We start from the raw sequence: 144179 nt of genomic DNA, 5'->3' as shown, positions 1-144179 counted from the left end.
CCAGTGCCACGAGTGCAACTAGTGCCACCAGCGCCACCAGTCCTACCAGCGCCACAAGTGCCACCAGCGCAACAAGCCCAACTAGTGCGACTAGCCCCACCAGTGCAACAAGTCCTACTAGCGCTACAAGTGCCACTAGTCCTACCAGCCCTACCAGCGCCACCAGTCCTACCAGTGCCACTAGTGCCACAAGTCCAACCAGCGCTACCAGTGCCACGAGTGCGACTAGTGCCACCAGCGCCACCAGTCCTACCAGCGCCACAAGTGCCACCAGCGCAACAAGCCCAACTAGTGCGACTAGCCCCACCAGTGCAACAAGTCCTACTAGCGCTACAAGTGCCACTAGTCCTACCAGCCCTACCAGCGCCACCAGTCCTACCAGTGCCACTAGTGCCACAAGTCCAACCAGCGCTACCAGTGCCACGAGTGCGACTAGTGCCACCAGCGCCACCAGTCCTACCAGCGCCACAAGTGCCACCAGCGCAACAAGCCCAACTAGTGCGACTAGCCCCACCAGTGCAACAAGTCCTACTAGCGCTACAAGTGCCACTAGTCCTACCAGCCCTACCAGCGCCACCAGTCCTACCAGTGCCACTAGTGCCACAAGTCCAACCAGCGCTACCAGTGCCACGAGTGCAACTAGTGCCACCAGCGCCACCAGTCCTACCAGCGCCACAAGTGCCACCAGCGCAACAAGCCCAACTAGTGCGACTAGCCCCACCAGTGCAACAAGTCCTACTAGCGCTACAAGTGCCACTAGTCCTACCAGCCCTACCAGCGCCACCAGTCCTACCAGTGCCACTAGTGCCACAAGTCCAACCAGCGCTACCAGTGCCACGAGTGCAACTAGTGCCACCAGCGCCACCAGTCCTACCAGCGCCACAAGTGCCACCAGCGCAACAAGCCCAACTAGTGCGACTAGCCCCACCAGTGCAACAAGTCCTACTAGCGCTACAAGTGCCACTAGTCCTACCAGCCCTACCAGCGCCACCAGTCCTACCAGTGCCACTAGTGCCACAAGTCCAACCAGCTTTACCAGTGCCACGAGTGCAACTAGTGCCACCAGCGCCACCAGTCCTACCAGCGCCACAAGTGCCACCAGCGCAACAAACCCAACTAGTGCGACTAGCCCCACCAGTGCAACAAGTCCTACTAGCGCTACAAGTGCCACTAGTCCTACCAGCCCTACCAGCGCCACCAGTCCTACCAGTGCCACTAGTGCCACAAGTCCAACCAGCGCTACCAGTGCCACGAGTGCAACTAGTGCCACCAGCGCCACCAGTCCTACCAGCGCCACAAGTGCCACCAGCGCAACAAGCCCAACTAGTGCGACTAGCCCCACCAGTGCAACAAGTCCTACTAGCGCTACAAGTGCCACTAGTCCTACCAGCCCTACCAGCGCCACCAGTCCTACCAGTGCCACTAGTGCCACAAGTCCAACCAGCGCTACCAGTGCCACGAGTGCAACTAGTGCCACCAGCGCCACCAGTCCTACCAGCGCCACAAGTGCCACCAGCGCAACAAGCCCAACTAGTGCGACTAGCCCCACCAGTGCAACAAGTCCTACTAGCGCTACAAGTGCCACTAGTCCTACCAGCCCTACCAGCGCCACCAGTCCTACCAGTGCCACTAGTGCCACAAGTCCAACCAGCGCTACCAGTGCCACGAGTGCAACTAGTGCCACCAGCGCCACCAGTCCTACCAGCGCCACAAGCCCAACTAGTGCGACTAGCCCCACCAGTGCAACAAGTCCTACTAGCGCTACAAGTGCCACTAGTCCTACCAGCCCTACCAGCGCCACCAGTCCTACCAGTGCCACTAGTGCCACAAGTCCAACCAGCGCTACCAGTGCCACGAGTGCGACTAGTGCCACCAGCGCCACCAGTCCTACCAGCGCCACAAGTGCCACCAGCGCAACAAGCCCAACTAGTGCGACTAGCCCCACCAGTGCAACAAGTCCTACTAGCGCTACAAGTGCCACTAGTCCTACCAGCCCTACCAGCGCCACCAGTCCTACCAGTGCCACTAGTGCCACAAGTCCAACCAGCGCTACCAGTGCCACGAGTGCAACTAGTGCCACCAGCGCCACCAGTCCTACCAGCGCCACAAGCCCAACTAGTGCGACTAGCCCCACCAGTGCAACAAGTCCTACTAGCGCTACAAGTGCCACTAGTCCTACCAGCCCTACCAGCGCCACCAGTCCTACCAGTGCCACTAGTGCCACAAGTCCAACCAGCGCTACCAGTGCCACGAGTGCGACTAGTGCCACCAGCGCCACCAGTCCTACCAGCGCCACAAGTGCCACCAGCGCAACAAGCCCAACTAGTGCGACTAGCCCCACCAGTGCAACAAGTCCTACTAGCGCTACAAGTGCCACTAGTCCTACCAGCCCTACCAGCGCCACCAGTCCTACCAGTGCCACTAGTGTCACAAGTCCAACCAGCGCTACCAGTGCCACGAGTGCAACTAGTGCCACCAGCGCCACCAGTCCTACCAGCGCCACAAGTGCCACCAGCGCAACAAGCCCAACTAGTGCGACTAGCCCCACCAGTGCAACAAGTCCTACTAGCGCTACAAGTGCCACTAGTCCTACCAGCCCTACCAGCGCCACCAGTCCTACCAGTGCCACTAGTGCCACAAGTCCAACCAGCGCTACCAGTGCCACGAGTGCAACTAGTGCCACCAGCGCCACCAGTCCTACCAGCGCCACAAGTGCCACCAGTGCAACAAGCCCAACTAGTGCGACTAGCCCCACCAGTGCAACAAGTCCTACTAGCGCTACAAGTGCCACTAGTCCTACCAGCCCTACCAGCGCCACCAGTCCTACCAGTGCCACTAGTGCCACAAGTCCAACCAGCGCTACCAGTGCCACGAGTGCAACTAGTGCAACCAGCGCCACCAGTCCTACCAGCGTCACAAGTGCCACCAGCGCAACAAGCCCAACTAGTGCGACTAGCCCCACCAGTGCAACAAGTCCTACTAGCGCTACAAGTGCCACTAGTCCTACCAGCCCTACCAGCGCCACCAGTCCTACCAGTGCCACTAGTGCCACAAGTCCAACCAGCGCTACCAGTGCCACGAGTGCAACTAGTGCCACCAGCGCCACCAGTCCTACCAGCGCCACAAGTGCCACCAGCGCAACAAGCCCAACTAGTGCGACTAGCCCCACCAGTGCAACAAGTCCTACTAGCGCTACAAGTGCCACTAGTCCTACCAGCCCTACCAGCGCCACCAGTCCTACCAGTGCCACTAGTGCCACAAGTCCAACCAGCGCTACCAGTGCCACGAGTGCAACTAGTGCCACCAGCGCCACCAGTCCTACCAGCGCCACAAGCCCAACTAGTGCGACTAGCCCCACCAGTGCAACAAGTCCTACTAGCGCTACAAGTGCCACTAGTCCTACCAGCCCTACCAGCGCCACCAGTCCTACCAGTGCCACTAGTGCCACAAGTCCAACCAGCGCTACCAGTGCCACGAGTGCGACTAGTGCCACCAGCGCCACCAGTCCTACCAGCGCCACAAGTGCCACCAGCGCAACAAGCCCAACTAGTGCGACTAGCCCCACCAGTGCAACAAGTCCTACTAGCGCTACAAGTGCCACTAGTCCTACCAGCCCTACCAGCGCCACCAGTCCTACCAGTGCCACTAGTGCCACAAGTCCAACCAGCGCTACCAGTGCCACGAGTGCAACTAGTGCCACCAGCGCCACCAGTCCTACCAGCGCCACAAGTGCCACCAGCGCAACAAGCCCAACTAGTGCGACTAGCCCCACCAGTGCAACAAGTCCTACTAGCGCTACAAGTGCCACTAGTCCTACCAGCCCTACCAGCGCCACCAGTCCTACCAGTGCCACTAGTGTCACAAGTCCAACCAGCGCTACCAGTGCCACGAGTGCAACTAGTGCCACCAGCGCCACCAGTCCTACCAGCGCCACAAGTGCCACCAGCGCAACAAGCCCAACTAGTGCGACTAGCCCCACCAGTGCAACAAGTCCTACTAGCGCTACAAGTGCCACTAGTCCTACCAGCCCTACCAGCGCCACCAGTCCTACCAGTGCCACTAGTGCCACAAGTCCAACCAGCGCTACCAGTGCCACGAGTGCAACTAGTGCCACCAGCGCCACCAGTCCTACCAGCGCCACAAGTGCCACCAGCGCAACAAGCCCAACTAGTGCGACTAGCCCCACCAGTGCAACAAGTCCTACTAGCGCTACAAGTGCCACTAGTCCTACCAGCCCTACCAGCGCCACCAGTCCTACCAGTGCCACTAGTGCCACAAGTCCAACCAGCGCTACCAGTGCCACGAGTGCAACTAGTGCCACCAGCGCCACCAGTCCTACCAGCGCCACAAGCCCAACTAGTGCGACTAGCCCCACCAGTGCAACAAGTCCTACTAGCGCTACAAGTGCCACTAGTCCTACCAGCCCTACCAGCGCCACCAGTCCTACCAGTGCCACTAGTGCCACAATTCCAACCAGCGCTACCAGTGCCACGAGTGCGACTAGTGCCACCAGCGCCACCAGTCCTACCAGCGCCACAAGTGCCACCAGCGCAACAAGCCCAACTAGTGCGACTAGCCCCACCAGTGCAACAAGTCCTACTAGCGCTACAAGTGCCACTAGTCCTACCAGCCCTACCAGCGCCACCAGTCCTACCAGTGCCACTAGTGTCACAAGTCCAACCAGCGCTACCAGTGCCACGAGTGCAACTAGTGCCACCAGCGCCACCAGTCCTACCAGCGCCACAAGTGCCACCAGCGCAACAAGCCCAACTAGTGCGACTAGCCCCACCAGTGCAACAAGTCCTACTAGCGCTACAAGTGCCACTAGTCCTACCAGCCCTACCAGCGCCACCAGTCCTACCAGTGCCACTAGTGCCACAAGTCCAACCAGCGCTACCAGTGCCACGAGTGCAACTAGTGCCACCAGCGCCACCAGTCCTACCAGCGCCACAAGTGCCACCAGCGCAACAAGCCCAACTAGTGCGACTAGCCCCACCAGTGCAACAAGTCCTACTAGCGCTACAAGTGCCACTAGTCCTACCAGCCCTACCAGCGCCACCAGTCCTACCAGTGCCACTAGTGCCACAAGTCCAACCAGCGCTACCAGTGCCACGAGTGCAACTAGTGCCACCAGCGCCACCAGTCCTACCAGCGCCACAAGTGCCACCAGCGCAACAAGCCCAACTAGTGCGACTAGCCCCACCAGTGCAACAAGTCCTACTAGCGCTACAAGTGCCACTAGTCCTACCAGCCCTACCAGCGCCACCAGTCCTACCAGTGCCACTAGTGCCACAAGTCCAACCAGCGCTACCAGTGCCACGAGTGCAACTAGTGCCACCAGCGCCACCAGTCCTACCAGCGCCACAAGCCCAACTAGTGCGACTAGCCCCACCAGTGCAACAAGTCCTACTAGCGCTACAAGTGCCACTAGTCCTACCAGCCCTACCAGCGCCACCAGTCCTACCAGTGCCACTAGTGCCACAAGTCCAACCAGCGCTACCAGTGCCACGAGTGCGACTAGTGCCACCAGCGCCACCAGTCCTACCAGCGCCACAAGTGCCACCAGCGCAACAAGCCCAACTAGTGCGACTAGCCCCACCAGTGCAACAAGTCCTACTAGCGCTACAAGTGCCACTAGTCCTACCAGCCCTACCAGCGCCACCAGTCCTACCAGTGCCACTAGTGCCACAAGTCCAACCAGCGCTACCAGTGCCACGAGTGCGACTAGTGCCACCAGCGCCACCAGTCCTACCAGCGCCACAAGTGCCACCAGCGCAACAAGCCCAACTAGTGCGACTAGCCCCACCAGTGCAACAAGTCCTACTAGCGCTACAAGTGCCACTAGTCCTACCAGCCCTACCAGCGCCACCAGTCCTACCAGTGCCACTAGTGCCACAAGTCCAACCAGCGCTACCAGTGCCACGAGTGCGACTAGTGCCACCAGCGCCACCAGTCCTACCAGCGCCACAAGTGCCACCAGCGCAACAAGCCCAACTAGTGCGACTAGCCCCACCAGTGCAACAAGTCCTACTAGCGCTACAAGTGCCACTAGTCCTACCAGCCCTACCAGCGCCACCAGTCCTACCAGTGCCACTAGTGCCACAAGTCCAACCAGCGCTACCAGTGCCACGAGTGCAACTAGTGCCACCAGCGCCACCAGTCCTACCAGCGCCACAAGTGCCACCAGCGCAACAAGCCCAACTAGTGCGACTAGCCCCACCAGTGCAACAAGTCCTACTAGCGCTACAAGTGCCACTAGTCCTACCAGCCCTACCAGCGCCACCAGTCCTACCAGTGCCACTAGTGCCACAAGTCCAACCAGCGCTACCAGTGCCACGAGTGCAACTAGTGCCACCAGCGCCACCAGTCCTACCAGCGCCACAAGTGCCACCAGCGCAACAAGCCCAACTAGTGCGACTAGCCCCACCAGTGCAACAAGTCCTACTAGCGCTACAAGTGCCACTAGTCCTACCAGCCCTACCAGCGCCACCAGTCCTACCAGTGCCACTAGTGCCACAAGTCCAACCAGCGCTACCAGTGCCACGAGTGCAACTAGTGCCACCAGCGCCACCAGTCCTACCAGCGCCACAAGTGCCACCAGCGCAACAAGCCCAACTAGTGCGACTAGCCCCACCAGTGCAACAAGTCCTACTAGCGCTACAAGTGCCACTAGTTCTACCAGCCCTACCAGCGCCACCAGTCCTACCAGTGCCACTAGTGCCACAAGTCCAACCAGCGCTACCAGTGCCACGAGTGCAACTAGTGCCACCAGCGCCACCAGTCCTACCAGCGCCACAAGCCCAACTAGTGCGACTAGCCCCACCAGTGCAACAAGTCCTACTAGCGCTACAAGTGCCACTAGTCCTACCAGCCCTACCAGCGCCACCAGTCCTACCAGTGCCACTAGTGCCACAAGTCCAACCAGCGCTACCAGTGCCACGAGTGCGACTAGTGCCACCAGCGCCACCAGTCCTACCAGCGCCACAAGTGCCACCAGCGCAACAAGCCCAACTAGTGCGACTAGCCCCACCAGTGCAACAAGTCCTACTAGCGCTACAAGTGCCACTAGTCCTACCAGCCCTACCAGCGCCACCAGTCCTACCAGTGCCACTAGTGTCACAAGTCCAACCAGCGCTACCAGTGCCACGAGTGCAACTAGTGCCACCAGCGCCACCAGTCCTACAAGCGCCACAAGTGCCACCAGCGCAACAAGCCCAACTAGTGCGACTAGCCCCACCAGTGCAACAAGTCCTACTAGCGCTACAAGTGCCACTAGTCCTACCAGCCCTACCAGCGCCACCAGTCCTACCAGTGCCACTAGTGCCACAAGTCCAACCAGCGCTACCAGTGCCACGAGTGCAACTAGTGCCACCAGCGCCACCAGTCCTACCAGCGCCACAAGTGCCACCAGCGCAACAAGCCCAACTAGTGCGACTAGCCCCACCAGTGCAACAAGTCCTACTAGCGCTACAAGTGCCACTAGTCCTACCAGCCCTACCAGCGCCACCAGTCCTACCAGTGCCACTAGTGCCACAAGTCCAACCAGCGCTACCAGTGCCACGAGTGCGACTAGTGCCACCAGCGCCACCAGTCCTACCAGCGCCACAAGTGCCACCAGCGCAACAAGCCCAACTAGTGCGACTAGCCCCACCAGTGCAACAAGTCCTACTAGCGCTACAAGTGCCACTAGTCCTACCAGCCCTACCAGCGCCACCAGTCCTACCAGTGCCACTAGTGCCACAAGTCCAACCAGCGCTACCAGTGCCACGAGTGCAACTAGTGCCACCAGCGCCACCAGTCCTACCAGCGCCACAAGTGCCACCAGCGCAACAAGCCCAACTAGTGCGACTAGCCCCACCAGTGCAACAAGTCCTACTAGCGCTACAAGTGCCACTAGTCCTACCAGCCCTACCAGCGCCACCAGTCCTACCAGTGCCACTAGTGCCACAAGTCCAACCAGCGCTACCAGTGCCACGAGGGCAACTAGTGCCACCAGCGCCACCAGTCCTACCAGCGCCACAAGTGCCACCAGCGCAACAAGCCCAACTAGTGCGACTAGCCCCACCAGTGCAACAAGTCCTACTAGCGCTACAAGTGCCACTAGTCCTACCAGCCCTACCAGCGCCACCAGTCCTACCAGTGCCACTAGTGCCACAAGTCCAACCAGCGCTACCAGTGCCACGAGTGCAACTAGTGCCACCAGCGCCACCAGTCCTACCAGCGCCACAAGTGCCACCAGCGCAACAAGCCCAACTAGTGCGACTAGCCCCACCAGTGCAACAAGTCCTACTAGCGCTACAAGTGCCACTAGTTCTACCAGCCCTACCAGCGCCACCAGTCCTACCAGTGCCACTAGTGCCACAAGTCCAACCAGCGCTACCAGTGCCACGAGTGCAACTAGTGCCACCAGCGCCACCAGTCCTACCAGCGCCACAAGCCCAACTAGTGCGACTAGCCCCACCAGTGCAACAAGTCCTACTAGCGCTACAAGTGCCACTAGTCCTACCAGCCCTACCAGCGCCACCAGTCCTACCAGTGCCACTAGTGCCACAAGTCCAACCAGCGCTACCAGTGCCACGAGTGCGACTAGTGCCACCAGCGCCACCAGTCCTACCAGCGCCACAAGTGCCACCAGCGCAACAAGCCCAACTAGTGCGACTAGCCCCACCAGTGCAACAAGTCCTACTAGCGCTACAAGTGCCACTAGTCCTACCAGCCCTACCAGCGCCACCAGTCCTACCAGTGCCACTAGTGTCACAAGTCCAACCAGCGCTACCAGTGCCACGAGTGCAACTAGTGCCACCAGCGCCACCAGTCCTACAAGCGCCACAAGTGCCACCAGCGCAACAAGCCCAACTAGTGCGACTAGCCCCACCAGTGCAACAAGTCCTACTAGCGCTACAAGTGCCACTAGTCCTACCAGCCCTACCAGCGCCACCAGTCCTACCAGTGCCACTAGTGCCACAAGTCCAACCAGCGCTACCAGTGCCACGAGTGCAACTAGTGCCACCAGCTCCACCAGTCCTACCAGCGCCACAAGTGCCACCAGCGCAACAAGCCCAACTAGTGCGACTAGCCCCACCAGTGCAACAAGTCCTACTAGCGCTACAAGTGCCACTAGTCCTACCAGCCCTACCAGCGCCACCAGTCCTACCAGTGCCACTAGTGCCACAACTCCAACCAGCGCTACCAGTGCCACGAGTGCAACTAGTGCCACCAGCGCCACCAGTCCTACCAGCGCCACAAGTGCCACCAGCGCAACAAGCCCAACTAGTGCGACTAGCCCCACCAGTGCAACAAGTCCTACTAGCGCTACAAGTGCCACTAGTCCTACCAGCCCTACCAGCGCCACCAGTCCTACCAGTGCCACTAGTGCCACAAGTCCAACCAGCGCTACCAGTGCCACGAGTGCAACTAGTGCCACCAGCGCCACCAGTCCTACCAGCGCCACAAGCCCAACTAGTGCGACTAGCCCCACCAGTGCAACAAGTCCTACTAGCGCTACAAGTGCCACTAGTCCTACCAGCCCTACCAGCGCCACCAGTCCTACCAGTGCCACTAGTGCCACAAGTCCAACCAGCGCTACCAGTGCCACGAGTGCGACTAGTGCCACCAGCGCCACCAGTCCTACCAGCGCCACAAGTGCCACCAGCGCAACAAGCCCAACTAGTGCGACTAGCCCCACCAGTGCAACAAGTCCTACTAGCGCTACAAGTGCCACTAGTCCTACCAGCCCTACCAGCGCCACCAGTCCTACCAGTGCCACTAGTGCCACAAGTCCAACCAGCGCTACCAGTGCCACGAGTGCGACTAGTGCCACCAGCGCCACCAGTCCTACCAGCGCCACAAGTGCCACCAGCGCAACAAGCCCAACTAGTGCGACTAGCCCCACCAGTGCAACAAGTCCTACTAGCGCTACAAGTGCCACTAGTCCTACCAGCCCTACCAGCGCCACCAGTCCTACCAGTGCCACTAGTGCCACAAGTCCAACCAGCGCTACCAGTGCCACGAGTGCGACTAGTGCCACCAGCGCCACCAGTCCTACCAGCGCCACAAGTGCCACCAGCGCAACAAGCCCAACTAGTGCGACTAGCCCCACCAGTGCAACAAGTCCTACTAGCGCTACAAGTGCCACTAGTCCTACCAGCCCTACCAGCGCCACCAGTCCTACCAGTGCCACTAGTGCCACAAGTCCAACCAGCGCTACCAGTGCCACGAGTGCAACTAGTGCCACCAGCGCCACCAGTCCTACCAGCGCCACAAGTGCCACCAGCGCAACAAGCCCAACTAGTGCGACTAGCCCCACCAGTGCAACAAGTCCTACTAGCGCTACAAGTGCCACTAGTTCTACCAGCCCTACCAGCGCCACCAGTCCTACCAGTGCCACTAGTGCCACAAGTCCAACCAGCGCTACCAGTGCCACGAGTGCAACTAGTGCCACCAGCGCCACCAGTCCTACAAGCGCCACAAGCCCAACTAGTGCGACTAGCCCCACCAGTGCAACAAGTCCTACTAGCGCTACAAGTGCCACTAGTCCTACCAGCCCTACCAGCGCCACCAGTCCTACCAGTGCCACTAGTGCCACAAGTCCAACCAGCGCTACCAGTGCCACGAGTGCGACTAGTGCCACCAGCGCCACCAGTCCTACCAGCGCCACAAGTGCCACCAGCGCAACAAGCCCAACTAGTGCGACTAGCCCCACCAGTGCAACAAGTCCTACTAGCGCTACAAGTGCCACTAGTCCTACCAGCCCTACCAGCGCCACCAGTCCTACCAGTGCCACTAGTGTCACAAGTCCAACCAGCGCTACCAGTGCCACGAGTGCAACTAGTGCCACCAGCGCCACCAGTCCTACAAGCGCCACAAGTGCCACCAGCGCAACAAGCCCAACTAGTGCGACTAGCCCCACCAGTGCAACAAGTCCTACTAGCGCTACAAGTGCCACTAGTCCTACCAGCCCTACCAGCGCCACCAGTCCTACCAGTGCCACTAGTGCCACAAGTCCAACCAGCGCTACCAGTGCCACGAGTGCAACTAGTGCCACCAGCGCCACCAGTCCTACCAGCGCCACAAGTGCCACCAGCGCAACAAGCCCAACTAGTGCGACTAGCCCCACCAGTGCAACAAGTCCTACTAGCGCTACAAGTGCCACTAGTCCTACCAGCCCTACCAGCGCCACCAGTCCTACCAGTGCCACTAGTGCCACAAGTCCAACCAGCGCTACCAGTGCCACGAGTGCAACTAGTGCCACCAGCGCCACCAGTCCTACAAGCGCCACAAGTGCCACCAGCGCAACAAGCCCAACTAGTGCGACTAGCCCCACCAGTGCAACAAGTCCTACTAGCGCTACAAGTGCCACTAGTCCTACCAGCCCTACCAGCGCCACCAGTCCTACCAGTGCCACTAGTGCCACAAGTCCAACCAGCGCTACCAGTGCCACGAGTGCAACTAGTGCCACCAGCGCCACCAGTCCTACCAGCGCCACAAGCCCAACTAGTGCGACTAGCCCCACCAGTGCAACAAGTCCTACTAGCGCTACAAGTGCCACTAGTCCTACCAGCCCTACCAGCGCCACCAGTCCTACCAGTGCCACTAGTGCCACAAGTCCAACCAGCGCTACCAGTGCCACGAGTGCGACTAGTGCCACCAGCGCCACCAGTCCTACCAGCGCCACAAGTGCCACCAGCGCAACAAGCCCAACTAGTGCGACTAGCCCCACCAGTGCAACAAGTCCTACTAGCGCTACAAGTGCCACTAGTCCTACCAGCCCTACCAGCGCCACCAGTCCTACCAGTGCCACTAGTGCCACAAGTCCAACCAGCGCTACCAGTGCCACGAGTGCGACTAGTGCCACCAGCGCCACCAGTCCTACCAGCGCCACAAGTGCCACCAGCGCAACAAGCCCAACTAGTGCGACTAGCCCCACCAGTGCAACAAGTCCTACTAGCGCTACAAGTGCCACTAGTCCTACCAGCCCTACCAGCGCCACCAGTCCTACCAGTGCCACTAGTGCCACAAGTCCAACCAGCGCTACCAGTGCCACGAGTGCGACTAGTGCCACCAGCGCCACCAGTCCTACCAGCGCCACAAGTGCCACCAGCGCAACAAGCCCAACTAGTGCGACTAGCCCCACCAGTGCAACAAGTCCTACTAGCGCTACAAGTGCCACTAGTCCTACCAGCCCTACCAGCGCCACCAGTCCTACCAGTGCCACTAGTGCCACAAGTCCAACCAGCGCTACCAGTGCCACGAGTGCAACTAGTGCCACCAGCGCCACCAGTCCTACCAGCGCCACAAGTGCCACCAGCGCAACAAGCCCAACTAGTGCGACTAGCCCCACCAGTGCAACAAGTCCTACTAGCGCTACAAGTGCCACTAGTCCTACCAGCCCTACCAGCGCCACCAGTCCTACCAGTGCCACTAGTGCCACAAGTCCAACCAGCGCTACCAGTGCCACGAGTGCAACTAGTGCCACCAGCGCCACCAGTCCTACCAGCGCCACAAGTGCCACCAGCGCAACAAGCCCAACTAGTGCGACTAGCCCCACCAGTGCAACAAGTCCTACTAGCGCTACAAGTGCCACTAGTCCTACCAGCCCTACCAGCGCCACCAGTCCTACCAGTGCCACTAGTGCCACAAGTCCAACCAGCGCTACCAGTGCCACGAGTGCAACTAGTGCCACCAGCGCCACCAGTCCTACCAGCGCCACAAGTGCCACCAGCGCAACAAGCCCAACTAGTGCGACTAGCCCCACCAGTGCAACAAGTCCTACTAGCGCTACAAGTGCCACTAGTCCTACCAGCCCTACCAGCGCCACCAGTCCTACCAGTGCCACTAGTGCCACAAGTCCAACCAGCGCTACCAGTGCCACGAGTGCAACTAGTGCCACCAGCGCCACCAGTCCTACCAGCGCCACAAGCCCAACTAGTGCGACTAGCCCCACCAGTGCAACAAGTCCGACTAGCGCTACAAGTGCCACTAGTCCTACCAGCCCTACCAGCGCCACCAGTCCTACCAGTGCCACTAGTGCCACAAGTCCAACCAGCGCTACCAGTGCCACGAGTGCGACTAGTGCCACCAGCGCCACCAGTCCTACCAGCGCCACAAGTGCCACCAGCGCAACAAGCCCAACTAGTGCGACTAGCCCCACCAGTGCAACAAGTCCTACTAGCGCTACAAGTGCCACTAGTCCTACCAGCCCTACCAGCGCCACCAGTCCTACCAGTGCCACTAGTGCCACAAGTCCAACCAGCGCTACCAGTGCCACGAGTGCGACTAGTGCCACCAGCGCCACCAGTCCTACCAGCGCCACAAGTGCCACCAGCGCAACAAGCCCAACTAGTGCGACTAGCCCCACCAGTGCAACAAGTCCTACTAGCGCTACAAGTGCCACTAGTCCTACCAGCCCTACCAGCGCCACCAGTCCTACCAGTGCCACTAGTGCCACAAGTCCAACCAGCGCTACCAGTGCCACGAGTGCGACTAGTGCCACCAGCGCCACCAGTCCTACCAGCGCCACAAGTGCCACCAGCGCAACAAGCCCAACTAGTGCGACTAGCCCCACCAGTGCAACAAGTCCTACTAGCGCTACAAGTGCCACTAGTCCTACCAGCCCTACCAGCGCCACCAGTCCTACCAGTGCCACTAGTGCCACAAGTCCAACCAGCGCTACCAGTGCCACGAGTGCGACTAGTGCCACCAGCGCCACCAGTCCTACCAGCGCCACAAGTGCCACCAGCGCAACAAGCCCAACTAGTGCGACTAGCCCCACCAGTGCAACAAGTCCTACTAGCGCTACAAGTGCCACTAGTCCTACCAGCCCTACCAGCGCCACCAGTCCTACCAGTGCCACTAGTGCCACAAGTCCAACCAGCGCTACCAGTGCCACGAGTGCAACTAGTGCCACCAGCGCCACCAGTCCTACCAGCGCCACAAGTGCCACCAGCGCAACAAGCCCAACTAGTGCGACTAGCCCCACCAGTGCAACAAGTCCTACTAGCGCTACAAGTGCCACTAGTCCTACCAGCCCTACCAGCGCCACCAGTCCTACCAGTGCCACTAGTGCCACAAGTCCAACCAGCGGTACCAGTGCCACGAGTGCAACTAGTGCCACCAGCGCCACCAGTCCTACCAGCGCCACAAGTGCCACCAGCGCAACAAGCCCAACTAGTGCGACTAGCCCCACCAGTGCAACAAGTCCTACTAGCGCTACAAGTGCCACTAGTCCTACCAGCCCTACCAGCGCCACCAGTCCTACCAGTGCCACTAGTGCCACAAGTCCAACCAGCGCTACCAGTGCCACGAGTGCAACTAGTGCCACCAGCGCCACCAGTCCTACCAGCGCCACAAGTGCCACCAGCGCAACAAGCCCAACTAGTGCGACTAGCCCCACCAGTGCAACAAGTCCTACTAGCGCTACAAGTGCCACTAGTCCTACCAGCCCTACCAGCGCCACCAGTCCTACCAGTGCCACTAGTGCCACAAGTCCAACCAGCGCTACCAGTGCCACGAGTGCAACTAGTGCCACCAGCGCCACCAGTCCTACCAGCGCCACAAGTGCCACCAGCGCAACAAGCCCAACTAGTGCGACTAGCCCCACCAGTGCAACAAGTCCTACTAGCGCTACAAGTGCCACTAGTCCTACCAGCCCTACCAGCGCCACCAGTCCTACCAGTGCCACTAGTGCCACAAGTCCAACCAGCGCTACCAGTGCCACGAGTGCAACTAGTGCCACCAGCGCCACCAGTCCTACCAGCGCCACAAGCCCAACTAGTGCGACTAGCCCCACCAGTGCAACAAGTCCTACTAGCGCTACAAGTGCCACTAGTCCTACCAGCCCTACCAGCGCCACCAGTCCTACCAGTGCCACTAGTGCCACAAGTCCAACCAGCGCTACCAGTGCCACGAGTGCGACTAGTGCCACCAGCGCCACCAGTCCTACCAGCGCCACAAGTGCCACCAGCGCAACAAGCCCAACTAGTGCGACTAGCCCCACCAGTGCAACAAGTCCTACTAGCGCTACAAGTGCCACTAGTCCTACCAGCCCTACCAGCGCCACCAGTCCTACCAGTGCCACTAGTGCCACAAGTCCAACCAGCGCTACCAGTGCCACGAGTGCGACTAGTGCCACCAGCGCCACCAGTCCTACCAGCGCCACAAGTGCCACCAGCGCAACAAGCCCAACTAGTGCCACTAGCCCCACCAGTGCAACAAGTCCTACTAGCGCTACAAGTGCCACTAGTCCTACCAGCCCTACCAGCGCCACCAGTCCTACCAGTGCCACTAGTGCCACAAGTCCAACCAGCGCTACCAGTGCCACGAGTGCGACTAGTGCCACCAGCGCCACCAGTCCTACCAGCGCCACAAGTGCCACCAGCGCAACAAGCCCAACTAGTGCGACTAGCCCCACCAGTGCAACAAGTCCTACTAGCGCTACAAGTGCCACTAGTCCTACCAGCCCTACCAGCGCCACCAGTCCTACCAGTGCCACTAGTGCCACAAGTCCAACCAGCGCTACCAGTGCCACGAGTGCAACTAGTGCCACCAGCGCCACCAGTCCTACCAGCGCCACAAGTGCCACCAGCGCAACAAGCCCAACTAGTGCGACTAGCCCCACCAGTGCAACAAGTCCTACTAGCGCTACAAGTGCCACTAGTCCTACCAGCCCTACCAGCGCCACCAGTCCTACCAGTGCCACTAGTGCCACAAGTCCAACCAGCGCTACCAGTGCCACGAGTGCGACTAGTGCCACCAGCGCCACCAGTCCTACCAGCGCCACAAGTGCCACCAGCGCAACAAGCCCAACTAGTGCGACTAGCCCCACCAGTGCAACAAGTCCTACTAGCGCTACAAGTGCCACTAGTCCTACCAGCCCTACCAGCGCCACCAGTCCTACCAGTGCCACTAGTGCCACAAGTCCAACCAGCGCTACCAGTGCCACGAGTGCAACTAGTGCCACCAGCGCCACCAGTCCTACCAGCGCCACAAGTGCCACCAGCGCAACAAGCCCAACTAGTGCGACTAGCCCCACCAGTGCAACAAGTCCTACTAGCGCTACAAGTGCCACTAGTCCTACCAGCCCTACCAGCGCCACCAGTCCTACCAGTGCCACTAGTGCCACAAGTCCAACCAGCGCTACCAGTGCCACGAGTGCGACTAGTGCCACCAGCGCCACCAGTCCTACCAGCGCCACAAGTGCCACCAGCGCAACAAGCCCAACTAGTGCGACTAGCCCCACCAGTGCAACAAGTCCTACTAGCTCTACAAGTGCCACTAGTCCTACCAGCCCTACCAGCGCCACCAGTCCTACCAGTGCCACTAGTGCCACAAGTCCAACCAGCGCTACCAGTGCCACGAGTGCCACCAGTGCCACCAGCGCCACCAGTCCTACCAGCGCCACAAGTGCCACCAGCGCAACAAGCCCAACTAGTGCGACTAGCCCCACCAGTGCAACAAGTCCTACTAGCGCTACAAGTGCCACTAGTCCTACCAGCCCTACCAGCGCCACCAGTCCTACCAGTGCCACTAGTGCCACAAGTCCAACCAGCGCTACCAGTGCCACGAGTGCAACTAGTGCCACCAGCGCCACCAGTCCTACCAGCGCCACAAGTGCCACCAGTGCAACAAGCCCAACTAGTGCGACTAGCCCCACCAGTGCAACAAGTCCTACTAGCGCTACAAGTGCCACTAGTCCTACCAGCCCTACCAGCGCCACCAGTCCTACCAGTGCCACTAGTGCCACAAGTCCAACCAGCGCTACCAGTGCCACGAGTGCGACTAGTGCCACCAGCGCCACCAGTCCTACCAGCGCCACAAGTGCCACCAGCGCAACAAGCCCAACTAGTGCGACTAGCCCCACCAGTGCAACAAGTCCTACTAGCGCTACAAGTGCCACTAGTCCTACCAGCCCTACCAGCGCCACCAGTCCTACCAGTGCCACTAGTGCCACAAGTCCAACCAGCGCTACCAGTGCCACGAGTGCAACTAGCGCCACCAGCGCCACCAGTCCTACCAGCGCCACAAGTGCCACCAGCGCAACAAGCCCAACTAGTGCGACTAGCCCCACCAGTGCAACAAGTCCTACTAGCGCTACAAGTGCCACTAGTCCTACCAGCCCTACCAGCGCCACCAGTCCTACCAGTGCCACTAGTGCCACAAGTCCAACCAGCGCTACCAGTGCCACGAGTGCAACTAGCGCCACCAGCGCCACCAGTCCTACCAGCGCCACAAGTGCCACCAGCGCAACAAGCCCAACTAGTGCGACTAGCCCCACCAGTGCAACAAGTCCTACTAGCGCTACAAGTGCCATTAGTCCTACCAGCCCTACCAGCGCCACCAGTCCTACCAGTGCCACTAGTGCCACAAGTCCAACCAGCGCTACCAGTGCCACGAGTGCGACTAGTGCCACCAGCGCCACCAGTCCTACCAGCGCCACAAGTGCCACCAGCGCAACAAGCCCAACTAGTGCGACTAGCCCCACCAGTGCAACAAGTCCTACTAGCGCTACAAGTGCCACTAGTCCTACCAGCCCTACCAGCGCCACCAGTCCTACCAGTGCCACTAGTGCCACAAGTCCAACCAGCGCTACCAGTGCCACGAGTGCAACTAGCGCCACCAGCGCCACCAGTCCTACCAGCGCCACAAGTGCCACCAGCGCAACAAGCCCAACTAGTGCGACTAGCCCCACCAGTGCAACAAGTCCTACTAGCGCTACAAGTGCCACTAGTCCTACCAGCCCTACCAGCGCCACCAGTCCTACCAGTGCCACTAGTGCCACAAGTCCAACCAGCGCTACCAGTGCCACGAGTGCAACTAGTGCCACCAGCGCCACCAGTCCTACCAGCGCCACAAGTGCCACCAGCGCAACAAGCCCAACTAGTGCGACTAGCCCCACCAGTGCAACAAGTCCTACTAGCGCTACAAGTGCCACTAGTCCTACCAGCCCTACCAGCGCCACCAGTCCTACCAGTGCCACTAGTGCCACAAGTCCAACCAGCGCTACCAGTGCCACGAGTGCAACTAGTGCCACCAGCGCCACCAGTCCTACCAGCGCCACAAGCCCAACTAGTGCGACTAGCCCCACCAGTGCAACAAGTCCTACTAGCGCTACAAGTGCCACTAGTCCTACCAGCCCTACCAGCACCACCAGTCCTACCAGTGCCACTAGTGCCACAAGTCCAACCAGCGCTACCAGTGCCACGAGTGCAACTAGTGCCACCAGCGCCACCAGTCCTACCAGCGCCACAAGCCCAACTAGTGCGACTAGCCCCACCAGTGCAACAAGTCCTACTAGCGCTACAAGTGCCACTAGTCCTACCAGCCCTACCAGCGCCACCAGTCCTACCAGTGCCACTAGTGCCACAAGTCCAACCAGCGCTACCAGTGCCACTAGTGCCACAAGTCCAACCAGCGCTACCAGTGCCACGAGTGCAACTAGCGCCACCAGCGCCACCAGTCCTACCAGCGCCACAAGTGCCACCAGCGCAACAAGCCCAACTAGTGCGACTAGCCCCACCAGTGCAACAAGTCCTACTAGCGCTACAAGTGCCACTAGTCCTACCAGCCCTACCAGCGCCACCAGTCCTACCAGTGCCACTAGTGCCACAAGTCCAACCAGCGCTACCAGTGCCACGAGTGCCACCAGCGCCACCAGTCCTACCAGTGCCACAAGTGCCACCAGCGCAACAAGCCCAACTAGTGCGACTAGCCCCACCAGTGCAACAAGTCCTACTAGCGCTACAAGTGCCACAAGTCCTACCAGCCCTACCAGCGCCACCAGTCCTACGAGTGCCACTAGTGCCACAAGTCCAACCAGCGCTACCAGTGCCACTAGTCCCTTCGGCTCCCAAAACCAACAGAAAGAAAAGACTATTAAGAAAGAAGACCTGACAGCTCTACCGGTGCAAAAGGTCCGTCTTGTCCACCCACTGCCATCGCGTGTGGCTCCACCATCCAACTGTATTATGAACTGTGACGGTCTGTCTGATGGAAACTTTCAATCGTGTTACTCCTGCGGTGCCTTTGCAACCTGTATCCATGGGCACTTCCTAGACAAAAGGCCGTGTCCTTCAAATCTTGTCTGGGATGATGGACTTAAGATGTGCCTTATTTTTTCATCGACATGTCCATGAACAATAACACCATAAGTCAACTGCCTTTGGGGATCAGTTGATATGTGAGACTAACTATTATTCGTAAAAAGCAATCTAACGCTACAATATAACTATAGCGTTATAACGGTGTACATCAAAAACTGTATTTAACGCTATCATTTCACACCCACGTAATGGCGGCATGGATGACCAGTCGTCTCAGGCGCCGCAATTCGTTTTGCAGAGTTGCATCCCTTGGGCACGCCAGAAACTTACGATCGTGGGTTGGAATCCCAGTTCACCGCGATTATGTTTGAAGATTTGTCAGCGCCACAATATGTCTGTAAATCAACTAAACCATCATGATTCATTGCCCATTTCAACTTTATTATTACAGTAATATATTTATATAATTTATTTCCTCTCACGATTTTTTATCTGACATGCGCAGTCATGAGATTGCAATATTTCTATTTCAATAAAAATGTCATATTCTTAGTCTTTTTACTTCCTGTTTTTCTTAGGAGTAAAATGAAGAACATCACATCGGCACCACAGCGGTCTATAGTCAGCAACATCACAATGTATCACAGCTGTTTATTGCCAGCAATATTACATTTATATCACAGCGGTCTATAGTCAGCACGGGGGCGGTCGGGTAGCCTAGTGGTTATATAGAGAATCTCACCAGAATGTCTTTTGATATCATATATATCAACACAAGTTGATAAAAGTGGAAAAATTCCGAGGCTTGCCGAGTGTTGATATATTTGATATCAAAAGACACGAGGGTGAGATTTTATTTATCATCCAACATCATTCTTCCAACTTTTTCAATTTGTAGACAGTAATTAGCAGTGTCTTCAGTGTAAAAAGTACTGCAAACAGCTTCAGTAGCAGAGCCATTAGTGATGTCATTTGTTTGTGACGTCATGGTAACCAGTGACGTCACAATGATCTGCAAGGCATTGTGATGTAATTTCATTGCAGCGATATCTACAGTGTAGATATCGCTTGATCTCATCCAAGCGATATCTCCTGTGGGAACCAGTTTTGGATGATAAATCAGAGTGGTCTATAGTCAGCAACATCACAATGTATCACAGCTGTTTATTGCCAGCAATAGTACATTTATATCACAGCGGCCTATAGTCAGCAATATCACACTAATATCACAGCTGTTTATTGCCAGCACTATTACACTTACATCACAGCTGTCTATTGCCGGCAATATTACACTTATATCACAGCTGTTTATTGCCAGCACTATTACACTTACACCACAGCTGTCTATTGCCGCAATATTACACTTATATCACAGCTGTTTATTGCCAGCACTATTACACTTACATCACAGCTGTCTATTGCCGGCAATATTACACTTATATCACAGCTGTTTATTGCCAGCACTATTAGACTTACATCACAGCTGTCTATTGCCGCAATATTACACTTATATCACAGCTGTTTATTGCCAGCACTATTACACTTACACCACAGCTGTCTATTGCCGGCAATATTACACTTATATCACAGCTGTTTATTGCCAGCACTATTACACTTACATCACAGCTGTCTATTGCCGCAATATTACACTTATATCACAGCTGTTTATTGCCAGAAATATTACACTTATATCACAGCGGTCTATAGCCAGCGATATTACACTTTTAATCGATACTTCAGTGTGAAAGAGTTTTCTGAAGTGTAAAAAAGTGATATTGAAATTACATTATACATGAAAATTGATATTTCAATGCAGTGAACAAACTGTTCATTTTACGTTGGTTCCATATTGACGAGGCAAAATAATGACAGATGGTATTTTATCCAGTTAATATAAGTATGACATAAAGCGCGTGTTTTATCCAACTTATGAACCGACTAAATCAAAAAATCCCAGAAATATGAAATATGAAAACAACGACATACCTTATAGTGAAATGTATGGCGGTATAAATAGAATTCGCTCAAAGCGTGCGAGAGAAACACCACGTGCAGCGTGGACTAGCTGGAGTCCTGACATGATAAACGTAACAACTTCTCATCACCTGCCACGGTAGCTCAGTGGGAGAAACAGTGGGATACTAAACTTAACACATGTTAAAATCTAGGTATTACAATCGAAATGTTTTCACCAGGCCGCCGGTGTCACGAAATATATTCGCCCCCAGAATAAAATCTCCCCCCGGCGAATTTATACCGGTACAGTTCCGCCCTACGAAATAAAATCTCCCCCCAGAATATTTCTTCCCCCGGTCGTTTTATAAATACTTGCCATGCAGTTCAATAGTTGATGTTATTTTGGGTTAGGTAATGTTGTAATCTATTTTTAGCCATTGATTCCATTAATTTGCATAAGTTTGAAGTTAGGGATATTGGTCTATATGAGTTAGCTTGATTAGCTGGTTTATTAGGTTTAGGGATTGGTATGACTAGGGCCTGTTTCCAGGGAGTAGGAACCTGTCCGTTTAGGTAGATGAGATTGTAAAGTTTGAGTAGTGCCTGGAGTAGTTTTAGTGGGAGATTTTTAATTATTTGGTAAGAAGTTAGGTCAAATCCTGTTTTCCTGTTTTAGATTATGTAGAGGAGCTCCTCCATTGTGAAGGGTTGGTTTATTTCTAGATTGTTATTGTTTGGTTCTTTTGTGGGTTTGTTTTTTGTTTTAAGTTTATCTTGGAATTTTTGGCTGAAGTTGGTGTTACTGCTAACGGCTGAAAAGTGGTTGGCGAGATTATTTGCTTTTTGGGCGGGGTTGGTTGAGTTGTTAATGTTAGGGGTTTTTTTTATGTCGTTTTAAGCCTCTAATGGCGTGGATTTTGCGCTGTACGGTTATTTATACCTTCGCAGAAGTTTTTCCAGTTTAGCTGGCTTCTGATAGAGACGATGTTAAGTTTATATGCTAGTCGTTAAGTATAAAAATTGTTTAGTAACTTTAGAACTTACTTACTTACTTACTTTGGAGATTTAACGTGCGCTTTCCGACTGATGCGTATTTCGCACACGGGCCCGGCCAGGCCATTTAATGTGTTTCCGAAAGGGGCGAGGGTGGTCTGTGCAACCCAAGAGGGGGCTTTAGGGGTTGCTTATATAGAATTTGGGAATTTTGAGATTTGGAATAGATGCCGATGGGGTTGGGGAGGAGAACTAAGGGAGCTGGGTATGGTGGATGATTGTTTGTTTATGTGATTTTGATTTGGTAGGTTATTATGGTTTTAGATGCGTTTTATTAGTTCCGTTTTTATTAAGAATACGCCTAAGGCCTTGAAGTTTTCTAGTTTATTTTGTGGGTTTAGTATTGCTTCTAGAGTGAGAGCCTTGTTTAGATTGAGGGTGGTTTGTAATGCGGTTCGATGTGTTAGGTAGTGTGTGCAGTGGATGAGTGCGTGTTCTGGGGTTTCTGGTTGTTTGCAGTGTGGGCAGTTACCTGTAGTGTGTTTTTTAAATTTTTTTAGGTGGTTATTTAGGTTGGTGTGTCCTGTTTGGAGTTTAGTGATTACTCTGTCGATTTTTTTGGATGGATGGAGAATTTTTGGTTTGGTTAGTGGTTTGCTGAGCACTCTTTTGATTTGGCTATTTGAGTTTAGATATAGGTTATGCCATTTTTTTGTGATTTTTTGTTTGTTTACACTTTTAATTTCTGATTTTGAGATGGGTAAGTTTAAGCTTATTTCTGGGATTTTGAGGGATAGTTTAGCTGCTTTATCGGCGTTTTCATTACCGTATATTCCTACGTGGGCGGGTATCCACAAGAAGGTTATTTGTTTGCCTGCTTTTGTTAGGTCGTTGGAGCTTTTAAGTATTTGATTTATTAATTTAGGTCGGTTTTTGGTATTTTTGTTTTGGAGGGCTTGTAGTCCACTTAGGGAGTACTTTAGAAGTTCTAGGACAGTTTTTAACACGTGTCGTGTCAGCCCTATGGCATTCGCGATTGTCCACTTGTCCAGAAAAGATCCTGTGTTGGTTTAACATGAATTAGTAAAGGTTAATTAAGGATGTCCAACACGTTAATTAATGTCAAAACACTGTCATTTCCTGCCCAGGATATCACACCCCTACACGCTAAGGTCGGTGAGAAACATTCTCATCAAAGAAAACACACAGTCAAGACTGTAGATTCCCGTCGTCTAGCTACAAATCCTGTGATGTATTAAAGGTATTAAAGGTATATAACAATTACATGATCACTTTACTTCCCCATCTGCAGTTTGTACTCCAAGCTAGCAACACCTCCTCAGCCTACGAAGCAACCCAAGCCATCCAGCCACCAAGCCAACCTCACCTAGCAAGCCTCCCAAGCCAGCACAGTTTCCACTGATAGCCAGCCCAAGAGCAACACCTCGGTAATTATCAAAACACACCCTTTCAACTTAGGTCAAAATTACTCACTCCCAAGCCCACTTAAAACACCAAACCACCTAAAACCCCTAGCTAAAACAAACCACTACCCAAACAAATCCGTGACTATCACAACACACCCTTTCAATACTAGACCAAAGTATCTCACACCCAAGCCCAATTAAAACTAAAAACTCCTAAAATCTCTTAACCAAAACAAACAACCACTCCAATCCAACGCAAATAGAGTAGAAACCAGTCGAACACAACTCACCCAGGCACTCTCTACAAACACCCCCAAACAAAACCCCAACACAACAAACACACCCACACACAAGCTCACCATGTCCGACACACGCACCGTCACCCAGGCAGACATACACCAGACCGACACTCCTACACCATCGGAAGCCCACAACACCTCCGATCGGACACCCGAAACCCTCATACCACACGATTTCGGAAACAAAACCACAGTCAACCCTCCAAAAACTTCCGAATCGACTGCAACCACGACAAACCCTAAAAAGCGGAAGCTGGACTCTTCCAACACCTCATTTACATCACAAACTGCATCACTGGTCACCTTTGCCCTCTACTTCTGTGCGGCAGGCCCTGTCATCAATCTAACTAAGGTACTCTCAATCAACAAAGTAGGACTCTGGTTCAAAAAACAAAAAATTCACTATGACAAAATCAGAGAAGCTCACAAAGGCTACCAAATCATCTTTCCGGACCTAGAATCACTAAACTTAGCTAAAAAAGTAACGGAGATATTCCAATTTACAGTAACACATCAAACCCCAAACTGGCAACTTTACACTAGAGGCGTAATCAGAGTTAACCCTAGGGAATCAGACGAAGACTTAGCACTTTACATAGATGAAGCCAACCTAAATACTGACACCTTTCCTCAACCCAAAATAACCAGCACCAGAAGAATAACATCAAATAGAAACGGCAAAACTACAAACACACCAATTGTTATCATAAACTTCCAGAAGTCAGCAAAGTACCCTCAAGCCCCCAATTTCATCTCTTTCGGCGCTTCAACCAAACTAGAGGTTAAACCCTACATTAAACAAGTCAAACAATGCTCAAACTGTTTACAATACAATCATACTGCTAACATTTGTACATTCAAAAAAACCAAATGTAGGACTTGTGCCCAAACCCAATGCCCAGGAGCCTGCGCTCCCTGGTGCATACACTGTAAAACAACTAACCACTCCTCACTCTCCAACAAATGCCCCCACAGACACACCCTCACCCAACAGGCCAACAAACACATCGACATTGACTCGGCCAAACTCCAAACAAGAAAACAAACACAGCATACAAACAAACCACTCTTACCCACACCGCAACCAAACAACGACCGACACCTACAATCCGCATGGGATGGCATCCCCAAGGAAACACCCCAAGCAACAACCACACTCATCCACCACCCACACAACCCCCAAACATTCGCCACACCGCAGCCACTCTCTGCATCCACACCCGCACGCAAAACAAACCGCAACATACACGCCTTACCCTTACCCAACACCATACAACCGTCAGCCACCAGGGCAACAACAACCACACACGAGCAAGCGCTACCCGAAGACGCAAACAGCATCCAACCCATGGACATGCCCAGCACGCACACGCAAGCACCACCAAACACACAAGCAACCCCCATGGAGAGTGAGGATATAAACCAAAGCAATCTAGACGAAAACGATTTCGAAACTGAAGATGACGTAAACGAAATTACTCGATCAGCCCCTAAAAAACTCAAAAACCGCAAACGCAAAAATCAACCCCAACCACAACCCCCCATAACTTCCAAACTAAACAACATCACAATCTTACTGGCCTATATGCTCAAACAAATCAAACCTGAGGCTAGCTCCAAAAATCTTCACAAAGTAGCCCTAAACCTAAAACTCACCACTCAAAATTACAATGAGTTCCTAATAAACTACTCAACAGCAACCGCAGGACTATAGACAATCCAAACAACCATTAAAACCATAATCTCCAAACACTAAAAAACCAAATAATGACAGGCCTAAATATCTTTCAGTGGAATGCGGACGGGCTTAACTCCCACAGCCACGAATTAAAAGCTAGATTTAAACTAAAACAAGGACCACATATAGCGTGCATCCAGGAAACTAAATTCTCCAATAAATCCAAATTCTACCTACCAAACTATAACATAGTCAGACAAGATCGACCTAAATCCAAAACAACTAGAGCATCGGGTGGCCTACTAATACTTATTAGAGAAGATATAAGCTACGAGCAAATCCAAGTAAATACCCCAAACCTAGAAGCCAATGGTATCCAAATCACCCTAAAAAACCAAAAAATAAACATCATAAACATCTACCACTGGCAACAACAGAAAATCCAACCAGAGGATCTAAACATACTCAAAAAGTTAGGCAACAAATCTACCATTTTCCTAGGAGATTTCAACGCCCACCACCCCTCCTGGGGCACGGGGGATAAACTAGATAACCACGGCAAACTAATATCAGAATGGATAGAAGCTAACGATCTAGTACTTCTAAATAACAACCGTCCCACCAGATACGATAAAAGCAATAGAGACATGTCGGCTATCGACCTAACCATATGTACAGCAGACCTAGCTCAAAGTACCCAATGGGAAGTTCACGACGCCCCCTTAGGAAGTGATCACTTCCCCATAAACATAACCGTAGGAAACACTAACATCCCAAACCAAACCGAAAGTTCAGAACCCAAATTTAACTATAACCAGGCTAACTGGGATAAATTCCAAAATATCTGCAACCAAGCTAACCTACTAGAACTAGAGAATAGTGACCCAGAAATATACTGCCAAAACCTAACGGACTTCATAGTAAACGCAGCCAAAAGCGCAATCCCCTTCAATAAACCCAATAAATCGGGTAGGCCCTCTGTACCCTGGTGGAACGAGGAAATAGAATTAACTAGACAAAAACGTAAAACAGCCTTCAACAAAGCCAAACGCGACCATAACCACATACCAGTAGCTCACCAACTAAACCACCAGGTACAAAAACTAGTTAAAATAGCTAAAACTAGAGACTGGAAAAAATTCTGTGAGGGACTAAACAACCGCACAGATGCCAGAACGGTCTGGCGTAAAATTCACGCCGTTAGAGGCCTAAAACGTCACAAAAAGACACCTAACATAAACAACTCAACAACCCCTAGCGAAAAAGCAGACAACCTAGCAAACCACTTCTCGGCCACAAGCAGTAATAACAATTTCAGTGATAAGTTTCAACTAAAACTCAAAACAGAAACCAAACCTACCCAAGAACCAAATAATGATGCCCTAGAAATAAATCAACCGTACACAATAGAAGAACTCAACTATGTACTTCAAAACAGGAAAAAGGGAACAGCCCCAGGACTAGACCTAACCTCCTACCAAATAATTAAAAAACTTCCCCCCAAACTACTTCAGACACTACTTAAACTATATAATCTAATCTATCAAAAAGGTCATGTACCAACCCCCTGGAAAGAGGCACTAATCATACCCATCCCTAAACCCGGTAAACCAACCAACCAAGCTAACTCTTACAGACCAATCTCTCTTACCTCCAACCTATGCAAAGTAATGGAATCCATGGCCAAAAATAGACTTCAACACTATTTATCCCAAAATAACATAATAAACTCAGATCAAAGCGGTTTCACTCCTGGTCGCTCAACCTTAGATAACCTAGCCCGTCTCGAACAGGATATTAAAACCGGCCAACTAAATAAACAATACACTACAGGCATCTTTCTGGACTTCTCTAAAGCATTTGATATGGTATGGCACAACGGGCTAATCCAAAAACTTAAAAAAATAGGACTTAAAGGTCAAATCGTAAACTACATCCAAAGCTTCCTCCAAAACCGCAAAATTACAGTGGGTATAGACCAGGCCTTGTCGGAGCAGTGCCCCCTAGAAAACGGCACCCCACAAGGCAGCATTCTTAGCCCCACACTTTTTAACATCATGATAAACGATCTCTTTGATGGCTTATCCCCTAAAATAAACACTTCCAAATTTGCTGACGACGGCGCCCTCTGGATCCGGTCCAAAAGCATCCTAACATCCCAGGACTTACTCCAAAAATCCCTAAACAAAATTCAACAATGGGCAGATAAATGGGGCTTCTCCCTCAACTCAGAAAAAACCACAGGAATAGTATTTAAACATAAAAGTATGAGAAAGACCACCCCAAATCTCAAACTAAACAACAAACCAATCCAGTTCCAAAAACAAACCAAATTCCTAGGCCTAATCTTCGACGAACATCTCTCCTGGGATGCCCACGTCGCAAACCTAATTACCAAATGTAGCAAAGACCTAAACACACTAAGATGTTTAACCGGCTCCAACTGGGGTGCCTCCAAAGATACTCTCCTCAGCCTCTATACATCCCTAATCAGATCCAAATTAGACTATGGCTGCGCCATATACGACACCTTAAACAAAAGCTTAGCCCAAAAACTAGACTCAATACAGTACCAAGCTCTAAAACTAGTCACACGTACTCAACAAGGCACCTCCCTCACTTCACTTCAGGCCTTAACAGGAGAAATGCCACTAAATCTTCGTAGACAATATCTAACACTAAATTTCTGGGCAGCGGCCCAATCAAATCCTCTCCTCCAAAACCTACTAGATCAAAATATCCGTCCCCAAAACCAGGCTCTAACCAGGAAACACCCCCTCCTCACACCGATATCCCAACGAATACTAAACTACCGTAACGAACACCAAATAGGAAACCTAAAACAAAACTGCAAAAACTCCAATGTATTCACCCCTAAACTCAAAATTCCAAAAATAGACACATCACTAGCAAACAAAATCAACAAACAAACAGATCCAAATATAGCTAAATCCACCTCACTAGCTTACATACATCAAAACTGGCCAAATTGGTGTCACATATATACAGACGGATCCGCTGATCCGATCACAAATCATACAGGTTTCGGAGTCCACATAGCCCAACCAACCAGAAATACGCAATCCTACCGACTCCCAAACAACCAATCCATATTCACTGCAGAGCTCATGGGTATGGTCGCAGCCCTCCATAACCAGCACACTAAAAACCAAAAAAAAATCCTAATACTTACAGACTCACTAAGTGGACTACAGGCCCTCCAAAGCAAAAACACCAAAAATCGACCCAAATTAATTAACCAAATCCTAAAAAGTATAAATAACCTAAGAGAGGCAGGCAAGGAAATAGTACTTATATGGATCCCAGCCCACGTAGGAATATACGGGAACGAAAACGCTGACCTAGCCGCTAAAAAATCACTTAAAATCCCGGAAATTAGCCTAAAGCTACCAATATCCAAAGCAGAGATCAAAAGTATCAACAAACGCAAAATCTCCCAAAAATGGCATAACCTCTATCAAAACACAAACACCCAAATCATTAAAATCCTCAAAAAACCCCTTCCCAAACCAAAAATCCTCCACCCCTCCAAAAAAATCGACAGGATAATCACCAAACTCCAAACAGGTCACACCAAACTAAATAGCCATCTCCAAAAACTTAAAAAACACGCAAACGGGAAGTGCCCACATTGCAAACATTCAGAAACAATAGAACACGCCCTCCTACACTGCACCCACTACAACACCCACAGAACAACACTTAAAACCAAACTGAAAATAAATACAGCTCTTACCTTAGAAGCATTACTAAACCCCCTAAATAACCCAGAAATATTCAAAGCCCTAGGCATATACCTAACTAAAACGGACCTAATCAACCGAATCTAAACATAACCAATTAATAAACACTAGCATGTAATACACCAACCCACCCCTACACACTCCCTTAGTCCTAACCACACCCCCAAGGCATATATTCCAAATTTCAAAATTTTCAAAAATTTATTTAAGCAACCTCTAAAAACCCCACTCAGGTTGCACACCTCTCGTCCCGCCTAGAACCTCACTAAATGGCCCGACCGGGCCCGTGTGCGAAATACGCTTCAGTCGGAAAGCGCACGTAAAATCTCCTAATATAAGTAAGTAAGTAAGTAACTTTACTTTGCCGATGCCGGTTCAATAGGTGACATCCCATTAGTGAGACACCCATTGTAAGACAGTGGAGAAGGTGGGATTAATTAAACAAACACAGCCAGTCTACCCACTTAACAATGGTCACAGCCCATGATTAGCGGATTAATTAATAAGAGTAGGCCAGTAATTCTGTTTGAAAATTCTCAGGAAATAAATGAGTTAGGAGCTAATAGGAGCTTACTCAATAAGTTTCACTGTACACAACCACCCACCAGAAGACACCAGCTGAATCACCAAATTAAAAATCTTAAACAAAACTGCAAACAATCAAATATCTTCACCCCTAAACTTAAAATACCCAAAATAGACACAACACTAGCTAGCCAAATAAAAAAACAAACCGACCCATACATAGCTAAAACTACCACACTAGCATATATACACAAAAATTGGCCAAATTGGTGTCACATTTACACGGACGGATCCTCAGATCCGACCTCCAAACACACGGGTTTCGGAGTCCATACCACACAACCAACTAAAACCACACAATCCTTCCGACTCCCAAATAACCAATCAATATTCACGGCCGAACTAATGGGCATGGCCTCAGCCCTCCACAATCAAGAATCCAAAAACAACCAAAAAATCCTAATACTTACTGACTCCCTAAGTGGACTACAAGCCCTCCAAAACAAAAATACCAAAAACCGACCTAAATTAATAAATCAAATACTTAAAAGCTCCAACGACCTAACAAAAGCAGGCAAACAAATAACCTTCTTGTGGATACCCGCCCACGTAGGAATATACGGTAATGAAAACGCCGATAAAGCAGCTAAACTATCCCTCAAAATCCCAGAAATAAGCTTAAACTTACCCATCTCAAAATCAGAAATTAAAAGTGTAAACAAACAAAAAATCACAAAAAAATGGCATAACCTATATCTAAACTCAAATAGCCAAATCAAAAGAGTGCTCAGCAAACCACTAACCAAACCAAAAATTCTCCATCCATCCAAAAAAATCGACAGAGTAATCACTAAACTCCAAACAGGACACACCAACCTAAATAACCACCTAAAAAAATTTAAAAAACACACTACAGGTAACTGCCCACACTGCAAACAACCAGAAACCCCAGAACACGCACTCATCCACTGCACACACTACCTAACACATCGAACCGCATTACAAACCACCCTCAATCTAAACAAGGCTCTCACTCTAGAAGCAATACTAAACCCACAAAATAAACTAGAAAACTTCAAGGCCTTAGGCGTATTCTTAATAAAAACGGAACTAATAAAACGCATCTAAAACCATAATAACCTACCAAATCAAAATCACATAAACAAACAATCATCCACCATACCCAGCTCCCTTAGTTCTCCTCCCCAACCCCATCGGCATCTATTCCAAATCTCAAAATTCCCAAATTCTATATAAGCAACCCCTAAAGCCCCCTCTTGGGTTGCACAGACCACCCTCGCCCCTTTCGGAAACACATTAAATGGCCTGGCCGGGCCCGTGTGCGAAATACGCATCAGTCGGAAAGCGCACGTTAAATCTCCAAAGTAAGTAAGTAAGTAAGTACCAGCTGAATCCAGTTCCTTGGCAGCTTAAGGAAGAGAGCAAGAGAAGAACCAACCTCTCCTATGCCAGCCCTCTACAACGACGAGGTCTTGAGACATGATCCGGAGGCTGCAGCTATATTTCCCTCCTTCAGCTAGGTCGGCAGCGCCATGTGCAGACACCGCAGTCACACGATCCCGAAACTCCCTAAAACCAGAGCTGAAGTCGACATTGCAGCACCCTGGAGAGAGACCCATGATGGTGAGCGGTTTCTGCTTTTTGCCGACGGTGAAGGTCTTGCTGTTTGATACAGAAATAACCCCCTTGTGGAACAGTGGATCCGACGAGCTGCTGCCTTGCCTCTGCTGCCTCTTCAACAGGTTCAGGATGCATGGATTGACTCCAAGAACCAGTCTCCCGATGTACCGAATGCTGACGAATTCAACTACCACATAGTCACAAACTGGGTGGATTATGAAGCCAGATTCCCTCTTTCACTGTGGGATCATCACCAGAAATTTGGCCCAAGGACCAACAACCACCTGGAGGTTTTCCACAGTCGCCCCAAATGCATCACTGAATCATCGTCATCCTAACCGAACCCGGGTATTCAGCGTGACGAGCGAACGCTTTAACCACAAGGCTACCCGACCACCCCCCACCAGCAAGAAAGCGTGTGTACAAGGAGATTGACAGTCGACTTTCCAGACTGAAGGATCAGCTATCCCAGGGTGTCAAGACACCACTCCAGTTCTTGGATGCTGTTGGCAAACTTCTGAAGATGGATTAAGGTTGTGTCAGTGTGACAACCTCGATGTGAACTGTGATGTAAACTGTGATATTTACTTTAACTGAACGCTTAATGGCGAATATGTTAAAACAATGGATTTAAGGGATGGATGAATTAAAATGTTTTATGAAATAAAGTAAAAGAGGGTATCAAACATCTTGAGTAATTTCTTTTGTCTATAATAGGAAAAGTCCATTTTCATGATAGGGGTTAATTACCTGATTAACATGTGCAACCAGGTATGACATTGTTGTTTTAAAGTGTCTCACAACTGGGCTGTCTTACTAATGGGAGGAGACCGTTCAATACAGGCTGATAGTGGGTGTTTTTGAATCTATTCTACATACTAATCATTTCGGGAAGATGATACACATTTTTCTATATTTTGGGTTACTTTGCTTATATAATTTCCGATTATCATTCTTAGTTTTACTTTTTCTCTTCTGCTGCGGTGATGCGGGTCAGGCTGAAGACCCGGGTTCGATGGTGATATCCATCCGAATCCAGGACCTTTGCATGGTCCAGATTTAAAGATTATATATCTAAACGTACGCAGTCTTAAAGACAAAGTAGATTTTATCAGTGCTGAATTAGATAGTTATGATGTTGTATGTTTAACAGAAACCTGCTTGCACCATGATATTCTAGCCACTGATATTACACTGATACCATTTTCATATCGTAGCCTGTATTAAGGAATATATTTTAGATCTAAAATCAGAGTATAACGGACAGCATGAGCTGGAGGCGCGCGTGGATATATTGACAGTGTTTACGTAGTTAGTGTTAAAACCGAATGTTTGCGAGGATTAATAAGATTTCTGAATTCTGTTACAACAGTAACCGTATATGTATTTGTTACATTAAGACATTTCATTCAAATTTGTTTGTTATGATTATGTCTTATAATTACTTTAGGATGGAAGGTACGGTTACCAAATAAAATATGCTGAAATATCAATTCATTATGACATAATTTCATTATTTCATAATCTATTTTTTAAAGTAACCCTCCATACATTAAAGATAACTATTTAAAGAATATATTACTTAAACACATTGCAACAAACCGAATAATCAGGGGGGAGACTTTATACTGAGGGGGGCGCGAAAAATATCCGCCCGGGGGAGATTTTATTTCAGAACAGATTCTCCGGGGGAGAATCTGTACCGGTATAAAATCTCCGGGAGGGGGAGAATTTGTACGGGGGAGAGTTTATACCGGGACACCGGCATTACACCAGAATGTCCTGTGTATTGTTGATAGTGCCTGCCTGGGACATTTAGAAGAATGTTCTGTTACTGTAGTGTCACGTAATGAATGTGACGTAAATTTCCCGAACACAAAAAGTAAACAATAAATAGGATATTCCATATGTCTCGTAAAATATCACATTTCTCTCATCTTGTGACGGAGAGATGAGAAACTTTCACTCGTGGTTTCGCCACCCTTCCCCCTACCCCCTACCCCCTACCCTAGGCAGACATTTGGTAAAAGGGTAGATTTGGTAAGTCGGCCTCAGGTGAAACTGACTAACAGGGCAATTACATACGGATTATGGTAACCAAGGATCCAACCAATTGAAACTTGCGTTAATTAAACAACCTCCCACATCATGCTCGGCTGTGAAACAACATAATCATTGGCAATTATATGGAGAAGATACCTGATCATCTCTTATGGAAGAACTTTTTCTATTATTAAATAAGACAACAAACACGATTCTACACCAAAGAAGCATTTACTCGTTTGTTATATTTCAACATACATCATAATGAAAGTCATCCATCACAATCATTAAAAAGACATAACACATTAAATGATATTTACAGTTACTTCGTGATATAGCTATAGATTACTAAAAATGTAACAGGTCGGGGCCTTAGTCAGCATAATCCATGACTCGCAATCGCGAGAGTCAATATACCGGTACCTTGGTATCAGTGGAAGTCCAGTGATTCTGCGCACGAAAGTCCTGATCTCGGGACACTCCTTCTAGGGATTCTGCAAGCCGATGTTTTGGACTCTTCTCCAGATGCACTGTGTGTAACAGAATAGAAAAAAACAGCCTTTGCATGTACACTCCAACACAGTGCGAACATCATTTCGCGCTGCATCCTCAAAGTCCATCTGCAAAAGAAACATGGCAAAGTCTGGTGCCAGGGTCTTGTGGTCTGGCATTTAGTCTTTTAGGTTCTACTACACCAAATCAGTACCAGTTTGGACAGTGCGGTTTTCGTAGGGAGCCTTCAGTGCAGATCGAGAGATATCTGCAGGCTGTGATTGGAGGATATTCTGTAAGATTTTTATGTCTTTCAAATGTACATCCATCCAGTTAGTAAAACTGACCATGTTTTTCTATATTTAGTACTGTCTTTTTCAACATGATGATTTATGCTGAATGTGACCACAGCTATTTTCAAGTAGGTGACATTTGGTGCGAAACTGGGGGTGTTGTGTTTAGCTTCCGGTACTCGGAAAAGGAGCTGACTTAGGTAGTCATTTTTATTGCTGCTCTAAGGCCAAACTGTGCACACACGTACAGGTAATAGCTGTTGAATGCTTAGTTATTTTAAAAAAATATATAACGTTACTATAGAAGTATATGGGAAAATATTTGGTTGTGTGTAACCTGTACGGTAGAGACTCGTTCTTGCTGATACAAAGGTCGGCATTACAGCGATGACAGCCGTGTTGTCACCTGTCCATGCACCGTCCCGCAGTTTCTCCACTTCTTCTCGGAATAGTGCCGGTGTCCCGGTATAAACTCTCCCCCGTACAAATTCTCCCCCCGGAGATTTTATACCGGTACAGATTCTCCCCCGGAGAATCTGTTCTGAAATAAATTTCCCCCGGGCGGATATGTTTCGCGCCCCCCTTAGTATAAAGTCTCCCCCCTGATTATTCGGTTTGTTGCAATGTCTTTAAGTACTATATTCTTTAAAGAGTTACCTTTAATGTATGGAGGGTTACTTTAAAAAATAGATTATGAAATATGGTCATAATGAATTGATATTTCAGCATATTTTATTTGGTAACTGTACTTTCCATCCTAAAATAATTATAAGACATAATCATACCAAACAAATTTGAATGAAATGTCTTAATGTAACAAATACATGTACGGTTACTGTTGTAACAGAATTCAGAAATCTTATTAATCCTCGCAAACATTCGGTTTTAACACTAACTACGTAAAAACTGTCAATATATCCACGCGCGGCTCCAGCTCAGGCTGTCCGTTATACTCTGATTTTAGATCTAGAATATATTCCTTAATACAGGCTACGATATGAAAATGGTATCAGTGTAATATCAGTGGCTAGAATATCATGGTGCAAGCAGGTTTCTGTTTAACATACAACATCATAACTATCTAATTCAGCACTGATAAAATCTACTTTGTCTTTAAGACTGCGTAGGTTTAGATATATAATCTTTAAATCTGGACTATGCAAAGGTCCTGGATTCGGATGGATATCACCGCAGCAGAAGAGAAAAAGTAAAACTAAGAATGATAATCGGAAATTATATAAGCAAAGTAACCCAAAATATAGTGAAATGTGTATCATCTTCCCGAAATGTTTAGCATGTAGAATAGATTCAAAAACACCCACTATCAGCCTGTATTGAACAACATCAGCCGGCATCGACAAAGCAAATTGATCATGTAATTGTTACAATCGGGCTGGCGGTGAATCTGAAAAGGGATTCATACGTTATATACAACTTTAAAAAAAATGATTATGAAAAACGAAAGGAAAAGTGCCCACCCCCCCACCCCCCTTCCCACACCCGAAAAGAAAAAAACCCCGCAAAATCAATAAAAACCAACAAATAAAAACAAACAACCACACACACACAAGTAACTAAATATATAACCCAGAAAAAATAAAGGAGAGAAATAAATAAACAAAAAATACATAAACAAATAAACATTAAAACTTAGAGGAATATGAAAATGTGTAATGCTAAAGCACGAAGACACGATAACCTGTACCAACATTACAATGTTCCCCGTTATGCATGCTTTACCTGGGTTACATACGGGTGATCTAAGTTAGAAATATATGACTGATATAAATTCTTTAAACACGGTAATATCGAATATGCTTGGGTTATCTTTTTTGTAAAATGTGCTCCATTCAAGAAAAGTTATATAGAATTATATATTTACTCTCCCCCATGTATTTTGCTCTTTTATGTAAAAGCTTTTTCACCTGACACATTTTAATTACAGATTCCTTTGTTTATATTTCAATGCAAACAAACCACGCTTTTGAAATGTTATACAAAAACTATGCTTAAAAGTTTACAGAGTTTGTTGTTTCTAATACAGTTTTTGTTGTCTGTATACATTTTTTTAATATACCAGTTTGAGTCTACATGTGAACACAATCGATGGTTGAAATGTAAGTCTAAGAACAAAACATGAACTTATTCTCAAGAACTCTGATGAATACCATTTCATGTTTATTTGCCCTATATACGAAAATCTAAGAGACAAGTACTAACCGCAGTGGTCTCTATCTCATTTTAATGCTAAAAGATTGTCTTCATTACTGTCTTGCAAGGATCTTATAACACAACATCAACTGGCTTTGTACATACATAATGCTTTTTTGTTACGAAGTGAATTGTTACCTTGACTTTGTATTTTATAAAATATGTTATGTAACTCTGTTGTATATGGGCCTGTGGCCTTTCATACAATAAAGAATTGAATTGAAGAACTCTGATGTATAAAGTTACCTTCATCTTTGATTGATTGATGTATTTTCAATCTTTATTCAGCACTGAAGAGGCCACAGGCCTATAGTACGAAGCATTAAGTTTATGAATAATCAGCATTGATTTTGACCCCATAAACTGTCATAAAGTATTCATAAAGTATCAGGGGTCATTTAAACTTGGAAAATGACTGACTGACTGACTGATATAGAAGATTTAACGTGCGCTTTCCGACTACAGCGTATTTCGCACACGGGCCTGGCCGGACCATTTAGTGTATTCCGAGAAGGGTGAAAGTGGTGTGTGCAACCCAAGGGGGGGCTTTTAGGGGTTGCTTATATTGATTTTTTGAAATTTTTAAATTTGGAATAAATGCCGAGGTGGGTGGAGGAGGGAACTAAGGGAGCCGGGTGAGGTGGGTGTTTGTATGTTTATTGGATTTTGGATTGGTAGATTAATTAATTTTTAGATGCGCTTAATTAGATCTGTTTTGATTAGGAATACGCCTAGGGCCTTGAAGTTTTCTAGTTTATTTTGAGGGTTTAGTATTTCATCTAGAGTAGGAACCTTATTTAGATTGAGGGTGGTTTGTAGTGTGGTTCTGTGTGTTTGATAGTGGGTGCAGTGAATGAGTGCGTGTTCTGTGGTTTCGGGTTGTTTGCAGTGGGGGCAGTTGCCTGTGGTGTGTCTTTTAAGTTGTTTTAGGTGGTTATTTAGGTTAGTGTGTCCTGTTTGGAGTTTTGTAATTAATCTGTCGATTTTTTTAGAGGGGTGTAGGATTTTAGGTTTGGCTAGTGGTTTTCTGAGCACTTTTTTGATTTGGCTATTTGAGTTTTGATATTGATTATGCCATTTTTTGGTTATTTTTTGTTTGTTTACACTTTTAATTTCTGATTTTGAGATGGGTAGGTTTAGGCTTATTTCTGGTATTTTGAGAGATAATTTAGCTGCTTTATCGGCGCTTTCGTTGCCGTAAATTCCTACGTGGGCGGGGATCCACAAGAAGGTTATTTGTTTGCCTGCTTTTGTTAGGTCGTTGGAGCTTTTAAGTATTTGGTTTATTAATTTAGGTCGTTTTTTGGTATTTTTGTTTTGGAGGGCTTGTAGTCCACTAAGGGAGTCAGTGAGAATTAGGATTTTTTTGTTGTTTTTAGATTGTTGGTTATGCAGGGCTGAGGCCATGCCCATAAGTTCGGCCGTGAATATAGATTGGTTGTTAGGGAGTAGGTAAGATTGTGTGGATATAACTGGTTGTGTGGTATGGACTCCGAAGCCTGTGTGGTTGGAGATCGGGTCTGAAGATCCGTCAGTGTATATGTGACACCAATTTGGCCAATTTTCGTGTATGTATGCAAGTGTGGTGGTTTTGGAAAATGACTGACTGACTGATATAAAAGATTTAACGTGCGCTTTCCGACTACAGCGTATTTCGCACACGGGCCTGGCCGGACCATTTAGTGTATTCCGAGAAGGGTGAAAGTGGTGTGTGCAACCCAAGAGGGGGCTTTTAGGGGTTGCTTATATTGATTTTTTGAAATTTTGAAATTTGGAATAAATGCCGAGGTGGGTGGAGGAGGGAACTAAGGGAGCCGGGTGAGGTGGGTGTTTGTATGTTTATTGGATTTTGGATTGGTAGATTAATTAATTTTTAGATGCGCTTAATTAGGTCTGTTTTGATTAGGAATACGCCTAGGGCCTTGAAATTTTCTAGTTTATTTTGAGGGTTTAGTATTTCATCTAGAGTAGGAACCTTATTTAGATTGAGGGCGGTTTGTAGTGTGGTTCTGTGTGTTTGATAGTGGGTGCAGTGAATGAGTGCGTGTTCTGTGGTTTCGGGTTGTTTGCAGTGGGGGCAGTTGCCTGTGGTGTGTCTTTTAAGTTGTTTTAGGTGGTTATTTAGGTTGGTGTGTCCTGTTTGGAGTTTTGTAATTAATCTGTCAATTTGTTTAGAGGGGTGTAGGATTTTAGGTTTGGTTAGTGGTTTTCTGAGCACTTTTTTTATTTGGCTATTTGAGTTTTGATATTGATTATGCCATTTTTTGGTTATTTTTTGTTTGTTTACACTTTTAATTTCTGATTTTGAGATGGGTAGGTTTAGGCTTATTTCTGGTATTTTGAGAGATAATTTAGCTGCTTTATCGGCGCTTTCATTGCCGTAAATTCCTACGTGGGCGGGGATCCACAAGAAGGTTATTTGTTTGCCTGCTTTTGTTAGGTCGTTGGAGCTTTTAAGTATTTGGTTTATTAATTTAGGTCGTTTTTTGGTATTTTTGTTTTGGAGGGCTTGTAGTCCACTAAGGGAGTCAGTGAGAATTAGGATTTTTTTGTTGTTTTTAGATTGTTGGTTATGCAGGGCTGAGGCCATGCCCATAAGTTCGGCCGTGAATATAGATTGGTTGTTAGGGAGTCGGTAAGATTGTGTGGATATAACTGGTTGTGTGGTATGGACTCCGAAGCCTGTGTGGTTGGAGATCGGGTCTGAAGATCCGTCAGTGTATATGTGACACCAATTTGGCCAATTTTCGTGTATGTATGCAAGTGTGGTGGTTTTAGCTATGTTTGGGTCGGTTTGTTTATTTATTTGGTTAGCTAGCGTTGTGTCTATTTGGGGTATTTTGAGTTTAGGGGTGAAGATATTTGATTTTTTGCAGTTTTGTTTAAGATTTTGAGTTTGGTGTTCATTGAGGTAGTTAGTTATTCTTTGGGATATTGGTGTGAGTAAGGGGTGTTTGCGAGCTAGAGCTTGGTTTCTTGGGCTAATGTTTTGGTTAATTAGGTTTTGGATGAGAGGGTTTGTTTGGGACGCGGCCCAGAAATTAAGGCTTAGATGTTCCCTGCGTAGATTTAGTGGCATTTCTCCTGTAAGGGCCTGAAGTGAGGTGTAGGAGGTGCCATGTTGGGTGCGTGTAATTAGTTTGAGAGCCTGATATTGTATTGAGTCAAGTTTTTTAGAAAGAGAGTTGTTTAGGGTATTGTATATGGCACAGCCGTAGTCTAGTTTTGATCTAATTAGTGTTGTATATAGTGAGAGGAGGGTATCTTTGGAGGCTCCCCAGTTAGAGCCGGTGAGACATCTTAATGTGTTAAGGTCTTTGCTGCATCTAGTTTTTAGGTTTTGGACGTGAGCCTCCCAGGTGAGGTGTTGATCGAAAATAAGTCCTAAGAATTTTGTTTGTTTTTGGAATTTGATTGTTTGGTTGTTTAGCTGGAGGATTGGGTAGGCAGGTTTCATGTTTTTATGTTTGAATACTATTCCTGTTGTTTTATCTGAGTTAAGGGAGAAGCCCCATTTGTCTGCCCATTGTTGTATTTTATTTAGAGATTTTTGGATTAAGTTTTCTGCCATTTTAATGCTTTTAGTGCGGATCCATAGGGCTCCGTCATCCGCGAATTTTGAAGTGTTTAGTTTAGGGGATAAGCCCTCGAATAGATCATTTATCATTATATTGAAGAGGGTTGGGCTGAGGATGCTGCCCTGGGGAGTGCCATTTTCTAGGGGACACTGGTCCGATAGTGTATGGTCTATACCCACGGTAATTTTGCGATTGTTTAGGAAATCTTGGATGAAGTTTATTATTTGACCTTTTAGTCCTATTTTTTTTAGTTTTTGTATTAGCCCGTGGTGCCATACCATATCGAAAGCTTTAGAGAAGTCGAGGAATATGCCTATGGTGTATTGCTTGTTTAGCTGTCCTGTTTTTATATCCTGTTCTAGTCGGGCAAGGTTATCGAGAGTTGATCGGCCAGGAGTGAAGCCGCTTTGGTCAGGGTTTATGATGTTGTTTTGGTCTAGGTAGTGCTGTAGCCTATTTTTAGTCATAAGTTCCATTATTTTGCAGAGATTTGAGGTTAAGGAGATGGGCCTATAGGAGTTTGCCTGATCTGCTGGTTTATTTGGTTTAGGTATTGGGATTACTAGAGCTTCCTTCCATGAGGATGGGACCTGTCCGTTTAGGTAGACTAGGTTGTATAGTTTAAGTAAAGTTTGGAGTAGTTTGGTAGGTAAGTGTTTGATTATTTGGTAAGAGGTGAGGTCTAGGCCAGGGGCTGTTCCTTTTTTTCTATTGTTTAGTACGTGATTTAGTTCTTCTATGGTGTAAGGTTGATTTATTTCTAGGTTGTCTTGTCTGTTTTCTTTGGAGAATTTGGTTTCTTTATTTAGTTTATCTTGGAATTTCTTACTGAAGTTACTGTTGCTGCTAACTTTAGAGAAGTGTTTGGCTAGGTTGTTGGCCTTTTGGGTGGGGTTAGTTGAGTTGTTTATATTGGGGCTTTTTTTGTGCCGTTTGATGCCTCGTATGGCGTGAATTTTGCGCCACACCTTCCTAGCATCGGTGTGGTGATTTAGCTCCTCACAGAATTTTTTCCAGTTTTTGGTTTTAGCAGTTTTAACTAGGTTTTGCACTTGGTGGTTAAGTTCATGAGCTGTTTTGAGATGAGAGGGGTCTCGTTTAGCTCTGTTGAAAGCTGATTTGCGTTTTAGTCTAGTTAGCTCTATTTCCTCATTCCACCAAGGGACAGTGGGTTTTCCTGGGTTGGATGATTTGAAGGGGATTGCGGATTTGGCTGCGTTGATTATGAAGTTAGTTAGGTTTTGACAGAATGTTTCGGGGTCTGTTGTTTCTAAATCGTTTAGATTAGCTTCGTTGCATAATTCTTGGAATTGGTCCCAGTTGGCGTTTTTGTACTGAAATTTAGGTTCCTGTTTAGGGATTTGATTTGGTATTTTTATATTTCCTAGGGTTATATTTATGGGAAAGTGGTCGCTGCCTAGAGGTACTGGGTGGACGTCCCACATCAGACTTTGTGCTAAGTCTGGCGTACATATTGTTAAGTCGATAGCCGACATGGTGTGGTGGGTTTTGTCGTACCTAGTTGGTTGGTTATTGTTTAATAGTATTAGGTCATTTTTTTCGATCCACTCTGATATTAGTTGTCCATGGTTGTCTAGTTTATCTGCAATGCCCCAGGTAGGATGATGGGCATTGAAGTCTCCTAGGAAGATGGTTGATTTATTTCCTAATTGGTAAAGGACATCTAGGTCTGTATCTTTAATTTGTTTTAGTGTTGAGTGATAGATGTTTATGATTTTTATTTTTTGGTTATTGATGGTGACTTGGATTCCATTAGCTTCTAGATTAGGAGTGTTTACTTTAACTTCCTCGTAGTTAATATCCTCTCTAACGTAGATGATTAGACCTCCTCCTGTTCTGCCTGGCATGGTTTTGGACCTGTCGGTTCTCACTGCGTTATAATTTGGTAGGTTGAATTTAGTTTTATGTGAGAATTTGGTTTCTTGAATACAAGCTACATGGGGACCTTTATCTATTTTGAATTTAGCTTTGAGTTCAGAACCATGGCCGGCGAGGCCATTGGCATTCCATTGAAAAATGTTTAGGCCTTCCATTGGGAAACTGGGTGGATTTATGTTTGGTTTAGGCTTGGTTTAGGTATTTACTTTAGTAGGTTATTAAGGTTGCTGCTGAAACGTTCGAAAGAGGTGGTGACGAGTTTTAGTTTATGTGCTACACCAAAGAAGGCTTTGGAGCTGGCTTCTGGATTAGACTGCTTTAACACGTAAGCTAGTAGGAGGACTAAGTTGTTCAGATTTTTGCTTGCTACGTTTTGGGTGAGTTTTTTTCTATAGCTTTTGGTTTTTGGGGCTGACAAGGTAAGCTCGTTTATTTCCTCTGAGGATGTGTACTGGTCCTCTTCGGTTAAGTTGTCTTTAGTTTGGTCAATCTGTTCGGTGGTGGGTTGCATGCTGGGTTTGGGTGCGAGAGTCTGAGTGGTTTCTGTAGTTTCCCTGTTGACTGGGTGTTCGGGGGTTGCCTGTAGGTTTGGGAGTGTTGTTGCCCTTGTGGCTGTGATGGCTTGTGTTGGTGCTGGTTGTGTGGTGGTCGTTGTGCGTTGGGTTTTGCTTGCGGGTGTAGATGTGGTAATTGTAGGGTGAGAGGCGGGGAGGGTGAGAGTGTGAGTTTGTGGGATGTGTGGGGTGTTTATTTCATTTGCGGTGTATGCGTCTCGCTGATTTGGGTCCCATACGGAGACTGGGTATACTGTTTTGCGTGCGTGAGTGTTGTTGTTTGAGGGTGGTGTTGGTAGTAGTGGTTTGTATGCTTGCGGTGTGGGTTTTTTGGTTTGGATTTTGGCCGTGTTTATGTCTATATGTCTGTTGGCCTGTTGGGTGAGTGATAGTCTGTGGGGGCATTGGTTCGAGAGTGATGAGTGTTTTATGGATTTGCAGTGGATGCACCAGGGTGTGCATATGCCTGGGCAGTCCGTTTGAGCACAGTTTTTGCATTTAGTTTTTTTGAAAGTACATTGGTTAGCGGTGTGATTGTATTGTAGGCAATTAGAACATTGCTTTACTTGCTTGATGTATGGTTTGACCTCTAAGTTATGGTTAGCGCCGAAAGTGATATGTTTGGGGGCTTCAGGGTGTTTAGCTGTTTTTTTGAAGTTTATTATTACAATAGGTGTGGGGGTGGTTTTCCCGTTTCTGTTTGATTTAATCCTGCGGAGGCTAGTTATTTGTGGTTGGGTTTGGATAGTGTTAGCTTCTTTGGCGTATATGTCGAGGTCCTCGTCGGTTTCCCTTGGGTGCACTCGAATAACTCCCCTAGTGTATATTTGCCAGTTAGGTTTAGAGCTATTTACGGTGAATTGGAATATTTGTTTAATTTTAGTTGCTGCTATGTAGGATTCTTGATTTGGGAAGATTATCTGATATCCTTTGAAACTACGTTTGATGTTTAGGTAATTGATTTTTTGTTGCCTTAGCCACATGCCTATTTTATTTATGGTCAGTGTTGGAGCTAGTTGTACTGAGGGGGTGGCCGAAAAAAAGTAGAGGGCCCATGTGGTGATGAGGGCTGCGGGTGAGAGGGTGTGTGAGGTAGGTGATGCCGATGCGTCTAGTTTGCGTTTTTTTGAGTTGCATGCTTGGGGAGGTGGGGTGCTGGGTTGAGTTTCCATGTAGGAGGCTTGAGGGTCTTCATCGCCGTAGCCTGCGGGAATGAGTGAGGGTGTTGCCCTGTCGGAGGTGTTGTGCGCCTCCGCAGGTGTAGGGGATGTAATGCCAGATATTTCGCATATCTCGATTTGTCTTTGGTCTGTCATGCTGGGATTGGGTGTATAGGATGTGTGTGTGAGTTTTGGTGTTTGAGGTGAGGGGTTGTGGATGGAGTGTTTTGGAAGGGGTGAGTAGTGTTTGCGGTGTTTTGGTTGTTTTGGGTTTGTGAGTTGTTTAAAGCTTTAAGAGATTAATTGGAGGGCTTGTGTTTTAATTTGAAGTGTTTGAGTTTGTTTAGGTGGGCTTTGTGAGTGTAGTTTTAGGTTTGGGCTTGGGTGTGAGCGTTGATTAGGAGGTGTAGGTTGTTGTGAATGGATGGGTGAGTGGTTATATAATTACCTTTGAAGTTCTCCCTGGGCTTGCTATCAGCGGTGCTGTGCGTGGGCTTGAGGAGGCTCTGGAGGCTTGGAGAGGTGTTGCTGGCTTGGAGTACAAACTGCAAACTGGACTTGGAAAATGATTGACATGCCCCTTTATAGAGCGAGGATTGGGCTGTTTTCCCACCCGATTGACTGATATTACAACATTCACATGGTTTAGAATGGTACAATGAATGGTAAAGCATGCAAATTACACTAATACGCGATATTTCATAAGAAAACATCATATCTCCGTTAATGGGCAGGGCAGGAAATGACAGTGTTTTGACATTAATTAACGTGTTGGACATCCCTAATTAACCTTTACTAATTGATGTTAAACCAACACAGGATGTTTTCTGGAAGTGGACAATCGCGAATGCCATAGGGCTGACACGACACGTGTTAATAACTGTCCTAGAACTTCTAAAGTTACTAAACAATCTTTATACCTACGACTAGCATATAAACTAAACATCGTCTCTATCAGAAGCCAGCTAAACAACCAAACAATCAAATTTCAAAAACAAACCAAATTCTTAGGACTTTGAACATCTCACCTGGGATGCTAACAACTAAATGCAGTAAAGACCTAAACACCCTAAGATGCCTAACTGGCTCTAACTGGGAAGTTTGAATACTATTCCTGTTGTTTTTTTCTGAGTTAAGGGAGAAGCCCCATTTGTCAGCCCATTGTTGTATTTTATTAGAGATTTTTGGAGTAAATTTTGGGCAATTTTAATGCTTTTAATGCTTTTAGTGCGGATCATCCGCGAATTTTGATGTGTTTAGTTTAGGGGATAGGCCATCGAATAGATCGTTTATCATTATATTGAAGAGGGTGGGGCTGAGGATACTACCCTGGGGAGTGCCATTTTCTAGGGGACATTGGTCCGATAGTGTTTGGTCTATACCCACGGTTATTTTACGATTGTTTAGGAAGTCATGGATGTAGTTTATTATCTGACCTTTGAGTCCTATTTTTTAAAGTTTTTGTATTATCCCGTCGTGCCATACCATGTCGAAAGCTTTAGAGAAGTCTAAGAAGATGCCTGTGGTATATTGTTTATTTAGTTGTCCTCTCTAAATATCTTGCTCTAGTCGGGCGAAGTTATCTAGGGTTGAGCGGCCAGGAGTGAAACCGCTTTGATCTGGGTTTAGTGCCTCAAATACAATCACACTGCCTCCCAATGCACATACCCTAAAACTAAATGTAAAAAATGCACACAAACAGACTGCCCAGGCACATGCACACCCTGGTGCACCCACTGCAAATCCATCCAATACACTTCACTTTCAAACCAATGCCCACACAGTCACACACTCACCCAGCAGGCCAACAAACACATAAACATAGACACGGCCAAAATCCAAACACGAAAATTTGCTACACCCGCATCCAAACCACTCCTCCCTACACCACACCCAAACACCATCCCACAAACAAACACCACACCCATAACCGACAGCTCTGTCTGGGGCCCCTACCGAGAAACCGCACCCACCTCACACACACAAGCAGCCACTCAACCAACCACGAATCCTCCCACATCTCATCATAGCCAAAACATCAACCCCCGCATGCAAAACAAACCACAACACGACCGCCACAACACGACCATCATCCAAGCACCCCACAGCCCACATGGCAACAACACTCCCCCACAAGCAAGCACAACAACAAAACACAAAACCCTTGGACAGGGCGGTTGGTCAAAACTTGGGTCCGTCGCATTTTGTAATTTAAGTTAAACCAAAGGCCACCATCAACATCTGGTGAGGACATATTGGTTTCTAACATACCCAAGACGCTCCTGACTCACGATGGGTTTATGTATTGAAGTCTGGAGAGTGCGAATCGGCATTTTCACCCACCCTCGAGGTACGAGACAGGTCGGCCATATTGGCGATTACAACCCCAGGACGAAATGGACACCGTTTACAAAGATGTGCTACCGGCTCATGGCAACATGTCTGGTCCTTTACACAATGACTATGGTGAGTGCTACAATCATTCATCAACATAATCGTTTGCTTCTCTCAGGGGATGTGGAATTAAACCCGGGGCCCCCAAAGGTTGACTTCCAAACATGTAAAGATGAGATTTTACAAGAGCTTCGGGCAATGAAGTGTGAACTTTCTAGGGATATCCGTGATATAAAGTCTGACACACGTAAATTGAATCAGTCCGTGGATGAACTCAAACTACAAATAGCAGATATGAAAAGCCAACAGGAAATACTACGGCTGGACATAGATGCATTATCTGAACGTGTCACTTGTGTAGAGGAGCATAGTTCTACTTTAGACAGGTCAGCATATAGTTATGTTACCGATAAGATTGACAACCTTGAGAAAACTGTGGATAAACTAGAACAGTACAGCCGGAAGCAGAATATACTGCTGTATGGTGCCGCTGAGAAACCTGATGAAAATAAAATGAACATAAAGGAAGTTATTTGCGAAACACTGAACACCCATAATGATGGTACTCCATTTTCAGCGCAATAAACTGAAGGAGAGTGGAGGAGAGTGGATATGGTATAGGCAGTGATCTCACCACACACCAGAGGAAAGTACTCCAGGATTTGAGACGTAATAACAAGCAAGGCTACTACAAGAGTGGTGCCCTTGTAGTTAAGGATTACCAACAGCATTCAGATAGGCAGGACACAGATACTAATGATAAATAGAGGTGTGTCCGAGGCCCGGATTATCGCTGTGTTACTAAATCAATTTCAGATTTCTTGTTCTGGAACATTTCCGGTATTACTAATAAACTTCTAGACGATGAATTTGTTTCATATATCACACAGTTTGACTTTATTGGACTCACAGAAACATGGGCCAAGGACTGTGATTTTGATCAACAGCTTGGTGATTTTCCAGCCATATGTTTTGTCTGCAGAGAGATTGTCATCTTTTGGGAGATTATCGGGGGGGGGATTGTAGTACTTATTAGAAAGTCTCTAGTCAATTATGTCAAAGAGCACATTATTGGACAGAATGTGATATATGTTATTTTGGATAAATCCGTATTTAAGCTAGAAAAAGATGTATTGGTAGCTTGTGTTTATGTCAATCCTGATGGGTCAACTTGGTACAGGGGTAAACCAACAAAATGTGGAATTAGTTTATTATTTGAATCCTTGTTAGATGTTATACAAAAATATGGTGATATGTTTATCATGCTTGGAGGTGACTTTAATTCCCGAACCGGTAATGAGCCCGATGCCGCAGAGAGTGATATTGCTGAAAGGCTTGGCATCCAGGAACCTTCTGATATTTATGGCAACGTGATCACCAAACGTTTCTCTTGTGATACTACTGTTAATCGCCTTGGTAAGATTTTACTAAACGTATGTAGTGCTTTGAATTTGTGCATTTTCAATGGCCGATGTGGATCAGACGCGGCAAAAGGTGACTATACCTTCATCAGCCACAATGGCACAAGCGTAATCGACTATATTGTTGCATCCCCTTCATTGTTTATGTTGTGCAAACAGTTTGACATTGCAAATAGAACAGAGTCGACCCATATGCCAGTTACATGTTCATTTCACGCACGTGCCAAAGCTGGATCGAGAGACCGTGAGCGTGTTGCACGAGACCCAGGGGACAGCTACCGCTTTGTGTGGAACGAGGACAAAACTCAAACTTTTAGAGACAGTTTACTGTCTACAAATTCTATTTCAATGCTTGACAAGTGTTCAGATTTTATCGCTTCAGGTAAAATTGATAAAGCAGTTGAGGTATTTTCAGATGTTTTATGTACCGCTGCGAAATGTATGAAACGCCCTTCTTATGTTTCTAGAAGTAAACAGCCATGGTTCGATAAGGAGTGTGAATACCACCGCTGTGAAAGATATAGGCTTCTTAAGGTTTTCCGATCACTAAAAGATTCGTCATCACTTTGTAATTATATTAAGGCAAGAAATACTTCTACACATGTTATCCGTGAAAAAAAAGAAGTTATATCAAGACAATGTACAGAGTACCATTTTGACTAACTTGGATAACAGTAAAATATTTTGGGCAAATTTGAAACGTCTGTCTGCTACCACTGTCCGTCCTAAGCCAAATATAAATATTGAGCAATGGTTTTTACATTTTAAGGGGTTGTTCGATTCAGAAATGGGGGATGAAGATAACACTGTGCCAGATAACAATTTTGATGACTTAACTCAATCTATCTTAGACTCGCCAATTGAACAGCAGGAGGTAATTGAGGCAATTAACAAATTGAAAACAGGCAAAGCTGCCGGCAGTGATAAACTTATTGCTGAAATGTTCAAATACGCATGCAATGTGTTAGTTCCCTATATTACCCGTCTGTTTAACGTTATGTTTGATTCCGCTTATTTTCCGATTTCCTGGTCGACTGGCCAAATTGTACCATTACACAAGAAAGGGGATACTAATACACCCGATAACTACCGAGGGATTACAGTATTAAGTATTTTTAGCAAGTTATATATTTCTGTTCTAAATAGAAGGTTGCAGGCTTGGTGTGATGCCTATGATAAAGTTGTGGAGTCGCAAGCAGGATTTCGTTGTGGCTATTCCACAATTGATAATATGTTTATTTTACAGTCAGTTATACAGCGTTATCTGGGGAAGAAGCGAGGTAAACTATATGCTGTATTTGTAGACTTCTCCAAAGCGTTCGACTCTATAAACAGATCAAAACTATGGATAGTTTTGAATAACAGTGGTGTGTCACCTAAAATGTTTAAATGTATACAATCCATATATACGACTGTACGTTCCTGTGTAAAGTTTAACAATAACTTCTCAGATGTATTCGATTGTGACTTGGGTGTCCGTCAAGGCTGTGTACTGAGCCCGTTTTTGTTTTCATTGTTTATCAATGATCTAGCTGTTGAAATTGAGGCTAACTGTGAACCCGGAATCCAGCTCCATCCAGACATAATTCAACTATTCCTGCTACTCTTTGCTGATGATGCAATTCTTATATCAGATACTGTATATGGCCTCCAAAAACGCATCGATGTACTCGAACACTATTGTCATAATTATTTCCTTAAGGTAAATCTTGATAAGTCGAAAATAGTAGTTTTTAAGAATGGTGGTGTACTTTCTAGATCTGAGAAATGGTATTTCAGTGGTTGTCAGTTGGAATGTGTATCATCATACAAATATTTGGGAGTTGTATTTTCAAAGAATTTATCATGGTCGAAACATACTTACAATGCTTCATTACAGGCTAAACGGGTATTGTTCTCGGTTCTAAAATCCCTTTCATCACTTAAACCTATTCCACTGAAACTATTTTTTAAAATATTCGATACAAAAATTGCTCCAATTATGTTATATGGGGCTGAAATGTGGAGTTTTGAAAACTGCAAAGAAATAGAAAGTATCCATGTACTTGCTTGTAAACGTCTGCTAGGTGTTAAAACGTCTACTCCCAATCATGTTGTGCGAGGAGAGTGTGGAAGATACCCACTGTACATTTCTGCGTATAAACGCTGTATAAAATATTGGTGTAAACTTATGTCCCTACCAAATTCACAATATCCTAAGAAAAGTTATGATATGTTATTTCAGCTAGCCACACATGGTAAAACTAATTGGGCTACAAAAGTCAAAACTCTTTTATACAGCCTTGGATTTGGATATATATGGGAGAACCAATATGTTATTTGCCCCGAATCATTTATTTCCGAATGTGAAGATCGGTTAAAATTTGCGTACGAACAGGACTGGCATTGGTCTTTAGTAAATAGTTCTAAAATGTTCCATTATACACTTTTCAAAAATTCATTCAGTCTAGAGTTGTATTTGTCTGCTATCACTATCAACAAATTTCGTGTTGCACTAGCCCAGTTTCGCTGTAGCTCCCACACTCTCCATATTGAGACTGGTAGATACGTTAATACTCCACGAGAGCAGAGATTGTGCAATAGTTGCAACCAAGGATATGTCGAGAATGCATATCATTTTTTATTAATTTGTAACGCTTATGATGAACTTCGTCTTCAGTATTTACCACAGAAGTATTTTGTACATCCTACTCTTGCTAAATTCAATATGCTTATGGCGGTAAACAATGAAACTGTAATTAGAAATGTTGCAACTTTTATATACCATGCTATGAATGTTAGACTCCAAACACTAACCCTATAAATGTTAATGATGGACCGAATATTGTACCATGGGCCGCTGGCCTACACATGTACATGAATAAAGAATTATGTGAACAAAACACAAACACTAAGAAATCCACAGCTACACCCATCCCGCAAACACCTACACAACCCTCCACATCACATGCCTCCCCTATGGAAACTCAAACAGCTAAACCTTATCTAACCGATGACGAAGATTTCCTCCACTACTGAGGAAACAATAGACACTACCCCAACTAAAACAAACCAAACTTCCCTCTCAGCCCCAAAAAGAAAGAAAAAACTAAACCGCAAAACTCCCCAACCAGTTAACACCCATAACCTAAATAACCTCACCTTACTCCTAGTATATATGCATAGTCAAAACTCACCAAAAGCTAGCATGAAATCCTTCCACAAAGTAGCTTTCAATCTAAAATTAACCCATCTTCCCTTCTTCCTCTTTAACCTCCATCTAAAAGAAGTCACCGATTAAAATAAAAACTAAAAACTAAATCACCAATCAACCGAACCCAATAATGGAAGGACTAAATATTTTTCAGTGGAACGCCAACGGACTCACCTCCCACGGTCATGAACTAAAAACTAAATTTAAACTAAATAAAGGCCCTCACATTGCTTGTATCCAGGAAACCAAATTCTCAAAAAAATCCAAATTCACACTACCTTACTACAACTCAGTTAGAACTGACAGAGCTAAACCAAAAACAAGAAGAGCCGCTGGAGGACTAATCATATTTATCAGGGAAGATATAAATTACGAAGAAATAAAAATAGACACGCCAAACCTAGAAGCCAACGGCATCAAAATCACATTATATAACCGAAAAATAAACATCATAAATATATACCACTGGGCGGAACAAAAAGTCCAACCTGAGGATCTAAACAAACTACTCAAAATAAGCGATACATCTACTATATTCCTAGGAGACTTTAACGCTCACCATCCTACATGGAGCATAGATGATAAAATAGATAATCATGGCAAATTAATTTCCGAATGGATAGAAACAAACGACCTAGTACTCCTAAATAACAACCAACCCACGAGGTACGATAAGATAAACCAAAAAATGTCGGCTATCGACCTAACCATATGCACCGCAGATCTAGCTCAAAGTACTCAATGGGAAGTCCACGACGTCCCGCTAGGTAGTGACCACTTCCCCATAAACATAACCATAGGAAATACAAACGTACCAATCCAAACAGAAAACCAAGAACCAAAATTCCATTACAATAAAGCTAACTGGGACCAATTCCAAGATATCTGCAACGAAGCTAACTTAAACGAAATAGAAAATAATGATCCAGAAACATATTGTAGAAACCTAACAGACTATATAATAAACGCAGCCAAAACCTCCATCCCCTTCAAAACATCTAAGACAGGCTAGGCAAACCCACGGTACCATGGTGGAATGAGGAAATAGAACAAACTAGACGAAAACGTGAATCAGCCTTCAATAAAGCAAAACGCGACTACAAACATCTAAACATAGCCCACGAACTAAACCACCAGGTTCAAAAAACTAGTCCAACTAGCCAAAAGTAGAGACTGGAAAAAATTCTGCGAAGGTATGAATAACCGTACAGATGCCAGAACGGTCTGGCGCAAAACCCACGCCATTAGAGGCTTAAAACGACATAAAAAACTAACATTAACAACTCAACCAAACCCGCCCAAAAAGCAAATAATCTCGCCAACCACTTTTCAGCCGTTAGCAGTAACACCAACTTCAGCCAAAAATTCCAAGATAAACTAAAAACCAAAAACAAACCCACAAAAGAACCAAACAATAAGAATCTAGAAATAAACCAACCCTTCACAATGGAGGAGCTCCTCTACTTAATCCAAAACAGGAAAAAGGGCACAGCCCCAGGATTTGACCTAACTTATATAGATTACAACATTACCTAACCCAAAATAATATCAACTACTGAACTGCATGGCAAGTATTTATAAAACGACCGGGGGAGGAAATATTCTGGGGGGAGATTTTATTTCGTAGGATGGGGGAGAGTTTATTTCGAGAGGGGCGGAACTGTACCGGTATAAATTCGGCGGGGGGGGGGGGGGGGGGGGAGATTTTATTCTGGGGGCGAATATATTTCGTGACACCGGCAGAGGTTGATACGGACGCAAGTTCCTTGACAATATCCATGGTTTCTTTCACCTACAAAAAAAAAAAGAAAATTGTATTATTTAATATTTTTTTAAATTTCATTATATCGAATGGACAACTTAAGAGAAAAATGTAAGCTCAATTTTGCTGAAACTAAATGTTATTTCTTCTTACCTTAATATCAACAGCTTGTTCAAAGTCGATCTGTATCTTGCTAGGTGACATTGGTCTGTTGAGTCGCTCTTGAGCTTCTTCAGTTGTCGAAAAAGCCGGCCATAGGTTGTGACTTGACTATCTGGCAAAAGGGCGAACAGTAGAGGGAAGGTGTTGGGACCAACTCTGGCATGATTGATGTATACTTGATCCCATAAACCTGGACATGCTGTGAAGGTACCATCCACGTAAAGGGTGTCAGCTTCCTGGAGTGCTTGTATCTGTTCTGCAGTGGAGAAATGGTTAAGAGCGAATCAAGCTTTGTGGGACCTAAAAAAAAAGTTAATTCTAACCAAGTCAAAAATACGGGATGATATTTACCTGTAAAGTGCACGCTCTGAAATGATGGCATGCTGGGGATGCTGGCTTCTTCTACTTGAGCGACTTGCTCCTCGTACAATACCTGCATCTGTGTGGTTTCTTCTCGCGCTCTTTTACGAAGATTGCTGACAAAGTTCACTCTGGTTTCATCTTCAGGTGGATGGTTATGTTCCGACTGATTGCGAAGAAAGTCACCGACAGTCGTACATTTCCCATTGCACGTCTTGACGACACATCTCCAATGTGTGCAGGTTTGCCTCTCGCGGTTTCTGTTGTAAATATATCTATCTAATATCAACTGCTCACTTCCACGCCGAGAGGTGATGTACTCTACTTTCCTTAAACCGGCCATATCGATACTGATAATGATACGTACCCCAAGATAAATTTTATTTGTTTGATGAGTAGATAATCTAAACTCAACTCCTTAAACTGATCATACAGTAAGACAATTAAGCTACTCCATAGTTTACATAGTTAATCTCATGCCTATTGAACCTGTGCTGAGAGTAAGGTATTTTAGATTAATTAAACCAAAGTGTATACTCCCTAAACTGTGAGTCCCCTATCCCTACTCAGTACTTTAATCTAATTAGGACTGATCCATTACACCTGTAGGTATATTCCCTCTTTGCCTAAGTAAAATTGTCTAACAATTGGGACGTCTAACTAATGGGATATAACCGACATCTTTATGCCTTGAAACACTTAATTGCTGTTATTTATAAGATGCTAATCCTATTTGTTAATCCCCATTTTTGTGTACATCGACCGTCTGCCATCCTGAACAAGATGTGCAAGTATGTCACTGATGATTTACTGTTTACATTTATATTTATTACTTACTAAATGTCAGGTGACCTTGGCTATATCTGATTTACGACACCCATTGTCTGAAGAACATTTAATTGCAAAGGCTCATTACCCTGGAGCCATGACAATATGTCTCCCGCCAGTATATGAATTTTGTTTGTTTGTTTGTTGTTTAACACCGCACTCAGCAATATTCTAGCTATATAACGATGGTCTGTAAATAATCGAGTCTGGACCAGACAATCCAAAGATTGATATCATGAGCATCGAACCACGCAATTGGGATACGATGACATGCATCAACCAAGTCAGCGAGCCTGACCACCCAATCCCGTTAGTCGCCTCTAACGACAAGCACAGTCACCTTTTACGGCAAGCACGGGTCGCTGAAGACCTATTCTACCCCGGATCTTCACGGGTCGAGTATATGAGTAAGTGGTGAGGACAAAGGGTTGATTGACAGCTGCACAATAGACACCTATCTGAAATAAAGCATGGAGTACAATGAGTACAAAATGGTGTAAGTGTCATACTGTGATACTGACGTCACATTGACGAGGACGTGTACATCGCGGAATGACGTCTCAGCGACATTGAACGGAGGCTGTATAACGAGGACCATATCGATCTGGACACCATCCTGTGGGTTATCTCCCCTTACCAGCTCCACGCAGCGCACGTAAAATACCCATGCGTTGCGGGTGAGTACAGAAAAACGGGTCACCTCGTTCAGTCCAGCCGGAAGGTGTAGGCGGTTTTATCAGTTCCGAGTGACTTCAGACGAATAATAGTTGCGAGCGTGTGTTCCAATCACCAGAAATGGCGTCGTGACAGAACAATGGTTTGCGTTGTTCACTGTCTTAACAACTTTTCCAAGCCTTATGCCTTTTCCATATAGTATTCGACACTAAAGTTTGGCTTGTTCTTTGTATCGGTCTGAAGTCTGGGGTATTGACAACGATAAGGAACATGAATATGTACACTTGTTAGCTTGCAAGTTTTTTTCTTGGACTATTTTGGCAACTAGGGACCATATCAAAGCCGTAATTAACTTTTTTTGACGGGGGTGGGGCAAATATTTGTACAAGTATCACTTGTCCCAACTTGATTCAAATAAAACTGTAAATCTATAAAAAAAAATCTAGGTATTGGTGGGTGGGTGGGTGGGTGAGGGTAAACTGCCCGCCCGCATCCCCCTGCCCCCGCCCCTGCCCCTGCCCCCGCCACCGCCACCGCCCCCATCCCCCTGCCTCTGCCCCTGCCCCCGCATGTCAGCTCAGGTTCGCTGAAGCTCTCATACACATAATATGGGGAAGGCAAGATAATATCAAAACAACATGAGCGCAAAGATTACGTCACATAAACAGAAACAGAGTGACATTGAAAATGAATACCATTTTTATTACCGTGTCATATGTTTGATAATTTCAGTTAACAGTATTTACCTTATCAATATTATGTCACCATACCAAGAATGACTGTTGTGATCTGTTTTTAACAAATGAATGTGATTTAAACATATTTTTAATACGTGAGATCTGGATTGGTAAACAAGCAGGATCTAAGTCCGCTCCAGGAAAACCAGATTACATTTCATGTTGAATCTATATGTAGAGTTCAGTAGATTAACTTGTAACTGTAAGGTGAGGTGAAATGGGGTTTAACGTCGCGTCCAAGATTATTGCTCTTATATATCGACGTGCATGCACGTGTGTTTGTGTGGCTGCTTGTACTAGTCCGGACTGATGCCGATTTATAGTGCTAACCCACTGAGATACCATGCCGCAATTTAACATGAATACCCCACTCAGACACACTATACTGACTCCGAGCCGACTAGACTACTTTTAGCCCCTTAATATCGAGCACCAAAGAGGTTAACAACAAGTACCATCTTTTAATGTCTTTTGGTATGACGCGGCCGGGGATCGAACCCCGGACCTTCCGCTCTCCGGGCGGACGCTCTACCACTAGACCACGGGGGCGGTCCTGCTAATGGTGCCCGAGCGGAAGGAATGCAGTATATCGATTCCAATACTTATCCAAAACGTATTTAGAATATTATAACTGCTATTCGAATCTTGTACTTTTGACAATAAAATCTTGGGCTGATTTCAGAATGTCCATGTTAAATGAAGAGATGCCGTATAAAACAGTTTTTAAGTTTTTTAGGTGTAAAAATATGTATCATTTCCAATATTTGTGTAGTTTCTGCATGTAAATGGCAAAAAAACATCCTTGAAATGATACCCATATTTGCAGTCTGATCTTTCTGATACGTGTCGATTACATTTATGAGCGTTTAATTCGTTGCAGCCGAGGCTGACGCGACAATGCATAATCTGACGGAATCTAAAACTGAAGTTTAAGTTGTATTTATTTGTAGTGTCAGGGTCATTGATTAGAGTGTTAAATTCTCGTAATTTATAATGAGCAAGAGCGTTCCACAGTTGAGTCGTATGAGAAAGAGTGAGTGAGTTGGGTTTAAGGCCGCTTTTAACAGTATTCCAGTTATATCGCGGCGTGTCAGCTTGATGTGGGAGGAAAGCCCCATGTGATGCAGGTCTCAGACGTTTACCACTTCGGTGAAACCCACGAGGACGGGTATGGTGCTGACAAACCTAGAAACATAATCGGGGCGAACCGGGATTCGAACGCACAATCATAGGTTTCTGGCGTGGCCAAGGGACGCAACTCTGCACAGGAACGTAATCGGGGGAAGACGCAAGTTTGTTTTACCATTTGGGTCGTACAGTTTATAGTTTGTACATTAGATCCATCCCTAAGATTATAATCATTTTTATCTGAGATTTGAGCCGGAATGCGTTCACAGAAATATGCAGGTGCAATATTTGAATTAATTTATAAGGAACGGTCGGGTAGCCCAGTGGTTAAAGCGTTCGCACGTTACGCCGAAGACCCGGGTTCCATTCCCGACATGGGTACAATGTGTGAATCCCATTTCTGGTGTCCCCCGCCGTGATATTGCTGGAATATTGCTAAAAGCGGCGTAAAACCATACTCACTCACTCCACAACGGAGACTAAAAGTAAACGAAACTAGACACATGGGGAGTATCCAGCAGCGAAATTTTGAAACTTGTAAGAAAATCAGGAATTTGGATAAATATTTTGCGTGAATTAAAACTGCAAAGGTGCCGCTGCTAGTCTATTTTGCGTTACGTCAACCGACGTCGGGAAAGAAAATATATATGAATCAAATAGACAGTGGGTCCTGAGAAAACAGACCAATAATTCGGACACTCACTAACAACATGTCCAGCTTGGTACAAGGAACATAAAAATAAAATAATTCTGTTTTCTTTTTTTAAACACCAAACAGGATAAGAGTGAGTGAGTGAGTGAGTTAGGTTTAACGCCGCTTTTAACAGTATTCCAGTTATATCGCGGCTTGTCAGCTTAATGTGGGAGGAAAGCCCGAAGTGATGCAGGTCTCAGACGTTTACCACTTCGGTGAAACCAACGAGCATGGGTATAAACAGGATTAGAAACACAAAAGGAAATAAAAGAGAATAACAATGAAATTAGGAAAACATAAAAGGCGAAAAGAATAGAGGAGATATGCCAAAGTGTTAACAACGTTTACAAAAAGTGAAAACGAAAAACCCTCGCCGCCAGTATTGAAGTGAAGGTGTGAACATACGGGGACGTCAATGTCGTACGAATACTGAAATGGATTTTAAAAAAACATTATCGTAAGATCAATCTGTCATCTGCGTAATGTGTTCTGGATAGATGAAAGTCGTGAGTTGCATGTTTTTTGTAGAGAGTTAATAAAATATACAGAGGATATTAAATAAGTGTTCATGTCAGACTATGTTCACGACACGAGTGTCTAAATTCCAGTACTTCTCGAGCGGAAGTGAGAGTGTCGTAAATATTGTATGACATGAACACGAATATAATGTTTTATTATATACATATGAAGGAAATACAGGAATTTATCAGTGACGATAGATAAAGTTATATCAGTCACTAGTGACTGATATAAACAAGGTGCCGGAACTACTTTCTCCTGAATCAAAACATTACGTTTACGTCAGATGCCGACTGTCTCAACCGCAGGTGCATAACTTAACTTAACTTCAACTGACCACAGGAACTTTTTGACGAGTCTGATGTCTGGAAATAACATCATTCGAATCTTATAGTGACATGAGGTCGGAATGAAGTCACACAAGATACGACGTCATAACTGAAGATTGTTGACGTTAACAGTTAATGGATACCGTTTGTGCATTATCGTAGGAAGGACGGAACGTACATGGCAGACATGGCATGGAGAAAGCGTCTGTAAAAATTTTCCTAAACAGTATATATTATATTATGTCAATCCTACCCTTCAAAACTGATTGTAATTGATTGTATAATATAATGAATAATAATAATAATGAATGTATAGTAAGAAATGTCGCTGTATATCTATGTATCACGCGGTGCGCTTGGTTATATCTATGTTCTCCTCTCCATACTATGCAATGCTACATACCCAGACATATATATACATACAACATAACACCAATATTTACAATGGCCCGGTCGCAGTGTCGACACGGGCAGTTTATTAACATACATGTTAAATACTCTAACACCTCTCATCAACATATATACACTTCCATAAAACATCATGATATACGGAACTGTTGCCCGACACGTACACCAGAGATCAAAAACAACATTTAAGAGAAAATTGCTCTGAACCGTGTTCTCCCAACGAAGTCAACAGTCCCTTTTCTGGGGAGTTTACAGAATATCTATTTGATGTACATAAACTTTATGAGGTATAGAGTGTTATGACTTAACATGAGTATGTTAGCAAGGTATACTGACTTCCGCCAATTACATGAATATACATTCATTACTCTCGTATTATAAAGGCTCGCCAGCCTACTCCATCACCGATTATACATTTAGGCCATAATTCTTGCACGTATTATAATGACTCGTCAGCCCTATACATAACGGAATATACATTAACGTCATTTATTCCATGAGCGTATTATGACGGCTCGCCAGCCTAACTTCCAAAACTGATTGGATTACAAATAACCCGTCCACGTATTCTTACAACTCGTCAGCCAACTTAGACACATAATGGGGTGTCTAGGTACATATATAAACCAACCCGACAGGGGCGGAACTGCTCAATGAAAATTCCCACACTTCACATTCACTTCCCCAATCGCGCAATCCTTCTCGTCAGAATTGAAATTCTGCAAACAGACACATACATAAATATTTTGTTCAATCATACATATTAATAATGGATTACAAAACTTTATGTTCAGTGTTACTGCCGGGCTGACTACCGAGAGAGACGAGCTGCTTTCCACGCCCCTTATTTATACCCGTAACATACCCAGGCTAATTACCTCCCTTAGCCATTGCATACCGCTAAGGAGAAAGCAGTTTCTCTTTTATTCATAATGCACTCAATCGAGAGAAACATCATTATCACGCGGTGTGCTTGAGTATACCCTTATTATAGCATTCATGAAAGGGGCCGCGATTCGCTGTGCAGAGTTGCGTCCCTTGTGCACGCCAGAAACCTATGATTGTGGGTTCGAATCCCGGTTCGCCCCGATTATGTTTCTAGGTTTGTCAGCACCATACCCGTGCTCGTGGGTTTCACTGAAGTGGTAAACGTCTAAGGCCTGCATCACTTCGGGCTTTCCTCCCACATTAAGCTGACACGCCGCATATAACTGGAATATTGTTAAAAGCGGCGCTAAACCCAACTCACTCACTCAAGCATGAAAGACAGGGATCTGTATTCACACTTAAGTTCAGTCCAGCTTTTTGTATTACCTATACTGTATGTGGACCAATATTGAACCATTGCGCGATTTTTTAAACATAATACGAAGCACAGTTACTCTTTCCCCGCTTGTATAATGGGATTGCGAAAAAGCCGGGCCAGGCCAGCGGGTAATACTAAAAACGGATTGCAGAAAATTAAAACGAAACGTGTGTATCTGTGCAAAAATATCTCTAAAGGACATTTTGGAAGCATAGTTTGGCTCAAGGAACTGTATTAGAATGTAAATGTATATTCAACAAAATTAACAAGTGACAGCTATGACAAATACCGAGAACTTTCGTAGAAGAAGCAGTTTCTAGATTCTATGTGTTTACCTTTGGTATGTCCAAATACGTATATAGATCTGACTGACATTAGCGTTTGAGGGCTTCACCTCTGACACTCGCCACTCAGTACGGATTAAAGGGGATTATCTGTTCTGCTTGGATGAACACGACGTTGTATTCAGATATTCGTATAACCATTCAGAACACAATTAAAGCCACAGGGAAACCACCATCCAGCCACAAGCTAGAACCATCATGAGCAGTGTACCACATTCCGTGCAATTGTGGACAAGCTTACATAGGAGAAACATCTAGGCCCCTCAAAACCCGAATTAAAGAACATCAAAGCTCAGTCTCCAAAGATGACTCTAAATCAGCTCTATCAGACCAAATCCGTGACAACCCAAGCCACAGCATCCAGTGGGAGAGAGTCACAGCCCTCACCACCAACCTCAAAGACTTCAAGATCAGGAAGTTACAAGAAGCCATCAACATCAAAAGATTCCAGCCGTCAATCAACCGTGACCAAGGCTAATACATACCCCCGGGGGGCGGTCGGGAAGCCTAGTGGTTTAAGCGTTCGCTCGTCACGCCTAAGACCCGGGTTCGATTTCCGACATGGGTACAATGTGTGAAGCCCATTTCTGGTGTCCCCCGCCGTGATATTGCTGGAATATTTCTAAAAGCGGCGTAAAACCATACTCACTCACTCACTCACTCACTCACTCACTCACATACCTCCGGCGTACCATCGACTCATCAAATAACCCAATCAGCCATAATCCCTTTGTTTAAATATTACTGGCTTCATCCTTTGTTTCTGTCACTGACTTCACCGACGATTGTCATCACTACCCTTGTGTATACATAACAGGCTTCTCTACTCCAGTATAACAATATCTACTCTACTGCATAAACATTGCCTCCTACTTGTATTTATACTTTCTAACAACGCTCTGTATATCACTTGCTTGATAACGTTGTTAGAACCTACACCGAAACGTCGCTCTTAATTGTAATAAAGAAGTTGTTCATCCATAAATTCTTATCCTTACTTAGTACTCCAACTTCTAAATGCCTATCAAAGAAGACACGGCGTTATAGTCTGTGTGTATAGAGGACCCCGTATTCTAGGTGAGGTGCAATTCATTACTCACACTAAATATTAATCTAAATGAGTGAGTATGGTTTTACGCCGCTTTTAGCAATATTCCAGCGATCACGGCGGGGGACACCAGAAATGGGCTTCACACATTGTACCCATGTCGGATATCGAACCCGGGTCTTCGGCGTGACGAGCGAACGCTTTAACCACTAGGCTTCCGGACCGCCCCTTTAGGTTGATTTTAATAGAAACTACACATAAGAGAATCAACATATCCAATTTTATGTAAATATTTGTTTGTTGTAAGAATGTAGTGAATAATCTTAAACGGAAATCATCTCATATCCTCATTTTGAGTGCATCTTTTTGCCATCAATATATGGTCTTGCCAATCCGATTCTCTAAATGTCTTATTTAGCATACTTTCCCATTGTTCAATGCCGTCAAATTTAACAAACTCTCGTGCTGATAAAGTCTTGTAAAATTCTTTACTTCATATATTTTGGTTTAGTTGATGTGACGCTGGCAAGTGAGAAATTGGCGTCAAGTGCTGTTTACTGATGAAAGTTTAACTTGTTTCGAAATGACGGCAGAGAACGAGTTTATCGACGCTGAGGGGAACGTTTGGCTCCGGCGTGTGTTCGAGACATTCATCCATTCGGCGGGGGAGGTGTCATGGTGTGGGCGGTATTTGTGGAGATCAGAGAGAATGATTTGGTGATTATACAGGGAAACCTGAACGCTGTGCAGTACAGAGACCAAGTGTTGCAGCCAGTTTTGCTTCCGTTCTTACAAAACCAACAGCAAGGGACATTGTTTCAACACGAAAATGCCAGGCCCCATACTGCAAGACTGACTCGGAACTTTCTAAACCAGCAGAACGTTGACGTTTTGCCCTGGCCTGCCCACTCACCCGATTTGAATCCTATTGAACATCTGTGGGACCTTCTTGACAGACAGATTAGAGCACGCCATCAGCCTCCCGTCAACAGACAAGAATTGCAGCAGGCCCTGAGAGACGAGTGGCAACGGATTCCAGTCCACGTCATCACAAGAATGACGTCATCGATGAGGCGGCGTATCACAGCGTGCATTTAGGCAGCTGGAGGTCATACGCACTATTGAAGGCAACTGTGTCGACAATGAACATGTAGTGTGTCTGACAATTTTTTGGTGACATTTCAGACAACTTTTGAAAATGAAATTTCTTACCCCACCATTGTTTACCTTGAGCATACATTACCTGTGATTGCACAATTTTATTCAAACTTGGTTGATCAATCATTTGTTACCCCTCCCTAGATTATATTATAATTCACAACACAACCTCTTCTTGTTATTTTTTTTTATCGATCATGGAACTCGACCTATACTTTCTTTTGCCGCCAAGTTTATATATACTCTTCAAAAAACGAAACTTGACATAGATGTAAAACCACATTTTGCCAAATATCTAAGATAATTACATTAAATGAGAACTAAATAAGTCAAACAGAAAGATGATGTGTCTATAATTCGCGAAAACACATGCAAAGCACATAAACGTAGCGTTTTGGGGATCAATTTTACAGCTTCATCCAAACGCAACCACCTGTAAAAAACGTGCAGCACAGGATCTTGCATTTAGGCATGCAGGCCCCCCTGCTGAATGGGTATAAAAATCCACATCAACGGCTGTTCATACAGTCCTTCTAACGACAGTAGGGGCGGTGACAGAATGCAAAGACTGAATGCAGCTCAACGGAACAACGCCATTCAGAGATTACAAGCTGGAGCCTCTCAGCAAGAAGTGCCTAGGCACTTTGGCGTATCCAGACAGACAATCTCCGCACTGTGGACACGAAACAACAACACCAACAGAGTTGACGACAGACCAAGGTCAGGAAGACCAAGGGTGACAACCCAAGCACAAGATCGATACATCCGGCTGCGACACTTCCGAGACCGCACTACCACAGCCACGTCTACAACCACACGGATCCCTGGGGTACGCAGAATATAAGATCAAACGGTACGCAACAGACTGAGGGAGGCTGGATTTTTTGCACGAAGACCTGTTCGACGTCATGTATTGACCCCACGTCATCTGGCGGACCGTCTGTTTTGGTGCCAACAGAGGGTTAGATGGGCACTTGCAAGGTGGAGAAATGTACTGTTTACTGACGAGTCCCTTTTCCTACTCACACGTGCTGATGGGCGCGCACGTGTCTACAGACGTCGGGGTGAACGTTACGCCACCAACTGTGTGCAGCAGGTTGTCCCATTTGGCGGCGGGAGTGTCATGGTAAGGGCCGGAATTCATCACGGTGGTAGGACGCCTCTCGTGCATGTGGCAGGTGCATTGACAGGTGTGCGTTACAGAGACTTGATCCTACAGTCTTACGTTCTTCCTCACGTCAACGTTCATGGCGGACAGTTCCAGCAGGAAAACGCATATTGCACGTGTTTGTCAGGACATTACCTTGGCCAGCCCGGTCACCAGATTTGTCCCCGATTGAGCATCTGTGGGGATTGAGGATCGACGCGTTCGCAGAAGGAATCCACCGCCCCAAACACTTCCGGCGCTTCTTGATGCACTTCAGCATGAATGGCAGCACATCCAACAGCGTGTTATTGACAACTTGATTGCATCTATGGGTCGTCGGTGTCAAGCGGTGAGTGATGCACGTGGTGGGCACAACCGATACTGACTTTTGCTGTACCCCTGTGACATTAACTGTATCGTGTACGTGTGTCTGTCTAGGTGACACCGTTAATGTTTTGAACATTGTGTACATTGATCTTCAAACAGTGTTTCAATTACGGTTTCTGTGTCCTATTTTGAAACAATCGCATTATATTACATTTTGAAAGTCAGTGTCAAGTTTCTTTTTTTGAAAAGTATATATAAAATACACACAAGGAAGAGAATTTAAGGATGTCAACTTCTTTATTATGAGGAACGAGGAACACATCGTTTCGGGGTAGATACTTACTCCTTCATCAGGGGAACAGATGTTATGAAGCAGAGAACATAAATAATATGTACCTGAAAGAAAACGTACTTTATACATACATGTATGCAACAAACGAGAAGACAAACATTTAGTCTCTGAAATCGTATATTACACAATATCCTTCTTGACTAAAAATAAAAAAAGATTTCTTTATGCTGATTCAGAAATAGAGCTAGCTTAAGCTGGCTAGATTTGCTTTTGTATGCGTTTCTAGATTTATCTTTTTTTCATAAAATAAATATATTCCACGGTCCTGGTGCAGGACTATATGTTTGTTTGTTTGTTTGTTTGTTTGTTTGCTTGATGCCAATCAGTTACCTATAAGATAACAAAGGTGTTTAACAAGGGAAGCCAACGGTTAATTAGCACTGATAAGTGATTAGCAATGGACAATGGAAGCCGAAACGTTGCGTTCCCCGTTATAAAGAAGTTGACATCCAAAAAATGCCCTTATTCTTAATCAAAACGGAACTAATAAAACGCATCTAAAACCATAATAACCTACCAAATCAAAATCACATAAACAAACAATCATCCACCATACCCAGCTCCCTTAGTTCTCCTCCCCAACCCCATCGGCATCTATTCCAAATCTCAAAATTCCCAAATTTTATATAAGCAACCCCTAAAGCCCCCTCTTGGGTTGCACAGACCACCCTCGCCCCTTTCGGAAACACATTAAATGGCCTGGCGGGGCCCGTGTGCGAAATACGCATCAGTCGGAAAGCGCACGTTAAATCTCCAAAGTAAGTAAGTAAGTAAGTAAGTAAGTAAGAAATTGCCCATCTTCCCGAGGCAAGAGAGTTAACTGTCTATAAAAGTCCAGTTTCCACCCCTGCCGAACTAGGCTGGTATTATGGAGTTACATTTTGGCTGGACTAACGAGTCTATGCATAGTCCAATCAAAATCGCGCCCCGAAATCGAAATCCGGTTCGTAAACTGTCGTGCAGATTCCGGTCGATTGCAGGATTTGCAAAGAATGTGCACCGCCAACTCGTTGTCAGCAGATATTTTCCAAATTTTTTCATGTTTTTAATCAAGATGCTCTCGTGATTTGATGCATTTCGCGATGTAAGACCCGTTTTATCACAATATAGATCTTGATTATCGATCAGATAGTCCTGACTCGGCGCCACCATTTTGTGTGAAAAAAACGCAAGTGATGCGAGAGGTGGAATCTGATTGGTCAATTGGAGAGGCTTAGAAGGGACATAACTGGTAATAGCCACTGGTGGCGCTACGATCGAGCCCAGTAATTCCAGCCTATTTCGGCAAGGGTGGAAACTGGACTTTTAAAGTCAGTTAACTCTCTTGCCTCGGGAAGATGTAAATTGTCTTCCTTAAATGTAATGTTTTTGCTTTCAGTGTGTCTGATACCCAGGTATGATGATGTCCTGGGCAGGACGTGACAGTGCTTTGACAACCTTTCTTCCAAAGATATATACGTCTTTGCATTAATGACTATGTTATACCTCCCTAATGACCATGTTGGTCCTCCCTAATGACCATGTTGGTCCTCCCTCATGAACATGTTGGTCCTCCCTGATGACCATGTTGGACCTCCCTAATGACCATGTTGGACCTCCCTAATAAACATCTTGGTCCTCTCTAATGACCATGTTGGACCTCCCTAATGACCATGTTGGACCTCCCTAATGACCATGTTGGTCCTCCCTAATGACCATGTTGGACCTCCCTGATGACCATGTTGGTCCTCCCTAGTGACCATGTTGGTCCTCCCTAATGAACATGTTGGACCTCCCTAATGACCATGTTGGTCCTCCCTAATGACCATGTTGGTCCTCCCTAATGAACATGTTGGTCCTCCCTAATGAACTAATGGACCTCCCTAATGACCATGTTGGTCCTCCCTAATGACCATGTTGGACCTCCTTAATGACCATGTTGGACCTCCCTAATGACCATGTTGGTCCTCCCTAATGACCATGTTGGACCTCCCTAATGACCATGTTGGACCTCCCTAATGACCATGTTGGTCCTCCCTAATGAACATGTTGGACCTCCCTAATGACCATGTTGGTCCTCCCTAATGACCATGTTGGTCCTCCCTAATGAACATGTTGGTCCTCCCTAATGAACATGTTGGACCTCCTTAATGACCATGTTGGTCCTCCCTAATGACCATGTTGGACCTCCCTGATGACCATGTTGGTCCTCCCTAATAAACATGTTGGTCCTCCCTAATGACCATGTTGGACCTCCCTAATGACCATGTTGGACCTCCTTAATGACCATGTTGGACCTCCCTGATGACCATGTTGGACCTCCCTAATGACCATGTTGGACCTCCCTGATGACCATATTGGACCTCCCTAGTGACCATGTTGGTCCTCCCTAATGACCATGTTGGACCTCCTTAATGACCATGTTGGTCCTCCCTAATGAACATGTTGGTCCTCCCTAATGAACATGTTGGACCTCCCTAATGACCATGTTGGACCTCCCTAATGACCATGTTGTACCTCCTTAATGACCATGTTGGACCTCCCTGATGACCATGTTGGTCCTCCCTCATTACCATGTTGGTCCTCCCTAATGACCATGTTGTACCTCCCTAATGACCATGTTGCACCTCCCTAATGACCATGTTGGACCTTCTTAATGACCATGTTGGACCTCCCTGATGGCCATGTTGGACCTCCCTAATGACCATGTTGGTCCTCCCTAATGACCATGTTGGACCTCCTGAATGACCATGTTGGACCTCCTGAATGACCATGTTGGACCTCCCTAATGACCATGTTGGTCCTCCTTAGTGACCATGTTGGACCTCCCTAATGACCATGTTGGTCCTCCCTAATAAACATGTTGGTTCTCCCTAATGACCATGTTGGACCTCCCTAATGATCATGTTGGTCCTCCCTAATAAACATGTTGGTCCTCCCTAATGACCATGTTGGACCTCCCTAATGATCATGTTGGTCCTCCCTAATGACCATGTTGGACCTCCCTAATGACCATGTTGGACCTCCTTAATGACCATGTTGGTCCTCCCTGATGACCATGTTGGACCTCCTTAATGACCATGTTGGACCTCCTTAATGACCATGTTGGTCCTCCCTAATGACCATGTTGGACCTCCCTGATGACCATGTTGGACCTCCCTATTGACCATGTTGGACTTCCCTATTGACCATGTTGGACCTCCCTAATTAACCTTTACTTATTCATTTAAACCAACACAGGGTGTTGTCTTCCTGGATGTGGATATTTGCGATGTCACAATGTGACTGACACGACACGTGGTTAAAACTTATGACAGAGACAATGTTGAGAGTGTGGGGAAAAGATGTTCACTTTAATCAGCGCGTCTACTTTAAATACGATGAACAGCGACATTATAAAGTGGCATTTACTTAGATACATTCACATTCTACAGACGTAAATGCTTTGCCGGACAGATGGAATGTTGTGTCACCATAGTTGAAAGTGTTGATACGTTCAAATCCTATTTCGTTCATGAATCCTCTTTTACATGTAACCTCACCCAGCTAGGCTTACATATCGCTCGAATTCCAGATTGTCAAACGATTTACTCGCAATAATTTGATTATGCTAATCGTTTTTGGATTGTGACTGAGGATTAATGCTATGCCTGTATATTGCATCAACAATATGTAGGTATGGTCGTCGATAATGGATTAATTTGCCAATAATAACTTTGGCCCGTCTTGACCCGGTCCGACGTTTAGACAATCCCAGTTTGGCTGGACTAGCGCACCCCAGTGCACGCGTACCCCAAATAGGTGTAAATTAGAGCCCATCCCAGTTATAGAAAAACTAGGGCTTGACTAATTGATCATTATTCAAGATGGCATGATTGTAGTGAAGTTCCGCTGCAATAGACGAATGATGTCATCATTTGATGACGTAACAATACATTCGTCACACACGCGTATGCATGAAGTAACCGTACACTTCACACACAACTGGTCCGTTATAACACAGGGAATAAATATCACTATCCGTATTGCCTCGTTCAGGATCCCTACTGCTATACGTTCGTCAGCAGAGCGATATTTGTTATTACTTTTAGACGCGGCTTCAGGTTCTTTGTTGTTTAACGCCGCATTCAGCAATATTCCAGCTATTTGACGACGGTCTGTAAATAATCGAGTCTGGACCAGACAATCCATTGATTAACTCCATGAGCCTCGACAGATTACGCATGGGATACGATGACATGCATCAACCAAGTCAGCGGGCTTGACCACCCGATCCCGTTGGTCGCCTCTATTACAAGCTTATAGTCGTCCAGCTCTTACAGCAAGCAGTTAATTGTCTTGTATGTTGCAATCATCACCTGAAAAACATTTTCCAAGCCAAAACTGACGGAATAAAGATATTTGTACAAGCCTTCATATATCAGTTGCGCCGTATAAACACAACGCACTTGACATCAGTTGTGACGCAATCCCGGTCGCCTTATAAAGGGGATTTACCGGAAAATATGGCGTCGAGAGTTTGACATACATATAATCGTTGTGGTTTCGAGGCTACGTACATGCGTAATCTCAGAGGGTAAACAAAATGGCGGCCGCCAAGTCGACGAGCCGAGGTATTCCCGGCTCAGGTGGGCCAGTTAGAGTTGGATACTATGAAATGGAAACTACAATCGGCAAAGGCAACTTTGCTGTGGTTAAAAGGGCTTCCCACATAGTCACTAAAACCAAGGTAAGTCGGAATATGCCAGAGAAACTCAACTGTTTTGGTCGTCGAGCGAAAGATCTCGATCAAGATTTTGTGTCAATGCGTGCGATTTGGCGATTTTCGCCATAATCAAAGTGCACGTGTGAATCCTTCAGATGTCATGTTACGTAGTGTTTTAAGCAGAGCGGTTGGCAGCAGGTGGTGTCAGAATTGGTTTGACTGATAAGAAAGAGGGCCTGTCTACGGCAGACATGCCAGTCCCTTTCAGTTAACAATATCAGCTCCCACTGCCATGCTGACAAATTGTTTGTTTACGAAAGGAAATCAGTGCATGCATGTCATTTTTGTCAAATACATGACTCTAAGCCCGCTCCCCCGACGCAGTACCCGAGGTTCGTCATCACACACTAGTATCTGCCCAACCAAACCAACCCCTGTCCGTGAGTTAGGGACCAGAGCGGCCATGTAAACAAAGTCGGCACAGACCCAATGGCTATGGGAGATCTGTGTTATGACTATTGTCTGGTGGAATGGAAGAGAACTTGTCAACTTTTCAGTTCTGTGTTGGGTCAGTAGCTGTTATTGTTGTTGAATTGTCTGTTTATTTGTTGCTTACATCATGCACGTCACACAAGTTGTCTGTGTAGATCAGGGTGGGAATATCCAAACTTCTCATAAGGGGGACACAGTAGACCACTCTTCTAAGGTTTGTGCTGTTCAGAGTTACGTCCCTTAGGTGTGCGTGAAACCTGTGATAGGTGGTTTTGATATTAGAATACTCCCTGATTATGTAAACACCTCTAAAGGCTGCTATTCATGATTTCCTCCCACACCAAGGTGATATAACTGAAAGCTTGGCAAAGCTGCATTAATACAAACTCACACATCAGACTATGATGTCACTTGATGGTGTACTAAGAGTTACACAAGTCACTTACAAGGAGTATGGGATTTTATGATCAATACACCATGAGTGAGTGAGTATGGTTTTACACCGCTTTTAGCAATATTCCAGCAATGTCATGGCGGGGGACACCAGAAATTGGCTTCACACATTGTACCCATGTCGGGAATCAAACCCAGGTCCAGTACACCATGGAGCCGATGATGTAACAAATTTATCGTCATGTTTGTTTGTTGATTAACGCTGCACCGCTGTATGACGGCGGTCTGTAAGAAATCTAGTCTGGACCAGACAATCCAGTGCTTGACATCATGAGCATCGATCTGCGCAATTGGGATACGATGACATGCATCAACCAAGTCAGTGAGTCTGACCTCCTGATCCCGTTAGTCACCTTTTACGACAAGCATAGTCGCTGTTGCGGCAAGCATGGGTTGCTGAAGACCTATGGGTGAACTATGAGTTACGTGTCACTAACAGTGAGTGAGTGAATTTGGTTTTACCCCGCTTTTAGCAATATTCCAGCAATATCACAGCGGAGGACACCAGAAATGGGCTTCACACATTGTACCCATGACAGGTCTTCGGCATGACAAGCGGACACTTTATGCTCCAGGCCACCTGACCACCCCTGTCTCTAGCAGGGTGTATGGGATTTTGTGATCAGTAAACCATGAGGCCAAAGATGTAACAAATTTATCGTTATGAGTTACAAGTTAAGAGACTTACTTTTGATGAAATGTCTGTGTGTGACAGCCATCAGACGTTTGGCATGGTAGCCGTGAGTGTGAACAGGGTGAATATTGTGATGTGACAAGCTTTTGACATAACACCAAACATTATGCTGTCATTCGGTCCGGCATCCGTACAGACTGGCTGACCAGCAGCCCTCTAAGAAGAGACAATTTTGGTGGCCACTGTGACAGTATCCACGATTGATGGTCTGGAAATCACTATTGCGATAACTATTTATATTGAAAGAAACTATTTCGATAACTATTGATTTTGCAAACAACTATTGCGATAAATATGGATAGTTTTCAGTATATCATTTTAGATGGATTTTAAAGTTGAATTTAACCTTGGAACTGAAGTTTCCATTGAATGTGATAACCATAACAACAAATAAAAAGTAAAGTTTGAGATATGACTGATTTGCTTTTTCTTTACCCTAATAATTTAAGAAAAAGAAACACTCCACTCAGAGCTAATAAGCGGTGCTATTTGGTGTGTGATTGGATTAATGTAAGGTTGGATTAAGATGAGAATTCTCCTGTAAACCTGACAGAGGACATTTTCTTAAGATATTAATCCACTGATGCTTGAGAGGATGGGGTGTCACATTCATACTGAGTCAGTTTTTGGCTAGGGACCAGCGGTCGCATTCTTTGGAGACTCATTAATTTCACGATTTACAGAATGTCTGCAGATAAGCCAAATTTTGAGAACCAGAAAAAAAGATTCTGTAGAAAGGGATGGGCTTATACCAGGGTTAGAAATTCGCACTAGTCCTATAGTCCTTGCCAAACTGCCCAATAGTAAAGGTATCCTAAGGACTAGTAGAATTTTGAAATTTTTAAAGGTTTTGCTATATGCTATCATTATAAGGACTAGTGGACTGAAACTGTCGACCGCTGTTATCCACAGGATACACTTTCATGATAGTATTTTTCAGACCGTGATCTGTCAGAAACATCGCCTGAATCAATGACGGTCCAATTCTTTTATAAGTAATGATATCTCACTTGTCTGGTTGGTTGGGTAGCATGATGACATTCAAGCTTGAGGTGTCATCTCTTGTCTGTCAATCACAACTGACTCTAATCTAATATTCAGTTTACGCTGGTGATGAGTGGATACAGCTGATAAATTTCACACAAACATTTTTCATTGAATACAAGTTTCTTTATCTGTTGTTACCATGGTTACATGTGTCAATCGTGAAGTGAGTGAGATGTTACAGGGTGAATAGACTCAAATGCAGACATGAAATCAGTGTTACCACTGGCTTTTGAAACTGCCAGTCCTGGTGGAATGGCAACTCTAAAATTTACCAGTCCCCACTAACATTTGTCAGTCCCAACTTTCAACAACTCAAAAATGTATGAAAATTACCTGGGCCCACTTGCACAAAGCCATCTTAGCGCAAAGACTGTCGTAAGCCAATGTTAAAGTATGGGAGTTACGATCATCTCAGTGCTAAGATTGCTTTGTTACCCATGAAGATTCTGGGGTAGAATAGGTCTTCAGCAACCTATGCTTGCCGGAAAAGGTGACTATGTTTGTCATAAAAGGCGACAAACAGGATTGGGTGGTCAGACTCGCTGACTTGGTTGATGCATGTCATCGATCCCAATTGCATGGATCAATGCTCATGATATTAATCACTGGATTGTCTGATCCAGACTCGATTATTTACGGACCGCTGTCATATAGCTTGAATATTGCTGTGTGGGGCGTTAAACAACAAACCAACCAAACAAACTTTGTGCAAGTGGGTCCTGGTTTTAATTCTTTCAACATCAGCAATGATGTCACCTCTTAAGTAACTTAGTTAGAGCAACACATCATTCATCATTCAAGCTTAGTCACAATTTTCTCTTTTTGGAAAAAAGTATTTCGAGACTAAATTCCAACAAATATATATTTAACCTCGAAGCAAAGCAAAACTTTATTTCCTTGCACTAAAAATAGACAAGGGGAAACCCTGATGGTAACAGACAAGCTGACTTCGTTCAAAAAATATACTTATATGAATATTACCGATGTTTTGTTCAACAAAGATTTATGAGATACTTTGTTTGCCAGCCCACAGGGTCTGGCAGTCATATGAATTACTGGTCCAAGCCTGATTGTACTGGTAACAAACTATTAGTTACCAGTTAATGGGAACACTGTATCTAATGGTAAAAGTGGCAGTCTACAAGAAAATGTCACTAGTCCTTGCTGTCAAGATTATTGGGGGCGGTTGGGTAGCCTAGTGGTTAAAGCGTTCCCTCGTCACGCCGAAGACCCGGGTTCAATTCCCGACATGGGTACAATGTGTAAAAGCCCATTTCTGGTGTCCCCCGTCGTGATATTGCTGGAATATTGCTAAAAGCGGCGTAAAACATACTCAGTCAGTCTGTCAGTCAGTCAAGATTATTGCATATACTGACTAAATTATTAAAATTCAGGAAGGAACAGTGACCTTTTCTTGTGGACTACTAACTTCAGGTAGATGGCAAATCTGGAGTGAGTCACTTTTGTGGACAAGTGAAAGTAACAATAGTTACAAGTTTTCAACTCACTGGTTCAACTTTATTTGTGGAGAGAAAATTGTTTCGATGCGTTTTGATACGGCTGGTGACATGAGGGTAAACACATCCAACTTCCCCACGATTTCAAAAGCTGTCCTATGAGAGGCAAAAGAGCTCCACAAGGAGCAGACAACTCTGTTAGGTATGGGGTCATCGGAGGGTATGACCGGAGGCTGTAAGCCTTGTGACCAGTGACGTCCGACTGACGTGTTCGCAATCACTGGGGTCAGTAAATAGTTATGGCTGTAACTTTGTGACTCATATTTCAAAGAATGACTGTCAGGTCCACTGGCTCGTACATCAGCACTGATAAATCATAGCCATGCTGATACCATCGCCATGTTACGGCTGAATGAACAGATAGACAGCCTGATAAATACAGGAAATACTATGTCCATGGTGTCGTGTCAGTGTTGTGTTCCTTCGAGATCTGGCAGAGGAAATATGATGTCGGTGTTGTGTTTTCCTTCGAGATCTGGCAGAGGAAATACGATGTCTGTGTTGTGTTCAATAGAGTTATGATGGATGAAATAAGACGTCAGTGTTGTGTTCAATAATTATGACTGAGGAAATACGATGTCTGTGTTGTGTTCAATAGAGTTATGATGGAGGAAATACGATGTCTGTGTTGTGTTCAATAGAGTTATGATGGAGGAATTACGATGTCTGTGTTGTGTTCAATAGAGTTATGACTGAGGAAATACGATGTCTGTGTTGTGTTCAATAGAGTTATGACTGAGGAATTACGATGTCTGTGTTGTGTTCCTTCGAGATCTGGCAGAGGAAATATGATGTCGGTGTTGTGTTTTCCTTCGAGATCTGGCAGAGGAAATACGATGTCTGTGTTGTGTTCAATAGAGTTATGATGGATGAAATAAGACGTCAGTGTTGTGTTCAATAATTATGACTGAGGAAATACGATGTCTGTGTTGTGTTCAATAGAGTTATGATGGAGGAAATACGATGTCTGTGTTGTGTTCAATAGAGTTATGACTGAGGAAATACGATGTCAGTGTTGTGTTCAATAGTTATGATGGAGGAAATACAATGTCGGTGTTGTGTTCAATAGGGTTATGACAGAGGAAATACGATGTCAGTGTGGATTAGATGGTCAATGTCTGTTGAATGTGTCAACCCGTGGATTAGATGGTCCGTGTCTGTTGAATGTGTCAACATGTGGATTAGATGGTCCGTGTCTGCTGAATGTGTCAACATGTGGATGGGATGGTCCGTGTCTGTTGAATGTGTCAACATGTGGATTAGATGGTCCGTGTCTGCTGAATGTGTCAACATGTGGATGAGATGGTCCGTGTCTGTTGAATGTGTCAACATGTGGATTAGATGGTCAGTGTCTGTTGAATGTGTCAACATGTGGTTTAGATGGTCCGTGTCTGTTGAATGTGTCAACATGTGGATTAGATGGTCCCTGTCTGTTGAATGTGTCAACATGTGGATTAGATGGTCAGTGTCTGTTGAATGTGTCAACGTGTGGATGAGATGGTCTGTGTCTGTTGAATGTGTCAACATGTGGATAAGATGTCCGTGTCTGTTGAATGTGTCAATATGTGGATTAGATGGTCAGTGTCTGTTGAATGTATCAACATTTGGATGAGATGGTCCGTGTCTGTTGAATGTATCAACATGTGGATTAGATGGTCTGTGTCTGTTGAATGTGTCAACATGTGGATAAGATGTCCGTGTCTGTTGAATGTGTCAATATGTGGATTAGATGGTCAGTGTCTGTTGAATGTATCAACATGTGGATGAGATGGTCAGTGTCTGTTGAATGTATCAACATGTGGATTAGATGGTCCGTGTCTGTTGAATGTGTCAACAGTTGGATTAGATGGTCCGTGTCTGTTGAATGTGTCAACATGAGGGTTAGATGGTCTGTGTCTGTTGAATGTGTCAACATGTGGATTAGATGGTCCGTGTCTGTTGAATCTGTCAACATGTGGATTAGATGGTCAGAGTCTGTTGAATCTGTCAACATATGGATTAGATGGTCCGTGTCTGTTGAATGTGTCAACATGTGGATTAGATGGTCCGTGTCTTTTGAATGTGTCAACATGTGGATGAGATGGTCAGTGTCTGTTGAATGTGTCAACGTGTGGATTAGATGGTCCGTGTCTGTTGAATGTGTCAACATGTGGTTTAGATGGTTAGTGTCTGTTGAATATGTCAACATGTGGATTAGATGGTCAATGTCTGTTGAATGTGTCAACATGTGGAATAGATGGTCCGTGTCTGTTGAATGTGTCAACATGTGGATTAGATGGTCAGTGTCTGTTGAATGTGTCAACAGGTGGATTAGATGTCAGTGTCTGTTGAATGTGTCAACATGTGGAATAGATGGTCCGTGTCTGTTGAATGTGTCAACATGTGGATTAGATGGTCAGTGTCTGTTGAATTTGTCAACGTGTGGATTAGATGGTCCGTGTCTGTTGAATGTGTCAACGTGTGGATTAGATGGTCTGTGTCTGTTGAATGTGTCAACATGTGGATTAGATGGTCCGTGTCTGTTGAATGTGTCAACATGTGGATTAGATGGTCAGTGTCTGCTGAATGTGTCAACGTGTGGTTTAGATGTCCGTGTCTGTTGAATCTGTCAACATGTGGATTAGATGGTCAGTGTCTGTTGAATGTGTCAACAGGTGGATTAGATGTCCGTGTCTGTTGAATCTGTCAACATGTGGATTAGATGTCCGTGTCTGTTGAATCTGTCAACATGTGGATTAGATGGTCAGTGTCTGTTGAATCTGTCAACATGTGGATTAGATATATGTATTGTGACTCCAGTATTGCTGTATGTATGTATCATATCATGACTAAAGTATACCCCTTCTGTGTTTCAGGTAGCTATCAAGATTATAGATAAAACACAGCTATGTGAAGATAATTTGAAGAAAATATTCCGTGAAATAAAGATTATGAAGCTGCTCAAACATCCACACATTATTCGTCTTCATCAGGTGAGTAACCATGGTGACTATGTTTCAACATTTTTAGCTCATCTTGACGTGGTCAGTGTGAGCTTGTGTTATTGGTTTTAATCTCTTGTCTGTGCATCTGTCCGCCCGTTAGAACTGAAACATTAAATATGATCTTCTCCAAATCTGCTGCACATGAGTGTCATTGCCACATGACATGTCCTTCATAGCCCTAACTACACGGAAGTCATTTTGTCGCATGTCTAGAAATAGGTTGTTGCTTATCAGCCAAATACCCAGTTTTGTTCACTAGATTATTCCTGTACTTATCAGAATTTACATACTCTACAGCAACCCTATACAAAACCCATGCTTGCTGTAAAAGGCGACTCTATGTGTAGGAGAAATCATGTCTCCGAGGGATTACTAGAGATTGTAAACCCTCACCTGAGGCACGTTCCCGAATGTGAGGGTTTACAATCTCTAGTAGTCTCGAGGAGACATGGTTTGTCCAACTTATAAACCGACTCGTGGCATAGACAATGTTTTTAATGAAATAACTGTAATAAAAACTCTCAAATGTATAACCTGTATCGGAGATGAAATATCGCCTGCAGTCGTGAACTCGGTTCAATGAAACCTGTGACCTCAGCATTTGGGTTTCACAATGGTGCGAAATCTGCATGTGCATGTCACAATGGCAAGAAATCTGCACGTGCATCCCGTAGGCTGAGACTATTACATGTTTTTCTTTGACCGACGCTCATTCATTGTACAGCCTGTTGCTGCTTATCAACACCTCTGTAGCCTTGTGGTACACTCACTGGCAGAGCTCCAGATAAGCTTTTGGTGTTGTGGGTATTTTACCCATGCATTTTAAAATCATTGGGTATCAGTAATTCTATCTGGGTATTCAAATTTCTGTTACCCACTAGTTTTTACACATGTGGGTATTTAAGTTAAATATTTAAAAACACTATTCATCAAGTCCCTGCAAACTGGTGTCGTGTGGTTTCTAGAGCTTTATAGGACTAAAATATACCACGATACTTCCACAAGAAAGTGTGATGGCAAATGATCATGATGTAATTGTCATCGTGGAGTTTGGCAAGGTTGACGGAATGCCCGGTAATAATTTCAAAATAAGTTGCTGATTTGCTAATCAAATATGCAGGGTTACTTCACAATATTTTGATGATATGCACAAGTTTTATTTTTGTAGCGTATCTGTAATGTTCGTTGCGTATTTGATACGCTTGGATTATATTTTACTGCGTATTTCTGCATGTATAATGCGTATTTTACGCAGATACGCAGCTTATCTGGAGCTCTGCACTGGGCTACAGATTTGAAGGTTGCGAGTTTGATCCTCAGGAATATAAAGAAAACATTTGTCATTTGATTTTACATTTCATTACATGTTACGATCTGAACGGAAGTTATAATAATTGTAAGCCCTCCTGTGAGGTGTTACAATCGTTTTAAACCCTCCTGCAAGGTGTATCAATCGTTGTAAGCCCTCCTGCGAGGTGTTACAATCGTTGTAAGCCCTCCTGCGAGGTGTTACAATCGTTGTAAGCCCTCCTGCGAGGTGTTACAATCGTTGTAATAACTCCTGCGAGGTGTTACAACAGTTTCAATAACTCCATTTCGAGTTACACAAACATCCAGTAGGTTTATAAGAGGCGACTAACGGGATCGGGGTGGTCAGGCTCGCTGACTTGGTTGATGTGTGTCATCGATCCCAATTGCGTGGATCGATGCTCATCATGTCAATCACTGGATTGTCTGGTCCAGACTCGATTATTTACAGACCGCTGTCATATGGCTGGAATATTGCTGAGTGCGGCGTTAAACAACCAACAACATCGACAACAGTGATGGAAACTAATAGTTTTAGCCAACTCGTACATATACTCAACAACAAAAAAGGGCGGTCGGGTAGCCTAGTGGTTAAAGCGTTCGCTCGTCACGCCGAAGACCCGGGTTTCGATTCCCGACATGGGTACAAAGTGTGAAGCCCATTTCTGGTGTCCCCCGCCGTGATCTTGCTGGAATATTGCTTAAAGCGGCGTAAAACCATACTCACTCAACAACAAAAGTTCCTGTGACTGCATTTTTCAAACAAGTAAAGTTTGGTTTTCAATATTGTAGTACATGTATGGAATCAAGTCACAAAAATGCAACTGCTACAGAAAAGCATGCACTTCATGCAAAAGTGATGTTGCAAGACAATTTTACAACCACAGAAACACCATTTGGTGTTTATGGCAACATTGGCAACAGACGAATGCAGTCAGAGACTATCCTCAGAGTGGCAGGCCACGCGTAACCAATAATCGACAAGACAACTGGATTCGAACAACACACCGACGAAATTGAAATCGATTCCAGCCAGCAAGGAGCATCCCTGGCCTTCGACGAATATCTTCACAAACTGTACGTCGTTGCCTCAGATGTGAAGGGATTGTCGCCAGAAGACGCCAAGCGTCCCATTTTTGACAGGAAACTACCGTCAAGCACGTCTACAGTGATAGAGACAGCGTCTATGCTGGACGGCCATGCAGTGGGGACAAGTTCTATTCACTGACGTGTCTCATTTTCACCTCAGCCACAGCGATGGACGGATTAGAGTGTACCGACGTTGAGGTGAACGCTACGTCAATCATTGTGTCATGGAAGAAGATCGGATCGGGGGAGGCAGCGTAATGGTATGTGGTGGGATTACTGCAAGACAGAGGACCTGTTTGCTAGTGGTAGAAGGAAATCTCAATGGACAGCGCTACTGCGACGACATCATCGGCCCTGTTGTTCTACCGTTTTTAAGTCGTCATGGCCCAGTCATTACTTTTCAACACGACAACGCCCGGCCTCATATTGCTCAACTTGTTCAGGATTCTCTTCAACAAAACAATGTGAATGTCATCCCCTGGCCGAATCGCTCCCCTGATCTCTCACCAATCGAACACATGTGGGATGAGATGGATCGGCACCTTCGACGTCAACCATGTGTTCCACAGACACTCCAGGAACTTCAAAACATGCTCCATCAGATATGGACAGATATCCCACAGGACTTTGTGCGACGCCTGATCCATTCCATGAGATGAAGATGTGTTGCTTGCATTGCAACCAGAGATGGACACACATGCTATTGATTTGTAAATTAACATTTTGTCATATTCATGTTTTTTTTATGAAATCACGCATGTTCTGAAGTCATTATGGCAAATTAAACCATTTGAACACTTACAGGAGTCTTTTATCTGCTGCAAACCGAAATTGTTTCAGATTTGCTAAAAAACGTAACTTTGCATTAAATTTTATTCAATGTCACAGGAATTTTTATTGTTCAGTATACATTAACAGCAATATTTTGAGACCACCCTCAAATCGGTGACATTTGCACCTGTGAGAATGCACGGGACGGTGTGAGGTCATCACCTCGGGACAGGTATTGCCTCAGGTTACAGTTCATTTCATACATGCATGACAACACACAAATATTTTCCAAGTTGATCATCATTTTACCTGTAAAAAACATTTAAAGGGTAATCACAGTGTCAGTTAGGACAGGCTAGAGTAGGGAAATTTGCGTTATTTTCATATATGCTCATTTGGTAGTTCTATGACTCGTATTTATGAAATGAAGTCAGAAAGCAGTTTTCTAGTATTTCCGACAGTATTTCGGGCTACCCCACCACCCCCTATACTGAAGGGCGCAATACCGAGAAATCACTGCACAGTCCTTTGCTTCCAAGTGATATAAGCACACGTCAAGCTAGTGAAGGATAGAGTAGCCTCCCTTTGCCTTATTAACACCTGGAGGGGTATCGACTATAACAATCTACTTTGCAGGTATCGCACATGTCAGATCATGTCGCAGCAGTCTATTTAAAGTTTCTTCAGCAGTGGGGCCATGCTCTGACATAGACGTATCTTGTCTTAAGTGAAAGAGGCTGATCCCGAGGATGTGCTATAAGACTCACTGTGTCTGTATTGAACATGAGATGGAGAGTAAATAAGACGAATGGGTCAGTTTTACTCTTTTATTACAGAAATCCATGGAGGTCAGGTGTATCTCTGATTCTCAGTCCTGTAGATGTAACATTTAACTGAATTTATTAGCGTGATTCGGGGCAAGTACATTTTAAAATAGGGCAAGAACGAATGTTTGTCATACTTGCCCTTGGTCAAGGAACATTTTTTGAAGATGATTATGATGACAACGTTGATGAAGGTGATGGTGGTTATGATGATGATGATGATGATGACAACGTTGATGATGATGATGATGATGATGATGACAACGTTGATGATGATGATGATGTTGACGATGATGATGTTGCAGGTGATGGAGACAGAGAGGATGTTGTATCTGGTCACCGAGTATGCGAGTGGAGGGGAGATATTCGGTGAGTTTAGTTACTATGAATATGTTCTTGGAAACAAACTTGTGCAACTAGTGATGTTTCTGTGAAAGATTATAAATAAATGGTTTTATTCAAAATACTTTTTGTAAATAGTACCATCTTGACACCTTTCATGAGTTGGCCTTCCATACAAAACACTTGTCCACTAAACAAAGGACAAGTTCACTGGTCCACTAGACAAATTGTCGCAAGAGGCGACTTATGGGGTCTGGTGGTCAGACTCGCTCACTTGGTTGAAACATATCATCGTATCCCAGTTGGGTGGATCCATGCACATGATATCAATCACTGGATTGTCTGGTCCAGACATGATTATTTACAGACCTCCGTCATATAGCAGGAGTATTTCTGAGTGCAGCATCAAACAAACAAATTATGAAATATCAGCATTCATTTCTCATGCATTAGGAGTTGTGGACACCCCTTGTATGTGTTAAGCGCCTGTTTGTTAACGTTGATGCACATAGGATGCAGTATTTTGCATGTGCTAAGTCCCTAGAGAGATGTTCCAATGATCATTGGTAGTCAGTTATTGAACTGCAACACCCTCCTCTGACTCTCATGACAACCAACACCCTCCTCTGACTCTCATGACAACCAACACCCTCCTCTGACTCTCATGACAACCAACACCCTCCTCTGACTCTCATGACAACCAACACCCTCCACTGACTCTCATGACAACCAACACCCTCCTCCGAATGTCATGACAACCAACACCCTCCTCTGACTCTCATGACAAGCAACACCCTCCTCCGAATGTCATGACAACCAACACCCTCCTCTGACACTCATGACAACCAACACCCTCCTCTGACTCTCATGACAACCAACACCCTCCTCCGAATGTCATGACAACCAACACCCTCCTCTGACTCTCATGACAACCAGGGGCGGCCGGGTAGCCTAGTGGTTAAAGCGTTCGCTCGTCACTCCGAAGCCCCGGGTTCGATTCCCGACATGGGTACAATGTGTGAAGCCCATTTCTGGTGTCCCCTGCTGTGATATTGCTGGAATATTGCTAAAATCGTCATAAAATCAAACTCACTCACTCACTCACTCATGACAACCAACACCCTCCTCTGACTCTCATGACAACCAACACCCTCCTCCAAATGGCATGACAACCAACACCACCCTGTATGTGTTAAGTGCCTGTTTGTTAACGTTGATGCACATAGTCCCTAGAGAGATGTGCCAATGATCATTGGTAGTCAGTTATTGAACTGCAACTGCAACTCAGTATACTGTGTTTGAGTGGGGTATTCATGTTAAACTGCGGCATGGTATCTCAGTGAGCTAGCACTATAAATCGGCATCAGTCCGGACTAGTACAAGCAGTCACACAAACACACACATACATGCACGTCGCTATATAAGTGCAATAATCTTGGACGCGACGTTAAACCCAATTTCACCTCAACTCACCCAAAATAATAATGTATCTCTGTCACTTCTTATCATCACCACATGAAAATTCTGGACATGCTGACCCCAGGTTTTGTATGGAGAATAGACCTGTGAAGATACGGGGTGGAATAGGTTTTCAACCACCCATACTTGCCGTAAAAGGCGGCTAGGCTCGTTGTAAGAGGTGACAAATGGGATCAGTTGGTCAGGCTCCATGACTTGGTTGATGCTTGTCATCGTATCCCAATTTTGTGCATCGATGCTCATGATATCAATCACTGGATTGTCTGGTCCAGACTCGATTATTTTCCAGACCTCCATCATATAGCTGGAATATTGCTTAGTGTGGTGTTGAACAACAAACAAACTGGATATTGGATATTTTTTCAGCCACAGCTGCGGAACCAAATATGTAATAAATTAAAACTGACTGAGCCTCAAACATCTTTTTTAAAAGTATCTTGCTACAATTTCTTTTTTGTGGCAGACAAAAATTTTTTTTTTTCTACAGTCTGAAACAATTATTTATTTAAACCAATTTCTGGGACATTTTTTTTTTTGCATTAAAATAATATTTTATCATTAATTTGAACCAGTCACAGTGTTACTGCGCCTACCATTGCTAAACCTTGCTTACCCCCGGGTAATAACACCGCTTAATAATAATGAAATTCACAAAAAAATTGTAGTATTTGATCTGATGACTGGAACAAATGTGTGTCATATTGTGTGACCTGTGAACACTATCGACATGTGATGCATGTGAACACCATTGACCAAGGTCTGTTTCTCGTGATGTATGTGAACACAACTGACCGAGCTATGTTAAGTGATGTATGTGAACACAACTGACCGAGCTGTGTTAAGTGATGTATGTGAACACAACTGACCGAGCTATGATTAATGATGTATGAGAACAACCAACACAACTGTCCTCTGACTCTTCTGACAACCAACACCACCCTCCCTCGACTGTCACGACAACCAACACCCTCCTCTGACTCACATGACAACCAACATCAACCCCCTCCAAATATCATGACAACCAACACCCTCCTCTGACTCTCATGACAAGCAACCGCCTCCATGGTCTTGTGGTAGAGCGTCCCCCCGGAGAGCGGAAGGTTCGGAGTTCGATCCCCGGCCGTGTCATACCAAAAGACGTTAAAAGTTGGTACTTGTTGTTACCCTGTCTGGCGCTCGGCATTAAGAGGCTTAAACAAGGACTGGTCGTCTCGGAGTCAGTATACTGTGTCTGAGTGGGGTATCATGTTAAACTGCGGCATGGTATCTCAGTGAGCTAGCACTATAAAATCGGCATCAGTCCGGACTAGTACAAGCAGCCACACACACACATACATGCACGTCGCTATATAAGTGCAATAATCTTGGACGTGACGTTAAACCCCATTTCACCTCACCTCACCTCACGTCATGACAAGCAGCACAGCCAGTCACGTCAACCCCATCACTGCCTCCCCCGGCCTCCAATCCCCCACTTCATTCAAGGCAACCGGAACATTCCTTTCCATTCCTCCAGTCTTAATCCTCTCAGACAACAAGCCTCTCATTGTCATCGAGGCAGTTTCATCCTGTCCCTTATTGCCCAGATTTATTGAAATACATAGCTCAAATACACAGGTAGATCATCATCTCTGAACGTAGCCCCTCCCTCTACGCTCCTGCATCCCTGTCCCACCCGTCCTCCATGCTCTTCAGATTAAACAATAATCTCCACACACAGGCAATCCAAGCTGTGTGTGCGATGGAGCTTTCGTCAGGCTACTGTCCGCACAGTGGAGGCAGTGTTTGATGTACAGGGCCTGTTTACTTGCATGCAGTAATTAATACAGAGACAAGACTCATCCTTAACTGTGCTGGAGACTGGCTGGAGGTGTAGCTTAAGGTCAGGGAAGTAGGTCTGTATGAGGGGGACATCAGTTAACCATTGAACTGCTAGGTCTGTGTGAGGACAGCACTTAACTAATAAAGTGCTAGGTCTGTGTGAGGACATCAGTTAACCATTGAACTGCTAGGCCTGTGTGAGGACATCAGTTAACCATTTTACTGCCAGGTCTGTGTGAGGACATGAGTTACCGTATTCGACCCATTAAGCACCCCTCCTCCAATAAGCGCCCCACCCCCCCTTCCCGGTTCCGAAAATTTATATAGTAATTTATTTCGTTTTAAATGAAAATCGTCTGGGAACCGAGGTTTCCGGATATTTGAAGTCTGTATAAGCGGGGCATGACTGTATTCTGTTTATTTTAGATATTTGTGACTTTGAATATTATGCGCAGAAAACAATTACACTGTACCCCTTCAGCGAAGTCCGCCAAACGAACGGGTGATGAGAAACTTCGTCAGTATACAAATTCGAAATTTGAGATAAAAAAAGTCACCAGACATGTTGATTTACCCTTTAAATTGTTTTTTTTGTTCAGCTAGGCATCGTTTTATATCCAGGGATTAAGATTACCTTGTTTTTTTTCCCGTAAACTAAGCCGGACACAGCAATCAGCTGTACACACATTTTCTTGGAATCTACCGGTGATTCGGTCAAGACACACCCAATGATATAACTTTACAGGATTTTAAATGCAAGGATCGGCAAAAGTTGTATCTGAAACTATTTTTTTATCAGGAATAATATATTCCAATATCTTGTTATTTTAGATGCAGCTTTTACTAAACATATTTATAATAATTATAACCCTAAGCGAAGCAGCTGATCGCTATTGTCGGGTATTATTTTTTACATGGAACCAGTCTGACCAGTCACCGTCAAGGCTCCCGTGCACGTGATCGCGTGATCGCGAGAATTACGTGTTGACATAGAATCGTCCAACAAAAACAAATATGACTTTTTATAGCCAGACAGTGTAATAACATTCAATAATTTGCGAACTTCAGTATGGATTTGTTGACATGGTATTTCCGGTGTTACATGCTCACAGTAATGTCTTTCCATGGGGGGAAAAACATCAAAACTCATTAATTCGTGTATAATGCACACCCCCTTCTACCATGTCTACACAGCTGTGTTTTTTTGGAAAAAAAAGTGCACACCATTCTCAAGAAATACGGTAAGGCTTACTGATGAATTTACGCCAATTTGACCTGAATTGTCCCCAATAAGCGCCCATCTTTTCTGTCTTTTTTTAAGCGCCCTGGGCGCTTAATGGGTTGAATACGGTAACCATTGAACTGCTAGGTCTGTGTGAGGACATGAGTTAACCATTGAACTGCTAGGTCTGTGTGAGGACATCAGTTAACTATTGCACTGCTAGGTCTGTGTGAGGACATCAGTTAACCATTGAACTGCTAGGTCTGTGTGAGGACATCAGTTAACCATTGAACTGCTAGGTCTGTGTGAGGACATCAGTTAACTATTGGACTGCTAGGTATGTGTGAGGACATCAGTTAACCATTGAACTGCTAGGTTTGTGTGAGGACATCAGTTAACCATTGAACTGCTAGGTCTGTGTGAGGACATCAGTTAACCATTGAACTGCTAGGTCTGATGAAGGCTTACTGATGAATTTACGCCAATTTGACCTGAATTGTCCCCAATAAGCGCCCATCCTTTCTGTCTTTTTTTAAGCGCCCTGGGCGCTTAATGGGTTGAATACGGTAACCATTGAACTGCTAGGTCTGTGTGAGGACATGAGTTAACCATTGAACTGCTAGGTCTGTGTGAGGACATCAGTTAACTATTGCACTGCTAGGTCTGTGTGAGGACATCAGTTAACCATTGAACTGCTAGGTCTGTGTGAGGACATCAGTTAACTATTGGACTGCTAGGTCTGTGTGAGGACATCAGTTAACCATTGAACTGCTAGGTTTGTGTGAGGACATCAGTTAACCATTGAACTGCTAGGTCTGTGTGAGGACATCAGTTAACCATTGAACTGCTAGGTCTGTGTGAGGATATGAGTTAACAATTGAACTGCTAGGTCTGTGTGAGGATATGAGTTAACAATTGAACTGCTAGGTCTGTGTGAGGACATCAGTTAACTATTGAACTGCTAGGTCTGTGTGAGGACATCAGTTAACTATTGGACTGCTAGGTATGTGTGAGGACATCAGTTAACTATTGAACTGCTAGGTCTGTGTGAGACATCAGTTAACAAATGAACTGCTAGGTCTGTGTGAGGACATCGGTTAACAATTGAACTTCTAGGTCTGTATGAGGACATCGGTTAACAATTGAACTGCTAGGTCTGTGTGAGGACATCGGTTAACAATTGAACTGCTAGGTCTGTATGAGGACATCGGTTAACAATTGAACTGCTAGGTATGTGTGAGGACATCGGTTAACCATTGAACTGCTAGGTCTGTGTGAGGACATCAGTTAACCATTGAACTGCTAGGTCTGATGAAGGCTTACTGATGAATTTACGCCAATTTGACCTGAATTGTCCCCAATAAGCGCCCATCCTTTCTGTCTTTTTTTAAGCGCCCTGGGCGCTTAATGGGTTGAATACGGTAACCATTGAACTGCTAGGTCTGTGTGAGGACATGAGTTAACCATTGAACTGCTAGGTCTGTGTGAGGACATCAGTTAACTATTGCACTGCTAGGTCTGTGTGAGGACATCAGTTAACCATTGAACTGCTAGGTCTGTGTGAGGACATCAGTTAACTATTGGACTGCTAGGTCTGTGTGAGGACATCAGTTAACCATTGAACTGCTAGGTTTGTGTGAGGACATCAGTTAACCATTGAACTGCTAGGTCTGTGTGAGGACATCAGTTAACCATTGAACTGCTAGGTCTGTGTGAGGATATGAGTTAACAATTGAACTGCTAGGTCTGTGTGAGGATATGAGTTAACAATTGAACTGCTAGGTCTGTGTGAGGACATCAGTTAACTATTGAACTGCTAGGTCTGTGTGAGGACATCAGTTAACTATTGGACTGCTAGGTATGTGTGAGGACATCAGTTAACTATTGAACTGCTAGGTCTGTGTGAGACATCAGTTAACAAATGAACTGCTAGGTCTGTGTGAGGACATCGGTTAACAATTGAACTTCTAGGTCTGTATGAGGACATCGGTTAACTATTGAACTGCTAGGTCTGTGTGAGGACATGAGTTAACTATTGGACTGCTAGGTATGTGTGAGGACATCAGTTAACCATTGAACTGCTAGGTCTGTGTGAGGACATCAGTTAACTATTGAACTGCTAGGTCTGTGTGAGGACATCAGTTAACTATTGGACTGCTAGGTCTGTGTGAGACATCAGTTAACAATTGAACTGCTAGGTCTGTGTGAGGACATCGGTTAACAATTGAACTGCTAGGTCTGTATGAGGACATCGGTTAACAATTGAACTGCTAGGTATGTGTGAGGACATCGGTTAACCATTGAACTGCTAGGTCTGTGTGAGGACATCAGTTAACTATTGAACTGCTAGGTCTGTGTGAGGACATGAGTTAACTATTGGACTGCTAGGTATGTGTGAGGACATCAGTTAACCATTGAACTGCTAGGTCTGTGTGAGGACATCAGTTAACCATTGAACTGCTAGGCCTGTGTGAGGACATCAGTTAACCATTGAACTGCTAGGTCTGTATGAGGACATCAGTTAACTATTGAACTGCTAGGTCTGTGTGAGGACATCAGTTAACTATTGAACTGCTAGGTCTGTGTGAGGACATCAGTTAACTATTGAACTGCTAGGTCTGTGTGAGGATATGAGTTAACAATTGAACTGCTAGGTCTGTGTGAGGACATCAGTTAACTATTGAACTGCTAGGTCTGTGTGAGGACATCAGTTAACTATTGAACTGCTAGGTCTGTGTGAGGATATGAGTTAACAATTGAACTGCTAGGTCTGTGTGAGGACATCAGTTAACTATTGAACTGCTAGGTCTGTGTGAGGACATCAGTTAACTATTGGACTGCTAGGTCTGTGTGAGACATCAGTTAACAATTGAACTGCTAGGTCTGTGTGAGGACATCGGTTAACAATTGAACTGCTAGGTCTGTATGAGGACATCGGTTAACAATTGAACTGCTAGGTATGTGTGAGGACATCGGTTAACCATTGAACTGCTAGGTCTGTGTGAGGACATCAGTTAACTATTGAACTGCTAGGTCTGTGTGAGGACATGAGTTAACTATTGGACTGCTAGGTATGTGTGAGGACATCAGTTAACCATTGAACTGCTAGGTCTGTGTGAGGACATCAGTTAACCATTGAACTGCTAGGCCTGTGTGAGGACATCAGTTAACCATTGAACTGCTAGGTCTGTATGAGGACATCAGTTAACTATTGAACTGCTAGGTCTGTGTGAGGACATCAGTTAACTATTGAACTGCTAGGTCTGTGTGAGGACATCAGTTAACTATTGAACTGCTAGGTCTGTGTGAGGATATGAGTTAACAATTGAACTGCTAGGTCTGTGTGAGGACATGAGTTAACCATTGAACTGCTAGGTCTGTGTGAGGACATCAGTTAACTATTGCACTGCTAGGTCTGTGTGAGGACATCAGTTAACCATTGAACTGCTAGGTCTGTGTGAGGACATCAGTTAACTATTGGACTGCTAGGTCTGTGTGAGGACATCAGTTAACCATTGAACTGCTAGGTTTGTGTGAGGACATCAGTTAACCATTGAACTGCTAGGTCTGTGTGAGGACATCAGTTAACCATTGAACTGCTAGGTCTGTGTGAGGATATGAGTTAACAATTGAACTGCTAGGTCTGTGTGAGGATATGAGTTAACAATTGAACTGCTAGGTCTGTGTGAGGACATCAGTTAACTATTGAACTGCTAGGTCTGTGTGAGGACATCAGTTAACTATTGGACTGCTAGGTATGTGTGAGGACATCAGTTAACTATTGAACTGCTAGGTCTGTGTGAGACATCAGTTAACAAATGAACTGCTAGGTCTGTGTGAGGACATCGGTTAACAATTGAACTTCTAGGTCTGTATGAGGACATCGGTTAACTATTGAACTGCTAGGTCTGTGTGAGGACATGAGTTAACTATTGGACTGCTAGGTATGTGTGAGGACATCAGTTAACCATTGAACTGCTAGGTCTGTGTGAGGACATCAGTTAACTATTGAACTGCTAGGTCTGTGTGAGGACATCAGTTAACTATTGGACTGCTAGGTCTGTGTGAGACATCAGTTAACAATTGAACTGCTAGGTCTGTGTGAGGACATCGGTTAACAATTGAACTGCTAGGTCTGTATGAGGACATCGGTTAACAATTGAACTGCTAGGTATGTGTGAGGACATCGGTTAACCATTGAACTGCTAGGTCTGTGTGAGGACATCAGTTAACTATTGAACTGCTAGGTCTGTCTGAGGACATGAGTTAACTATTGGACTGCTAGGTATGTGTGAGGACATCAGTTAACCATTGAACTGCTAGGTCTGTGTGAGGACATCAGTTAACCATTGAACTGCTAGGCCTGTGTGAGGACATCAGTTAACCATTGAACTGCTAGGTCTGTATGAGGACATCAGTTAACTATTGAACTGCTAGGTCTGTGTGAGGACATCAGTTAACTATTGAACTGCCAGGTCTGTGTGAGGACATCAGTTAACTATTGAACTGCTAGGTCTGTGTGAGGATATGAGTTAACAATTGAACTGCTAGGTCTGTGTGAGGACATCAGTTAACTATTGAACTGCTAGGTCTGTGTGAGGACATCAGTTAACTATTGAACTGCTAGGTCTGTGTGAGGATATGAGTTAACAATTGAACTGCTAGGTCTGTGTGAGGACATCAGTTAACTATTGAACTGCTAGGTCTGTGTGAGGACATCAGTTAACTATTGGACTGCTAGGTCTGTGTGAGACATCAGTTAACAATTGAACTGCTAGGTCTGTGTGAGGACATCGGTTAACAATTGAACTGCTAGGTCTGTATGAGGACATCGGTTAACAATTGAACTGCTAGGTATGTGTGAGGACATCGGTTAACCATTGAACTGCTAGGTCTGTGTGAGGACATCAGTTAACTATTGAACTGCTAGGTCTGTGTGAGGACATGAGTTAACTATTGGACTGCTAGGTATGTGTGAGGACATCAGTTAACCATTGAACTGCTAGGTCTGTGTGAGGACATCAGTTAACCATTGAACTGCTAGGCCTGTGTGAGGACATCAGTTAACCATTGAACTGCTAGGTCTGTATGAGGACATCAGTTAACTATTGAACTGCTAGGTCTGTGTGAGGACATCAGTTAACTATTGAACTGCTAGGTCTGTGTGAGGACATCAGTTAACTATTGAACTGCTAGGTCTGTGTGAGGATATGAGTTAACAATTGAACTGCTAGGTCTGTGTGAGGACATGAGTTAACCATTGAACTGCTAGGTCTGTGTGAGGACATCAGTTAACTATTGCACTGCTAGGTCTGTGTGAGGACATCAGTTAACCATTGAACTGCTAGGTCTGTGTGAGGACATCAGTTAACTATTGGACTGCTAGGTCTGTGTGAGGACATCAGTTAACCATTGAACTGCTAGGTTTGTGTGAGGACATCAGTTAACCATTGAACTGCTAGGTCTGTGTGAGGACATCAGTTAACCATTGAACTGCTAGGTCTGTGTGAGGATATGAGTTAACAATTGAACTGCTAGGTCTGTGTGAGGATATGAGTTAACAATTGAACTGCTAGGTCTGTGTGAGGACATCAGTTAACTATTGGACTGCTAGGTCTGTGTGAGACATCAGTTAACAATTGAACTGCTAGGTCTGTGTGAGGACATCGGTTAACTATTGAACTGCTAGGTCTGTGTGAGGATATGAGTTAACAATTGAACTGCTAGGTCTGTGTGAGGACATCAGTTAACTATTGAACTGCTAGGTCTGTGTGAGGACATCAGTTAACTATTGGACTGCTAGGTCTGTGTGAGACATCAGTTAACAATTGAACTGCTAGGTCTGTGTGAGGACATCGGTTAACAATTGAACTGCTAGGTCTGTATGAGGACATCGGTTAACAATTGAACTGCTAGGTATGTGTGAGGACATCGGTTAACCATTGAACTGCTAGGTCTGTGTGAGGACATCAGTTAACTATTGAACTGCTAGGTCTGTGTGAGGACATGAGTTAACTATTGGACTGCTAGGTATGTGTGAGGACATCAGTTAACCATTGAACTGCTAGGTCTTTGTGAGAACATCAGTTAACCATTGAACTGCTAGGCCTGTGTGAGGACATCAGTTAACCATTGAACTGCTAGGTCTGTATGAGGACATCAGTTAACTATTGAACTGCTAGGTCTGTGTGAGGACATCAGTTAACTATTGAACTGCTAGGTCTGTGTGAGGACATCAGTTAACTATTGAACTGCTAGGTCTGTGTGAGGATATGAGTTAACAATTGAACTGCTAGGTCTGTGTGAGGACATCAGTTAACTATTGAACTGCTAGGTCTGTGTGAGGACATCAGTTAACTATTGGACTGCTAGGTATGTGTGAGGACATCAGTTAACTATTGAACTGCTAGGTCTGTGTGAGACATGAGTTAACAATTGAACTGCTAGGTCTGTGTGAGGACATCGGTTAACTATTGGACTGCTAGGTCTGTGTGAGGACATCAGTTAACAATTGAACTGCTAGGTCTGTATGAGGACATCAGTTAACTATTGGACTGCTAGGTATGTGTGAGGACATGAGTTAACCATTGAACTGCTAGGTCTGTGTGAGGACATGAGTTCAACATTAAACTGCTAGGTCTGTATGAGGACATCAGTTAACAATTAAACTGCTAGGCCTTTGTGAGGACATGAGTTAACAACTGAACTGAAGTTCTGTGTGAGCATCAACTAGACATGCTTTTCCTCCCCACTCCCCATCACTACACACTCTATTTCTCCCCCTCCCCCCATCACTACACACTCTATTTCTCTCTCTCTCTCTTCCCCCCCAACCCCCACCCCAACCCTGAACCCCCAACCCCCAACCCCCATCCCCTACCCCTGCATCACTACACACTACACACTAACCCCCATCCACCCCACCCCCCCCCCCACCCCCACCCCACCAAATGTCGATGAAAACTGCATGAGAAACTAAGGCACTTTTAGCCGTTCGCTTGCTGGACATCCGTCAATATACGTTTCTGGTTCTACCACCGATGCATGTCTAGTCCAGGACTTGAAACTCAGCCCTGGAAAGGTTATCCAGCCCTTCTCCTCCTGCTGGGAAGCCAGCGTCACTTCATTCTCAACCACAAGCCTACAGGGAGAACTTGCCAAAGGATATTGCAGTTTTTTTCGGCTGTAGTTGCGTCAGAGTGACGTAGATGCCATCTCCCGCGCTGTCACAGACAGCGTCCCTGGTGCATTCACAGACTTCCAGGCCTGCTCATTGCCTTAGTTTGAGGAAACCATTGTCATTGCCAGTGCATCGTGACTGAACATTGAAATTATGCTGATTAATGAAAATATTGTATTGAATTTTCCTCACCATTAATGGATTGTTTTTTATAAGGCTTTATTGGCGACTGGAATGAATGGAAAACAGGTTTTCTACACTGACTGGATCAGATATGGTTCTGCTCAGTTTTTGACTGGAAAATCAGGACTGCTTGAGTTAGACGCTGGTTGGTACGGAGCTTGTTATAATGGGGAATTGGGGCTGTGATGGGACTCAGGACTGTCGGTTATGGCGGGTTAAAGTCAATGGTTTGGATTATTTTCTAAGGATTATCACACTGAGAGATTAGGGGTTGACCATTGATATTGTGGGAAGGGCCTGGGGTATTTTGGAGAAAAAAAAGAATGCTTGAACGACAGTTTCTCCTCAGATTTTATAGAAACAAAATATCTTGTTTTCAAGACAAAATAACTAGCAATGATTGAAAATATATGTGTAATGGGTGAAATAAAAAATTTCGGCTCTTACTTTCTGTGAAGAAATAGTATGATTTGAAGGGCTGACTGAAAAATATATTCTGTCTCAAAAAGCAAAGATAAAAAACTTGATTGTGTTTTATGCCATATTACATGTTTAAGGGTCTACAGAAAAGGTGTTGAGCCATTGAATAATAGCGGTCTAGTTATTATTCACACTGGGTGTTTGGTAGTATTCAGCCCCAGGTTAGAATAGGTCTTCAGTAATGCATGCTTGCCCTAAGAGGTGACTATGCTTGTCGTAAGGGACGGTAACCAGGATTTGGTGGTTGGCTTGCTGACTTGGTTGATGCATGTCATCGTATCACAGTTGCGTGAATCGATGCTCATGGCATCAATCACTGAATTGTCTGGTCTAGACTTGATTATATACAGACTGCCGTCATATAGCTCGAGTATTGCTGAGTGTGGCGTTAAACAAGAAACAAAGAAACAAACAAACTTTGGGGAGTCACTATATGTTTGGGTCCAATCTTTTGGCTGTTTTGAACCAATTAGTAGACATGTGTTTTGAATACTTACCGTATTCGACGTAATAAGCGCCCAGGGCGCTCTCATAATGAGAAACATGAGGCTCTTATTAGAATATTATTTCGGTGGAAAAAACAGTGCTGAAAAATAAATTTCGTGGTTTATGCTGACAGCCTGAAATGTTTATATGCGACATATATATTTTTCCAGAATTTAGTTGCCTATAATTAAGGATGCATATGCCACACGAGTGTGTATTATACGCGAATAAATAAGTCTTGTGTACATTGATCAATCCAAAGGGGTGCTAATTGGGATTGTTCACTAGCCAGTATATACGCAAATATCGCCATGGGCGCTTATTAGAGCGGGGCGCTTATTACGTCGAATACGGTATGCATAAAATGCAGTTTCAAGTGATACAGTGCTCTTTCACGAGAAAACTTGTACTGTCAACACTAGTGCCAATTTCATTCGCTGTATTTGCTACCCTGCCCCCCACTCAACAAGGACTGGTCGTACCGGGATCAGTATATATGAAGTGTCTGAGTGTATCTATGTTAAACATTGGCATGGTATCTCAGTGGGGTATCTATGATAAACATTGACATGGTATCTCAGTGGGGTATCTATGTTAAACATTGGCATGGTATCTCAGTTGGGTATCTATGATAAACATTGGCATGGTATCTCAGTTGGGTATCTATGATAAACATTGGCATGGTATCTCAGTGGGGTATCTATGTTAAACATTGGCATGGTATCTCAGTGGGGTATCTATGTTAAACATTGGCATGGTATCTCAGTGGGGTATCTATGTTAAACATTGGCATGGAATCTCAGTGGGATATCCATATTAAACTGCATCAAGTTATCTCAGTGGGGTATCTGCACAAAATACAGTTTCAAGTGATGCAGTACTCTATCAAGAGAAAACACTAATGTCAACACTAGTGCCAATGTCTATCGCTGTACTTGCTACCCAGTCTGCCATTCTGCATCAAGGGATAAAACAAGGACTGGTCGGCCCAGGATCAGTGTAAATGTAGTGTCTGAATGTATCTATGTTAAACATTGGCATGGAATCTCAGTGGGGTATCCATGTTAAACTGTGGCATAGTATCTAAGTGGGGTATCCATGTTAAACTGTGGCATGGTATCTCAGTGGCGTATCCATGTTAAACTGTGGCATGGTATCTGAGTGGGGTATCCATGTTAAACTATGGCATGGTATCTGAGTGGGGTATCCATGTTAAACTATGGCATGGTATCTCAGTGGGGTATCCATGTTAAACTGTGGCATGGTATCTGAGTGGGGTATCCATGTTAAACTGTGGCATGTCATCTGAGTGGGGTATCCATGTTAAACTGTGGCATGTCATCTGAGTGGGGTATCCATGTTAAACTGTGGCATGGTATCTAAGTGGGGTATCCATATTTAACTGTGGCATGTTATCTCGGTGGGGTATCTCTGTTAAACTGTGCCTTTGTATCTCAGTGGGGTATCCATGTTAAACTGCGGCAAGTTATCTAAGTGGGGTATTCATGTTAAACTGTGGCATGGTATCTAAGTGGGGTATTCATGTTCAACTGTGGCATGGTATCTAAGGAGGGTATTCAAGTTAAACTGTGGCATGGTGTCTCAGTAGGGTATCCATGTTAAACTGTGGCATGGTATCTAAGTAGGGTATTCACGTTAAACTGTGGCATGGTATCTGAGTGGGGTATCCATGTTAAACTGTGGCATAGTATCTAAGTGGGGTATCCATGTTAAACTGTGGCATGGTATCTGAGTGGGGTATCCATGTTAAACTGTGGCATGGTATCTGAGTGGGGTATCCATGTTAAACATTAGCATGGTATCTGAGTGGGGTATCCATGTTAAACTGTGGCATGGTATCTAAGTGGGGTATCCATGTTAAACTGTGGCATGGTATCTCAGTGGGGTATCCATGTTAAACTGTGGCATGGTATCTGAGTGGGGTATCCATGTTAAACTGTGGCATGGTATCTCAGTGGGGTATCCATGTTAAACTGTGGCATGGTATCTCAGTGGGGTATCCATATTAAACTGTGGCATGGTATCTTAGTGGGGTATCTATGTTAAACTGTGACTTGGTATCTGAGTGGGGTATCCATATTAAACTGTGGCATGGTATCTGAAAGGGGGATACATGTTAATCTGTGGCATGGCATCTTAGTGGGGTATCCATGTTAAACTGTGGCATGGTGTCTCAGTAGGGTATTCATGTTAAACTGTGGCATGGTATCTCAGTGGGGTATCCATGTTAAACTGTGGCATGGCATCTTAGTGGGCTATCCATGTTAAACTGTGGCATGGTATCTGAGTAGGGTGTCCATGTTAAACTGTGGCATAGTATCTAAGTTGGGTATCCATGTTAAACTGTGGCATGGTATCTGAGTGGGGTATCCATGTTAAACTGTGGCATGTCATCTGAGTGGGGTATCCATGTTAAACTGTGGCATGGTATCTCAGTGGGGTATCCATGTTAAACTGTGGCATGGTATCTAAGTGGGGTATCCATATTAAACTGTGGCATGTTATCTCGGTGGGGTATCTCTGTTAAACCGTGCCTTTGTATCTCAGTGGGGTATCCATGTTAAACTGCGACAAGTTATCTAAGTGGGGTATTCATGTTAAACTGTGGCATGGTATCTAAGTGGGGTATTCATGTTAAACTGTGGCATGGTATCTAAGTAGGGTATTCACGTTAAACTGTGGCATGGTGTCTGAGTGGGGTATCCATGTTTAACTGTGGCATGGTATCTCAGTGGGGTATCCATGTTAAACTGTGGCATGGTATCTCAATGCTTTTCATACCCCAAATCGTGAAAGTGCGAGGTGCACATGCGATAGGCTCGGGGAACACATTTCATGTGCTTCACGCAGGGCGGACTCAAAGTTGAGCACAGAGTTCCTGAATATCTTTCAAAATACATTCAACAAAACAATGTTTTAAGCATTTTAGGTGCCATAAATGTTTGACATGGTTTAAGTATGTTACCATGTTAGACCACCCAAGTGTCGAATTGTTGAAATGGTTTATCAAACCACTCAGCGGTCCGCACCTCGTGATTTAACTAACCATTTCAAGGATTAGACACTGGGTCCTCGTGGTCTCACCTATACAAAAACAGCATTAGTCCAGACTCTCTCCCTAACTCGCTCACACGCATGCATGCATACAGGTGGATGCATACAAGTCACTGTGTAAGTGCAATAATCTGGAAAACCTTCAGTGAATTGATTCACATCTCAATGCACGGGAAACCTTCAGTGAATTGATTCACATCTCAATGCACAGGAAACCTTCAGTGAATTGATTCACATCTCAATGCACAGGAAACCTTCAGTGAATTGATTCACATCTCAATGCACAGGAAACCTTCAGTGAATTGATTCACATCTCAATGCGCAGGAAACCTTCAGTGAATTGATTCACATCTCAATGCACAGGAAACCTTCAGTGAATTGATTCACATCTCAATGCACAGGAAACCTTCAGTGAATCCGTCCACGGATAATTTTGTTTGTGTGAAGAATTGTAAACATTTGGCTGAAACTTTGAGTTCAAGTAGGTCTGTTGCAAGCAGAGTTGCTTTCCTGGTTCAGTTTATTTAGGTGATGATTTTGTGATGATTTAATGGTGATGGTTTTGTGTTTTGTTGTTTCAGATCATCTTGTTGCTCATGGGAGAATGAATGAAAAAGAAGCACGAAAGAAATTCAAACAGATTGTTGCTGCAGTGTCGTACTGCCACTGTCGTCAAATTGTCCACAGGGATCTCAAAGCTGAAAACCTACTGCTGGACGCAAACCTCAATATCAAAATAGCTGGTAGGTGCATTGTACTGCTGGACGCACACCTCAATATCAAAATAGCTGGTAGGTGCATTGTACTGCTGGATGCAAACCTCAATATCAAAATAGCTGGTAGGTACATTCTACTGCTGGATGCAAACCTCAGTATCAAAATAGCTTGTAGGTGCATTCTACTGCTGGACATAAACCTCAATATCAAAATAGCTGGTACGTGCATTGTACTGCTGGATGCAAAGCTCAATATCAAAATAGCTGGTAGGTGCATTGTACTGCTGGACGCACACCTCAATATCAAAATAGCTGGTAGGTGCATTGTACTGCTGGACGCACACCTCAATATCAAAATAGCTGGTAGGTGCATTGTACTGCTGGATGCAAATCTCAATATCAAAATAGTTGGTAGGTGCATTGTACTGCTGGACGCAAACCTCAGTATCAAAATAGCTGGTAGGTGCATTGTACTGCTGGATGCAAACCTCAGTATCAAAATAGCTTGTAGGTGCATTGTACTGCTGGATGCAAACCTCAATATCAAAATAGCTGGTAGGTGCATTGTACTGCTGGATGCAAACCTCAATATCAAAATAGCTGGTAGGTGCATTGTATGCTGGAAGCACACCTCAATATCAAAATAGCTGGTACGTGCAGTCTACTGCTGGATGCACACCTCAATATCAAAATAGCTTGTAGGTGCATTGTACTGCTGGACGCACACCTCAATATCAAAATAGCTGGTAGGTGCATTCTACTGCTGGATGCACACCTCAATATCAAATAGCTGGTAGGTGCATTGTACTGCTGGACGCAAACCTCAGTATCAAAATAGCTGGTAGGTGCATTGTACTGCTGGACGCAAACCTCAATATCAAAATAGCTTGTAGGTGCATTGTACTGCTGGACGCAAACCTCAATATCAAAATAGCTTGTAGGTGCATTCTACTGCTGGACATAAACCTCAATATCAAAATAGCTTGTAGGTGCATTCTACTGCTGGACATAAACCTCAATATCAAAATAGCTGGTACGTGCATTCTACTGCTGGACATAAACCTCAGTATCAAAATAGCTGGTAGGTGTTTTCTACTGTGTAGACCTAAATTAACAATCAGACCTATCAAAGTAGCAGAAATCAGTAGCAGTATCATTGCTTCCTCAAAGAATTGGAATTTGTTAATTTTTTATGAAATTGAGAATGATTATTCACATACACAGGTTCCAGGCACAACTGAGCACCAACACCTCTACTGTTGGGCAGTCTAGCAGGGACTATAGGACTGGTGCCAATTTCTAACACTGTTTCTTATATTTTAAATGTTCGGTCTGAATTTCGATTTTTCTTAGAATTTGCAGGAATTATGCGTCCGTAAAACATTGTTACTGGTGGTATTGGTTAAATTCCAAGTTTCTATTTTATGTAAGTTTTTTCAGTCACGTAATTCTGAAAGTTTGTAGATTTATTTGATTTAAAACAAGCAGAGTAAAGGTCAGTATTTTCTTTATCAGTGGTAGAAATTAAAATCATTCATCAACTAGTCCTTATAATGATATCGCAAAACCCTTAAATTGGGAAATTTCAACTGGGACTTAAGACACCTCTACTGTTGGGCAGTCTGGCAAGGACTATAGGACTGGTGCCAATTTCTAACACAGTTTCTAATATTGTAAATGCCCAGTCTGAATTTTGATTTTTTGGGACCCGTGAAGATCCGGGATCGAATAGGTCTTCAGCAACCCATGCTTGCCGTAAAAGGTGACTAACGGGACCGGGTGGTCAGGCTCGCTGACTTGGTTGATGCATGGCATCGATCCCAATTACGTGGATCGATGCTCATGATATTAATCACTGGATTGTCTGGTCCAGATTTGATTATTTACAGACCGCCGTCATATAGCTGGAATATTGCTGAGTGCAGCGTTAAACAACAAACCAACCAACCAACCGTAGCGCATTTGCTGGAATTATGTGTCCGTAAAGCATTGTTACTGGTGGTATTGGTTGTTACACTAAGTCCTCCTGTTTCGAGTGAGGGGTGGTGAGGTTGCCTGTGGTTAAAGCGTTCGCTCGTCACACTGAAGGCCTGGGTTTGATTCCCGACATGGGTACAATGTGTGAAGCCCATTTGTGTCTGGTGTCCATCACCGTGATATTGCTGGAATATTGCTAAAAGTGGCGGAAAACTATACTCTCTCACTGTTTCAAGTAACGACTGGAATGTGGATCAGTTGGACACAGTGGCAACTGCATGTCCAGAAAAAACTGGAGGATTGCTCGTTGGGAACGGATAATCTTTGCCTGATCCATTTCTCTTCATTTGCATGACATGACATGACATGACATGACATGACATGACATTGTTGGAGAGAACTAAACCAACCTCACTTGCATCATGGTCGCAGGAGTTGTCTCCCTGGCTCACGAAAACGACTATTTCAGAGTATTTTCTATGCTCAGTTAATGATGTTTGGGTTACTTGTAGGGATGTTATCGTGATATCTGGGTATCGATGTACGATTTATGTCGATGCTCATTTACTCCATTAATTATTTTGAGAAATGATTACATTTATTAAATTCACTACTGTTAACATGGTCAATGAGACAATTTTATTTTGAATATTTAATGGATCGGCCTTTTTCATAGTTCTTATGTTTTTTTAAAAATATTTTTTATTCAATTCAGTATATGACATTACCATGATTACAGAGTTATACATGGAGTAGCACGTCTTGTAGCATACTTGTTAGGTATAGGTTACCTATACAGCAGACAGCAGGTCAGCAAGTTTAAGTTTGCTACAGATGTCCATCAAAGTTTACACATGGTGAAAACGGGCAGATATTTGCTATTTCATAGTTAGCATTAAATTGATTAATTGCAAGTCTACAGGTCATACTTATCTATACACATACAAAATAATCTTATTACTAATCAATAGGTTTTGATATTTTGTGATATTTTTTTGTCCAAAAAATCAATGAGGCCCCTACTTGTATTAGTGTGAAGTATATCGCTTTTCTTCGTGGTCACTGCACAGCTCGACTGAGAAATGCTTTGATGATTTTATTTTGTAAATCTGCGGTTGCATTACGGAAAAGTTAATTAAGAAGAGAAGTCAAAAGGTCAAGATATTGTCAAACACAAAGTGTTTTCATCTCCTGTTTTTGAAAGGTTTCATTTGATTTTGTCCATGATGTACATCCAGTGTTTTGGAATATTGAATGCCATGTTAAATATCGATGTTGAAATCTCCCTGGTTACCATGGTTACAGATTTTGGGTTCAGCAACTACTTCTCACCTGGGACAAAACTGAAGACCTGGTGTGGCAGTCCCCCCTATGCTGCCCCGGAACTGTTTGAGGGGAGGGAATATGATGCCCCTAAGGTGGACGTCTGGGTGAGTAGTTTGTCCCCCCTATGCAGCCCCAGAACTGTTTAAGGGGAGGGAATATGATGCCTTAAGGTTGACGTCTGGGTGAGTAGTTTATCCCCCCTATGATGCCCCGGAACTGTTTGAGGGGAGGGAATATGATGCCATAAGGTGGATGTCTTGGTGAGTAGTTTGTCCACCCTATGCTGCCCTGAAGCTATTTCAGGGGAGGGATTATGATGCCATAAGGTGGATGTCTTGGTGAGTAGTTTGTCCCCCCTATGATGCCCCGAAGCTATTTCAGGGGAGGGATTATGATGCCATAAGGTGGATGTCTTGGTGAGTAGTTTGTCCCCCCTATGATGCCCCGAAGCTATTTCAGGGGAGGGATTATGATGCCATAAGGTGGATGTCTTGGTGAGTAGTTTGTCCCCCCTAATCATATGCTTAATCAATGTATATATATCATGCAATGAACATCAGATCCTCTGCATTATAGATGTGATATTTTGTTACGATATATGTAATTCCTATTGCACCCATTGCTACTGTATGTATATATGTACTATAGGCCTATGGCCTTTTCAGTACTTGAAATAAAGATTGATTGTCCCCCCTATGCTGCCCCGAAGCTATTTCAGGGGAGGGAATATGATGCCATAAAGTGGATGTCTTGTAGGTGTTACTTGTGAATTATTGATATTGCTGTAGGTAAGTTTCATCACTAATTGTATGACATATGCTATATACCCAACTCACCTGCTCCCTGTATGCTTCCAGAGTCTCGGGGTTGTCCTGTACGTACTTGTATGTGGTGCTCTGCCTTTTGACGGCAGCACGCTGCAGTCGCTGCGATCTCGGGTGCTCAGCGGCAAATTCCGCATTCCATTTTTCATGTCTACAGGTGAGTGCTGTGGCCACTTTGTTTATCCGTGTTTGATTTTGACAGTTTGGTGATTTTTAACAGTTTTTGTATTTAAGCCTAGAGTTTAATTTTGGATTAGTGTTGGTCCTTAAAGGTGATGGCACTGGGCGTAATACATGCATTTCCGGTTCTAAAATTTCTGGGGGGCATGGGTGGCCCAGTCGTCTAATGCGCCGTGATTCGCTGTGCAGAGTTGTGTCCCCTGGGCACGCCAGAAATCTATGATTGTGGGTTCGAATCCCGGTTCGCCCTGATCATGTTTCTTGGTTTGTCAGCACCATACCTGTGCTCGTGGGTTTCACCGGAGTGGTAAACGTCCGAGACCTGCAGCTTCGGGCTTTCCTCCCACATCAAGCTGACATACCGCGATATAACTGGAATGCTGTTAAAAGCGACGTTAAACCCAACTCACTCACTCTTAAATTTCTGTAACATCAGCAATGATTCTACATTTTTAGAAACCCAAGTTGTCTCTTTATCATAATGTTCCTGTTGCCTTAAGGGAACACTTAAAATCATAATTGTTCAAGAATATACCTTGTGTCAGTTGTGATGATCAGTTAGAAAGGTTCCTTTACAAATAAAATGTCAACAAACCTGGTAAATTAATGACATTCCAAGAAAGGACAAATTTCACATGGGACTAAGTACCGTGTTTTCTTGAGTATAGTGCACACTTTTTTTCGAAAAAACACAGCTGTGTAGAAGGGGGTGCGCATTATACACAAATTATGAGTTTGGATGTTTTTTTCCCCCATGGAAAGACAGTACCGTGAGCACGAAACACCGGAAATACCATGTCAACAAATCCATACTTAAGTACGCAAAATAATCATGTAATTACACTGTCTGGCTATAAAAAGTGTTCTTTGTATATCTGGACTTATGTTTGTAACTTATTTCATTAATTTTATTCAAAATTCCTTATTATATTGTTTTTATTAATTTTGGCGAAATCGTGTGTGAAGTGATCGGAAGATCGCACAACTCACCGTTATTAACAGCTACCACGGTCAGAATACCACTATTGACGCCTTGAAACGAACTTTAGTTGACAGAGAATGGATACATATGTCATAAATGACATATTTTGACTCGTTAAAAGATGTACCTCCTCACATTCAAAATAGATCAAATTAATAACTTTTGTTATTTACCTTTTCATTTAAATTACGAAATATAAGCATCAAAAGATATTGATCGATCTTACCCCTTGCTGACAACAGACTGACTGTTGTATGTTTATCATGGTACCCCAATGATGTGGGACGTTGCTCACATTATCAATCACCGGTTTGTCTAGTCCAGATTTATTTACTGTTTGCCTTTGCATGGCTAGAATGTTGCTTACCGCATTTGACGAAATAAGCCCAGGGCGCTCTCAAAATTAGAAATAGGGCTCTTATTAGAACATAATTTTGGTGAGAAAAAACACGAGTTGAAAGATTGTAAATTTTGTGGTTTATGCTGACAGCCTGAAATGATACAGAAGAAAAGTCTGCATATTATACACGATAGTTGAACCAATCAACTCAACTCGAAAGGGGCACGGGAATCACGCACGTTGAGACGCCCAACGCTAATACTGTATTCGTGAGGGCGTGATTCCCGTGCACCCTTTCGAGTTGAGTTGATTGGTTCAACTGTGTCATATGGCCCTGTGACGCAGGGGTAGCATTATGCAGATGGCTGTTTCAATGAATGCTCGTTCGACCCGTGACGAACAGGTCTGGTTGTTGATGAAATATAGTGATAGCTAAATAGACAGATTTTGTATTCATGCACCGATTGTCTTTAAATGTAATATCCAGTTATGTATGACTGTTTGATAATCTCATTCCAACTTTGACTGGAGTAGGTCCAATAGTGTTTCAGATATTGTAGTAAACGTCAATACCTTAAATTACCTTCCAGACTACCGGTATATGGGCAGATCATTTTATACATGTTTCTAAATTGTTTTTGCCTGTGTTCCTGTAAAACAATTTCCAATCAGACATTTTTTACCCAGCCCTTGGGATCTACATTGAGTACCTGGGTAGGGTCGGCAAGCCTCGGAATTTTTCCACTTTTATCAACTTGTGTTGATATATATGATATCAAAAGACACTCTGGTGAGATTTTATTTATCATCCAACATCATTCTTCCAACTTTTTCAATTTGTAGACAGTAATTAGCAGTGTCTTTAGTGTAAAAAGTTCTGCAAACAGCTTCAGTAGCAGAGCCATTAGTGATGTCATTTGATTGTGACGTCATGGTAACCAGTGACGTCACAATGGTCTGCAAAGCATTGTGATGTAATTTCATTGCAGCGATATCTACAGTGTACATATCGCTTGATCTCATCCAAGCGATATCTCCTGTGGGAACCAGTTTTGGATGATAAATGAGGGTTTGATACTCAGTTAGTAAAGTTTGACTCATCCCAGCCCCAATTAGTTACAAGATTTGACAAATTTGTGACACATTCTCATTCCGCCTCAGAGTGTGAACACTTAATCCGGCACATGCTGATTGTTGATGCCAACAAGCGGCTGTCGGTGGACCAGATTGTTACCCACAAGTGGATGAAGCTCGGCGACGTGGACGTGGAGTTTCACGAGATGATCCAGGAGTACAACCAAGTCACGGACCTCGACCCTCACCATGCTGTCCCACCCAACCCCCAGATCCTGCAGTATATAGAGGAGCTGGGCTTCGACAAGGAGAGGACCTTGAAGGTAGGGTTGTAGGGGGTTAAACATAAGGGATCACCCAACCCCAGATCCTGCAGTATATGGAGGAGCTGGGCTTCGACAAGGAGAGGACCTTGAAGGTAGGGTTGTAGGGGGTTAAACATAGGAATCCCAACCCCAGATCCTGCATTATATAGAGGAGCTGGGCTTCGACAAGGAGAGGACCTTGAAGATGGGGTTGTAGGGGGTTAACATAGAGGATCACCCAACCCCAGATCCTGCAGTATATAGAGGAGCTGGGCTTCGACAAGGAGAGGACCTTGAAGGTGGGGTTGTTGGGGGTTAAACATAGGGGATCACCCAACCCCCAGATCCTGCAGTATATAGAGGAGCTGGGCTTCGACAAGGAGAGGACCTTGAAGGTGGGGTTGTAGGGGGTTAACATAGAGGATCACCCAACCCCAGATCCTGCAGTATATAGAGGAGCTGGGCTTCGACAAGGAGAGGACCTTGAAGGTGGGGTTGTAGGGGGTTAAACATAGGGGATCACCCAACCCCAGATCCTGCAGTATATAGAGGAGCTGGGCTTCGACAAGGAGAGGACCTTGAAGGTGGGGTTGTAGGGGGTTAAACATAGGAATCCCAACCCCAGATCCTGCAGTATATAGAGGAGCTGGGCTTTGACAAGGAGAGGGGCTTCGACAAGGAGAGGACCTTGAATGTGGGGTTGTAGGGCGTTAAACATAGGGTATCACCCAACCCCAGATCCTGCAGTATATAGAGGAGCTGGGCTTCGACAAGGAGAGGACCTTGAAGGTTGGGTTGTAGGGGGTTAACATAGAGGATCACCCAACCCCAGATCCTGCAGTATATAGAGGAGCTGGGCTTCGACAAGGAGAGGACCTTGAAGGTGGGGTTGTAGGGGGTTAACTTTGGGGACTTAAGAACAAAATCATCTACACATGTTATATAAAACTACAAGGTTGTGAACTGCTTGTAATGGAGCTGAGTAAGGGAGATAACTCTGAATGGCTTGGGTATCCAAAAGTTTCAGAGGACAATGACATGCAAGATGAAACAGTTTTTCTTGATTCACCTCTTTCTTCAGGACTGTTAAGAGAACTGTTTCTCTTCCTGTGTGTGATTTTCCCCAAACTGCTTGTGTGTGATGTGCATCTCTCTCCCCCATGGGGGCGGTCGGGTAGCCTAGTGGTTTAGCGTTCGCTCATCACGCTGAAAACCCGGGTTCGATTCCTGACATGGGTACAATGTGTGAAGCCCATTTCTGGTGTCCCCCGCCGTGTCATTGCTGGAATACTGCTAAAAGCAGCGTAAAACCATACTCACTCACTTACTCACTCTCCTCCATGTGAAAATATAATTCACTCAATCACTCCATGTTTCAGTCTGTGCTTGAGCAGTGCTTCGACCATCACAGTGCAATTTACCATCTACTCCTGGAGAAGTACAAGAAACATCCAAAGACACTCACCAGCAAACTCCCCAGTATCATCCTGCCCCAGAACTTGCCCATAGCGACGCGGACGGAGAGAAGGTCCAGCATCACCACTGGTGTGGGTAAGTACTGATGACCCCTCTAGGGTTCCAGCATCACCCTGGGTGTGCAGTGATGCCCCCTCTAGGGTTCCAGCATCACCCCGGGTGTGGGTGAGCAGTGATGCCCCCTCTAGGGTTCCAGCATCACCCCGGGTGTGGGTGAGTAGTGATGCCTCTAGGGTTCCAGCATCACCCCGGGTGTGGGTGAGTAGTGACCCCTCTAGGGTTCCAGCATCACCCCAGGTCTGGGTGAGTAGTGACCCCTCTAGGGTTCCAGCATCACCCCGGGTGTGGGTGAGTAGTGACCCCTCTAGGGTTCCAGCATCACCCCAGGTCTGGGTGAGTAGTGACCCCTCTAGGGTTCCAGCATCACCCCAGGTCTGGGTGAGTAGTGACCCCTCTAGGGTTCCAGCATCACCCCGGGTGTGGGTGAGTAGTGACCCCTCTAGGGTTCCAGCATCACCCCAGGTCTGGGTGAGTAGTGACGCCTCTAGGGTTCCAGCATCACCCCAGGTCTGGGTGAGTAGTGACCCCTCTAGGGTTCCAGCATCACCCCGGGTGTGGGTGAGTAGTGACCCCTCTAGGGTTCCAGCATCACCCCGGGTGTGGGTGAGAAGTGACCCCTCTAGGGTTCCAGCATCACCCCGGGTGAGAAGTGATGCCCCCTCTAGGGTTCCAGCATCACCCCGGGTGTGGGTGAGCAGTGACCCCTCTAGGGTTCCAGCATCACCCCGGGTGTGGTTGAGCAGTGATGCCCCCTCTAGGGTTCCAGCATCACCCCGGGTGTCGGTGAGTAGTGATGACCCCTCTGTGATCTCTTATTGTCAAGATGTGGTCTTATTGTCAAGATGTGATCTCTTATTGTCAAGAAGGAGTCTTATTGTCAAGATGTGGTCTTATTGTCAAGAAGTGGTCTTATTGTCAAGAAGTGATCTTATTGTCAAGATGTCATCTCTTATTGTCAAGAAGTGGTCTTATTGTTAAGAAGTGGTCTTATTGTCAAGAAGTGGTCTTATTGTCAAGATGTGGTTTCTGTGTTTCAGTGGAGCGAGTGGAGGTGCCTGTCTTATTGTCAAGATGTGGTTTCTGTGTTTCAGTGGAGCGAGTGGAGGTGCCTGTCTTATTGTCAAGATGTGGTGTCTGTGTTTCAGTGGAGAGAGTGGAGGTGCCTGTCTTATTGTCAAGATGTGGTGTCTGTGTTTCAGTGGAGCGAGTGGAGGTGCCAGTCTTATTGTCAAGATGTGGGTTCTGTGTTTCAGTGGAGCGAGTCGAGGTGTCTGTCTTATTGTCAAGATGTGGGTTCTGTGTTTCAGTGGAGAGAGTGGAGGTGCCTGTCTTATTGTCAGGATGTGGTGTCTGTGTTTCAGTGGAGCGAGTGGAGGTGCCTGTCTTATTGTCAGGATGTGGTGTCTGTGTTTCAGTGGAGCGAGTGGAGGTGCCTGTCTTATTGTCAGGATGTGGTGTCTGTGTTTCAGTGGAGCGAGTGGAGGTGCCAGTCTTATTGTCAAGATGTGGGTTCTGTGTTTCAGTGGAGCGAGTGAAGGTGCCTGTCTTATTGTCAAGATGTGGGTTCTGTGTTTCAGTGGAGCGAGTGGAGGTGCCTGTCGAGGTCCATGAAGGGGAGAGGGCGTCGCCTCAACCCCCAACAACCCTACCCCTCCTAGCTGCTCATCTAAGTGCCATTACCCAAGTGCAATTTAACAACGACAAGAATCAACTCTCAGCTGTGAGTAAAACAACATGTCCACGATCAGTTTTTCTTCAACCTACAACTCTTACATGGTTACGACCCCAGGGACTAACCATTTTATATTCTTTGGATTCCAGAAGAAATAAATGACAAAAAATGACCATGTTTTACCAAAAGGTTTAATTGTTGGCTTGACGCGATGTTTGTCTTGGAAACAAAAAGCGTTATCTGATCCTGCCACAGAAAAGGATGTGTGTTTGGAAGTCTGGAGAATAAATTAAAATACAAATCCAACTCAAGTCTAGAATGATTCGGCAAGTCTAGATTGCCCCAGCTCCAGGCCAGATTGTTCTGGGCTCCATTTGCATTTGACTTTATATATCTTGTAGAGATATATTTTTTAAGTAAGATAACTTTATCTCTGGGGATTTTTCTTCCCACACCTGTAGAATATTAAATTGTGGATGGCTCAGCAAGTCTTATATTTCTTTTGGCAAAATAAGTACATACTACCGCTTAGAACTTATAGCAAGCTGAAACATTTATAAGATCAGTAAAAAGACTTAAGATATACAGACAGTAGTTAGATCGGGAAGATACTTCAAGGGGAGATAACTCTGCCTTCCTTCTTTCCCAGCCTGAGGACAGCAATCAGTCAGATTCGGACGAGGAGCCTTGTCCCGAGGCTCTGGCGCGGTACTTGGCCATGCGGCGCCACACCGTTGGCGTGGGGGACCCCCGGCACGAGGCGCCAGAAGACGCCCGGGTCAAGATGGCCCAGAACCAAGCACTCACTGCCACACCGCAGCCCAATTTCTTCATGCCGTTCACGACGTTCCCCAACACAAACCTCCCCCAGTACCTCCCACCAGTCTCATCCCCCCTCCAGAACGTCTCCATCACCGATCACAACCTGCTGCAACCTCCCATTCCATTAGGGCAAGGTACGTATATCAAGGTTGGTTGGTTGGTTGGTTGGTTGGTTGGTTGGTTGGTTGGTTGGTTGGTTGGTTGGTTGGTTGGTTGGTTGGTTGGTTGGTTAACGCCGCACTCAGCAATATTCCAGCTATATGACGGCGGTCTGTAAATAGTCGAGTCTGGACCAGACAATCCAGTGATTAATATCATGAGCATCGCAATTGGGATCGATGACATGCATCAACCAAGCCAACGAGCCTGACCACCCGATCCCGTTGGTCGCCTTTTACGACAAGCATAGTCATTTTTTACAGCAAGCATGGGTTGCTGAAGACCTATTCTATCCCGGAATCTTCACGGGTCTGATATCAAGGTAGTGTTATTCAAATGATATGATTTTTAAGTGAGCCGTTACTTTAACCTGCCTCTTGTTGTTAGGTGAGCTCTTACTTTAACCTCCCTTTCATTCAGGTACATCCCAGATGGCTAGAAGAGCGTCTGACGGCGGTGCTAACATCCACCTCTTCTCCCAACACTTCCAACGCCAGATGTACTTTGATAGCCAACCAGGAAGTCATGAAGGGTTGTCTCCCTTGAGTCAGACAACATTGTCCCCGACAGGGTTGTCACCCCTGAGCCAGTCGACGCTGTCCCCTACGGGGATCCCACTGCCCACGCCGTCCCTGCAGAACTCCATCACAGTGGAGGAGGTGGAGGATGGTGGATCGGACCAGGAGCCGGATGCTGATGCTGTGTACAGGTGCGTGAAGGGGCAGACTTTAGATGAAACTAGAAACGTCTCTGTGATATCTACTGACATTCCACCCTGCATCTGGGGGCCCAGTCGTCTAAGGCGCAGCGATTCGCTGTGCAGAGTTGCGTCCCTTGGGTGCCCCAGAAACCTATGATTGTGAGTTCGAATCCTCGATTATGTTTCTAGGTTTGTCAGCACCATACCCGTGCTCGTGGGTTTCACAGAAGTGGTAACATCTGAGACCTGCATCACTTGGGGCTTTCCCCCCACATCAAGCTGACACGTCGCGACATAACTGTAATACTGTTAAAAGCGGCGTTAAACCCAACTCACTCACTCACACACACATTCCACCCTACATCTAAGGACAATATGCATATCAAAAGCTGGCACTCATCTAAACTTTTCTTTCAGATATTTAAACAATCGCGGATGGTCCAAGCGACACACGTTAGCGATGGCCAATCCGATGAATGAGATCCCCGAGGAGCTACAGCGGAAACTGTCTCTCCAGCCAATCCGACACCGACGGGGCGGGGGCCTACTGTCCCCCACAGACCGCTCAAGTAGTGAGTTGATCACCACCATCAAAGGCCATGTTAGGGTCACATGCAGTGATCCAGGCGACCCCCAATTATTAATTTCAAGTGTTCTTGGGCGACATGATTTTTATTTCTTGGTTTACAGATTTTAAACTCATTTCAAAAGTGAGGTAGACCAATTTAAAAAAAAAAGCCTCAGAGATTTTTTTTATTTGAATTTTGTCCTAAAGAGTTAAGTAGGTATAAAAAAAAAAAATATTCAGGTAACAAAATTAAAAGAACTCAATTTTTCAAGAACATTTTATCATATCCCTAGCACTCAGCTTGTGCACAAATGGCAATATAACAATATTCATGTCATGGGTGGAAGTGCATGAAAGACGCTGCTATTTTGGCAGCATGGGCAACGTTTAACTCTTTCAACACCAGCCGACCAGAAGATTTCTGCTGTGACACGAGACTCTTGTGTGATAGATGAAGCCAACATTTATCAAGGAAATTATCTGCTTGTAAAACATCTCTCCTACTACATGTATGGCCATACACTATTTGAAAGGTCTAATTAATTCTATTGTTAATAAATATGAAAGTTATGTGTATTACATTATTTAAATAATTCATTTACAACTTAACAAAGTTCGTTTTTATATAAAAAATAATGTTAGCTAAAACATTCATAATGTTCCAGATTATGGACCAATGAAGCAAAAATTGAACGATTTTTGGCAAATATAAGATTATATAAAATCCACTTACCTATTTCTTTTTTATTTTCATTTGTTTACGTAGTTGGAACATTATTTTAAAAAGAATTACAAATGATATCTGTCATCACCCATTTCCTGATGATAGTGGCTGTCCGCTCACTAACATGAGGAAATACCTCAGTTTTCAGAGCTTCGTATTAATAACATATACGTTGAAGGCTGCCATACATATAAAGACTTATTTTGTTTCACCGACTTAATCTGCTACAAGGTTCGTGATTGGTCAAATTTAAGCACGTGACCTAAGGCAGCCAATTAAATTACAGCAACAGTAATTGTCAGACTTTGACGAAAGGTTTGGGTTAAATCATGTTATTCTGAACGTTTTAAGCATTAAATCGCGATCTAAATTAAAAAATATGGAATTTCATGGATGCATAGTGCTAGGTTATGAGCTGTGACAAAGATTTCTTATGCATTCATTTTGGCATTAAACACATCGTGTCCGAGCCGAGAAATCAAGGCGAGGAATGTGATGTCATTTGACTTACTATTACACGCGATCGCACGAAAAGATGGAAATAATAACTTAGATGTCAGTTTGGCAACTTTTAGATATATTTTTGTTGACATTATTACTTTGTATAATATGTTTGAAGATTTGCTTGAAACGTCTTTATTTTGCTGTTTGACATGTTCGATGAGGACCCATTGTCGAAGTGTGTCCGAGAATTGTACTTTCAATTACATTTCTGGAAATAGTGAATAATTTTTTTAATCTATTGATAAAAAATGGAATACGTATTTCGGATATTGTGAAATGTGATAGATTTAATAAATGAATGATATGACAAGTAGCTTAATAAAATTATAAACTATTTTCACGTGACTTGGTCGGGCTACCATGCACGCGGTGTGACTCGTGGCTTTGCATTGACAAGTTTTGATGGTATTAGAGAAGGATCCCAGCGAGAAATATCAGAGTGACTTCCCTTTGCTTGACGCCCGACGAGGAAATGAAATTCTTTTTTTTCACTTTTTGACGAAAAGATCGGCGGTAATTAAAAAATTGGGTAATTTTCATTTTATTTCATTTTTCAACATTTGGACTATGAAAGAGTGGTGTATCCGTAAACCAAGAAATAGAAAAAAATGTCTCCTTACAGGAAACATGAGGGTTTTGTAAAGCTATGAAATGTTGTAGTGTACTGTACTGCACGATTTGATAGTTTGTCTAATTACAGGGCCTTTTATTTCTTTCAAGAATTTGGTACCATGTACATCCCTCAAGACACAACATCTGCACCCATTCTATACATTTGTGTGTTCTGGACGCACATTTCTGTGTCACGTAAAGCGCCTGCAGCACCACAATTCAGATAGTTGTTCACGGTATCAATCACTGGATTGTTTGGTCCAGGGCACAGTTCCACTAAGGTGGTCGTAATTCCCATACTTGAACATAGATTAGCATAGATAGTACCAAGGTGATCGAATCTTGCATGTTTTAACATAGATTTACGACAGATGTAGCACTAAGGTGATCGAATCTTGCATGTTTTAACAAAGGTTTGTGACAGTCCCAGCACTAAGGTGACCGAGATCTTGCATGTTTTAACATAAACTTGTAACAGTCGTAGCACTAAGGTGATCAAATCTTGCATGTTTTAACATAGACTTGTGACAGTCCTAGCACCATATTGATCGAGATCTTGCATGTTTTAGCATAGACTTGTGACAGTCCCAGCACTAAGGTGATCAAATCTTGCATGTTTTAACATAGATTTGTGACAGTCCCAGCACCAAGGTGATCGAGATCTTGCATGTTTTAGCATAGACTTGTCACAGTCGCAGAACTAAGGTGATCAAATCTTGCATGTTTTAACATAGATTTGTGACAGTCCTAGCACTAAGGTGATCAAATCTTGCATGTTTTAACAAAGATTTGTGACAGTCCTAGCACTAAGGTGATCGAATCTTGCATGTTTTAACATAGATTTGTGACAGTCGCAGCACTAAGGTGATCAAATCTTGCATGTTTTAACATAGATTTGTGACAGTCCTAGCACAATATTGATCGAGATCTTGCATGTTTTAGCATAGACTTGTGACAGTCCCAGCACTAAGGTGATCAAATCTTGCATGTTTTAACAAAGATTTGTGACAGTCGCAGCACTTTGATTGCTTTGTGGAATAGGGCCCAGATAACTTGAAGACCTGTAGTGTTGAACAACTAACTACAGACGTAAGCAGACAACTGAATACTCATCAAGTTGACAGCCTGTAGCCAACTTCCTACCATGCATTGTTTGCAGCTCGTGACTCCTTCAAGGACATCACCTCACTCCACCTTCCCAACGAGCGCTTCTCCCCGGTGAGGCGTGCCAGCGACGGCCTGGCCAACCTGCCCAAGTACCAGCAGGTGCATCTGGAGAAGATCTTCAACCAGACCCTCGGGGCCCAGCAGCAGCAGCAGCAGCAGCAGGGGCAGGGGTCGAGACACAACAGTCAGAACAGCGTCAAGGCCATCCAGCAGGAGTGCCAAGAACTGCAGGTGGAGTAGCGGGGCAGGGTGGTGGAGTGTCGGGGCAGGGGTGGTGGAGTGTTGGGGCAGGGGTGGTGGAGTGTCGGGGCAGGGTGGTGGAGTGTCAGGGCAGGGTGGTGGAGTGTCAGGGCAGGGGTGGTGGAGTGTCGGGGCAGGGGTGGAGGTGTGTCGGGGCAGGGGTGGAGGTGTGTCGGGGCAGGGGTGGAGGTGTGTCGGGGCAAGGGTGGAAGTGTGTCGGGCAAGGGTGGTGGAGCGTCGGGCAGGGGTGGTGGAGAGTCGGGGCAGGGGTGGTGGAGTGTCGGGGCAGGGGTGGAGGAGTGTCAGGGCAAGGGTGGTGGAGTGTTGGGGCAAGGGTGGTGGAGTGTCGGGGCAAGGGTGGTGGAGTGTCGGGGCAGGGGTGGAGGAGTGTCAGGGCAGGGGTGGTGGAGTGTCGGGGCAGGGGTGGAGGAGTGTCAGGGCAAGGGTGGTGGAGTGTTGGGGCAAGGGTGGTGGAGTGTCGGGGCAAGGGTGGTGGAGTGTCGGGGCAAGGGTGGTGGAGCGTTGGGGCAGGGGTGGTGGAGTGTCGGGGCAGGGGTGGTGGAGTAGCAGGGCATGGTGGAGGAGTGTCTGGGCAGGGGTGGTGGAGTGTCGGGGCAAGGGTGGTGGAGTGTCTGGGCAGGGATGGTGGAGTGTCGGGGCAAGGGTGGTGGAGTGTCGGGGCAAGGGTGGTGGAGCGTTGGGGCAGGGGTGGTGGAGTGTCGGGGCAGGGGTGGTGGAGCGTTGGGGCAGGGGTGGTGGAGCGTTGGGGCAGGGGTGGTGGAGCGTTGGGGCAGGGGTGGTGGAGCGTTGGGGCAGGGGTGGAGGGTGATGGAGACACATGGCTGGGGTGTAGGTGTAGATGGAAGATGGTGGTGGGTTGTTGTCGGTATAAGGAATGTCTTGGTCCGAAGTAACCAATGTTCTGGTTCCATATAGGTGATTATGTTACTGATATGAGGAGAGCATTATGTTGTTTGGCAGAGAAGGAATAGGCATTGTTCTGAAAATCCAGGAAGAATATATTTTTAAGCATTTCAATTTTTGGTGGGTGGTGAACATGATGATGATGATGATGATGATGATGATGATGATGACAATGATGATGATGACAATGATGATGATGATGATGATAATGATGACGATGTTTTCCTGGCAGAAACAAGCTGGTTCAGTGGATGTAGAAAAACAAGCAGAGCTGCAGCAAAAACACACAATGTCCCGGTTTCAGCAATCTCTACAGGTGAGTCCAGTATTCCGTTCTTCATCCGTCACAAACATCATCCGGTGTAGCTCTGCTGTGTTTATTAGCCCGACATGTCCTGTTGATTTTCAACCTGTGTAAAACTGTTATTCGTATCCCTTTATATTTTTGTCATGATTTTGTTTCCTTCCTTTGATTTTGTTCAGTTTTCTTTTGAATTTTCTCATCTCACTTTAGACTCCAAAACACGGCGCTAAGTGACCGCAACAAATCTGCATGGAACCGTGTAGTGAGAGTTACCTCCCCTTGCATTCCCTGCTTTTCTTGATTCTGTTTTAACTTGGGCATGGGAAGCTGTCAAACCTGTAACTGGTTTTTGAGGCCAATTCAAATAATATATGATGCTAAGTGCAGCTGTTGAATCAAAGTAGATGTCTGTGCTAAGTTAGTTATGAGAAAGATTGCGATTGCGATGACCCATTACTTCCAGGATATTGTCGCAAATGGGACGCGTGTTTTCAGCAGGATGACTGGAAATGTAATGCCCTGGATGGCCGAGGATGTCACAGAAATTTAACAGCTCAGGCTTAAGACCACTGGGTTTGTCCCACCTTCCTGAGGCAAGAGAGTCAACTGACTATAAAAGTCCAGTTTCCACCCTTGCCGAACTAGGCTGGAATTACTGGGCTCGATCGGAGCGCCACCAGTGGCTATTACCAGTTATGTCCCTTCTAAGCCTCTCCTATGGACCAATTAGATTCCACCTCTCGTATCACTTGCGATTGTGATAAAACGAGTCTTACATCGTGAATTACATCAAATCACATGTGCACCTTGATTAAAAGCATGAAAAGATTAAAATATATCTGTTGTCAACGAGATGGCGGTGCACATGCTGTACAAATCCTGCAATCGACCGAAATCTGTACGACAGTTAAAAACCGGATTTCGATTTCGGTGCGTGATTTTGATTGGACTATGCAAAGACTTGTTAGTCCGGCCAAAATGTAACTCCATAATACCAGCCTAGTTCGGCAAGGGTGGAAACTGCACTTTTATAGTCAGAAAGATGGGTTTTCCCCAGACACAGAAGGTTGATGATTTTGTAGCAAGAATGAATCTCCCTTTAATAAACCAACCTTTCTTTGTACGATTCCATCTTCCCGAGGCAAGTGAGTTAACTGACTACAAAAGTCCATTTTCCACCCTTGCCGAACTTGGCTGGTATTATGGAGTTACATTTTGGCTGGACTAACGAGTCTATCCATAGTCCAATCATAATCGCGCACCGAAATCAAAATCCGGTTTGTTAACTGTCGTGCAGATTTCGGTCAATTGCCAGATTTGCAAAGCATGTGCACCTCCAACTCGTTGTCAGTAGATATTTTCCAAATCTTTTCATGTTTTTAATCAAGGTTCTCATGTGATTTAATGCATTTTGCGATGTAAGTGTGTTTTATCACAATATATATCCTGATTATCGATCAGATCGTCCTGAAGGGCGCCACCATTTTGTGTGAAGCAAACGCAAGTGATACGAGAGGTGGAATCTGATTGGTCCATAGGAGACGTTTAGAAGGGACATAACTGGTAATAGCCACTGGTGGCGCTCCGATCGAGCCCAGTAATTCCAGCCTAGTTCGGCTGGACTTTTAAAGTTAGTTGACTCTCTTGCCTCGGGAAGATTGAACTAATCAGGACATCACATTTCAACTGTCCTGACTGACATGTTGCAGATTTGACAGCTTTCATTCAGCCAAACCTGACTCTTGCCTCCCCAAGAGCTGTAGACATGACCTGTACTCACCTCGTAGAGTAGAACGCATGTTATCGGTTGTAGCAGGATCACTTCGGGTACATGGGGTTTCATGCGTCCTGTGTTATGCCACAAACCGGAGGCAAGTAATGCGGGACGCATAAAACCTCATGTACCCCGAGTGATCCTGCTACAACAAATTTATCTTACCAACATGTTTTGATCTGACATTGTCAAAGAATTAAAATAAAAAATTCCAAATTGATAGAAAACAGTTGTTCGATTGAGCTTGAGGTTAATTTGCGCTATGTCACGTAACTTCTATTGACTGGGGGGGGGGGCACGGGTGGCCCAGTCGTCTAAGGCGCCTTGATTCGCTGTGCAGAGTTGAGTCCCTTGGGCACGCCAGAAACCTATGATTGTGGGTTCGAATCCCAGTTCGCCCCGATTATGTTTCTAGGTTTGTCAGCACCATACCCATGCTCGTGGGTTTCACCGAAGTGGCAAATGTCTGAGACCTGCATCAATTCAGGCTTTCGTACCACATTAAGCTGACACGCCGTGATATAACTGGAATACTGTTTAAAGCGGCGTTAAACCCAACTCACTCACTCACTCACTCTACTGACTCGGAAAAAGCTTTCTCTATATCAACGCTGGACCTCTATCCTGTCTTCAGTTGTTTGAAATGTAGCTTTGTGTTGTCTGTCAGTAAAAACTAGGGGTGCCACGATAAATCAAACTATCGATAAATTGCAATTGGTTAGCGCTTGAAGTCAATAAATGGATTATTAAATCAGTTTCCGATCAATAGTATTGATTTCAGTTAGGAATATCAATAGTTTCGATCGCATTTACCATATCAATAAAATACATGCAATGCTTTTCAAATTTGTTTGTTTTTTATCTTGAGTGGTAGCAATTTACATTGGTAATGTGGAAGATTCTTTTTCTTGAATTATTAAGGTAAAGAAAAAACAAATCAGTCAGATCTCAAACTTTACATTTTATTTGTTGTTATGGTTATCACATTCAAAGGAAACTTTAGTTCCAAGGTTTAATTCAACTCTAAAATCCATCTAAAATGATACTCTGAAAACTAGCGATATTTATCGCAGTAGTTGCTTGCAGTATCAATAGTTATCGCAATAGTTTCTTTCAATATCAATAGTTATCGCAATAGTGATTTCCAGACCAATAGTCACCCCTAGTAAAAACTCCTGTGAAAATTGTAAATGTGAATGCTTAAGAAATTGTTTTTTTCTCAAACTGGTACTAATACCTTTCAGTGTAGTTTGCAAGGAATAACTTATCTTTTTCTTTTGGGACTGTTTTCACTGATAAGTTGAGATGGTGCAGATGATGATGATGATGGTGGTGGTAGTGATGATGATGATGATGATGATGATGGTGGTGGTGGTAGCGATGATGATGGTGATGGTGGTAGCGATGATGATGATGATGATGATGATGATGATGATGGTGGTGGTGGTAGCGATGATGATGATGATGATGATGATGGTGGTGGTGGTAGTGATGATGATAATAATGATGATGGTGGTGGTAGTGATGATGATGGTGGTAGTGATGATGATGATGATGGTAGTGATGATGGTGGTGGTAGTGATGATGGTGGTAGTGATGATGATGATGATGATGATGGTGGTAGTGATGATGATGGTGGTAGTGATGATGATGATGATGATGATGGTGGTAGTGATGATGATGGTGGTAGTGATGATGATGATGATGATGATGATGATGATGACTTTCCATTTCAGACTACATCCACTCTGCAGAGATCTCCCGTGCCTTCCCCACCTCTCCCAGCATCCCCCAGTTTCCAGCGGCAACAAGTCACATCAGATGTGTTGCCTGGCAACTTGTATCAGCACCTTCAGCGACTGCACTTACAGCAGATCCAGACATCGAGTGCCTCTTCCCCGTTCAGCCGAGCCTCGCCCCCAACCTTGACTTCTGTCCTGCCACCGTCTCAGCGCTCCGAGTCCCCCACCCCGACCTACACCCACCTGCTCCAGAACTACCCCCAGACCCACCAGCGTAGCAGCTCGCCCCCAAACTTCCAGAATCTCCACATGATCCGAGAGGACGCGGGGGACGCTGCCGAGCCCATGAGGACGGAAGAAGAGGACATGTTTGTAGATACGACAGCAAGCAGCGAAAAAAATGCACAGGAAGTGAGACACAGACAGTTTGCGGGGAAACCGCAGATCAGCATCACTGATACACAAGGTCATGTGACCGATGTGACGAACGAAGACGATGAGCGTGTTTTAGATAGAACGAATGTGCCAAAGACTGTGGCCTCCGGGGCCTCAGGAGTATCATCAGGGGTCGGAGCCAGTCCACTGCAGTCACCTATGACCTCCGACCCCATTCAAACAGGTCAGCATCCCCGGCAACCCGGTGCCCCCACCTATCCCTTGTATCTGTTTAATAACTATGTAAATACAAACCTGGCCGGCATCCAGCCGCCATTGTTCCCACCTGAGGATGCGGCTGCGGAGATGGGCGTGGTCAACTTGTGCAACTCCCAGTTCATCCTCAACAGCTCCCGCCTCCACCGAACCAACCAGTCACGGTTCCGGCGCCATCACACCCTCCACGACGCCCGTGACCCATTCTTCCAGTACACCCTTCAAAACACGCCCCTCATTAACACAGACTCTATACCTCGAGGTCACAGCTTCGACCAGGCCGACCTCCAGTCGAGGACGGTCCTCGATCTCTCCCCCCAACACAAGGCCGCTCACATCACCCACTCCCACAGCCAGGAGAACGTAGTGTCTGCGCCGGTCAATGGCTGCTATTTCTCCTCCCCATCACCGATTAGCATAGACTCTTCCAAGGTAGTCATTCACATCAACCCCGACTTGCACAAAACTGTTGACGATGTGTTGTCTGCGATCAAAAACATGTTAGATACTCGATGTCCGGACGTGGACTACCACTGCTCGCAGAACTTGTTCCGTCTCCAGAACGCAGACGTCCAGGTGGAGCTGGAGATATGTGACGGGGACGTTCCAGGGGTGCAGGTCCGGAAGCTGTCCGGGGACAGTGTCCAGTACTCCCGCCTCTGTCATGATCTGCTCTCCTGCATGAATAATTAAGTCATTACTGTCCAAACTCTCTGTCACAGTCACGTGTAGGCAGCTCTGTGTGTAGGATGTATAGGCTATAAGTTTCCTATCAGAGGGGCAGGTCAGCTGAAATTGCTGAATCAAACAGTGACCTCGTAAACTCTTAAAACAGCAACAACAATAGGCTATTATGTCACAACCACACAGCTATGTGTAACAGGACCAAGAAATAGGAAGAGGTCTAAGTGCTGTTTTATATTATTGTATGGAATACAATCTCAAAATACAGTGTTTAAATATCTCTGAATTTCAGAAAAGAAGTTACATACAGTCAAACCTCATTGTGTCGAGCTTGGATGTGTCGAATTTACGGTGTTCTTGAACTCATTTGGGAGTCCAAAGTATCTAAATTAAGTGTGAAATTCCACTGATGTCTCGAACCATGGATAAGTAGAATTTTTCCCAGGTCTCCACGAGTTCAACACAATGAGGTTCGACTCTATTAAAAAAGTAACTTTGAGAAATCACATTTTGAACATTTCTGGTGCCTCCGCGCTGATAGAGATTGAATATTGCTAAAAGCAGCTAAAAACAATACTCACTCACTCACTCAATGTTATAGGGCATAACGGGGGCACGGGTGGCCCAGTCGTCTAAGGCGCTGCGATTTCGCTGTGCAGAGTTGCATCCCTTGGGCACGCCAGAAACCTGTGACTGTGGGTTCGAATCCTGGTTCGCCCCAGTTATGTTTCTAGGTTTGTCAGCACCATACCCGTGCTCGTGGGTTTCACCGAAGTGGTAAACGTCTGAAACCTGCATCACTTCGGGCTTTCCTCCCACATTAAGCTGACACGCCGTGATGTAACTGGAATACTGTTAAAAGCGGCGTTAAACCCAACTCACTCACTATAGGGCATAGCAGTGATTGTTTTCTGTTGCTAACTGTAACGTGCTGTTTTACAAAGAGAGCAATAATACGTGTCATGTTGGATATCACACTGCTGCTTGTCTTTGTAGGGCAAATCATATTTCTATTTTAAACATTTATTTTCGTTTTTAAATTATTTAATTATTTTTTTTAACTTCAGTGTAGTTAAGTTTGTGTGGATTCATATTTTGACATATTTTAAAATATTTATGTGAAACAAAATAATTGTGTCCAGTATCCAGTGTGACCTGTAATACTGTAAGCTGTGACCATGTACGATATCTATCCATGGTCAGGGCTGGTGATGATCTGTGATGGTTTGAAGCTGTGTATACTGCATGCTGTGACTGTGACAGGGAGTGTCTTTGTGTTTTGCCAATGTTGAAAGTCTGGCCTGTAGACAAGCCTCTCTTTTTAAAAATTGTCTTCACTGTTGAAGTGACACGGTTGATTTTTGTTTGAGGGTGACAGTTTTATATTAGGAGGGTTGCAATATTTTTAATAACTCATTTTTTCCCTTTGGGGAAAAGATTCACTTATCCCTGGGTTTTACAAACATTTTAATCAATCACCGGACATGAGAAATGTCCAGAGATAAGTACTGTTTTGTGGGTACCAACAAGTGTTTAGTTCCTCTTTTCAAACCCAACATATACCGTATTCAACGTAATGAGCGCTGAGGGTGCTCTCAAAATTAGAAATAGGGGGCTGTTATTTTAATATAATTTTGGTGAAAAAAAAACAGAGTTGAAAGATTGTAAATTTCAAGGTTCATGCTGAAAGCATGAAATGATACAAAAGAAAAGTCTGTGCATTTTATACACGACAGATATATTTTCCAGAATTTAATTGCCCATAATTAAGGGTGCATATAACGCACGAGTGCGTATTAGACACGAATAAATAAGTCTTGTGTACATTGGTCAATCAGAAGGGGTGCTAATTGGGATTGTTCACTAGCCAATACATTAGCAAATATCACCGTGGGCGCTTATGAGAGCGGGGCGCTTATTACGCCAAATCCGGTATGTCTTGAGTGATGACCGTCTGTCCCAGGGAACTGACTTTTAAAAGGGTAAATGATACTTACACATGCACCTCACTGGTCCAAGGTGTCAAGACTGAACTTTTCCGAAAGTTTGACCTACAATTGTTTGTTATTGATCATCAATAATCAACCATGTCTCTCCAGACAGTGGGACTCCTACAGGCGGAATGTAGACATGCCAATGTTTAGCATGATTAGAGCAAAGAGAGTTGAATATTGAGTTGTTTTATTCAGTGGAGATTTGATATATCTCAGGGTTTTTTTTATAATGGTTTACAGATGCTCTGACCCAAAATGCTGAGAAAATATAAAAAAATTAAAATTATTATTTTGAAAAAAATATTTTGATCACTGCCGACCCGAAACACATTCGTGTTAGAATAAAAAATTTATTAATAGAATCATGCAATGCACTAACAAGACTACTTTCGCTATCAAAACTTTCCACATTGCAGAAGGATAGCTTCTGCACTGATTTATGAGGAAATGCAGTGTTGGTGGTTAGGGGACGTAAGTCCAGACCTCATAGAGGAGCAAGCATGTCAGGGTTATAGTTATGAATCTCAATGCTTCAATTTTTCTACAAATTGGAACTGAATAAAACTGACAGAAAATGTAAACCGGACAAGCTACAAACTTTGCATCTTCCTGAGGCAAGAGAGTTAACTGACTATAAAAGTCCAGTTTCCACCCTTGCTGAACTAGGCTGGTATTATGGAGTAACATTTTGGCTGGACTAACGAGTCTATGCATATTCCAATCAAAATCGCGCACAGAAATCAAATCTGGTTTGTAAACTGTCGTGCAGATTTCGGTCAATTGCAGGATTTGCACAGCATGTGCACCGCCATCTCGTCAGCAGATATTTTCCAAATCTTTTCATGATTTAATCAAGGTGCTTACGTGATTTGATGCATTTCGCGATGCAAGACCTGTTTTATCACAATATAGATCTTGATTATCGATCAGATCGTCCTGACTGGGCGCCACCATTCTGTGTGAAGCCAACGCAAGTGATGGAATCTGATTGTCCATAGGAGAGGCTTAAAAGGGACATAACTGGTAATAGCCACTGGTGGCGCTACGATCGAGTCCAGTAATTCCCGCCTAGTTTGGCAAGGGTGGAAATTGGACTTTTACAGTCAGTTAACTCCCTTGCCTTGGGAAGATGCAAACTTTGAGGACTGGTAAAATAATGTTCTCACTAGTTCTCAGGGGTATTCTTAAAAAATTTACATGTCTTAGGCTGCCATTGAACTAATATGAATCAGAAAGGTGTTTACCTGGCTTAACTCACTCACTCTCTCAGCCTTAGTCAGGAATTGATTATCCCAACCTTTTTAATTATTCCATCATTCCTAAAATTGATCCATTATTCTATTTCACCAATGGCAGTGTTCCTTCCATAAGAGGCGACCATGCTTGTCATAAGAGGCGACTATGCTTGTCATAAGAGGCGACTATGCTTGTCATAAGAGGCGACTAACAGGATCGGGTGGTCAAGCTCGCTGACTTGGTTCATGCATGTCATCATATCCCAATTGTGAGAATCGATGAAGTCAATCACTGGATTGTCTGGTCCAGACTCGATTATTTACAGACCGCCGTCATATAGCTGAAATATTGCTGAGTGCGGCATTGGACAGCAAGCAAACTATGGCAGTGTTAAAGAAGGGAGACAACTCAGTTTCAACATTACTGAAGGGAGACAACTCAGTTTCAACTCTTTTTGTAGGGAAGTCAAAGACATGTCTATTTGATTCACTGTGACTCCCTCACATGGCCCTGCCCCTACCAATGTCAGAGCACTCCCAGCTTGTATTGGCTGGTGTTTTATATATATACATATATATATTTACATATATTTAATTGTTCTATAAGACTCCACGGTGCAGTTGTTTGCGACCGATGTTTGTCACGATATTGGATGACGTTGAACAGGGTGAGATGAATGTTTACTATGACGTTCAGTTGTTTCTTTCTATCCCATTTATCCACAAGCCAACATAGGATGAATATTGATTTCATAGTTTTAATTTTTAAATATTTGTGATTTGATTATTTACAATTTGCTGTTTTATTCGATTCTTGACTTTGTGACAGAATGACATGGCCTGTTGTTTGTGTATTGGGCCGAGAGACAGAGAATCAGGTGTCTACTGTGACAGAATGAGAAGGGAAAAAACGGGTGGCGTGAGAGGATGGTCAGAGAGAGAGAAGGAGTGGTCAGTGAGAGAGAAGGAGTGGTCAGAGAGAGGAGTGGTCTGTGAGAGAAGTGGTCAGAGAGAGAGAGAAGGAGTGGCCAGTGAGAGAGAAGGAGTGGTCAGTGAGAGAGAAGGAGAGGTCTGTGAGAGAAGGAGTGGTCAGTGAGAGAAGGAGTGGTCAGTGAGAGAGAAGGAGTGGTCTGTGAGAGAAGTGGTCAGAGAGAGAGAGAAGGAGTGGTCTGTGAGAGAGAAGGAGTGGTCAGTGAGAGAGAAGGAGAGGTCTGTGAGAGAAGGAGTGGTCAGAGAGAGAAGGAGTGGTCAGTGAGAGAGAAGGAGTGGTCAGTGAGAGGAGTGGTCTGTGAGAGAGAAGGAGTGGACAGTGAGAGAGAAGGAGAGGTCAGTGAGAGGAGTGGTCTGTGAGAGAGAAGGAGTGGTCAGTGAGAGAGAAGGAGAGGTCTGTGAGAGAGAAGGAGTGGCCAGTGAGAGAGAAGGAGTGGCCAGTGAGAGAATGAGTGGTCAGTGAGAGAGAAGGAGTGGTCAGTGAGAGAGGAGTGGCCAGTGAGAGAAGGAGTGGTCATTGAGAGGAGTGGCCAGTGAGAGAGAAGGAGTGGCCAGTGAGAGAATGAGTGGTCAGTGAGAGAGAAGGAGTGGTCAGTGAGAGAGAAGTGGCCAGTGAGAGAAGGAGTGGTCATTGAGAGGAGTGGCCAGTGAGAGGTGAGGTCAGTGAGAGAGGAGGTGTGGTCAGTGAGAGGGGAGGTGTGGCCAGTGAGAAGAGTGGTCAGTGAGAGAGAAGGAATGGTCAGTGAGAGACGTAGTGGTCAGTGAGAGAAAAGGAGTGGTCAGAGAGAGAGGAGGGTTGTCAGTGAGAGAAGGAGTGGTCAGTGAGAGAGAAGGATAGGTCAGAGAGAGAGAGAGGTGTGGCCAGTGAGAGAGAGAGGTGTGGCCAGTGAGAGAGAAGGAGTGGTCAGTGAGAGAGAAGGAGTGGTCAGTGAGGTGTGACCAGTAAGATCAGTTCTCAGCTGTTATGTCACTTGTAAGCACATGCTGTGAATTGAAAATGTGGCTGATTTCATTTCTGTTTTGATAAATCTGTGTACGTACTGTGTGTGTGGTCGTCCCATCGTGTGCCATATGTCAGGGTGTCATCAGTGAGGTGCTCACATTCAGCTGACAATTTCTTTCACTCACACTAGGAATTTCTTTCTCAAGTTTTGAGGAGGCTTTTATTTATAAACAGTTTAGGGTCACAATTGAATGTGTTGGGAAACAAAAACACAAGCGGTGATCTCAAGTGGTGTCCAAGCATGTCCCCCTTCAACTGAACTTAATTTGATTCCATGCAAGTCCCCTTAAACTGAACTTAATTTGATTCCAATGAAGTCTCCCCTTAAACAGAACTTAAGTGGCTTCCATGTGAGCCCCCCTTAAACTGAACTAAAGTGGATTCCAAGCATGTCACCCTTAAACAGAACGTAAGTGGCTTCCAAGTGAGCCCCCTTTAAATTGAAGTTAAGTGGATTGATTCCAAGCAATTCCCCCTTAAACAGAACATAAGTGGCTTCCAAGTGAGCCCCCTTTAAATTGAAGTTAAGTGGATTCCAAGCAATTCTCCTTTTCCCCAAACATAAGTGGACCTGTTCAGTTGGGTTGTGGGTTGTGGGTTGTGGGTTGACCCGCGTCCAGAGTTGTCCTGTGCTGTGTCACCAGCCTGAACTCAATCAAAGAAATGGAATTTTGCTTTCATGAGGTTTAACCGTTTTCGTGTCTTTTTGTTTCATTTTTGAAATGAGTCATGGTTCTGTTTGTCACTGTTATCTGTAAGTTCAGTACCTTTTGTATGCAGACTTTAATTCTCAATCTACCATTCCATTCAGTGCAGGCAGTAACAACAGGCTACATGTCATGAACAGGAGGGTGACAGCAGGTGCCCAGTACTATTGCTTGTCTAGAGCACTCACTCACTCACTCACTCACCCACCCCCTCACTCACTCACTCACTCACCCCCTCACTCACTCACTCACTCACTCACCCCCTCACTCACTCACCCCCTCACTCACTCACTCACTCACTCACTCACTCACCCCCTCACTCACTCACCCCCTCACTCACTCACTCACTCACTCACCCCCTCACTCACTCACTCACTCACTCACCCACCCCCTCACTCACTCACTCACTCACTCACTCACTCACTCACTCACTCACTCAGCCAAACCTGGCCATGCTCACCTCCTGGATAAATTCCTACAGACAACATTTATTTGGGCCAAAGAGTTAGGGGGAGAGGAGGGGGGGGGCTTGTTCGTATCTTTGTGTTTCCAAGTGTGTCAACTTCACCCTTGCTTTAGCAAATACCCGGTAAATTATTTTTTTAGTTCCTTCTAGCTGTGTGTAGGTCTGGTATATTGTCATCAAAGTGCTATGACATCAAAACTGGGGACTGTTTCAGTCTCCAATAGATACAGAATGCATTTCTTAGTAAGTCTTAGGCATATTTCCTTAGTATTTATAAGTGAGTTATGAAACATGGATATCAATATATGCTGGATGTTATGTCGATGGCATGACGCTTGTGTGACGCTGTACTTGTCAGTGAAGATGGTCAGTCAGTGCGAGCAGGAAGTCTGTGGGTGTCTGTTAGCATGTACCCAACGGCAAACCTGCTGTCTAAGACAAACCAGGTGATATTCCGGTTCTTTTTTAAAAAAAAGGAATCTGTTCCTAATATCCTAAATAAATTAAAATAATTGTTCCAAGAGAGATATTATTTTTATTTTACCACTTATTATAACATCATGCAAACAAAACTCTAACACCCCACACACCCTACCCCTCCCTCACACACACACACACACACACACACACACACACACACACACACGAGCATACTAAATAGTTACTCCCTTCCTGATTTTTTTTAAATTATCACAATTCATACTTATTATGAGGTATAAAATGTATTTACTAGGAAGATTTTAAGCCTAAAAATTATAGTTCCAGTCCTGCTCTGCAAAGTGTGTGGCTTTCACTCCCAATCTTTGATGAGCAGAAAGAAATGTTGAGATGCATCTTTCTCCTAGACGCGAACACTCCATTCTGGTCGGGCATTGAAAGTGGTTTGTTGTATAGACACAGAAGCCATTTGTCAGACCATCAGCGTAATTAATCATACACAGTAGGTCACAGTCAGTTTCTAGGATAACGCTCAATCGTTCCGTATTATATATCAGAATGATCACCGAATACATTATTTTACTGTATTGTTTGATTGGAATTCAGTTTTAAGGTGAATATAGTACTGTACAATGAGAACTGATGACCAACTGAATCATTGAATCATTTTCTCACCATTGTAGGAGTTTTATGTTTTATGATAACAAGAATCATGTTAAAGGTCAAGGTCACAAGAAGTACGAAACTGCTGCCATTGCTAACTAACGACTTCGCCTGTTGCAGGGGAGACAACTATGTCGTACTTACTGTGTTAATGAACTGTCGCGTGTGGACATTTAGTGTGTCTTGTTGTTATACATAAGTGTGTTTTTGTCAAAATATACTGCTCAACATATGATAGGGGTAGGGCTCCAATATGTTCTTACAAGAATAGTATTCAAAATTTGCCTCAGAACTGAAATGTGTGCTACTTGATTAAGCATAGATACAAAGTTCAATAAGTTGTCGTCGCGTTATGTCATATTGTGAAATATCTCGGTTTCCCTGTCAACTGTTGAGTAGTATATTAGTGGCTTTGGTATGTCCGGACTTTGTCATGTTTTATTGTCAATATGTGACATTTTCATATTTATACCTGTCAGTATGCGACATATTTTTGACTGTTGATATTTAACATTGTCATATTTTTGTTTGTCAGCGTGTCACATTGTCATATTTGTGCTAGTCAATATCTGACAAGGGTTTTAGACAGTTCATATGACATCATCACATTTATGGCGGTCACTATATGACATGGTTTTGACTGTTGATATCTGACATTGTCATATTTTTATCTGTTTATATATGGCATTGTCACATAATGTAAATACTTGACTTTGTCACAATACTGTCTGCCGCTGTACAACATTGTCAGGATTCTGTCTGCCGCCATATGACATTGTCATGATATTTCTGCCGGAGATCGACATTGTCCCGTCTCCTTCAGTCTGACATTACTGGATGTTCTGCGTGGAACGTCACTGTGATCCCATGCCCTTCAGTCCCCCCTTTGTTGTTTTCTGATGAGTTCCTACTGTTGTACATACTGCTTTGTGTCTGTGAAAGGGTGGGTGGAGAAGATAAACTCTTCTCAGCTGTGTACGAAAGTCAACAATGTGTATATATACATGAAGCTATTCCTTATATTGGGGTGGGATTGCGCCCACCCCCCAAACTGTTGTTACCCATGTCGAGATAACCCAGGGTCCAGATGGGGTCAGGTCACCCATGTCCCGCCACCTGCCTCCGTTGCCCCGCCCACCTGCCTCCGTTGCCCCGCCCACCTGCCTCCATTGCCCCGCCCACCTTCCTCTGATGCCCTGTCTACCTGCCTGTATCAGCCTGACCACCTGCCAACACACTGCCCATCAGCCTCTATTGCCCCACCCACCAGCCTCCGTTGCCCCGCCCGACTGCCTCAGTCGCCCTGTTCAGCTGCCTTCATCGCCCCACCCACCTGCCCCTGTCCTACACCTGCTTCCTTCACCCCACCCACCAGCCACCATCACCCAAACCACCTGCTTCCATCTCCCTTACACTTGTCTTGTGTCTCTAAAGTATTTCAAATCAGAGGTGTCAAATAACAATAAACGCCCTCTGATTGAAAAAAATGGAATTAAGGTAATGAGGGAATTATGACACAATTTTTTTAAAATGGGCATGAAAAGGATGTTAGATTTATGTTGAGGGAGAGGAACAGTGGTTATAGTGTTGTCATGAGGCATTTGTGTCGGCGATATCAAGATAGAAGGAATTAGGAGAAACTTTAGCCGGTCTTTATGAAGGCTGAGACATAATTTTCACATGTAGGTCAAATCAAAAGTAATAGCTCAAATCCTGCCTGCACGAAGGAGTATGTATCTTAGTGGAGGATATGAACAGAGGATGCTCCTGCTTGCGAGGAAAATACTTTCTTTGAAAATAATATTCCTTAAGTAGGAGCTAGAGAATATCTCATAAGACAGCATTTGATAGTCAGATGTGATAGTTATACAAGTAAGGGAGCAATCCTAATATAGGAGAAGTGTTCATATCAAAGTGTTACCTCGGTGTATGAGGTGTCATCATTGGCCACTATGTTCCTTTTGTTCTGTCCCTGAGTATATGTTCTGTGATCGAGGCAGGGGCAGCTGTGACATTGAGTGGCATGATCCCAGTCAGACTGAGTTACCTCCCCTCACCCCCAGCAGGTGTTGTGCTGGATCTCCTCCCTCATCGCCTACAACTGAAGGGAATAAACAGAATTATTATTGTACAGACAGACTTTGTGTTGTATTTTAACAGAAGGACATCTCACATCAATTGGGCTCCATGTGGATTATTGGTAAGAATATGTTGCCGGCGATCTATGCTGGTTGTGAGAGATGACATAATGGATCGGGTGGTCAGGCTCAGTTGATGGCTTGTGGAGTGTTGTTTAAAAGATCATTCGATGGATTGTCTGCTTCCGACTTGATCACATTCACCGCCCACTTGCACAAAGCGATCTTAGCGCTTAGATGATCGTAACTCCCATACTTTAACATAGGCTTACAATAGTCGTAGCTCTCAGATCGCTTTGTGCAAGTGGGCCCAGGCCAACGATATACAGCTGAAATCTTGCTGCATGTCTTCCATCTGACTGACACAGGATAACTCACCATGATGCATTGTGTACGTGGACTGACATACTAGGACAACTAACAAGGATGCCTTGAGTACGTGGACAGACACAGTAGGACAACTCACCATGATGCCTTGTGTACGTGACTGACACAGTAGGACAACTCACCATGATGCCTTGTGTACGTGGACTGACACAGATGGACAACTCACCATGATGCCTTGTGTACGTGGACTGACACAGTAGGACAACTCACCTTGATGCCTTGTGTACGTGGTCTGACACAGATGGACAACTGACCATGATGCCTTGTTTACGTAGACTGACACAGGAGGACAACTCACCATGATGCCTTGTGTATGTGGTCTGACTGACACAGTATGACAACTCTCCATGATGGTTTGTGTACGTGGACAGACACAGTAGGACAGCTCACCATGATGCCTTCTGTACGTGGACTGACACAGGAGGACAACTTACCATGATGCCTTGTGTACGTGGTCTGACACAGTAGGACAACTCACCTTGATGCCTTGTGTACGTGGTCTGACACAGATGGACAGCTCATCATGATGCCTTGTGTACGTGGACTGACACAGTAGGACAACTCACCTTGATGCCTTGTGTACGTGGTCTGACACAGATGGACAACTCACCATGATGCCTTGTGTACGTGGACTGACACAGGAGGACAACTCACCATGATGCCTTGTGTATGTGGTCTGACTGACACAGTATGACAACTCACCATGATGATTTGTGTACGTGGACTGACATAGTAGCACAACTCACCATAATGACTTCTGTACGTAGACGGACACAGGACAACTCAACATGATGCTTTGTGTACGTGGACTGACACAGGAGGACAACTCACCATCATGCCTTATGTACGTGGTCTGGCTGGCGCAGTAGGACAACTCACCATGATGTCTTGTATACGTGGACTGACACATTAGGTCAAATCACCATGATGGCTTGTGTACGTGGACTGACACAGTAGGTCAAATCACCATGATGCCTTATGTACGTGGACTGACACAGTAGGTCAAATCACCAAGATGCCTTGTGTACGTGAACTGACACAGTAGGACAACCCATCATGATGCCTTGTGTACGTGGACTAACACAGATGGACAACTCACCATTGTGCCTTGTGTACGTGGACTGACACAGGAGGACAACTCACCATGATGCTTTGTGTACGTGGACTAACACAGTAGGTCAACTCACCAGGATGCCTTCTGTACGTGGACTGACACAGGAGGACAACCCATCATGATGCCTTGTGTACGTGCACTAACACAGATGGACAACTCACCATCATGCTTTGTGTACGTGGACTGACACAGTAGGACAACTCACCTTGATGCCTTGTGTACGTGGACTGAAACAGTAGGACAACTCACCTTGATGCCATGTGTACGTGGACTGACACAGATGGACAACTCACCATGATGCTTTTTGTACGTGGACTGACACAGATGGACAACTCACCATGATGCCATGTGTACGTGGACTGACACAGATGGACAACTCACAATGATGCTTTGTGTACGTGGACTGACACAGTAGGACAACTCATCATGATGCTTTGTGTACGTGGACTGACACAGTAGGACAGCTCACCATGATGCCTTCTGTACGTGGACTGACACAGGAGGACAACTCACCATGATGCCTTGTGTACGTGGTCTGACACAGATAGACAGCTCACCATGATGCCTTCTGTACGTGGACTGACACAGGAGGACAACTCGACATGATGCTTTGTGTACGTGGACTGACACTGGACAACTCACCATGATGATTTGTGTACGTGGACTGACATAGTAGCACAACTCACCATAATGACTTCTGTACGTAGACGGACACAGGACAACTCAACATGATGCTTTGTGTACGTGGACTGACACAGTAGGACAACTCACCATCATGCCTTGTGTACGTGGTCTAGCTGGCACAGTAGGACAACTCACCATGATGTCTTGTGTACGTGGACTGACACAGTAGGACAACTCACCATGATGCCTTATGTACGTGGTCTGGCTGGCACAGTAGGACAACTCACCATGATGTCTTGTATACGTGGACTGACACATTAGGTCAAATCACCATGATGGCTTGTGTACGTGGACTGACACAGTAGGTCAAATCACCATGATGCCTTATGTACGTGGACTGACACATTAGGTCAAATCACCATGATGCCTTGTGTACGTGAACTGACACAGTAGGACAACTCACCATGATGCCTTGTGTACGTGGACTAACACAGTAGGTCAACTCACCAGGATGCCTTCGGTACGTGGACTTACACAGGAGGACAACCCATCATGATGCCTCGTGTACGTGGACTAACACAGATGGACAACTCACCATCGTGCCTTGTGTACGTGGACTGACACAGGAGGACAACTCACCATGATGCCTTGTGTACGTGTTCTGACTGGCAGAGTAGGACAACTCACCATGATGCTTTGTGTACGTGGACTAACACAGTAGGTCAACTCACCAGGATGCCTTCTGTACGTGGACTGACACAGGAGGACAACCCATCATGATGCCTTGTGTACGTGGACTAACACATATGGACAACTCACCATCATGCCTTGTGTACGTGGACTGACACAGTACGACAACTCACCATGATGCCTTGTATACGTGGACTAACACAGATGGACAACTCACCATGATGCCTTGTGTACGTGGTCGAGCTGGCACAGTAGGACAACTCACCATGAGGCCTTGTGTATGTAGACTAACACAGGACAACTCACCATCATGCCTTGTGAACGTTGACTATCACAGATGGACAACTCACCATGATGCTTTGTGTATGTAGACTAACACAGTAGGTCAACTCACCATGATACCTTGTGTACGTGGACTAACACAGATGGACAACTCACCATGATGCCTTGTGTACGTGGTCTGACTGGCAGAGTAGGACAACTCACCTTGATGCCTTGTGTACGTGGACTGACACAGTAGGACAGCTCACCATGATGCCTTCTGTACGTGGACTGACACAGGAGGACAACTCGACATGATGCTTTGTGTACGTGGACTGACACAGGACAACTCACCATGATGATTTGTGTACGTGGACTGACATAGTAGCACAACTCACCATAATGACTTCTGTACGTAGACGGACACAGGACAACTCAACATGATGCTTTGTGTACGTGGACTGACACAGGAGGACAACTCACCATCATGCCTTATGTACGTGGTCTAGCTGGCACAGTAGGACAACTCACCATGATGTCTTGTGTACGTGGACTGACACAGTAGGACAACTCACCATGATGCCTTATGTACGTGGTCTGGCTGGCACAGTAGGACAACTCACCATGATGTCTTGTATACGTGGACTGACACATTAGGTCAAATCACCATGATGGCTTGTGTACGTGGACTGATACAGTAGCTCAAATCACCATGATGCCTTATGTACGTGGACTGACACATTAGGTCAAATCACCATGATGCCTTGTGTACGTGAACTGACACAGTAGGTCAACTCACCAGGATGCCTTCGGTACGTGGACTTACACAGGAGGACAACCCATCATGATGCCTCGTGTACGTGGACTAACACAGATGGACAACTCACCATCGTGCCTTGTGTACGTGGACTGACACAGGAGGACAACTCACCATGATGCCTTGTGTACGTGTTCTGACTGGCAGAGTAGGACAACTCACCATGATGCTTTGTGTACGTGGACTAACACAGTAGGTCAACTCACCAGGACGCCTTCTGTACGTGGACTGACACAGGAGGACAACCCATCATGATGCCTTGTGTACGTGGACTAACACAGATGGACAACTCACCATCATGCCTTGTGTACGTGGTCGAGCTGGCACAGTAGGACAACTCACCATGAGGCCTTGTGTATGTAGACTAACACAGGACAACTCACCATCATGCCTTGTGAACGTTGACTATCACAGATGGACAACTCACCATGATGCTTTGTGTATGTAGACTAACACAGTAGGTCAACTCACCATGATACCTTGTGTACGTGGACTAACACAGATGGACAACTCACCATGATGCCTTGTGTCCGTGGTCTGACTGGCAGAGTAGGACAACTCACCTTGATGCCTTGTGTACGTAGACTAACACAGGACAACTCACCATCATGCTTTGTGTACGTGGACTGACACAGGAGGACAACTCACCATCATGCCTTGTGTACGTGGACTGACACAGGAGGACAACTCACCATGGTACCTTGTGTACGTCAACTGGCACACTAGGACAACTCACCATGATGGCTTGTGTACGTGGACTGACACAGTAGGTCAACTCACCATGATGCCTTGTGTACGTGGACTGACACAGTAGGTCAAATCACCAAGATGCCTTGTGTACGTGAACTGGCAGAGTAGGACAACTCACCATGATGCCGTGTGTACGTAGACTTACACAGATGGACAACTCACCATCATGCCTTGTGTACGTGGACTGACACAGGAGGACAACTCACCCATTATGCCTTGTGTACGTGGACTAACACAGATGGACAGCTCACCTTTAAACCTTGTCTACGTGGACTGACACACTAGGACAACTCACCATGATGCCTTGTTTACGTAGACTAACACAGGACAACTCACCATCATGCCTAGTGTACGTGGACTGACACAGGAGGATAATTCACCATGATGCTTTGTGTACGTGGACTGACACAGGAGGACAACTCTCCATCATGGCTTGTGTACGTGGACTGACACAGATTGACAACTCACCATGATGCCTTGTGTACGTGGACTGACACAGGAGGACAACTCACCATCGTGCCTTGTGTACGTGGACTGACACAGGAGGACAACTCACCATGATGCCTTGTGTACGTGGTCTGACTGGCAGAGTAGGACAACTCACCATCATGCCTTGTGTACGTAGACTAACACAGGACAACTCACCATCATGCTTTGTGTACGTGGACTGACACAGTAGGACAACTCACCATGATGCCTTGTGTACGTGGTCTGGCTGGCACAGTAGGACAACTCACTATCATACCTTGTGTACATGGACTGACACAGGAGGACAACTCACCATGATGCCTTGTGTACGTGGTCTGGCTGGCATAGTAGGACAACTCACCAATCATGCTATGAGTACGTGGACTGACACAGGAGGACAACTCACCATCATGCCTTGTGTACGTGGACTAACACAGATGGACACCTCACCATCATGCCTTGTGTACGTGTTCTGACTGGCAGAGTAGGACAACTCACCATGATGCTTTGTGTACGTGGACTGACACACGAGGACAACTCACCATGAGGCCTTGTGTACGTGGACTGACACAGTAGGACGACTCACCATGATGCCTTATTTACTTGGACAGACACAGTAGGACAACTCACCATGATGCTTTGTGTACGTGGACAGACACAGGACAGCTCACTATGATGCCTTCTGTACGTGGACTGACATCAGTATGGCATCTCACCATGATGCTTTGTGTACGTGAGTTGACACCAGTAGGACAACTCACCATGATGCCTCGTTTACGTGGAACCTACTAAAAGAAATTAACATTTGACGAAGGAATTAGTGATTTAGTATGGTTTTACGCCACTTTTAGCAATATTCCAGCAATATCACGGCGGGGGACACCAGAAAAAGGCTTCACACATTGTCCCCATCTCGGGAATCGAACCCGGGTCTTCGACGTGACGAGCGAACGCTTTAACCGATAGGCTACCCGACCGCCCGATTCGTCGAAGGACCTATGAGGGTTTTGACTTCTGAAACGATCGTAAATTTATACATATTGTTTCTGACCGGGTACACCTTCGTTTCTGCGTCAGTCGACAAAGGTCAAGGTGCCAGTGTGATAACGTCAATCCTTATCTACCCACTGATTAAGGATGTTATATTTGAAAGCAGAATCTATATTTGACAAACATACCAACATCAGCTGGATACAGACTGGGAGTCTCGCCCCCTCCCGAACTCCCTCCCCCGCCTGCTATATACGACGCCTACCCTACGTCACAATCACTTCTTGAAGATGCTTTAACATTAACTCCTACTTAATGGTTTTTCTTTCATTTACAGCATGTTTTATTGAAAAGGGTACTGTGACGTCATCAATGTGCACCATGACGTCTGACGCAGCCGAGTCTACCAGTTCTTGTAGCTCACCTTAACATGGGGTGTGTTTACGACAAGACGGAGCTAGCTCACCTTAACATGGGGTGTGTTTACGACAAGGCGGAGCTAGCTCACCTCAACATGGGGTGTGTTTACGACAAGACGGAGCTAGCTCACCTTAACATGGGGTGTGTTTACGACAAGACGGAGCTAGCTCACTGGGAAGGCTATTGGCCAGCCCGTTGTTGGTGTATAACAAGTTAGCGCAGTTAGAATGCTTTTGGCCAGTTTTGTATATTTTGCATTTTTTTCCGTACGGAATTGAAACCGCTTTTAGGACAATTTCATACGCTGACATTGTCTTGGCGCCATGGTACAGTCTTAAAGTCCGGACCTCCTCGCATCGTACTCAGCCTTGGGGCAGAGAGAGCTCCACGTTACCCTGCAGGTGAAACAGACCTGAAATAATACCATTGAAACATTGCTGAGAGAACGGGGACAATACCATTGAAACATTGCATACAGAACGGAGACAACACCATTGAAACATTACTTAGAGAACGGCGACAGTACCATTGAAACATTGTTTACAGAACGGAGACAACACCATTGAAACATTGCATACAGAACGGAGACAATACCATTGAAACATTGTTTACAGAACGGATACATATCATTGAAGCATTGCTTAGAGAACGGAGACAATACCATTGAAACATTGTTTACAGAACGGAGACAATACCATTGAAACATTGTTTACAGAACGGAGACATATCATTGAAGCATTGCTTAGAAAACGGAGACAATACCATTGAAACATTGTTTACAGAACGGAGACATACCATTGAAACATTGTTTACAGAACGGAGACATACCATTGAAACATTGTTTACAGAACGGAGACAACCATTGAAACATTGTTTACAGAACGGATACAATACCATTGAAACATTGTTTACAGAACGGAGACAACCATTGAAACATTGCTTAGAGAACGGAGACAATACCATTGAAACATTGTTTACAGAACGGAGACAACCATTGAAACATTGCTTAGAGAACGGAGACAATACCATTGAAACATTGTTTACAGAACGGAGATATATAATTGAAACATTGCATACAGAACGGAGACATATCATTAAAGCATTGCTTAGAAAACTTACAAAGTGTCCATTAATTGTGTTTACTTTTTCATCCCTCAACTTCTAAAAAATGCCTATCAGACAATTTAGTTTTAGGTTTGTTCGTTTACTGTTTAACGCCGCACTCAGCATTACTCTAGCATGTAGTTCTAGTCCACTGCGATACAATGCTGCAGTTTAACATGGATACCACACTGAGACACAGTATACAAACACCGAGCCGACCAGTCCTTGCTGTGGCCTCTTAATGCCTAGCGCCAGGCTGGGTAACAACAAGTTGTTTGGTATGACGCGGCCGGAGGTCGAATCCCAGACCTTCCCGTCGCGTGCAGACGCTCTTTCCAGTACGGAGGTTGAAACAAGGTGAGGTGAGGTGAGGTGAGGTGAGGTGAGGTGATGTGAGGTGATGTGAGGTGAGGTGAGGTGAGGTGAGGTGAGGTGAGGTGAGGTGAGGTGAGGTGAAACTGGGTTTAACGTCGGGTCTTAGATTATTGAACTTATATAGCGACGTGCATGCACGTGTGTGTGGCTACTTGTACTAGTCCGGACTGATGCCGATTTTAGTGCCATCCCACTGAGATACCATGCCGCAGTTTAACATGAATACCCCACTCAGACACAGTATACTGACTCCGAGCCGACCAGTCCCTGTTTTAGGCCCTTAATGCCGAGCGCCAGACAGGGTAACAACAAGTACCATCTTTTAACGTCTTTTGGTGTGACGCGGCCGGGGATCGTACCCCGAACCTTCCGCACTCCGGGCGGACGCTCTACCACTAGACCACGGAGGCGGTCGAAGTTGAACCAAAGGCCCTGATACATTGCTACAGGGAAGAGGCAGTGCATCAAACACACCAAAACAACGGTAACATTAAGATGACGTTTACATCGCTGAAGTGGTACAGACAAAGGTGGGGGCTGAGATTCCCAACGGTCCTGTCACGTCCAGGTGAGCTAACCGCCGACATCACCATGGTAACAAAACGTCACAGCTGATGTGCAGTTTCAACATAATACGCGCATTCCGCATGCTCTGATGGACGTTGACTCGAAGATAAACATATAGCTTGCATCAATAAATAAAAAGCCCGCAATTGATTTTACTAACGTGTATATTTCAAATGGTTGACGTCATTTAAGATACTTTTGAACTTTGTATTTCCATCTAATGAGACAACGATAAAATATGGCTGAAATAACAGTGAGTGATTGTAGTGACTACAGTTGAGTGTAGCAACTACAGTTGAGTGTAGCAACTACAGTTGAGTATAGTGACTTTAGTTGAGTGTAGTTACTACAGTTGACTATAGTGACTACATTTGAGTGTAGTGGCTACAGCTGAGTGCTGCGACTACAGCTGAGGAAAGTGACTACAGCTGAGTGTAGTGACTACAGCTAAGTAAAGTAACTACAGTTGAGTGTAGTGACTACATTTCAGTATAGCGACTACAGTTGAGTGTAGTGACTACATTTGAGTGTAGTGGCTACAGCTGAGTGCTGCGACTACAGCTGAGGAAAGTGACTACAGCTGAGTGTAGTGACTACAGCTGAGTAAAGTGACTACAGCTAAGTAAAGTAACTACAGTTGAGTGTAGTGACTACATTTCAGTATAGCGACTACAGTTAAGTATGGCAACTACAGTTGAGTGTAGTGACTACAGCTGAGTAAACTGACTACAGCTGAGTATAGTAACAGTTGAGCATGGTTAATACAGCTGAGTGTACTGACAACAGTTGAGTATAGCGTAAAGTAACTACAGTTGAGTGTAGTGACTACATTTCAGTAGAGCGACTACAGTTGAGTGTAGTGACTACATTTGAGTGTAGTGGCTACAGCTGAGTGCTGCGACTACAGCTGAGGAAAGTGACTACAACTGAGTGTAGTGACTACAGCTGAGTAAAGTGACTACAGCTAAGTAAAGTAACTACAGTTGAGTGTAGTGACTACAGTTGACTATAGCGACTACAGTTAAGTATGGCAACTACAGTTGAGTGTAGTGACTACAGCTGAGTAAACTGACTACAGCTGAGTATAGTAACAGTTGAGCATGGTTAATACAGCTGAGTGTACTGACAACAGTTGAGTATAGCGACTACAGTTAAGTATACCGACTACAGCTGCGTAAAGTACCTATAGTTGAGTGTAGTGACTACAGCTGAGTGTAGTGACTACAGCTAAGTAAAGTAACTACAGTTGAGTGTAGTGACTACATTTCAGTATAGCGACTACAGTTGAGTGTAGTGACTACATTTGAGTGTAGTGGCTACAGCTGAGTGCTGCGACTACAGCTGAGGAAAGTGACTACAGCTGAGTGTAGTGACTACAGCTGAGTAAAGTGACTACAGCTAAGTAAAGTAACTACAGTTGAGTGTAGTGACTACATTTCAGTATAGCGACTACAGTTGAGTGTAGTGACTACAGTTGACTATAGCGACTACAGTTAAGTATGGCAACTACAGTTGAGTGTAGTGACTACAGCTGAGTAAACTGACTACAGCTGAGTATAGTAACAGTTGAGCATGGTTAATACAGCTGAGTGTACTGACAACAGTTGAGTATAGCGACTACAGTTAAGTATACCGACTACAGCTGCGTAAAGTACCTATAGTTGAGTGTAGTGACTACAGTTGAGTGTAGTGACTACAGCTGAGTGTATTTTACTACAATTGAGTATAGTGACTACAGTTGAGTGTAGTGATTACAGCTGCGTAAAGTACCTATAGTTGAGTGTAGTGACTACAGTTGAGTATAGTGACTACAGTTGAGTATAGTGACTTCAGTTGACTGTAGTGACTACAGTTGAGTGTGGTGACTACAGCTGAGTGTTGCGACTACAGCTGAGGAAAGTGACTACATTTGAGTGTTGCGACTACAGTTAAGTATGGCAATTACAGTTAAGTATAGCAACTACAGCTGAGTGTAGTGACTACAGCTGAGTAAAGTGACTACAGCTATGTAAAGTAACTACAGCTGAGTAAAGTGACTACAGCTGAGAGTTGCGACTACATTTGAGTATAGTGACTTTAGTTGACTGTAGTTACTACAGTTGAGTGTAGTGACTACAGTTAAGTATGGCGACTACAGTTGAGTGTAGTGACTACAGCTGAGTAAAGTGACTCAAGCTCAGTAAAGTGACTACAGTTGAGTGTAGTGACTACAGCTTAGTAAAGTGACTACAGTTGAGTGTAGTGACTACAGCTGAGTAAACTGACTCAAGCTGAGTAAAGTGACTACAGTTGAGTGTAGTGACTACAGCTTAGTAAAGTGACTACAGTTGAGTATAGTAACAGTTGAGCATGGTTAAATCAGTTGAGTGTACTGACAACAGTTGAGTATAGCGACTACAGTTAAATATACTGACTACAGTTGAGTGTAATGATTACAATTGACTATAGCGACTACAGTTAAGTATAGTGACTGCAGTTGAGTGTTGCGACTACAGATGAGGAAAGTGACTCCAGTTGAGTGCTGCGACTACAGTAGAGTGTTGCGACTACAGTTGACTATAGTGACTAGAGTTGAGTGTAGCAACTACAGTTGAGTGTAGCAACTACAGTTTGGTGTAGCAACTACAGTTGAGTGTTGCGACTACAGTAGAGTGTAGCAACTACAGTTGAGTGTAGCAACTACAGTTGAGTGTTGCGACCACAGTTGAGTGTAGTGACTACAGTTTGGTGTAGCAACTACAGTTGGGTGTAGCGACTACAGTTGGGTGTAGGAACTACAATTGGGTGTAGCAACTACAGTTGAGTGTAGCGACTACAGTTGAGTATAGCAGCTACAGTTGAGTGTTGCGACTACAGTTGACTGTAGTGACTACAGTTGGGTGTAGTGACTACAGTTGAGTGTAGTGACTACAGTTGACTGTAGTGACTACAGTTAGGTATAGCGACTACAGTTGAGTGTAGTGACTACAGTTGAGTGTAGCAGCTACAGTTGAGTGTTGCGACTAAAGTTGGGTGTAGTGACTACAGTTGAGTGTAGTGACTACAGTTGACTGTATTGACTACAGTTAGGTATAGCGACTACAGTTGAGTGTAGTGACTACAGTTGAGTGTAGCAGCTACAGTTGAGTGTTGCGACTAAAGTTGGGTGTAGTGACTACAGTTGAGTGTAGTGACTACAGTTGACTGTAGTGACTACAGTTCGGTATAGCGACTACAGTTGAGTGTCGCGACTACAGTAGAGTGTAGCAACTACAGTTGAGTGTAGAAACTACATTTGAGTGTAGCAACTACAGATGAGTGTATCGACTACAGTTATGTGTTGCGTCTACAGTTGATTATGCGACTACAGTTAAGTATAGTGACTACAGCTAAGTATAGCGACTACAGATCACCATAGCGACTACATTTGAGTATAGCAACTACAGTTTAGTATAGTGACTACAGTTGAGTATAGTGACTTGAGTTGAGTGTAGTTACTACAGTTGACTGTAGTGACTACAGTTGAGTGTAGTGAATACAGCTGAGTGTTGCGACTACATTTGAGTGTTGCGACTACAGTTAAGTATTGCAATTACAGTTAAGTATAGCAACTACAGCTGAGTGTAGTGACTACAACTGAGTAAAGTGACTACAGCTGTGTAAAGTAACTACAGCTGAGTAAAGTGAATACAGTTGAGAGTAGCGACTTCAATTGAGTATAGTGGCTACAGATCACCATAGCGACTACATTTGGGTATAGCAACTACAGTTTAGTATAGTGACTACAGTTGAGTATAGTGACTTTAGTTGAGTGTAGTTACTACAGTTGAGTGTAGCAGCTACAGTTGAGTGTAGCAACTAGAGTTTAGTGTAGCAATTACAGTTGAGTGTAGTGACTACAGTCGACTGTAGTGACTACAGTTGGGTATAGCGACTACAGTTGAGTGTAGCGACTACAGTTGAGTGTAGCAACTACAGTTGAGTGTAGCGACTACATTAGAGTGTAGCAACTACAGTTGAGTGTAGCAACTACAGTTGAGTGAAGCGACTACAGTTGAGTGTAGTGACTACAGTTGAGTGTAGCAACTACAGTTGAGTGTAGCAACTACAGTTGGGTGTAGCGACTACAGTTGGGTGTAGCAACTACAGTTGAGTGTAGTGACTACAGTTGGGTGTAGCAACTACAGTTGAGTGTAGCAACTACAGTTGAGTGTAGCGACTACAGTTGGGTGTAGTGACTACAGTAGAGTGTAGCAACTACAGTTGAGTGTAGCAACTACAGTTGAGTGTAGCGACTACAGTTGGGTGTAGCAACTACAGTTGAGTGTAGTGACTACAGTTGGGTGTAACAACTACAGTTGAGTGTAGCGACTACATTTGAGTGTAGCGACTACAGTTGAGTGTAGCGACTACAGTTGAGTGTAGCAACTACAGTTGAGTGTAGCGACTACAGTTGAGTGTAGCAACTACAGTTGAGTGTAGTGACTACAGTTGAGTGTAGCAACTACAGTAGAGTGTAGCAACTACAGTTGAGTGTAGCAACTACAGTTGAGTGTAGCGACTACAGTTGGGTGTAGCAACTACAGTTGAGTGTAGCAACTACAGTTGAGTGTAGTGACTACAGTTGAGTGTAGCAACTACAGTTGAGTGTAGCAGCTACAGTTGAGTGTAGTGACTACAGTTGGGTATAGCAACTACAGTTGAGTGTAGCAACTACAGTTGAGTGTAGCGACTACAGTTGGGTGTAGCAACTACAGTAGAGTGTAGCAACTACAGTTGAGTGTATCAACTACAGTTGTGTGTTTCGACTACAGTTGATTATAGCGACTACAGTTGATTATAGTGAATACAGCTAAGTATAGCAACTACAGATGACCATAGCGACTACAGTTGAGTATAGCAACTACAGTTTAGTATAGTGACTACAGTTGAGTATAGTGACTACAGCTAAGTATAGCGACTACAGATGACCATAGCGACTACAGTTGAGTATAGCAACTACAGTTTAGTGTAGCTACTACAGATGAGTGTATCGACTACAGGTGTGTGTTGCGTCTACAGTTGATTATCGCGACTACAGTTAAGTATAGTGACTACAGCTAAGTATAGCGACTACAGATCACCATAGCGACTACATTTGAGTATAGCAACTACAGTTTAGTATAGTGACTACAGTTGAGTATAGTGACTTTAGTTGAGTGTAGTTACTACAGTTGAGTGTTGCGACTACAGCTGAGGAAAGTGACTACATTTGAGTGTTGCGACTACAGTTAAGTATGGCAATTACAGTTAAGTATAGCAACTACAACTGAGTGTAGTGACTACAACTGAGTAAAGTGAATACAGTTGAGAGAAGCGACTTCAATTGAGTATAGTGGCTACCGGTGAGGGTAGCAACTACAGTTGAGTGTAGCGACTACAGTTGAGTGTAGTGACTACAGTTGAGTGTAGCAACTACAGTTGAGTGTAGCGACTACAGTTGAGTGTAGCGACTACAGTTGAGTGTAGCAACTAAAGTTGAGTGTAGCGACTACAGTAGAGTGTAGCAACTACAGTAGAGTGTAGCAACTACAGTTGAGTGTAGCAACTACAGTTGAGTGTAGTGACTACAGTAGAGTGTAGCAACTACAGTAGAGTGTAGCAACTACAGTGGAGTGTAGCAACTACAGTTGTGTGTAGCGACTACAGTTGACTATAGTGACTAGAGTTGGGTGTAGCAACTACAGTAGAGTGTAGCAACTACAGTTGAGTGTAGCAACTACAGTTGAGTGTAGTGACTACAGTAGAGTGTAGCAACTACAGTAGAGTGTAGCAACTACAGTAGAGTGTAGCAACTACAGTTGTGTGTAGCGACTACAGTTGAGTGTAGTGACTACAGTAGAGCGTAGTGACTACAGTTGAGTATAGTGGCTACCGTTGAGTGTAGCGACTACAGTTGAGTGTAGTGACTACAGTTGAGTGTAGCAACTACAGTTGAGTTCAGCAACTACAGTTGACAATAGTGACTAGAGTTGAGTGTAGCAACTACAGTTGAGTGTTGCGACTACAGTTGAGTGTAGTGACTACAGTTGAGTGTAGCGACTACAGTTAAGTGTAGCGACTACAGTTGGGTATAGCGACTACAGTTGAGTGTAGCAACTACAGTTGAGTGTAGCGACTACAGTAGAGTGTAGCAACTACAGTAGAGTGTAGCAACTACAGTTGAGTGTAGCAACTACAGTTGAGTGTAGTGACTACAGTAGAGTGTAGCAACTACAGTAGAGTGTAGCAACTACAGTAGAGTGTAGCAACTACAGTTGTGTGTAGCGACTACAGTTGACTATAGTGACTAGAGTTGGGTGTAGGAACTACAGTAGAGTGTAGCAACTACAGTTGAGTGTAGCAACTACAGTTGAGTGTAGTGACTACAGTAGAGTGTAGCAACTACAGTAGAGTGTAGCAACTACAGTAGAGTGTAGCAACTACAGTTGTCTGTAGCGACTACAGTTGACTATAGTGACTAGAGTTGGGTGTAGCAACTACAGTAGAGTGTAGCAACTACAGTTGAGTGTAGCGACTACAGTTGAGTGTAGCGACTACATTAGAGTGTAGCAACTACAGATGAGTGTAGTAACTACAGTTGAGTGTAGCGACTACAGTTGAGTGTAGCAACTACAGTTGAGTGTAGTAACTACAGTTGAGTGTAGTAACTACAGTTGAGTGTAGCGACTACAGTTGAGTGTAGCAACTACAGTTGAGTGTAGCGACTACAGTTGAGTGTAGCGACTACAGTTGAGTGTAGTAACTACAGTTGAGTGTAGCGACTACAGTTGAGTGTAGCGACTACAGTTGAGTGTAGTAACTACAGTTGAGTGTAGCGACTACATTAGAGTGTAGCAACTACAGTTGAGTATAGTGACTACAGTTGAGTGTAGCGACTACAGTTGAGTGTAGTAACTACAGTTGAGTGTAGCGACTACATTAGAGTGTAGCAACTACAGTTGAGTGTAGCAACTACAGTTGAGTGTAGCAACTACAGTTGAGTGTAGTGACTACAGTAGAGTGTAGCAACTACAGTAGAGTGTAGCAACTACAGTAGAGTGTAGCAACTACAGTTGTGTGTAGCGACTACAGTTGACTATAGTGACTAGAGTTGGGTGTAGCAACTACAGTAGAGTGTAGCAACTACAGTTGAGTGTAGCAACTACAGTTGAGTGTAGTGACTACAGTAGAGTGTAGCAACTACAGTAGAGTGTAGCAACTACAGTAGAGTGTAGCAACTACAGTTGTCTGTAGCGACTACAGTTGACTATAGTGACTAGAGTTGGGTGTAGCAACTACAGTAGAGTGTAGCAACTACAGTTGAGTGTAGCGACTACAGTTGAGTGTAGCGACTACATTAGAGTGTAGCAACTACAGATGAGTGTAGTAACTACAGTTGAGTGTAGCGACTACAGTTGAGTGTAGCAACTACAGTTGAGTGTAGTAACTACAGTTGAGTGTAGTAACTACAGTTGAGTGTAGCGACTACAGTTGAGTG

General features: G+C 44.9%; 1 protein-coding gene and 2 pseudogenes across 1 annotated transcript; 2 read left to right on the top strand and 1 right to left on the bottom strand.

Annotated features, from left to right (window-relative positions):
- The first annotated feature begins 45842 nt into the window (after positions 1-45842).
- On the top strand, positions 45843-46711 carry LOC139472860 (uncharacterized; annotated as a pseudogene).
- A 5741-nt stretch (positions 46712-52452) lies between these two features.
- On the bottom strand, positions 52453-53185 carry LOC139472698 (uncharacterized; annotated as a pseudogene).
- Positions 53186-68406: 15221 nt separating this feature from the next.
- On the top strand, positions 68407-123385 carry LOC139472876 (serine/threonine-protein kinase SIK3-like). The gene is made up of 15 exons (XM_071255345.1): positions 68407-68550; positions 75585-75701; positions 80011-80074; positions 96555-96716; positions 99972-100096; positions 100850-100973; positions 103480-103715; positions 105077-105248; positions 106811-106953; positions 107555-107861; positions 108307-108595; positions 109004-109158; positions 112154-112392; positions 113558-113641; positions 117140-123385. Exons 1-15 carry the CDS (start codon positions 68407-68409, stop codon positions 118487-118489), a joined length of 3711 nt encoding a protein of 1236 aa, XP_071111446.1. The 3' UTR covers positions 118490-123385.
- Positions 123386-144179: the final 20794 nt, after the last annotated feature.

The sequence above is a fragment of the Haliotis cracherodii genome, unplaced genomic scaffold (assembly GCF_022045235.1).
Source record: "Haliotis cracherodii isolate W230 unplaced genomic scaffold, xgHalCrac1.p SCAF_25, whole genome shotgun sequence".
NCBI classification, from domain to species: domain Eukaryota; kingdom Metazoa; phylum Mollusca; class Gastropoda; order Lepetellida; family Haliotidae; genus Haliotis; species Haliotis cracherodii.
This window is presented reverse-complemented; position numbering and strand designations above follow the sequence as displayed.

Coding starts and splice junctions, on each gene's coding strand:
- LOC139472876 (XM_071255345.1), top strand. CDS start 68,407: ATGGCGGCCGCCAAGTCGACGAGCCGAGGTATTCCCGGCTCAGGTGGG. Junction 100,974..103,479: donor TCCATTTTTCATGTCTACAG/GTGAGTGCTGTG, acceptor ATTCCGCCTCAG/AGTGTGAACACTTAATCCGG. Junction 112,393..113,557: donor AGGAGTGCCAAGAACTGCAG/GTGGAGTAGCGG, acceptor TTTTCCTGGCAG/AAACAAGCTGGTTCAGTGGA.